The following is a 121,896-nucleotide window of genomic DNA, read 5'->3' as shown; positions in this document are numbered from 1 at the left end:
TTTTCTATTTTTTAATTACAAATTTAATTATTTAGTAATAAATTAAAATATGTTTAATAATTTTTACTTTTATAGGTGTCTAAAGTAAAGTTTTGAAAATTTAAAGCGCCACCTAATTTTTTTAATAAAGTAAAAAGTATTTTTATACCTTCACCTAAATATAACCGTTTGGCCTTTATTTTTTTTTAACTTTTTCTCTTTTTTCGTTTAAATTTTAAAAAAAAAGAAAAAGAAACAAGTAATGGTCGTTGGTGATTATTACCTTAATTTGAGTTGCGAATTAAACTTCTTGATCTTGTTTGAACTCAAATAAAATCTGGGCTCTTATGAATTTTTGAAGAAATTTGAGTTAACCAACCCAACGAAGCCACATTTGATAAAATTTAAAAACTAGTCAATCAATCCAAAGACCCTTTAAATTTGGATTCTTCGAAGAATAAGACATTGAAAGTTGAGAAAGATGGAAAAGAGTTATGGTAGTCGCCTTCATCTTTGTTGTGTCATCATTGTCACCTTTATTTTTATCTTTACCTTCACCACTGTATCATCCTGAAAGTAGAAGTTTGTTTGATTGAAATTATTATTTTTTAAAATATTATATTAAAAAAAAAATTCATATTTATATGTTTGATTATTTAATATTTTTTATAAAAAAAACTTATGATATAACACATTAAAACATGGTTTGATCCATTTTTCATAGAAAATTAGAACTAGGGGAGGTGGAAATTATTTTTCATGAAATTAGAAAAATATTTTACAAAAGGAAAATATTTTCTAATTCCATGAAAAATAATTCTCACTTCTCCTAGTTGTAATTTTTTATGAAAAATTGATCAAAATATGGTTCAATGTGTTGTACCATAAAAATTTTCTATAGAAAATGTTAAGCAATCAAACATGTAAGTATAAAATTTTTTTTATTGATGTGATATTTTTCGTGAAAAATAATTCCAATTAAACATATCATAATAGTTGAAACCCATTATTTGAGTTCAATTTGTAAACTCAAATGTCATGACTCAAATCCAAATATCATCTAATTTTACCATGATGAACCAAATACTATGAATTTGAAATGATCATTATTGTATAGTTTTTAGTGTTCGTGTTTTCAATTTAGTGTTCGAACTCACAACTTACTAAATTAACACTTATATTATTTATCCGACTACTTAACATATATTTCGAGAACATTTGACTAAATATGCTTCATTGAGACAGAGTAATGATGACCTTAAATTAATGTTATGATTGTCTGCTGGAGAGAAATAAATAATAAAAAAAAATTGGGAAGAGAAAAAAATAAAATATAAAAATACTCCTATAATTTCAACTAAAAAACAATTATAACATAATATTATATTTTAAAATATTCAATACATTTTCACATAAAAAATAATTTACATAATTATCCTACCACAATAAACGACAACCAAAGACCCATCGGGCGTGACACGGGAAGGCCAACAATAATTGGCGGACCATTGTGAAGGACGAAGAGGCGCTTCTCCTTGCAGCCGCCCCCGCGTCCATCTTCATCAGTTCAGGCTTGTCGTGATCTATCCCTGTCCCAAACAAGATCCTTTGATTTTGACTTTCAACTTTCGGCACCCAAATGAAGCAAACCCGCGCGCGCAGATATCTCACGCAGCCTCCCCACCCCTCACTGCCCTATAAAGAAGAGAATAAAAAATTATTATAATTATACTCTTTTATTTTTAAAAGAATAATAATAATAATTAAAGTATATATAATAATAAAAAAAATATATTAAATATCGCCTGCACCCTGCAGTTGCACTGTCACCGGCCTGTTACTCTAATCTCCACGAACTGAAAACGCGGCCGCATTGCTACAGGGGCCCCCGTGGTTTCTCACTCGGTTACTCGTTGACGAACAAGTTTCCTCTTCCTCCGGACGCCTCTTCTGAATCACACCATTAATAGTCATCTCATCTCCCCTCTTGTTTTGATGAACTCTCTCTCTCTCTCTCTCTCTCTCTCCCTGTTGTTTGGAGATGGGTTTCGGTGTTCTTCTGTGCTTGCTGATTTCCCTGTTCTTTTCTGTAAAGCCATCTCTTTCAGATCCGAGAGCTACAATGCCGCAGGGAGGTCTAGTGTGCAGCAACACCAGTGCGTCGCCCTCTGATCGCCAAGTCTTCGTAACCAACTTCGTGGCCGCCCTGGATTCACTCACCTCTCTCATCTCAGCTGAAAAGTACGGCGCCGTGGTGAACGGCTCCGGCAACACCACAGTCTACGCCTTCGGCGAGTGCATGAAGGATTTGTTTCGCACCGATTGCAACCTCTGCTTCGCCCAAATCAAAACCCAAATCATCAGATGCCTCCCCTTCCAACGATTGATCCGAGGCGGCCGCCTTTTCTACGACGGCTGTTATGTGAGGTACGATGATTACATGTTCTTCAACGAAAGCCTGAGTTCGGTGGATAAAATAAGTTGCGCGTTTAATGATTCGGCTGGAAATGGGACGCTTTTCCGAGTCAATGTTGTCGACTTGATGAAGAATTTGAGCGCGGAAGCGCCGAAGAGTGACGGGTTCATTGTGGGGTCTGTGAGTCGAGGGAACTTATCGGTTTACGGGTTGGCTCAGTGCTGGGAGTTTGTCAATGGCAGTGCCTGTGATAAATGTTTGGCAAACGCTGTGAATAGAATCGGTTCTTGCCTTCCCAAGGAAGAAGGAAGGGTGTTGAATGCCGGTTGCTATCTTAGGTATTCCACCCAGAAATTCTATAACAATTCAAGCCCTGATCCAGTGCCTAAAGTTGGAGGTGAGTTAATTTTCTTCAATTCTACTTTCCTTTAATTGGAATGGTTTGAGTTTGAGGTTCCATTTATCTTTGTTTCTTCAATTTTGCTGTTTGGCTGATTGAACTTGATTGGATTATGAACTTTGGGTAATGCTCTGGAGTTAATTAATCTGCTCAATCAATTAATTGGTCCTTTCTTATCGTTACTAGGAGGAAACCGTAGGTTGGCCGTCATCTTGGCTTCAACCTTTTCGGCTATAGCTTTTCTGCTGATCGTTGCGGCAATTTCTTTCGTTACGAGGAAGAAAATTGCAAAGAAGAGAAGAGGTATATTCTAGATCAGGAAATTAAGTTGTTATCTGTGTTTCATCGTTTTAAAATTGGAGTTCCATTGATCATAGTATTTCGTTGCAGAGAGGAAGCAACTAGGTGCTCTACTGCTCACTGTTAACAATTCCAAGCTGAATTTTTCGTATGAAACTCTTGAAAAGGCCACAAACTACTTTCACAATTCCAATAAACTGGGCCAAGGAGGATCAGGTTCAGTTTTCAAAGTAAATTGCATATTCTTCCTCAACTTCATTCTCTAAACCAGTAAGCCTCAGCTTAATGTGTAGTTAATCTCGGTCATTTTCTTTTCTTCAAACAGGGGATTTTGCCCGATGGACGGACTGTTGCTATTAAGAGGCTTTTCTTCAACACAAGACAATGGGTGGATCATTTCTTCAATGAGGTCAATCTGATCAGTGGCATCGATCACAAGAATCTTGTAAAGCTGTTGGGATGCAGCATTACAGGCCCCGAAAGCCTTCTTGTTTATGAATTTGTCCCGAATCAAAGCCTCAATGACCACCTTTCTGGTTGTTCCTCATCATTAAACTCCTCTACTCAGTTTTAACGTTTTCTCTTTCCATTTAATATTTCAAAATTTTTGAGTAATGAGTTTATTGATTTTATTCAGCTAGAAATGATCTGCGACCACTGAATTGGGAAGAGAGATACAATATAATACTGGGTATTGCTGAGGGCTTGGCCCATCTTCACGAGGAATCGAAGTTGAGAATCATACATAGAGATATAAAGTTGTGCAATATTCTTCTTGACGAGGATTGCACACCCAAAATCGCTGACTTTGGGCTTGCTAGATTATTTCCAGAAGATAAGTCTCATATCAGCACTGCCGTTGCCGGCACATTGTAAGTTAAACAGCTTGGCTTCTCTAAATTTTACGAAGAGCAAGCTGGTTTTTACTATAAACTGGCTCATTATATCTTTAAATTTATAGTTGACTAGATTCACATCTGCAGAGGTTATATGGCTCCCGAGTATATAGTTCGTGGCAAACTGACAGAAAAGGCGGATGTTTACAGTTTCGGAGTTCTTGTCATTGAAGTTGTCTCTGGGAAGAAGAACAACTCTTTCTCCCAGAGTTCCTATTCTATGCTGCAAATGGTGCCTCTATTCGCCTTACATGCTCTCCTTCGTGTCAAACTACCAGAATCCTTGTAACAAAGCCTTGATATCTTCTTTTTATTTTGATAGGTATGGAACCTTTATGGAACAGGAAGATTACGGGAAGTTGTGGATGCCTCCCTGAGGGGCGAGTTTGAAGAAGAGGAGGCGAACAGAGTACTCCAAATCGGTCTGCTTTGCGTGCAAGCCACTGCAGAGACTCGGCCATCCATGTCGATGGTCGTGACAATGCTTCGGGATGACCACGAGATCCCTCAGCCAACACAGCCACCCTTTCTCAATAATAGCAGCGCAGAAATTGCACGGCATAAACATTCTGGACCTTCTCATTCTCAGCCTGAATCTTACTCCCAATCTTCGGGGAATACCATCTCAGAGAGCTTCATTGAACCTAGATGAACACAAACCCGTGGTTTTGTTTCCAATTTTCCTTGCTCTAAACAAATCCATCTTCTCATCATCTGTGTCCTCCAGCCGCGGCTTTAGTGTGTTGAAGAGGTGACAAAATGTGCTGGATGTGCTTTTTGCGCAGACATTTTTTGCTCTTCGTGTCTTGAGTCTAAGATTCTGGGGAAGGTTGCTTCCTCTTTCGCTGTTGTATTGTATCCCTGCCATTGGTTTTTGTATTTAGCAGCTTACTGATAGCTGTAAATTGCGTGTAAAGATAACCAGTATCTTTGGAAATATTTATATTGCAAGAGTTAGCAGCTTATTGATAGCTGTAAATTGCGTGTAAAGATCGATAACCAGTATCTTTGGGGATATTTATATATTTCAAGAGTTTATAAACTCTCTCTCTCTCTCTCTCTCTCTGCGTAGGAGTGGTAATAGACCGTAATGGATTGGAATGCACGCTCCTGTGCCTCCTCCTCAATGTTTGTAATTGGGATTCTTGTATGTTTTTAAGTTTGATTTGCCCAAAATATTAAGTGTGAGTTTACCCATTTATATACTCATTTAATAAGAATTTCTTGCCATCCCCACTTATATGCAGCAATAATATTATGCTGAATAAAATATTAAGTTCAAACCCATTTAATGATTATCAAATTGGGTAAGAATTTACCGTCCCTATTGCCATTACAATATTCTCTATACATATAAAGAATCTCACGTTCATGAAGTTAGAACTATGGCCTTGTTGCATTTGTAAACCACTGTTGCCATGTCTTAAATGAAATGTGTGCTATTAATGTTGTTCTCAAGCTAATGATCCACCATAACATATTAAGAAAACATATCAACCACCTGCAATGAATACATAATTAAGAAAAACATACTAACCTCCTCTGCCAGCCAGTGCTCTAATGGTGATCGTGTGGAGTTAGTTGACTTTGGTGTTAAGATAGCCATGTTAAGTCAAAATTAAGTAACTAAAGCTGGCTAGATTTCTGGAGGAATATCGGGTAATTGAACACCATGAGCTATTATCTTAATGTTGCAAGCTCGCTTAATTAAACAACTGTATCTTTCTCACACTCCCAGTTGAACAAGTAAACTACTACATCTTGGAGGATAATTGGAAATTAAGATAATGGTACAGAAACAAAGCCTCCATTATACGTTGAACAAGGAAAAAGCACATCGATTAATGCCATTTTTATTCACAGTCATGTTATACGTTGAACAAGGAAAAAAAATTTCTAGGATGAAGATGGATCTGTATATACAGCAGAAGAGTAAGGCTATCTCCAACTCACCCCAAATTTGGGGTGAAGTGCCCTCCAACCTACCCCAAATTTGGGGTGATGAATAGTATTATCCCAAATTTAGGGTAATGTGTTTATCCCCATTTTGTCTTTTCATTTGAAGTATAACAAATTTTAATTTTTTTTATTATTTTTTATATATTTTTACATCTTTTTATTTATTTATTATTAGTATTAATAATATTTAAATAATATTAATAAATTGTAATTAATTAATGAATAATAATTATTAAATACACTAAATTAAAAATTACTAAATAAAAGATACAAACATGATAAAAATAATTGAAAATTTTTAATTAATTATGTAATTTTAGGTAGTAACTTAAGTTGATGTATAATAAATAAGTAAATAATTTTGAAAATAAAATAAATGTCTATAATAATAAAAATAAAAATAAAGAAAATATTATTCCTTTACCCCAAATTTAAGGTAAAGGGTTGAAAAGAATTTTATTTTTATCCCAAATTTAGGGTAAGTTTTATACCAAATTTAGGGCAAAGGGTCGGAGGTGCCCAAAGTCAACTTTGGGAAGTCATCTTTTTCAAATAAGAAATTTCGTGTCGATCCTCATGACCTGCCCCCCCCCGCCCCCAAGGCATATGTACTGAGGAAGGCATCCATGCCATCACCTCCTTGATTGGTCGTTAATTTTTAAATCATTTCGTGCACTTGGCTTGGTGGGTTTGCCTGTGTCTTTTGACTCCAAATGAAAATTACTGCAGATACAACTAAGGATATTATTAACTATTTGCTTGCACTTGCAGAATGATTGATTTGCTGGACCATCTGAATTCATGAGATGAATCATTGAGAAGACGGGAAAAGAGGAACAAGTGATGGTAGTTGTCGTCAACCATCCGAACGGAAATCCAAGTTTCCGGCGACTTGAGAGAACCGGCGTCTAGACGGGTTTGGTTGGCAAAACGCGTTTTGCTGTTGCACATGTTGCCTGGCTTTTGTTTTTAATTAAAAGCTCCTTTTGAAAGCTGCGCCTGTCCTGTGTGACTTTGAGGAAGGGAAGATTGGAAGAAAACGAAAATGGAAACAACTTGTCTTCTTTTGCTTAAATTAAATAATTTGGTTTAAGGTGGAGTGGAGGGGGAGATGGGAGTTTATAATTGTTTGTGCTGCATACAGGCGCAATTCAAGATTAGAAGTGTAATTAATCAAGTAATACAATTCAATTCATGAAGTATCAAAAAATTATAAATTTAAGTATACCCACTAAAAGAAAATTACTTAAACAAGATCCTATTCCTAAAAGTTGTTAATAATATTGCCCCTTTTCTAATGACTTTGGACCCTTTTTAGGTGTAACAAAAAGCTACTATAAAGTTTAAATCTTTATCCGGGAAATATTGTAAAACAATAAATAAACCTTAAATAGTTAAACCTCATTAATTTTGGGGTCAGAGAAGTCAAAAACAAAAGGGCCACAAGTAAATAAATTACTAAAATCAAACATGTAGAAAAGGTCGTCGTCTTCCGTTGTCCCATCATTTTCCTGTTGCCAAACCAAAGACTCATCATTCCGCCCAGAGTTTCTCATGCTTAAAAGAGTCGTCCTTTGAAGTTCCTCTCTCTCTCTCTCGGAAGAAGTTCTATTCAGCAAACTCTCTCTCTCTCTCTCTCGGAAGAAGTTGGTAATTGGAACTGCGAGTTCTTCTGCAAATCCCATCTGAAAAAAGGTACTCTTTGAATCAGAGCGAAATCAGAAATCGAGCTTTCTTATAGACTTTGTTACGTGGATATATATATATATATAGGCTTGTTGAAGTTCTATTCCTCATCATCATCTTCTTCATGAATCCGTAGATTTTGCTTTGCTGGATGCCTATAGTTTGTTAATTGTTATCGTTATGCCTTTCGCTGATTGGATGGAACGTCCTCCTTCTGAATTCTCCGATCCGGAGACGGACGCTGGTTCATATATGATTAATCGTCAACTCTTTTACTTTGAATGAATCCAACAATGTTTGTTGCTGTCTTTCTATTGGAATTCTAGACTCGTCTTCCTTTCTAACTTCTGCTATCTGTCTTTAAGATCAAAAACTAGTTCCAGTGTTCCTAATTCAGTTTTCCTTTCTTTTGGTTGTACGATTTATGTTTTGTTTTTCCCTATGAAAGTGTGCAGGAAAAAGAGGGAGCCAGAACCAATAACAAAGAAAATTCCACAAAAAACGCTTAAACACACTGAATTAGATAATCTAGAAAGTGTATTAGTTCGGTTGTCTTCGTTTTTGTCCTTTGGCTGGCTTTGGCGGCGCATATAGGTTGGGCTGGGCGATTGGGTCCTTCTAAGCTCATAATGGTGGGTTCTTGGAGCCCCGGTGGGGGTGGGGGTGGCTGCTACGTGGGTCCCGTTATCTTTTGGAATTCGTATATATTCATTATTATTATTATTCAACGGCGGTTGGTTTACAAATTTGAATTTTTATTGTGGTATTGAGTTATTTTATTTCAAAATCCCAAGTGTCATTTTTTTTAACAAAGTTATGATATAATTAATTAGGACATTACTCATCAGGCTGAGTTGGACCCACAGAGTAATTAGGCGGGTCAATCTATTTATGTACGGGTCCCGCATTGAAATAGAACACGCTAATCTTGTGGGGCCATCCACTCCCTGTGAGCCGATAAAAGATAGATTCTGGAAAGCCTTAACTTAATTTCTTGCTTAGCTCTCCAATTTTTGCAATTTATTAATCTCTCGCTTGCATTTCCATCATCCTATTCCTATCCTCCCTTACCCCACCTGGCCGAGGTTGACTAATGGTGAAGGAAAGAAATGCAAGAGAATCAAAATATGTCAATCCTTTCACACCCTTCAGTCACAGATATGACATAATAATAATAATAATAATAATGTTCACATCTAAGGTATCTTAATAATATAATAATAAATTGGACCATTTTCATTTTGTATGAAAATTATGCATATAAACAAATCCCTGTTTGAAAAACATGAAGCTGAGTTTGACTATTCGATTGCTACAACACAGCCTGAGATCGAAGAGGAGAAGAGCAGGGCCATTGTAACAAGTTTCAGATCGTCCCCGAAATGAAGAAAGCAATCCCATCACCCGTCCTCTGCATTTCTGCCTTGGTTCTTCTCCTATTGGCCGGTACATCCGTTGGGGATCCAAGAGCTCAAACAGTTCAAATGATGTGCGGAAAACAGCTCGAGCACAATGCCACCATCTACGTCCCAAACTTCGTGACAACAATGGAGAACATCAGCGTGCAGATGAGAGAGTCCGGCTTCGGAAAGGCCGTGACAGGTTCAGGACCTGACACCAACTACGGCCTAGCCCAGTGCTATGGCGACCTCTCTTCACTCGACTGTGTTCTGTGCTACGCTGAGGCGCGTACTGTTCTGCCCCAGTGTTACCCCTACAATGGCGGCCGGATTTTCCTGGACGGCTGCTTCATGAGAGCTGAGAATTACAGCTTCTTCCAGGAGTACACCGGGCCAGAGGACCACGCCCTCTGTGGAAACAAGACGCAAAAGAACTCGACGACATTCCAGGCGTCGGCAAGGCAGGTGGTGCAGCAAGTAGTTGCCAACGCACTGATCAACAGTGGCTATGCTCGTGCAGAGGTGACGGTGGCGGGAAGAAGGAATGAGTCGGCTTATGCCCTGGCTGATTGCTGGAAGACTCTGAGTGTCAACGCTTGCAAGGCTTGTCTGGAGAACGCGTCTGCCTCGATATTGAGATGCTTGCCGTGGTCTGAGGGGAGGGCGTTGAACACAGGATGCTTCATGAGATACTCTGACACAAATTTCCTCAATTCGTCGTCTGGAAATGGGAGTTCAAAAGGTAAAAGATGGTGAAGTAGCTTCTCTTTCTTTGGTCTTGTAGAAAATCTGCATCAAACTGAACTTAGTTAATGATAACCTGTAGAATAACAAGATGATGATCTTTGCAGCGACTGTTATAATCATAGCAGCAGTTATCAGTTCGGTTGTGATGTTGGCAGTTGTGGGGATCATTGCAGTTTACTACTATAAGCACAGAGAAATCCAGAAGAAAAGAAGAGGATCAAATGATGTAAAGAAAATGGCGAAGACCCTCCATGACAGTAGCTTGAATTTCAAGTACTCCACGCTTGAGAAAGCAACAGGATCCTTTGACGAAGCAAATAAGCTTGGCCAAGGAGGATTTGGAACAGTTTACAAGGTAATGTGATAGCAATTTTGTTTCTCTTGTCTCCTAATATTAGACAACAAGAAACAAACAAGTCTTGACTTCTTTCAGTTTAAATGGACTTTTGGTTTACAAAATGAATCTATTGCAGGGAGTTTTGCCTGACGGGAGAGAAATTGCTGTCAAGAGGCTTTTCTTTAATAACAGACACAGAGCAGCAGATTTCTACAATGAAGTGAACATAATCAGCAGTGTGGAGCACAAAAACCTGGTCAGGTTATTGGGATGCAGCTGTTCAGGACCTGAAAGCCTTCTTGTCTATGAATTCCTCCCAAACAAGAGTCTCGATCGCTTCATCTTTGGTGAGTTTTAAACTGTTATATCACAATTTGAAGTACTGATGCGAATTTAAGAGCATGCCTTGCTATCTCAATTTGTATCAATGTGAGTTTAAACAATAAGCCTGTTCACCTTTGACAGATTCAAACAAAGGTAAAGCACTAAACTGGGAAAAGAGATACCAGATTCTCATTGGGACAGCAGAAGGTCTGGTCTGTCTTCATGAAAATTCCAAGACACGAATCATTCACAGGGATATAAAAGCCAGCAACATATTGTTAGATTCAAGGCTGCGTGCTAAAATCGCTGATTTTGGGTTGGCCAGATCATTCCAGGAAGACAAGAGTCATATTAGCACTGCCATCGCAGGAACACTGTGAGTATCCTTCACAACCACTCACCAGATCTTTAGACTCATGACCTGCTAATTAACCTATATAAAAACTAAACCAAGTCACTTGCCCCCTTACACATGTTTGAATACCAATCTGTTACCTACGCTCTTCCACAGGGGATACATGGCTCCAGAGTATCTAGCCCATGGCCAGCTGACAGAGAAAGCAGATGTGTATAGTTTTGGAGTTCTTGTGTTAGAGACAGTTACAGGAAGGCTAAACAACAGAAGCAAAGCCTCAGAATACCAAGACAGCCTAGTCATAATTGTAAGTAAAAATAGTAAACTTCACACAATTGAATCTGTGAAGTTCATACAATATATAAGTAGTTTTGGATGAAACAGGCATGGAACCATTTCCAGCGAGGAACAGTGGAGGAACTACTTGACCCAAACCTAATGCTGCATAACCACTACCACAACACCACCATCATAAAGGAGGTTCTAAGAGCGGTACATGTAGGACTACTGTGCACCCAAGAGGTACCTTCTTTACGACCATCCATGTCTAGAGCACTGCAGATGCTAGCAAACTGCGAAGAGCACCTCCCTCCACCTGCCAATCCCCCTTTTATAGATGAGAAGACCATGGAACTCAATCAAGCAGGTGAGAACCAAGCTTTGCCAGTGCATGGTACCCATTCCGGCTCAATTGCAGTTGTCTCCTACAGTTCTTTCTACCCCAGATGACCCTAAGTGGGTGGAAAGTGAGGTTTCAGGGACCAAATGCTCAGAAAGAAAGCCCTTGATCAGCATGGAATGATCCTAACAATCAACAATTTAGAAACTCCAAACTTGCAGAACATACATCACTTGAAAGGATTACATCTGATACGCCACATCCACTTGATGTCAAAGATGTGGTGCAAACTGAGTCTTTGACTATTGGTGATTGAATTTGAGCTGGAACAGGTATGCAGAAGAAGACAAGGAAATGGAGTTCGTAAGGAAGTCAAGGTAGCATAAAATTATACCTTAAAAGTATATCAGTCTGTATGCAACACCAACAATAAATTTTGCTCTATAATAATTATCAATCTCCGTTGGTCCAATTGCTTGGCATGATATATTCTCCTCTTTGTTATTTTTCAAACTCAAAATCATGTTTCAAACAGCATTTGAACATGGAATTTTGTTTCATGATAAGGCATAAAAGCCTGTGGCAAAGCCTTTGAGAAGAACTAACAGCAGCTACAATTATCTAACCAAATTTCTTGAGAGAGGGAAGTCCAATGAATCCTAGAACCAAAACAGAATCAGGATAGTACTAAATGGTGAGTTTCATTCAGCAACAGCAGTTTGAGTTTCACACCGTCAGAAAGAAGCCATTAGTTAACAACTCAAAAGTACATATTTGAAGACAGTAACCTTAGACATAGATTTCAAAAGGACATCAATGAAAAGCATCAAAGCGCTAACTTCATACTTCCTGGTGACATAATTCTCAGGAACTGCCAAACCAAAAAACAAATAAAAATCAAGAAGCGCATCTGTCGTGTGGATACTAAGTTCCCCATGAGTCCACCAATCTCATAATGCTTTGCATTTGTAAATCCCACTTCCATACCAAGCTCCTCTAATTCCTTCCCTGCAATGAAATGAAAGTAAATTTGTTCATGCAGGTTTAGGCCATCATTGGATTTAATAATGAGTTTCGGTTCTCATTTATCCACTTGACCATTCTGAAAAGCATTGGGGGCAAAAATCATATAACATTAATTGCCATGTGAATTAGAAATCTGAAGATGTCTCCCCATGATTTCCATACACATCAAAACAGAATACTCATATAGCAATAATGTCCGTTTGTCAGTGAAGACAAAATGAAGTAGGATTGAAATTTACAGTCAAGTACAAGCCAGAAACCAACGTTAAGAGAGGATATGACTGAGTCTTTAGCAGACAGGAACTAGTTGAGTTTCCCAGTATAATTGGATAAAAGAAAAAGATCTATAATTAGATAATAAGGACAAACCTGTTAAAAATTCCTGAATTGAGGTTTTTAAGTATTTGTACTCCTCCGCAAGACCATAACCAGAAGCCACTGGAACAACTATGTTGTCAAGCATCCATTCCTTACAAATCAGTGCTCATAGCATCAAATTTTTGTCCTTGCACAAGTTACAATTTGACATCATATTTACAAAAAATAAATGAATGATTGTTTAATACTGATAGACTGAGACTTAATTACCCAGAGAATAATAGTATTATGAGGTTATGGAATGACACAAAAATCATGTCATAATAAAGATGCACTACTTCTTAGCCTAAAAAAATAGATGCATTACAAAATGGATACAACCATTCAGGGAAGAAGTCCTCCCACTTGCGCATTTTTTTTTTCTTTTACTAGGTCTCCACTTATGCAATTGAATGATGATCTACAGTTGATGATTCTCAGTTATGGTTGCTCTTGCTGCAGCAATTCTTGGGGAAATCACAAAATCAGTGCACTTGCAGTAGTTGGACGACTTAATCAAAGGTCCATGTGAGACCAAACCTTAGATTTGCAGTCACTCCACCCAGCACCCCTAATTGACAATAAAACTTAGATAAAATGCTACTTTCGTTATGCTAGCAACCATCACCCCAGAGAAATGACCAGTGTAGGTATTAGTAGTATTACCAGCCTGTGAATGGGCATGTGCTAAGTCCATCCCAAAACACAATAATACAAAAGCAACATTCAATACAAGTTCTTGTTTGCCGCCACTTACTGATGCTAATCTAAGCTAATGTTTCTCATCTAAATCAACCCATCTGGGTACCCATTCTTCCTTTAGGATCCTGGAGAATTGTTTGTAACAGCTAAGGAGGCAAGCCGGATAGACCTTTGAGGCAGTCAGAATATTGATTTAAATATAGATAAAGATTCAGCTTTTCAAGACAGGAACTAAGCAAATATGTCCAATATGCCTGCATAAACAAAGAGTTGCACCAATATGTCCATTGATCCTATTGTTAAATTGAAATTAAAAGTTCGAGTCTTCACTTTGCAGACAAAATTATAGCTGATTATTTCATTGCAAAGAGTAAACACACTCTACATATAGAAACACAAGACTAGCAGTTCAAAATTACCAAATCTTTTTAAAACCAATTAATGAACAATGTCAGAATGCAAGTCAAAGATTGCAACTTGATTTCATATTACAATACATACCTCTATTGAGGCAAGAAGCGTGTTGGTGCTTTTGTTGAAGTCCAGGACAGATGCTTTTGAGCCTGGTTTCAGAATGCGATATATCTCCTCCATAGCTTTGCGTTTATCAATGACATTACGCAACCCATAACCCATTGTAACAGCATCAAAATGACAATCAGAAAATGGTAAATCAAGTGCATTGCCTTCAACCCACCTATGATTCATCACACAATGTCAATGTCTTGGAATTCCCAGTGGTAAAGCACATAATAGCTAGCTTAATGAAGTTACAAGATCTTTGTTTGAGATTTATTGATTAAGATATAAAAGGAAACTTTTTTTTAGGTTGGTTTTTACTGGTATGAGAGGCTTCTCAATAGCCAATTAATTAATGAATAGTTACATTCACCAATCCTCACTTAATGTTGTTGTAGCAAGCCTTTGAGCATAAATGTTGTCGAGATGAAGCAAGTGATAATTGCTCCTTCGAGAAGTCAAGACCAATCACCTGCAAGTTGTGAAAAAAAGAGAGCCTAGTATGGAGGTATTGGATAATATTTCAGAGGTTTTTCCATTAAATGGTGCATCATGATGGCATTAAACAATTTTTGTCAATCTCAAATTTAAGTAGACAATGCAGAATTCTTTTTATCAACAATAAATATGAAAAGGAAAAATGCATTCACAACAGGGAGTTGCAAACATCATAAAATGGTTTCTTTACATATTGGTCAATTCACTCTCTAAGCATGTTCCAAAAATGTTGTTTGAAGCAGGTATATTAAGAACTCTAAGAAGGTTTTCGGGAAAACAAGCTTATTCTTACCAAAGGAAAAGATTTATTGACAACCAAGAGAATACAGAAGCCACAAATGTGCCAAACAGATCTTATTCTTTAATTTGACTGTACAGCAGCCCTTGTATAAGATGTTTGCTCCACTACAGCCAACTTCACAAAAGTATGAACAAAGGATGTTATTGTGTAGTGTAAAAACTGCCATATTGCTTGTGGCTATTGATCTCTTCTGACAGATTAGCAACACTAAAACTCCAGACAAAATTAACCAATGAAGACAAAAATAAATTCTAGTACATGCACCACATGCAGAAGTTGACTCTGGAAAAGTAATGTATTGAGTCCATTTTCAGTCAGCCAAGCATAAATTACAAACCCCATGTTTGTAGCATATTTGTATGTCTTATGTGTATATCATGGCAATGCTCATGCATTAATGTGTAATCAACCCAACACCAAAGAGATACAAGTCTCCCATCGCAGGTTTCACCTCATCTCCCTCTTATTCTTGGTATGCTTGAGTCTTCCATGTACTCTGAATTCATACTCATTTGGTTCGAGGAAGAGGAATATTTGGAAGAGGGTTCTACATTCACTGTATCATTAATAGGTTAATGCATCAAGGAAAGTACACGAAAAGGGAAGAACGCAATAAAATTAACACATGTTCTCCACTCTACATTTCATGACCTCCCACACGTGTACTCTTCACGTATTAAACTCATATTTCAAAGAACTCTTACTTCCTATTCCATGTATTATGCATCTAATACATGATTTCCAAATAACACTCTATTTTCCATGTACATAGACTTATAACAATTAAGTTTATGATGTGTGCACCAGACTAATACTGAAGGAAAGTGAATGGTGAAAGAAAGTAGAAAAAAGAGAGAGAAAAGAAGATATGTGGCAGGGAAATCTAATTATTATTCTACATAATCTCCACTTACAGATACTGAAGTTTAAATAATAAATAGAATAACCACTTCTCCTAAAACAATGATAATTAGCTAGGAAATAGGAACTAAAGCAACAAATAGATAAGACCCATGAACAGCTCGTGGACCAACTGACAGATTCCCTCTAGTCCTCTGACCCCGTCCAACCTCCGGGAGGAGTGCACCATGCACGCAGCAGTTGTAAGGTCCTCATCAGTCCTCCCCCCTTACACTATCCTTGTCCGTAAGGATAAAGCTAGGATAAGCACGGGAAAAAAGCCACAAATTTTCCTAAGTAGCATCCACTTCAAAGGCCCTCTTCCATTTCACCAATACTTCAGTCTGCGGACGATACTTCCCATTTTGAATCTCTCGGCGGTCCAGGACAGCTTCGGGCTGTGGCAACACTTCATCCACTACAGAAACAGGAGGAGGGGCTTGGGATACAACGGTCAAGAGACCCTCATGTTTTTTCAGGAGACTTACATGGAATACATTGTGAATGAGTGATTCAGATGGTAGGTCGAGTCGGTATGCAACCTGTCCAATTCGTTCCAGGATGCAAAAGGGGCCGTAATAACAAGGAGAGAGCTTGAGAGACTGGTGGAAAGCTACAGATTGCTGGCGGTAGGGCTGCAACTTGAGATACACCATATCACCAACCTCAAATTCCACCTCCCTCCTATGCCAGTCAGCCTGGACCTTCATGCAGTTGTGTGCAACTATTAAGTGATGGCGTAACACTCACAAAATTTCTGCTCGCTGCCGAAGGAGCTCAACTGCTTGGACTTTGGTAGTACCCGGAACATATGAGAGGAGATGGGGTGGTGGAACTCCATAGACTACCCAAAAGGGGAGAGTTTTGTGGCCGAATGCATTGAGGTATTGTAGCTATATTCCGCCCAAGACAACCACTCTGCCCATTGCTTCAGTTGATCACTAGTAATACAACACAAGTTTTGTTCGAGAGTTCAATTCATTGCCTCAATCTGGCCATTGCTTTGCAGATGATAACCCTGAACTCATGTTGAGTTTGGTTCCATGAAGTTGGAAGAGAGTACGCCAGAATGTGCTCACAAATACTCAGTCCCTGTCACTAACAATAGAGGTGGGTATGCTATGTAATTGCACTACCTGATCAAGAAATGCCCGAGCCACTGTCACAGCTGTTTATGGGTGCTTCATCGGAATGAAGTGGGCATATTTGGAGACGCGGTTGACCACAACCATGACCTCACTAAGCCCTTGGGACAGCGGCAATCCCTCGATGAAGTCCATGGATATATCCAACCACACGTTCTGAGGAATGGGCAATGGTTGGAGGAGTCCACTTGGGGTAGTACAATCGTGCTTGCAGCATTTGCAAGTGTCACAATTCTTGATGAACAACTTGACGCCGCTCCTCATATTCGGCCAATAGAAATCCCTCCGTAGTCTACTAAGAGTCCTATGGTAACCAAAGTGGCCCCCTATAGGAGTAGAATGAATCTCTACCAATAACAAGGGAATTAAAGGAGAACTAGGACTCACACATGCATGTCCTTGTCGGAACCAAACTCCATCACACTAGATATAAGCCCATGCATCTTTCTGGGCAACATCAGCTAGTTGTGTGTAATAGGGATCACACAAAGTCTCTGCTTGCAGCTTTTCCCACCAATCGACTTGAGGTAGAGAGATAGCCATGCATTGAATTGTTCCTCTTCTCAACAACACATCCGCTCCCTAATTTTCTTTGCCCTTCTTATACTGTATTGAGTAGTCATAGCCCCATGATCTTGGGTAGCCATTGGGTTTGTGCTGGTGTTGTAATCCGCTACTCAAGGATGAAATTCAGGCTGAATTGGTCAATGCACACAGTGAAAGGTCGCCCCAACAAGTATGGTCTCCATTTTCGAATGGCTTTAATGATGGCGATCATCTCCTTCTCGTAGGTGGATAGCGATAAAGAAGCCCCTTTCAAGGCCTCACTGAAATAAGCGACGGCTGCCCTTCTTGTAGTAGAATTGCCCCTACACCTTCCTTGCAAGTGTCACTCTCTACAACAAACGACTTAGTGAAGTCGGGCAACTACAAAACTGGGGTAGTGGTCAATGCTTACTTCAGTCGAACAAAAGATGTTGCTGCCTCTGGAGTCCAAACAAATCCATCTTTGGTTAGGAGTTGAGTAAGTGGGGCTGCATTCCTCTGAACCCACTGATGAACTGTTACGACCTCACTCTTACGGTAGTAATTAAGCCTTCTCCGATAAGAACTTGAAAGAATTCAAGATTAGAGTAGAGAGAGAGTAGGGAGGAAGAGGTTAGAAAGAGAGAAATAGGAAGGAAACAGATTCTGGTATTCTCATTCATGCCTTCTCTCGATGGAGGGGTGCTGAATATATAGGCCGTTTGGAGGGATATTCCTGTCAAAGGTGGGCTGGTACAAATTCTAACCAACTATATTCCTTTTGTCTTCTTCCTACCTAGCCGATCATCACCTTAATTCGACTAACATCTAAATATCAAAATGGTAGCGTCTAACCTACCAGCTACTACCGAAATGAAGTAATGCCGAAATTTAAAAAGTGCACGGAAATAGATGCTGGAGTAACGGGTCATTTCGTGACAATTCCCCCTCCGTTAGCCATTTCTTGTCCTCAAGAATGCTGGGTAGGCTGGCCGCTTGTGGGAACTGCTTGAGGAAATCCGGAAGGTATTCCCACATGCTGTCTTCCGAATTGTTGCCTCGCCATTTGACCAATACTTAGATGACTGGTGCTCCATGTCTATAGATTACCCGCCTATCGATAATGGTCTCTGGCTCGATTCTTGCATTGACCTCCTGGGGAAGGGTTGGTAATATCGAACTCGTTGGTTGAGCTTCCACCGATTTTTTTAGGAGTGACACATGGAAAACAGGGTGGATTTGCGACCCTGGGGGAAGCTTCAATCGATAGGCTACCTTCCCGATTCTAGCCTCAATAGGGAACGACTCGTAATACTTGGGGCTAAGTTTAGTGACTTTCCCTCGAGAGATTGATTTTAGGTGGTTATACCTCAATCTAAGGTACACTTGATCCCCTGTTTCGAACTCCCTCTCGCTCCTCTTTCGGTCAGCATTCTGCTTCATGCGATTTTGGGCCAAGGCTAGCTCCTGCTTCAGCTGCTATGTCATCTCCCTCTTCTGTTGTAAATACTCCTCCACTAAGGCCACATTAGAGCCTCCTCCTCCTCCTGGCAGGAGAGGTGGTTTATATCGGAATAAGGCCTCAAAAGGGGACATCTTAATCGATGAATGGTGGCTGGTGTTATACCACCACTACGCTAGGGACAACCATTTATGCCACTCCTTAGGCTACAGTAAACAGACACACCTTAGGTATGTTTCAAGGCTTTGATTCACCCTCTCGGTCTGTCCGTCAGACTGAGGGTGATATTCAGTGGACAAATTTAGTTTGGTTCCTAGAGACTTAATTAGCTCCTGTCACATCAAGCTGGTAAAAATCTTATCCCTATCAGAGATTATAGTCTTAGAAGCCCTATGCAATTTAATCACCCTATCCAAGAAGATCCTGGCTACATCCTGAGCCATGTACGGATGGGTCAGCCCGATGAAATAGGCAAATTTAGTCAATCGATCAACTACTACCAGGATGTTGTCCTTACCTTCCGATCGGGGAAGCCCCTCCACAAAGTCCATTGAGATACTAGCCCATGCTTGGTCCGAGATGGGTAGGCGTTGTAGTTACCCAGGGTAGGCCACTGTCTCCAACTTGCATCTCTTGCATGTGTCGCACCTTCAGACTAACTCTTTAATTTCTGCCTTCATTCTTGGCCATTGGAATACTTGCTTAACCCGGAGATAAGCATTATGTTCCCCTGAATGCCCTCCCAATGGAGACTCGTGTAAGGCTTGAAAAATCCTTTCCTTAATCCTTGGATCCTCCCCAATCACAATCCTTCCATGAAACCTCGATAACCCTTGATTCAGTGTGTAACCTCTTGCCTCCTGAGCTCCCATCGTCAGCTTTTCTATTATTGCTTTAAGTTTGCTATCCCCTTCATAACTGTCAATAACCTCTTGATACCACTCAGGTACCATGGTGGTTATAGCTGTTAGGTCTCCTTCTTCGTGGCATCGGGACAGTGCATCGGCCACCTTGTTTTCTTTCCCCTTCCGGTATTGAATTTTGTAATCCAGCCCCATCAACTTGGTCATCCCTTTCCTCTACAGCTGTGTTTGGAGTTTCTGTTGCAATAGGAACTTCAAGCTCTCGTGGTCCGTTTTTATGATGAACCTATTTCCCCCCAAGTAATGCCTCCATCAGTCAACCGCCATAAGTACAGCCAGGAATTCTTTTTCGTAGATGCTAAGTCCTAAATATTTTGGACTCAATACTTGGCTCAAGAAGGCTAGCGGTCTTCCCTCTTGAACTAGCACTGCCCCTATCCCGGTGCCACTAGCATCAGTTTCTAGAGTAAAAGGCTTATCAAAGTCGGGAAGCCCTAACACGGGTACCCTACTCATAGCCCCCTTGAGTTTTTCGAAGGCTTCCTCAGCTTCTGATCCCCAATTGAAACCCCCTTTTTTCAGCAAATTGGTCAGTGGTTTGCTGATAACTCCATAATTTTGCACAAATCGGCGATAATACCCTGTTAATCCTAGGAATCCCCTCAAGGCCTTCAAGGTAGTGGGTCTCGACCAAGACACCATTGCCTCTACGTTTCCCGGATTAGTACTAACCTTCCCGTCTGATATGATGTGCCCAAGATACTCCACCTGTCTTTGGGCAAAAGCACACGTGGACTCCTTAATAAAAAGCTGGTGGTTTCTTAGGATTTCAAGGCTAAGTTTGAGGTGGGCTAAGTGTTGATCTAATGTAGGGCTCTAAACAAGTATATCATCAAAGAATACTAGTATGGATTTTCAAAGATAGGGCTCAAAAATTCTATTCATGAGGGATTGAAAGGTTGTCGAGGCATTGGTGAGCCCGAAAGGCATCACTAGGAATTCAAAATGCCCATGGTGAGTTTTGAAAGCAGTTTTTGGTATGTCTTCAGCTTTCATCCTAATTTGATGGTATCCCGCCCTTAAATCTAGCTTGGAGAAGAATTTGGCATGGTGAAGTTCATCTAATAGGTCCTCTACCAAGGGTATGGGAAATTTGTCTTTGATAGTCATGGCATTTAGTTGTCGGTAATCGACACAAAACCGCCATGTTCCATCCTTCTTTTTGACTAAAAGGACGAGAGAAGCGAATGGGCTTTGGCTGGGTCTAATGAGGGATTGTTCAAGCATGGTTCTGACCATTTTCTCAATTTCATTCTTTTCGTTGGTAGGGTATTGGTATGCTCTAATGTTGATCGGTTCTGCTTCTGGTTTGAGGTTGATATTATGGTCGAACAATCGGGTAGGGGGTAAGGCTTGGGGTTCCCTAAAGAGATCCTTGTAATCCACCAACAGTTTATTAAGAGAATCCGAGTAGCATACCTGGTCTTGCATTCCTTAGGGTGTGCTTACTGTCAATCCCATTTCCCCTTGTAGTGCTGGCTCCTCTTGATCTCCTTCTGCTACCACCACCGAGAAGAGGTGAGCTATCTAACTCCACTTGCCCTTCAACACTCTTTGCAACCTCCTTCCTGATATCATTTTGTAGGTCCCTATCTCATTTCCCCTAGATAGCGTCATCCTCTTGCCATCTTTCTCAAAGGACACCTCCATCCTACTAAAATCAAAGCTGATTGGGCTTATCCCTTTCATCCAGTCCACCCCTAGGACCACATGGCATCCTCCTAGTTGAAGCAATCTCAAGTCGGTTTCAAACTTCTCCCCTTTCATTTTCCAATAGAAACCATTGCAGGCAAAATTGCTTGACACCCTTTGGCCGTTGGCTACTGTCACGCTCAAGGGAGGGGTCCCCGTGAGTGGGCACTTCAATTTCTTAGCCATGCTTTCATCAAGGAAGTTGTGAGTGCTCCCACTGTCTATTAAAATCATGAGGTTGCAGTCCTTAGGTTGGCCTCCTACCTTGATGATCTTGTTGTCGGCCACCCCTTTTAGGGCGTGTATGGATATCTCCCTGTTGTCTTCTTCTTCATACTCTTCCACACCTTCTTCTCTGGTCTCCTCTTGCCCTTCCTCTCCCTCTCCTTCCAGTAGCCAGTAGCAGGATCTACCTCTTGCACTGATGTCCCGGGTGGTATCTATCCCCACACCTGAAGTATAGGCCCGCCATTCTCCTTTGCTCTCGTAGCTGTTCCCCATAGGGAATGGAGCTTGATCCTGTAATTGGCTTTCCCCCCATGTTCCCTTTGGTAACATCACGGGTGTGGCCCCTCGCCCCCATACTAGATGTTCCAATGTTCGCTCCCCTTGGCCGCTGTCTTTGCTTTTTGATTAGGGCCTCCACCCTCATCTCTTACAAATGAGCACTCTCAAAAGCTTGTTCGACTGTTTGAGGCCTCATCATTTTTACCATTGGTCTGAATTCTTCGCTCAGCCCACTCATGAAGCTTGATACAAAATATGCTTCTGAAAGGTGATGGTTATGGTTGACCATATATGATCTAAGCTCTTCAAACTTCCTGAGATAGGATCCCACGCTCCCAGTCTGCCTTAACTTATTGAATTCTTCGATGGTGTCTGCCATACTCCTCTCTCCAAACCGTTCACACAACTTCTCAGAGAATTCCTCCCAGGTGTATTTTCTCCTTAACCTCAAGCATCCCTAAAACCACGCATCTACCACCTCATTAAAGTATGTAGTGGCTAAGCTCACCCTCTACATTCTTGGTACGTTGTACCATTCGAACAACCTCTCGCACTTCCTTAACCACCAGCGAGGATGAGTCCCTTCAAATATTGGGATTTCCATCCGGGACATAGGGAATCCCAGAGGGGGGTTGTTCTGCTCTTCTCCCCTTCTTCCTCCTATCCCTTCTAATTCTTCCTGACCTCCTTCTTCTCGGTTAATGACAACTCTTCGTAGAAGGGGTTCATTCTCCTCTCTATGTGGAAAATCTGGAGCTAACCTGATCTGGTTTTACTGAGTAAACATCATCATGAACTGCTGGATTTGAGCTCCCAGTTCTTCTCGCACCTGCGCGATCGACCCTTCCAATCTCCTCTCGAGTCCCTCCATGGAGTCCTCCACCTTTCGGTCCATAGCAATCAACGCTTCATGGTTCTGGTTAGCCTCCAGCTCTGTCCTATCCATCCTGTTCTGTATTTCTGTCACCATCGATCCCAGCTGCTGAAGTCGCGTCTCCATGTCCTTCATACGAGTCCCTTCCGCCATCTATTCTTAGTCACCGAGTCTCTGGCCGAGAATCTCTGCTCTGATACCAAGTTGTTACGACCTCACTCTTACGGTAGTAATTAAGCCTTCTGTAGAAAAACTGTGTATAGCTAGCCATTTTAGGAAGGATTTTATGATCAATTAGGCTGATTAGGAGATTCCACAAATTATGGGATCTGATATAGCTTTCTCTTATTGTTAGAAATTTATGTATATATAGCTAACCTCTATGTATCATTGATTGAGAGAAGAAATACAATTATTCCTCTCTTTCTCACATGGTATCAGAGCAGGTTTTCTAGGATTTGCTGGCCCTAATTGCCTTCATCACCTAGGGTTTTTCACCATCGCCTCTAGTGCGATTTCTTTCTGCCCTTACTGGCCTTTATCACCAGTTCATAAATAGCCTGAATCAAGAAGTCCGTCACCATCTCTGCCCAGATTGAGAGGTCAGCCTTCACCATCACAGTCAACGCCTGTGCTGCCATCCTCGCCATCATTGTTCGACACTTCCGACAACTACCTTCCAGATCGTGGCTGCCTCTGCTCAAGTTTGTTGCTGTCGGATCTAGGGTATTCTGATTGCGGAAGTGCTGCTAGTACGGCTAGCGATCATTATTGACGCTGCCACCAAATCCAGTTCCTTCGTGAAACAGCCTTAGTCGCATAGGAGGCTAGTTGAGGAAGATGTCAGACGTTGGGGAAACTACATTTGGGACAACAATTGTTACAGCCCAATTGGAAGAAAAAGTCCGATCTCAACATTCTGGAGAATTGCAGAGTATTCATGCTGCCTACAGGTTAGATGAAAAGAACTATCTTAAGTGGTCTCAACTCATCCGGACTGTGCTGAAAGGAAAAGAAAAAATTGCTCATCTTACTGGTACAGGCCCTAAACCCACAGATCCCAAGTTTGAAGCATGGCATGAAGAGGACTCCATGATCATGGCATGGTTATGGAATTCTATGATACCTGAAATCAGTGATACATGTATGTTCTTAGCCACTGCCAAGGATATATGGGATGCAATGCAGCAAACCTACTCCAAGGCTAGGGATGCAGCTCAAGTATATGAAGTCAAGGTGAAAACTATGGTTGCTAAACAAGGTAACAGAACAATTACAGAATATGCAAATCAACTGAAAGCCTTGTGGCAGGAATTGGACTACTACCGAGTGATAAAGACCGAGTGTTCTCAAGATGCAGTGGTCTTAAAGAACTTCATTGAACAAGATAGGGTTTATGATTTTCTGTTTGGACTTAATCCAGAATTTGACCAGGTAAGGATACAAATCCTTGGAAAGCTAGAGGTCCCATGTTTTAGTGAGGTTGTAGCTCTAGTCCGAGGAGAAGAAAGTAGAAGAGGGGTCATGCTTGAACCACAAACCACTGACAGTTCGGCTATGGTGGCTAGTGGTAAAGGATCGGCCACAAACACAAAGAAAGGAAGAACCTTTGAAGGAGGAAAGAATGGTCAATTGAAAGCCCAAAACCGTGATGGATTGTAGTGCACTTATTGCAAGAAGCCTCGGCATACACGTGAAAGGTGCTAGAAACTTCATGGTAAGCCTTCAAGCCGTGAATGGGGACTAAAAGGAGGGGATCAGTCTCGGAGCAATGGACAAGCTCACATGGCTGCAGTACCACATGGTGAATCAGCATCACAGGAGCCAAGTAGTCTCAACCAAGAGGAGATTGAGAGGGTGAGATCCCTTATCAGAAGTCTTGAAAAGCCTTCAGGTACTTGCTCTTTAGCATATTCAAGTGAGTTTCCATTTTCCTTTGGATTAAATGCCTCGAGTGTAGTCTTTACCAACTCTTAGGTTATGGACTCAAGAGCTACCGATCATATAACCCACTCATTCCAATGTTTCTCCACCTATACTCCTTGTCCAAGCAATCAGAAAATAGCCACAGCCAATGGATCCTTAGCCACTATAGCTGGAGTAGGGGATGTCAAAATAAGCCCATCAGTAACCTTGAGAAATGTCCTACATGTTCCTAAATTGTCCACTAATCTTGTCTCTATACAAAAACTCACCCAAGATTTATGTTGTAATGTTGTTTTTCACAGCAGTTATTGTGTATTTCAGGACAAAGATTCAGGGAGGATGATTGGACGTGCTAGGGATCGAAATGGCCTCTACTATCTTGAGATACCTAGTCAATTGAACATGACCAAGGGCAATTTATCCCATTCCTTCATATCAGAATGTGTTCCCTCTAATAGAGAAAGAATTCAGCTTCTCCATTCCCGCCTAGGACATCCATCATTTAGGATTATTGCTCTTATGTTTCCTTCCTTGTTTACCAATTTAGCTATTGAAAATTTTCATTGTGAGGTGTGTGAATTTGCCAAACACAAATGTGTTCCTTTTCCAATTAGCAATAAAAGAAGTCCTATTCCCTTCTACCTGGTTCACAGTGATATTTGGGGTCCATCTACCATTTATAATGTGTCTGGGGCATGATGGTTTGTTTCTTTCATTGATGATTGTACTCGAGTCACCTGGATTTTTCTGCTCAAACATAAGTCTGATGTTAGTACAGTTCTTCCCAATTTTTGCTCCATGATTCAAACTCAATTTGGGATTACTATTAAAAGGTTCCGGTCAGATAATGCTAAGGATTATTTCAACCACATTCTTACTCCCTATTTTCAGAAAGAATGAATCATTCACGAATCATCTTGTGTGAATACCCCACAACAAAATAGAGTTGCGGAGAGGAAGAATGGTCACCTCCTTGAAAAAACCCGAGCTCTATTGTTTCAGACCAATATGCCTAAGGTTTTTTGGGGGGAAGCAGTTCTTGCAGCCACTCATCTCATTAATAGGTTGCCTTCTCAGGTCTTGGGTTTCAAGAGTCCTATGGATGTCCTTTCCACATTTTATCCAACCCTCACCACTACCACTCACCTTGTTCCTCGTGTTTTTGGGTGTGTCATTTGTCCATCTGCATGGTCCAAACCGGGGAAAATTAGATCCTAGGGCTCTCAAATGTGTCTTTGTGGGCTATTCTTCTACTCAGAAAGGGTATAAGTGTTATCACCCTCCATCCAAACGGTTCTATGTCTTGATGGATGTCACATTCAATGAACATGCATCGTATTTCTCCCACCCTTCTCTTCCAGGGGAGAATTCAATTAGGGAAGACAAGGAAGGTTTTTTGCTCGATCTGATTCCTTCTTATTCATCATCTCCCCACCATATGCTCAGGAACTCATCTGACTCTATACCTGAACAGCTTGTTCCTAAACCTATGCCGGAAATACCACATGAACCACAAGAACAACTTGATTCTGCTCCTGGAGATATGAGATTTGGCAAGGTGTTTGTGAGAAAGAAGGCAGTTATTCCTAAACCTATGTAAGTCCAAGAGTCCAACCCAGATTCCTTGAATGAGGTAACAATTTCTGACTCTGCATTACAACTTGAAACTGAAGTTTAGGAGGATAGTAATAACCAGGACCTTCCAATTGCCATCAGAAAAGAACCAGAGAGTGTACAAAGCGACCTCTATACCCCCTTGCACACTTCTTATCATTTAAAAACTTCTCACCCCATCACCAAGCTTTCCTTGTAAGTCTTAATACTATCACCATTTCTACTACCTTGTCTGAGGCATTGTCTAATGAAAAATGGAAACAAGCTATGAATGTGGAGATGGAGGCATTGGAAAAGAACAAAACGTGGGAACTGGTGAGATTGCCAGCAGAAAAGAAACCAGTGGGTTGCAAGTGAGTGTATACGGTGAAGTATAGGACAGATGGGTCAATTGAAAGATACAAGGCACGGTTGGTAGCCAAAGGATACACTCAGACTTATGGAATTGATTATCTAGAGACTTTGGTCCCGGTCACGAAAATGAACACTGTTAGGGTATTGTTGTCACTAGCTACTACTTATGGCTGGGAATTGCAACAATTTGATGTCAAGAATGCATTCCTATATGGAGAGTTAGAAGAAGAGATTTATATGGAAGTTCCACCAGGTTATGGGAAGAACTTGGCTGATCATACAGTGTGCAAATTGAAAAAGGCTTTGTACGGTCTTAAACAATCACCACGGGTATGGTTTGGAAGATTTGCAAGAGTTATGTTGGCTATGGGATACAAACCAAGCCAAGGAGATCACACACTATTCATTAAACACTCTCCATCAGGGGGAGTTACAGCTCTCCTTGTATATGTTGATGACATAATAGTGACTGGAGATGATAATAGAGAGAAGCAGTTGTTAGGTCAATGTTTGGCCAAAGAATTTGAGATCAAAGCATTAGGAAGGTTGAAGTATTTTCTTGGAATTGAAGTGACACACTCGAGGCAAGAATCTTTATCTCACAACAGAAGTATGTTACAAATCTTCTCAAGGAAACGGGTAAAACTGCATGCAAACCAGCAAGCACTCCCATGGATCCAAATCTTAAGCTTGAGAAAGCAAAGGAGGATGCGGCAGTTGACAAGGAAATGTATCAACGGCTTGTAGGAAGACTCATTTACCTATCTCACACACGGCCAGATATAGCATATGCAGTGAGTATAGTTAGTCAGTTTATGCACAATTCGAAGACATTTCATTTGCAAGCTGTTCACTGAATTTTACAATACCTTAAGGGGACACTAGGAAAATGGATTCTGTTCAAAAGAAATGGAGGTTTAGTCCTTAAGATTTACACCGATGCTGATTATGCTAGGTCAATTGTTGACAGAAGATCAACCTCTGAATATTGCACTTTCCTTGGAGGAAACGTTGTGACCTAGAGGAGTAAGAAACAGAATGTAATAGTACAGTCTAGTGCTGAGGCTGAATTTCAAGCAATGGCTCAAGGAATATGTGAACTACTTTGGTTGAAGATCATCTTAGAAGACTTGAGAATTGAATGGGATGGATCGATGAGACTCTATTGTGACAATAAGTCTGTAATCAACATAGGTTACAATCCAGTTCAACATGACCGAACGAAGCATATTGAAGTTGACAGGCACTTTATCAAAGGAAAGTTGGAAAGTGGTTTGATTTGCACACCTTACGTTCCTACAAATGGTCAACTAGCTAATGTACTTACCAAAGGGTTGAGTAGCTCAATACAACAACAACAACATATCCAGCCTTTATCCCACTATGTGGGGTCGGCTACATGAATTCTAGACTTCCATGTATTTCTATCTTTTGTCATATCTTCATTGAGATCCATACACTTCATATCAAACTTTAATGTCTCCCTCAAAGTCTTCTTAGGTCTGCCTTTACCTCTTTTTTTGATTAATTGTTCCATTTCATCAACTCTCCTCACAGGAGCATCTCTTGGTCTCCTTCTCACATGACCAAACCATCTTAGTCTAGTCTCTCTCATCTTCTCCTCTATTGACACTACTCCTATCTTATTACGAATAACTTCATTTCTAATTTTATCTTTTCTTGTATGGCCGCACATCCATCTTAACATCCTCATCTCCGCTACACTCGTCTTTTGCTCATGTTGGTATTTGACTGCCCAACATTCTAAGCCGTACAACAAAACTGGTCTTATAACTGTCCTATAGAATTTTTCTTTCAATTTTAATGGGATTTTATCATCACATAACACCCCCGATGCATTTCTCCATTTTAGCCAACCTGCCTTAATTCTATGTGTGACATCTTCGTGAATTTCTCCATCTTTTTGAATCACTGATTCCAAATATCGAAAATGGTCTTTTCTTTGTAAGATTTGGTCTTCCAATTTTATTATAACATCCTCCACTCTTGCATTCTTACTAAATTTACATTCCATATATTCTGTTTTCTTTCTGCTTAATTTAAATCCCTTAGATTCTAAATTGTTTCTCCATAACTCAAGCTTAGTGTTCACTCCTTCTTTTGTTTCATCCACCAACACTATGTCGTCTGCAAATAGCATACACCATGGCACATCTGTCTGAATATCTTTAGTGAGTTCATCCATTACTAGAGCAAATAAGTATGGACTTAGTGCAGAACCTTAATGCAATCCTATTGTAATTTTAAACGGTTCAGTATCCCCTCCGCATGTTCTGACCATTGTCTCTGCACCATGATACATGTCCTTAAGGGCTTGTATATAGGCTATTCGGACTCCTTTCTTCTCTAAAACCCTCCATAATACTTCTCTAGGGACCCTATCATAGGCTTTTTCTAGATCTATAAACACCATATGTAGGTCCTTCTGATGATCCCGATACCTTTCCATTAGGCGCCTCAGTAGGTATATAGCTTCCATTGTTGACCTACCGGGCATGAAACCAAACTGATTTTCTGAGACCTCTGTTTCTTTTCTGAGCCTCTGCTCTATTACTCTCTCCCAGAGTTTCATGGTATGGCTCATTAACTTAATTCCTCTGTAATTTTCACAGTTTTGAACATCTCCTTTGTTCTTATATATAGGGACCAAAGTACTCTTCCTCCACTCATCTGGCATCTTTTTTGATTTAAGAATCGCGTTAAATAATTTCGTTAGCCAGGAGATACCCTCTTCTCCCATGCATTTTCATGCTTCTATTGGTATATTATCCGGTCCCACCGCCTTATGATTTTTCATCTTTTTTAATGCTTGCCTTATTTCATTTGGACTTATGCGTCGATAAAATATATAGCTCACGTTCCCTTCGGAGTTACTAAGATGTCCCAACCTAACTCTTGTGTCGCCATCATCATTGAATAATTTTGTGAAATACTCCTTCCATCTCTCCTTAATAGCTCCCTCATTCACTAATACATTTTGATTTTCATCTTTTATGCATTTCACTTGATTTAAATCCCTTGTTTTTCTTTCTCTTGCTTTAGCTAATTTATATATATCCCTTTCTCCATCTTTTGTATCAAGTCGTTTATATAGATTCTCGTATGCTTTTGACCTTGCTTCACTAACAGCTTTTTTTGCTACCTTTTTTGATTCTTTATAATTTTTTTGATTTTCTTCATTGTTGCACTGATATACAGCCTTATAGCAATTTTTCTTATTTTTAATTTTCAATTGCACTTCTTCATTCCACCACCAAGACTCCTTAAGGTTAGGGGCTCTACCATTTGTCTCTCCAAGCACTACCTTTGCTGTGTTTCTCAGGGCATTAGCCATTTCTCTCCACATTTGGTTTGTCTGTCCTTCTCCATTCCATTCTTTTCTACCCCTTAATTTTTCTTTGAAGATTAGTTGTTTCTCCCATTTTAAATCCCACCACCTGATTCTTAGATTTTGTTTTGTGATTTTTTCTCTTCCAATTTCTTACTTGGACGTCAAGTACTAGAAGTCTATGTTGAGTAGTCAAACACTCTCCTGGTATCACCTTACAATCCCTACAACATATCCGGTCCTCTTGTCTCATGAGGAAGTAATCTATTTGGGTGCTTAATGTGACATTTTTACATGTGATTAAGTGTTCGTCCCGTTTTTTGAACCTAGTATTGGTTATGATGAGCCCATATGCCATTGCAAAATCTAGAATAGACTTACCCTCATTATTAATTTCCCCGAATCCATACCCTCCATGTACCTCTCTATAGCCGTTTCCGTCTCTACCCACATGACCATTTAAGTCACCTCCTATAATCACTTTCTCTCCTCTTGGTATCATTTATATGAGTCCCTCTAGATCCTCCCAGAATTTTGCTTTTATCTCCTCACCTAACCCCGCCTGTGGTGCATATGTACTAAAGATATTCATAGTCATTCTTCCTAGAATAACCTTCACCATAATAATCCTATACCCTATTCTCTTTACATCCACTACCTCATCTACTAAGCTTTTATCCATAATGATCCCCACTCCATTTTTTGCTCGATCATTTCCTGTGTACCATATTTTATATCCATTTTCTGACAAAGTTTTTGCTTTTTTCCCTACCCATCTCGTCTCTTGAAGGCACATAATATTAATCTTTCTCCTAATCATCACATCTACCACTTCCATAGCTTTGCCTGTTAATGTTCTTATGTTCCATGACCCAATCCTTAATCTAGGATTTTGTTTTTGGCTTTGACTTTGAATTTGATTTTGTTTTTAATTTTGATTTTGTTTTTGGTTTTGGTTTTGATTTTGATTTTGTTTTTGGTTTTGATTTTGATTTTGATTTTGATTTTGATGTTGGACTAACTTCTTTACCCACATCCGTCCAAGCAAATGCGGAAACCCTTGCTCATTTGTCACTACATCCGGGCGCCGATGTAGCGGCCCTAGCTCACTTGACACTACACGCGAGCAGTGTAGCGCGTCGCTATGAAGGGTTACGCCCACGCCCAAACGTTTTTTCATAATTTGTCTAGAGTTCATGTTTTGGATCTGACTAAGTTTTACGTTGGCTGTCGGCTACCTAACACAACCCTCCTCATTTATCCGGGCTTGGGACCGACAGTGGATAACATCCCCAGGCGGAGTTGGTTGAGTAGCTCAATGTTCGAGAATATTATGTCCAAGCTAGGAATGGAGAATACATATTCACCAACTTGAGGGAGAGTGGAAAAACTGTGTATAGCTAGCCATTTTAGGAAGGATTCTATATTAGCTATTTTAGGAAGGATTTTATGATCAATTAGGCTGATTAGGAGATTCCACAAATTATGGGATCTGATATAGCTTTCTCTTATTGTTAGAAATTTATGTATATATAGCTAACCTCTATGTATCATTGGTTAAGAGAAGAAATACAATTATTTCTCTATTTCTCACACCTTCTCCAATAAGAACTTGAAAGAATTCAGAGATTAGAGTAGAGAGAGAGTAGGGAGGAAGAGATTAGAAAGAGAGAAATAGGAAGGAAACAAATTCTGGTATTCTCATTCATGCTTTCTCTCGATGGAGGGGTGCTAAATATATAGGCCATTTGGAGGGATATTCCCTGTCAGAGGTGGGTCACACCTAGTACAAATTCTAACCAACTATATTCCTTTTGTCTTCTTCCTACCTGGCTGATCATCACCTTAATTCGGCTAACATCTAAATATCAAAATGGTAACGTCTAACCTACCAGCTACTACCGAAATGAAGTAATGCCGAAATTTAAAAAGTTCACGAAAATAGATGCTGGAGTAACAGGTCATTTCGTGACATGAACTTCCGGTAGTACCCTGCAAGTCCCAAGAATCCTTGTACTCCCTTTGGTGTTGTTGGGGTCGACCATTCATTGACTGCTCTTATCTTTTCGGGGTCCATGCGCACCCCATCAGTAGAGATGATATGGCCAAGGTAGTCAACTTGTTGAACTCCAAACCAACATCTTGGCAAATAAATGATTAGTAGAAAAAACAAATAAAACAATGCGCAGGTGGGATAGGGGGTTAGACCAACTGGTGCTATAAATCAAAATATCATTGAAGAAAACTACGACAAATTTATGGAGATAGGATCGAAATAGATCATTCATGAGGCTTTGGAACATTGCTAATGCATTGGTGAGTCCGAATGGCATGACGACGAACTCATAGTGACCCTTGTGAATGTAGAAGTTGTCTTATGGATGTCTTCGACATGAACCCAAATTTGATGGTAACCAGAGCGAAGGTCTAATTTGGTGAAGAATCTTCCTCCATGATGTTCATCGAGCAGTTCATCTATAATGGGAATTGGGTACTTATCTTTGACAATGATATTGTTGAGGGCTCAGTAGTCCACACAGAATCTCCAACTTTCATAAGCTTTTTTAACTAGGAGCACCGAAGAGGAGAATGGGCTATTGCTTGGACAAATTAACCCCTTTCTCAAAAACTCAGACCTGACATTCAATCTCAACTTTTTGATAATAGGGATATCGGTAAGGCCGGACACTGAGTGGCTGAGTATTGGGCATCAGAGGAATCCTGTGGTCATGCATACGATCAGGGGGTAGTTGAGTGGGTTCCAAAAATACCTAGTTAAATTCCATGAGGACCTCGTTGAGGTCGCCGGCCAACTCTTGTGGGCTATATGCTAGAAGGGTCCAAAATTATCTGGAAAAAATACCTCATGCCTTCCAGGTTTAGCAGTTCTTTATCTCTCAACGCCTTAGATGGCCCCTTGCGTATTCCTTGTAACTTGTGTAGCCTGTCGTCCTTTTTAAAGCTCATGGTCATGTCATGGTAATTAGCTTCAAAAGGACCGAGCGTCTCCAACCACTGCACCCCAAGCACTACTTGACAAGCCACCAATGGTAAGACATAGAAATCAGCCCGTATGGAACAATTATGAATGGTTAAGGAGAGTCCTTTGCACTGGCCCTAGCAATCAATCTTCTTCCTGTTAGCCACCACGACCTGGAGAGGTTTGTTGCACTCCACAAGTAAGCCGAGTCGCTTGCCCACGGTTTGGTTGAGGAAATTGTGCGTACTCTCGTTGCCGATGAGAATGGTGATGTGGTGGTGGTTCTGTAATTGCTCGTTAACTCGCATGGTGTGGGGGTGCGTAGTTCTAGTGATTGTGTGGAAAGAAATCTCTAGTGTGGGGTCGTCACTTGCCTGCTCTTTTTCAAGGTGGATCTCCTCTGGTACCATCGAATCCTCAGTCATAAATAATTGGGGTCACTAGCAGCAGTGGTCGAGCACAAATTTTTCATCACAATAAAAGCAAAGCCCCTTCGCTCATCGATCTCGGGCTTCCTGACTAGTAATGGGTTTGATAGGTGATGACAATTGAGGGAGTTGATGAAATAGAACAATTAATCAAAAAAAGAGGTAGAGGCAGACCTAAGAAGAATTTGAGGGAGACATTAAAGTTTGATATGAAGTGTATGGATCTCAATGAAGATATGACAAAATATAGAAATACATGGAAGTCTAGAATTCATGTAGCCGACCCCACATAGTGGGATAAAGGCTGGATATGTTGTTGTTGTTGTATTGTTGTTGTTGTGCTTGACTCGACAAAGGTGCCCGTGACCCTATGTTGGGTCTCTTCTACAATTGGTTTCTCTTTTCAATCAGTGGCACCACTCCTATGGTATTAGATATCAATTTCGATTGTTTCACCTTCACATTCAAGCAGATCTCATCTCACAATCCTACAATAAAACATCCCACCAAGTAATGTTCAGGTAAGTCATCCATTCTTTGGGATAACTTTTCAAATTTGGCCTGGTATGTCTCCACTATAGTAACTTGCTTGGGCCTCGCGAGTGCCTCCAAAGGATCCTCATAAGCTGTTGGTCCAAACCTGTGAAGAACAACCTTGGTGAATTCCGACCATGAAAAAGGCCCTTTGAACTTGCTCAACTAGCAATGGCATTGTAACGCCACCCCCTCTAGGTGGAAAGGTGCCAGCTGCACTTGTTGTGATGTTTCAACCCCCTTGAACTCGAAATATTGTTCAGCCCTATAAATCCACCCCATAGGGTCTTCGCCATTGAATTTTGGGAAGGATAGCTTGAGGCTAGTATGGCTCCGCTCAGTAGCCCTTGGAGTGTAGGAACTATCAAAGTTGTGTGGCGCTTGGTGGTGGGATTATTCTCCATGGCCAAAAGAATTGATGTTTTCTTCACTAGTGGTTTTTGCTTGGGCAGCTTGTAGGGACTATAACTCAGACAGAATAGTTTGGAGGGTAGTGTTCATGTGGTCGAAGTTAGCTTCATGCCAAGTGATGACTTCTTGGACCTCATCGCGAAACTCCATGTTCAATTTCCCACGGGTTGCCATGAGTATGCTCTAATACCAAAAATGATGTGTGCACCAGACTAATACTGAAGGAAAGTGAATGGTGAAAGAAGTAGAAAAGAGAGAGAGAAAAGAAGATATGCAAGAGGGAAATCTGATTATTATTCAACATAATTTCCACTTACAGATACTGAAGTTTAAATAATAAATAGAATAACCACTTTTCCTAAAACAATGAGGAAATGGCCAAATTATTAGCTAGGAAATAAGAACTAAAGCATCAAATAGATAAAGCCCATGAATAGCTCGTGGACCAACTAATAGATTCCCTGTAGTCCTCTAACCACGTCCAACCTGCAGGAGTATTGCACCATGCACACAGCAATTGTAAGGTCCTCATCAGTTTATCTCCACTAATCCTCCAACTGACCTATACTTTAAAATAAATCTAATGCAACCCTCTATCATGACCCTAGAAACAATAGAGGGGCAATATTATAATAGGGTTACAATAGTTTGTTAGGAGATATTTTGTAATCTGTTAGGAGCACATGGGTGTTGTTATGAATTCAATTAGCAACCAACTATGCCTATAAAAGGGCTACTTGTAAGAGGATGGGATGTGATGTGAAATGAGATTGAAATCCTTTCCTTCTAATTCTCTCTATCTCTCTCTCGACTCTCTCTAATTTCTCCCTCCCTTTCTGCTAATTTATCACCCTCCTTCCAATTCTCTCATTCTAATTTCCACCTAATTCCAGTCTCACCCTAGGAATGTGACACCCTCAAAGTCTAGCATGCAGAGTTTTTTAATTAAGATAGAAAGCTTGTCGACAGAGAATATGTTTTTATGTCCTAAAGCATAAAATTCAAGTCTTTGCCTCATTTGAAATAAAAAAGGAAAAAAAAAAATACTATCAAGCTTCCTATATGAGTTACAATTCACATCAGCCATATATGAAACAACGGGCATTAGTCTTCCCTCTTATCTTATTCTTCAAATGATTTTCAAGATTGCTACCAAGAAACAGGAAGGTAGAAGAAAAGTAATAGCCTTTCAGAAATGTTTTGCATTAAGAAAATTCATAACAAAATACTATGAATTAGCCCAAGAGGGAGAGGAAGAAGAACAAACCCCGCCATTAGGACCCACTTCCTCAGACAAGAGAAACGCCAAATCCCCACTTCCACAACACAAATCTAACACATTATCTCCCTCTTTTGCACTGCACCAATCAAAATAAGAACTTCAACAGTCCAGACATACAAATATACATATGCAAACGAAGTTCACTTACCCACTCCAGGACACAGCCATACGTTTCCAGATCCGATGATGCCCCAAGCTCAGCAAATCATTCAGCTGTAAAAAACAAAAAAAAAAAAATTTTCGGAAAACAAAAACCGTACCCCAAAACTCTCGCTCGGGCACAAAAATTGTAGTATGAGGATAAGGGGACATACATTATCATAGACTGGAGCAATGCGGCTAAAGAGCGCCTGGCGTTCAGCGGCACACCTAACCGGACGGCGGTTTGCCGTTAACGGCCCAACAGGAGGAAGGTAACCTGAAGCAGCCATCTTCTCCCTCTCTCTCTCTCTCTCTCTCTCTCTCTATCAGTTTCTGATAGGCTTGTAAGCAGGGTGAGTTCGGGTCGGAAACGATAGATTCGGATGTTACGGGTTATATTTGACGGACCAATATCCGATCCAACTAGTCGACGGGACTCATAATGGAGATCCGTCTAAGGCCTAAATTCCGATCCGATTAGCCCCCGGCCAGATTAACCGTAAAAAACAACCAGCAAATCTGAGTAAAAAAATTTTTAAAATCACAATTGCAAACGCCATAATTCCGTCCTGTTGGCCATCTCCATCCCATTTTCCTATCTCCATCCTTATTATACTATAAATAATTTATATTTTATTTTAATTTTATCTAAAAAAATTACATGCTCTAACCATATTCCCTATTTTTTTCTTTATTTTACTTTTTATTTTATTATTTATTTTAATAAACTTCAATTTTATTTATTTTATTATTTCTTTAATTTTTACACATACACAAAATTAATAATTAAATACACAAAATACTCAAATATACATATATACAAAATTAATAATTAAATATATAAATCAATAACTAAATACACAATAACAATCATCAAACATAAAAATAAATAAAAAAATTCTCCAAAATCCCACACACCTACTTCTTACTCAATCTGCTCCTCACCCCGTCGTCGTTCTGCTCACCTCCTCTGACTTCATTTTTGCTAGTCGTCATTATATTCGTCCGCCTTTATATTCGCTAGTCGTCGTTTTGCGCCTACAACTCATCTTCTCCGACTGTCTTTGTCAGATATGTTGTCGCCACCTCTTCAACATTCCTTTGCTGGTTGATTTCGCCTTCACCTGTAACGACTCTTTCTCTTCCCACGTTGTTGGTCGTTGAGGGGTGAGTGAAAGATGGCGAGAAGATTTCCATCGCCACATATGGGGAGAGATTTCCAACTTGCCAAATTTCTAGCAAGGCGAAAGAAATTTGGTGAGCTTTGTTGGAGCTTAATTTCTGGATTTGGCTCTTTATTCCATGATTTGGAGAGCAGAATAGCTGCCCGTTACGTGAGCAAAAATTGCTTGCCAAGCTAAAATATGGAGAGCCAAATACTGGAAACCCACTCAAACAGTGTTCCTTATACGTCTTGTCCCTCGCCAAATATTTGTTGAGTTTCAAATTGTTTGCTATAGTTGGAGAGCAAAAATTAGCATACCCTCTGTTATGCGGATTTCTCGCACCACTTCTTATGGGCTAGATCTAGTCTAGTAGGCCGACCCAACTGCTTAAGGCCCAAGCAAGCCCATCAAGACGAGCTCGCACATCGCTGAAACCCGAACTCAAACCATGAGGCCTAGCGAGCTCCCAACGATACTTCTAGTGAGTTCCTAGCGATACTTCCAACTCGTTGGCTTAACTGATCAGCTCGCGTAATATGAAGGCTGCAAAGTAACTAAAGAACAGTTGTGGTCTAAGGGTTATTCTAGCTAGGCCATCTAGACCCAACCTAGCAGTCCCATCTTGCTCATGTACCCACCTGCAACATCATCATTGCAGCCACTTTTGGATTTCCACGCGCTTACCTCAGATCTCATCCTCATTAATGGTAGATCTCATCCCCATTAATGAGGGTCCCTTTGGCACCATCTAGGTGTCTTCACCGACGTCAGATATTTAGTCCCATCACCTGCAAGCACACGACGCATCTAGGAGGACATTCTCTCCTTCTATATATCAGTCAGCTCTCTTCAAAGCCATGGTATGCTTTTCTTGCCAGCTTACTGCCACATAGTTGCTCCTGACTCTCATACTTACTTGAGCATTGGAGTGCTTACAGGTACCGACGACCTGATCACTCACCACAATTGTAACACCCTGGTGTAATTGGTGTTAAGAGAATGAGAAAAGAAGTAAGAAAACTTCCAAAAATACCCTTGAGAATGTGTTGGATCCTTGAAAATGAGGGTGTCCTATGAGAGAGGCATTTTGGTAATTTGAATAGTGAAGTCCAATAAAAAGGATATTTTGGTAAATTGAAAATAATTCCTATGTGGAATTAGGTAAGTAAGTGAATTAAATCTCAATTTTGCAATTATGTGGAGATATATGGGGTTAATAAATTCACAAAGGATATTTTGAGAATTTTGGAATTAATTTCATAAAGGAATTTAATTATGAAAAATGAAAAAAATGGTGGATATTCAATTATGTGGTAAAGTAATTAATTTTTCCCTATATTGGAGAATAAATATGGTGATGCCACATGGATGGATGAGATTAGAACTTGGAAGCCAAAGTTAGTGTCTTAGAATGACACGTGGTTTAATGTGATCCAAGTTAACTGAAGAGATTAAATTAAATGCAAAGGAAATTCTAATTAGTTTTTCAAGCATTTAATGTTGAGCATGATTAAGGAGAATTAAATAAATCCAAATGAAATGGGAAATTAGTCACCCATTAATGGTTGAAAATTGTGCGATTTATTTAAATGGGAAAGAAAGTATTTATGTCTTTCAAAGTGGTCTCTCATGTGATGGTTGGAAAATAGTCAAAATAAATTAATTGAAAATAAAAGGAAATTTCCAAGTGATCCAATGGTTGTGCTTAAGTCTTGAAAAGGAAAAATAATCCAATGGATGAGATTAGTCAAGATAAATAGCATGGATTGTGCTTTCTCCTATAGAGGAGACTTGTTTATTTGAAATGAATGGTAGAGATTTAATTCTCCTTAAGTACATGGATTGTGCTTTTAATGAATGGTGGAGATCCATTTTTGAAAATGGGAAATGGTTGTATTTAAGGGCAAGTGAGGAGGACTTGTCTTCCTTTGGCCATTTGGAGAAAGAAATGAAGAAGGAAGAAAGAAAGAGAGATAAGGAAGTCTCCCATGGAAGAAAAAGTGAAGAAGAAGAAGTAAGGGATCAAGGTAAGCTTTGTTCCTTCTTCTCTTTATTTTAGTATGCTTGAATGTAAAGTGAGTTCTTGTTTGAATGCCATCTTAGATGGGAGAAGATGATGATGGAAGCTCTCTTGAAATGAAGATTTAAATATTCAAGAAGAGGTAAATGATGACCCCATGGGACGGTGGCCTTGCAATGTGTTGTAGGTATGGTTCATAAATGTATATGTTGCATTTGGCATGTTGTATTGTGTTCATTAGACTTATGGCCATAGGTTAGTTTGGGAACATGATTGAAATGGTGGGTTGATGCCTCTAACCTTGGTGGGTTGTGAGGGCAAAGAGACCTAGCCACACTTGCATGCATTTGTCATCATATAATCTTGTTATGTTCATATTTATTTTGCATTGCACCTTTATTGAGCTTAATAGCTCATGAGGTTTTTACCCTCACATATAGGTTGTGGAAGCATGGGAAAAACCAAGACAAGGTGGAATGGCTTGTGGAAGCATGGAATTGAAGATTCAAGTGTATTGTATGACTTAAGGTAGCCTATTTTGTTGCTCTTGATTTATGTAATGTAATGTATTGGGTTGGTAATGGCTTGTTAAAGCCTAAGATTATGTGTGTATTTTATATTTGGGAGTGTTTGATTTATTTTAAAATGAGATATTAGCTTATGGCTTGAAGATGCCTAAGTATGGATGTAAATTTCTCATTTGGCATGAGTTGTAGGAAGCATCAAAGGGGTTAAATAAGATGGTTTTTGTTGAAAATGTGATGCTTTGGGGGGCAAAATTTTGGAAGGAGAAATCTGGAAATTTTGGGTTTTGAAGGCCCAAGAAGGAAAAAAAAAAAAAAAAAGGAAAAAAGTAGTGGAGGCGGTAGCAGTAGCTGCTAGGGCCCGCGCGTGGCCCATAAGGGGCCACAGGGGGTGGCAACAGGAGTGGGCACGGGGGCGCGGGCGCTGGGGTGTGACCGCGCATGGAAGGTGCTCGCTACCAGCTGCCAACCGCGCAGCTAGTGCACCGTGGGTCCCTGGGCGCGCCAGCAGGCCCGCCGGCCATTTTTTTCAAAAAATTGGAATTTGGGGGGATATTTGGGGCAATTTTTAATTGATTTTGGGGGCCGGAGGAATTTTCAAAATAAAGCAATTTTTTGGGCATTTTGAAGAATAACACCGAAATTTTGAAAAATTAAAAATTATAAGTTTTTCCTCCAAAATTGGTAATCAATCAATGGATTGATTGAAATGGTGATTTTATGGAGCCCGGTAAAAATTCTTAAGTGGAAAAAAAGAATTAAATATAAATAAGAAAATGACGGTTGGACATCTTCATAAGTTTTCTTTTCAACCAAATGCGGTGTGGTTGAAACCCAATTCTACTAATGAATCCTGAGGTTGAGGGAATGGAAGGATGAGTCTAATTCCCACTTAGGGCGTTTCGTCTTGAAACATGGTCCACCCTTCACCAAAGGCCAGGCAGGTGGACAATTCGAGAAATTGTTCACGAGTAATACCCGTAAGTGAGAGTGGGGCATTACAACTACGTCAAATTCTCGTACCGTGGCTATTATCCTTCTCGGTTGTGGTCATTTCATCAGTATGTGTAATATCCTAATATTTTGAAAATAATAGTAATTAACTTTTGTATTTAAAATATTTCTTTTGACATCCATTAGAGATTATAATTAAAGAAATGCTAAATTAATGGGTTTAGAGTTAGTGGGTTAACTTGAAAAATGAAATGTTAAGTAAATGGGCTTAGAGTTAGTAGGTTAAGTTAAAAAAAAGAAATATTAGGTAAATGAGCTTAGAATTAGTGGGCTAAATTGAAAAAAAAAACTAAGTAAATGAGTTTATAGTTAGTGGGCTAAGTTGAGAAATGAAAGGCTAAGTAAATGGGCTTAGAGTTAGTAGGCTAAGAAAGTAGGCTTAAATTTATGGACTAAATGAAAGAATAGTCCATTCAAAATAAGATTTAGTTGAAAAATAATTAAAGTAAAAAATAATTAAAGATAATGAGTGAAATAATGGAGAAATATAGAGACAAAGTAGAGTGTGGACAAATAATCAAAGATAATGGGTGAATTAATGGAGAAATGTGAGAGACAAAATATGGTGTAAACAAATAATAAAAAATAATTGGTGAATTAATAGAGAAATGGGAGAGACAAAATATAGTGTGGACAAATAATCAAAGATAAATGATGAATTAATGGAGAAATATGGGAGACAAAGTAGAGTGTGGTCAAATAATCAAAGATAATGGGTGAATTAATAGAGAAATGTAGAAGATAAAGTAGTGTATGGACAAATAATTAAAGATTATGAGTGAGATTTAGTGGAAAATAATTTTAAAAAATAATAAAATAATAAAATATAGTGGATCATTACAATTATACTAAACTTAATTCAACCTCTATAAATAGAGGAAACTTGAAAGGTTTGAGACTTGAATTAGAAAGAAAAAAGTTGTAAAAAAAAAATGATTTGAGAGTAAAAGAGAGATTTGAGAAAAAGAAAGAAAGAATATCGAGAAAAATACCAAAAATTTCTAGAAAAATCATATAGGTTGGGTTTAGTAGTTCGTGTGAAGATTTGTGGCAAAATGCGTTGTTGGATACGCAAATCGAGATTTCATCGCAATATAGAAGAATACTGAATCACTCCGTGGGAAGGTAAGTTATCTTCAAAAATTTCTTTAAAAATTCCAGAAATATTAGAATGATATTCTAGAATTTTTTATGATGAAATTGGAAGAGAAATGCATGATTAGTATTTATTATGAATTTTTGAGGCAATAGATGCTTGAAAATCAAAGGAAAATGAGAAATAAATAGAACATGGATTTTAAAATTATGAGAAAATTTTTGGGGCTTAGGAATATTGTTTTAGGAATTATCGTGAAAAGAAATTGAGAAAATTTTATGAGAAGGTATTTATTTCATAATTTTGAGGAAATAATAGGAGGAAATTGGAGAAATTAGAAAAATTAGAGAAAAATTAGAAATCTAATTTTCTTAAGTAATTATGATGTCAGGGTACGTCAAAATTCATAATTGAGTACAATTGGAAGTCCGACGCGAATTTTGAAGCAAAATTACGTCAATGGCAAAATTATCTTTTTACAAGGTAAGTGGTACTATTCAACTAGATTCATTTTATGAAAATGGCTTGTAAGTGGTTTCATCAAAACTTGATTTTATGTAAATATTTTCATCGAGTTGTCATGTCTTGATGTGAACATGTCATGTGATTGCATTTACATATATTGATGACAAAGTATGTATATGAGCATGATGAGATTCACGATCATACGTTGCATGGGTTTGGGATTAGGTACTGGCGCCGTTGCTTTTGCCAAGGGTGCACCCATACACCCCAGTCTGGCAGGGAGACTGTAAAAATGATGGGTAATCTTAAGGTGCAGTCGACCCAAACATGAGAGTTATGATGTTATGTGCATTGCATTAATACATATATATTATGATGTACTCTTACTTAGATGATTCATCATCTAATGTGGGCTTTGTCCCTGAAACATTCAAACGTTCCAGATGAGATTTGCAGCGAAGACATAGAAGCAGATGAATTGTAAAGACGCAAGACATTATGAAGTTAATTTTTACATTTAATTCCTGTATAAGGACCCAATCATGTATCAGTCATGATATGTTATGTTTTCAAGTTATGTTGAAAAAAAAATAAAAAACTGATGTCATGTTTCATGTTATGATGGACTTAAGTACTATTGTTGAGTAATCTTGTGTTACTAATTTCGTTGAGACGGTCATGTAATATTATTAATGTTTGAAGTATGTTGAGGTTCGATTCTTGCTTCCGCTATTGATGATTACCTAGCCTAACGTATACAGAGTAAGTAAGCTAATGATAGGTAGGTAGTAGGAAAATTTTAAAATTATATCATGATGAGTTATTAAAAAAAAAAAAATAGTCAAAATTTCCTAAGTTATAACATGCTCGTGGTAGTGGGGTGTTATAATGTGGACCAACGAATTACAATCAACCAATTCGAACGTCGACACCCTTCTTGCCATCTCTCTCCCTCACCCAATGGTGGCGAAATGCATATCCGAATTTGGGAGAAGACAACCGGTTACGAGTATTAGTAGCAGCAACGGAGAAGAACAAGCATTGCAGGCGTGCAGACGACTTGTAGACACTAGATCCAACGGCGGCAACAATAGTGGCAACGAGCAGTGACAATGACGGTAATGTCTTCTTCTTATGCAAAATCAGCTTGGTTTGTGATTCAATATATATTTTGTATTTATTTTTGTATTTGATGATTGATATTTTGTGTATTTGATTATTGGTTTGTGTATTTGATTATTAATTTTGTATATGCATGTATTTGATCATTTTGTGTATTTAATTATTGATTATGTGTATGTGTGTATCTGATTATTTTATGTATTTGATTATTCATTTTGTGTATGTGTGTATTTGATTAAATTTTTATAATAATAAAAATTATAAGTAAAGTAAAATAAATAGAATTGAGCAGATACGACAATGACGAGTAACAGACCAAGTGGCGATGATCACTACCAAATCTAGTAGCAGCGGCGAACGCACGCTACGGTGGCAACAATTGAATTGTTTAGCTGTGGCGGTGAGAACAAACACAATTTGTGTAATATCTCAAATTTTTTAAAGGGCTCAAGAGTAATTTTAACTTGGGCCATAAGTGAAATTATCAAAAGATTAGGGGCTTAATAATAATTTCTTACGGTTATTAGTACCGAATCGACTATAAGGAATACCACGGAGTGTAAATTTTAAGGCAAATGATATGGTCTAGATGAGAGTTCCGAGATAGGATTTATGGTATTAAAAGAAATTAGAATTGAAACAATTTTCAGTATACCTTCATTTCAGGCTAAAAAATCGAATCATTATAGGGGACTCTCGGGAAGTCAACGGAACCCTGAGGGGGCTCGATTTTTCGTAACGATCAATCTTGTAGTGGTTTCAAGATGAAACAAAGATCCTATGAGAGCGCAAGGACGAAATCGTCCTTATCAAGTAAGCTTGGAGTTATTAACTTTGCATTTTCAGTATCACAATGCAAATTAATTTGAATGATAGAGGGTGTATTTGCAATTAAATAAGTTCCTAAATGAAATAAGAATGAAATATAGGGATTAAATGTGTATTTTTCTATAATTATATTAGTGTAATATATATATATATATATATATACACGCGTGATGGCAAGGAATGGTAGACAATGGGTGATAGATAAGCAAGTGTGATGGGGAAAACTTTGCACCATTTGTGGGCATTGGGATGAGAGATTGATAGAGTGATTTGAGGAGAAAATTCAGGAGATTAATGTATAATATATATATATGTGTGTGTGTGTATACTTACATGCTTGGAGGCCAAGCATTTACAGTGAATGTGAGAAATTAAATCTAATTTTTCTCTCATCAAAAAGCCATGACCGAGAGTGAGAGATCGAAAGTGTGAGAAGAGAGAGATTGAATGAGAGATCGTGAGAGAAATGGTGGCATTGCTCGATAGTAGTGAGCTAGATGCTCCTTGAAGGCCAGCGGTGTGGTCGCAAGGCAGCATTCCTTTCAGAGGCGACGACCTAGAGTAGCAATGAAGGACAGTTGGGGCAGTAGGGGTGCGCGATGGTGCACACGAAGAAGACTGACGAGATCGTGGTGAGCAGTCAAGAGCATCAACGATTAGAGATGGCTGTAAGCAGAGGTGATAGGCGGTCTACAAATGGTCACGCGAGGAAGCCAGCTCGGTGGCTCGCAGTGGCTTGCGGACGCTGGCCAATGGTCGTGTGGCGGTGAGGTAGGGGGCAGGCATTGACGGTGACTGACGGAGGGCAGACATGTTGTAAGACTCTCTTCCGAATATTCCCGCTAGTATAAAATATTCAAAAGAAGGTCATCACAGTGATGATATTAAACAAACCATGTTGAAACAAACAACTCATTTCATTAATAGCAGCGGAAACTAAGTTAAGGTTCGATTACATTTTCAATACCTCATAAGTCTAGACTCGAAGGCCATACAAAATAAATAGAGGCTCTAGTGTAAATTAACAAAATAAACATATTTCATTACAAGCCTCTCCAAAATGCTACTAAAGATCTTCAAGGTAGGATGCATCTCTGTACACCCCTAACCTTGGGCTGAAATCCTACTGGACTCACCCCCTAATAACAGTCTTTCCTTTACCTGGAATGGCAAAGAAGATCAAATGAACCATAGGGCTCAGCAAGTTCGAGAACAAAAAATAATGAATAAGATCCAAGAACACAGTGACTCCAAAAAGAATAATCACAGATTCAACAGTTATGTACAAGATTCATAGCTCATAAATTTATCAATTCAAATTTAAATATATCATGCCACCATGTACCACTATGCAATTGTGTATGAAATTTCAATGTCAGTATCAAATCTCCTAGGCTCTCAAGCCATCAATCAATGCATGCAAAAGTGCATCATTTCAATATCAATGTCAAATTTCCCCGGCTCTCAAGCCATTATTCAATACATGCAAAAACGCATCATTTAAATATCAATATCAAATTTCCTCGACTCTCAAGCTATTAGTCAATACATGCAAAAATGTATTATTTCAATAGAATCTCACAAATAAATATGGAGCCAACCTGCCGGGCTATGGCCACCACTTCCAACGCCAGGTGCTCTAGGGTACCTTTTCCCTTCGCGTAAAATAATGGGTGCACAAAATATATATATATATATAACATGTACATGTATGCATCATGTATACATTTGCAAACTACATGCATTTAAATTCTTGTTTCTCAATATTCATATTTTCAACACCATTTACCCATACCGGGTATTTTACCATCATCAGACAATTTATCATGTCTTACTTCATAACATTTACCGCGTTCAAGATGTAAATTATAATACAGAGATAATTTTGGTAGATGTTATTTAAGGTTAAAGCTTGATTCAACATTTGAGGAGTATTATAGATTTAATATGTTATTTTTCCCATCTTATAATTTCCTTGAATTCATTTAATTGGTTCCAATATACAACTACTTGCATTCATGCTCATAGCTCAATCATAAAAAAGAATGGCAACCCAAAAAGAATTTCATATCAACGATTCCTTCAATTTTAGATTTGTTTTGTGGTGATTTCAAATAATTGATTTGGGTTTGATATTTGATCAATTGCCCCAAACAAAATTTTGAAATTTAAGTTCAAGAACTCTAGTTTCGAGAACATCAAATAGATTCACAATCAGAATTATACACCAAAAGTTATTCTACAAAAACTACAACAATGCAGAAATCAAAATAGTAAGATTCTAGATTTTTGGCCAAGATTGAAGGGGCCATTATGGGCTCAATATGAAGCCAAATAAGGCGGGTAATATCAAAACGAAGCCTAGGATGTCTAGTTTACATCCCAATAAACGGATCTCAATTCAAAGATGAAAACAGAAAGTTATAGGCCAAAAAATATCATGTGGTTAGATTATACGAAAATAGTAAGCTACGAATTTCTTGGCAGAAATTAATCGGGTTGTTACGGGCTCAAAACTTAAGCAAATCATTCGAATAATACATCAAATCGAATCCTATGAAGTCTAGTTTCCAATGCATCAAACGAATCTTAAATCAGATATCATCTCAAGGAGATATACCTAAAAGAATGAAGTATGGTCAAGTCTACTACAGTAATCATGAATTTGAATGGCACATTCGAATGGTTTTTAGCTCATTCGGAAGATAAGGAAATTCATTCGAATGAGGGCACTATTGGATTCGAATGACAGACAAAAATCAGAGTAATTTAACCAGCTTACATGAAATTCATTCAAATGTGGGAGGAATTCATTCGAATGTGTTTGATGTAAATTCGGATAAGACTATTCTGGCAGTTTCGACATCGTTTGGTAATCTGGGAATAACTTTCTCGTACGAGCTCCGATTGAGCTAATTCAAAATGATATGGAAAGACAAGAAAAATATCTACAATTTTCATGTTTTGATTTTTAAGATATTAGGGCTTCATCAAGGTCGAAATAGGTTTTGAAGTTGCTATTATTGCGATACATTAGAATGCGACTATACAGTTTCAATAGCGTTTGGTATTCCGGTCATAACTCTCTGGTCCGAGCTCCGATTTAAGTAATTCAAGATGACATGGAAAGACAAGAAAAATATCTACAATTTTTGTGTTTTGAGATTTTTTGAGAGATTCAACTTCATTAAGGTCGAAATTGGGCTTGAAGTTGTAGTAGTTTTGATCTATCGGATATGGCTATCATTTGAGTGCAACATTTGAATGGATTTGGTATATATATTCGGATGGTTCAAAAAGGATTTAAATGAGCTTAAATGTGTATATGTGAGGGTTATTTGAATCATATATAACATGTATTAGGGGTTATTCGAATAAGGAGGGTGTTATTCGAATGAGACAGCAAGTGACATTCGAATTATACACAGTACCATCTGAATAAGGCTTTTTAACAAAGAGAGAGAGAACGGATGAGAGCCTATCATTTGCATGGCAGGGCTACTATTTGAATGGGTTCTATTTATATGCAGAAATAATTGCTTTCCTTAATACGGAAGGAATAAACTCCTATATCTATACTGAATGAAGATGTACCATTCACAGAAATAAATTTAGGGTAAAGCAAACCCCATTCGAAACATCAAAGGGACCTTAATATACTTAGCAAGGAGATTTAAAAGAAAATGATGCTACAACAAGAAGAAAAAGAAGTTACATGCAAAAATAGAGATATATACATATAAATATATTTATAGTCATCGCAGTAAGCCAAAATAAATATAGAAATTGTATCAATAGAGAGAAAGAATGGACTAACAATGAATAAGAGAGCTTGCACTGTAATTACAAGGAGAGTGCAAGAAGAAATTTGCCTGAAGAAGTCGTTCCAACAGTAGAGAAATAGCTGGACTCTGCCTCCGAAGCTCTAGTTGCCAACAGAAAATGGAAGAAGAAAAAGAAAATGAAGTAGAAGAAAAACATGGAAAGAAATGAAGGGGAAGCAATGGAACAATAAGAAAAAGGGAGGTCTACTGTCTCAAAAGTACATATTTGGAGACAGTAACCTTAGACATAGATTTCAAAAGGACATCAATGAAAAGCATCAAAGCGCTAACTTTATACTTCCTGGTGACATAATTCTCAGGAACTGCAAAAATCAAGAAGTGCATCTATCGTGTGGATACTAAGTTCCCCATGAGTCCTCCACCAATCTCATAATGCTTCGCATTTGTAAATCCCACTTCCATACCAAGCTCCTCTAACTCCTTCCCTGTAATGAAATGAAAGTAAATTTGTTCAAGCAGGAGAAGAATAGACTAAGTGCAGGTTTAGGCCCTCATTGGATTTAATAATGAGTTTTGGTTCTCGTTTATCCACTGACCATTCTGAAAAGCATTGGGGGCAAAAATCATATAACATTAAGAACAAAATTGCCATGTGAAATAGAAATCTGAAGATGTCACCCCATGATTTCCATACACATCAAAACAGAATACTCATATAGCAATAAAGTCCGTTTGTCAGTGAAGACAAAATGAAGTAGGATTGAAATTTACAGTCAAGTACAAGCCAGAAACCAACGTTAAGAGAGGATATGACTGAGTCTTTAGCAGACAGGAACTAGTTGAGTTTCCCAGTATAATTTGATAAAAGAAAAAGATCTATAATTAGATAATAAGGACAAACCTGTTAAAAATTCCTGAATTGAGGTTTTTAAGTATTTGTACTCCTCCGCAAGACCATAACCAGAAGCCACTGGAACAACTATGTTCTCAAGCATCCATTCCTTACAAATCAGTGCTCATAGCATCAAATTTTTGTCCTTACACAAGTTACAATTTGACATCATATTTACAAAAAATAAATGAATGATTGTTTAATACTGATAGATTGAGACTTAATTATCCAGAGAATAATAGTATTATGAGGTTATGGAATGACACGAAAAGCATGTCATAATAAAGATGCATTACTTCTTAGCCTAAAAAAATAGATGCATTACAAAATGGATACAACCATTCAGGGAAGAAGTCCTCCCACTTGCGCAATTTTTTTTTTTTTTTTTTACTAGGTCTCCACTTATGCAATTGAATGATGATATTCTACAGTTGATGATTCTCAGTTATGGTTGCTCTTGCTGCAGCAATTCTTGGGGAAATCACAACATCAGTGCACTTGCAGTAGTTGGACGACTTAATCAAAGGTCCATGTGAGAACAAACCTTAGATTTGCAGTCACTCCACCCAGCACCCCTAATTGACAATACAACTTAGATAAAATGCTACTTTTGTTATGCTAGCAACCATCACCCCAGAGAAATGACCAGTGTAGGTATTAGTAGGCATTACCAGCCTGTGAGTGGGCATGTGCTAAGTCCATCCCAAAACACAATAATACAAAAGCAACATTCAATACAAGTTCTTGTTTGCCACCACTTACTGATGCTAATCTAAGCTAATGTTTCTCATCTAAATACCCATTCTTCCTTTAGGATCCTGGAGAACTCTTTGTAACATCTAAGGAGGCAAGCAGGATAGACCTTTGAGGCAGTCAGAATATTGATTTAAATATAGATAAAGATTCAGCTTTTCAAGACAGGAACTAAGCAAATATGTCCAATATGCCTGCATAAACAAAGAGTTGCACCAATATGTCCATTGATTCCATTGTTAAATTGAAATTAAAAGTTTGAGTTTTGACTTTGCAGACAAAATTATAGCTGATTATTTCATTGCATATGCCTGCTTAAACAAAGAGTTGCACCAATATGTCCATTGATCCTATTGTTAAATTGAAATTAAAAGTTTGAGTCTTCACTTTGCAGACAAAATTATAGCTGATTATTTCATTGCAAAGAGTAAACACACTCTACATATAGAAACACAAGACTAGCAGTTCAAAGTTACCAAATCTTTTTAAAAACCAATTAATGAACAATGTCAGAATGCAAGTCAAAGATTGCAACTTGATTTCATATTACAATACATACCTCTATTGAGGCAAGAAGCGTGTTGGTGCTTTTGTTGAAGTCCAGGACAGATGCCTTTGAGCCTGGTTTCAGAATGCGATATATCTCCTCCATAGCTTTGCGTTTATCAATGACATTACGCAACCCATAACCCATTGTAACAGCATCAAAATGACAATCAGAAAATGGTAAATCAAGTGCATTGCCTTCAACCCACCTATGATTCATCACACAATGTCAATGTCTTGGAATTCCCAATGGTAAAGCACATAATAGCTAGCTTAATGAAGTTACAAGATCTTTGCTTGAGATTTATTGATTACGATATAAAAGGAAACTTTTTTTAGGTTGGTTTTTACTGGTGTGAGAGGCTTCTCAATAGCCAGTTAATTAATTCATAGTTACATTCACCAATGCTCACTTAATGTTGTTGTAGCAAGCCTTTGAGTATAAATGTTGCCGAGATGAAGCAAGTGATAATTGCTCCTTTGAGAAGTCAAGACCAATCACCTGCAAGTTGTGAAGAAAAGAGAACCCAGTATGGAGGTATTGGATAATATTTCAGAGGTTTTTCCATTAAATGGTGCATCATGATGGCATTAAACAATTTTTGTCAATCTCAAATTTAAGTAGACAATGCAGAATTCTTTTATCAACAATAAATATGAAAAGGAAAAATGCATTCACAACAGGGTGTTGCAAACATCATAAAATGGTTTCTTTACATATTGGTCAATTCACTCTCTAAGCATGTTCCAAAAATGTTGTTTGAAGCAGGTATATTAAGAACTCTAAGAAGGTTTTTGGGAAAACAAGGTTATTCTTACCAAAGGAAAAGATTTATCGACAACCAAGAGAATACAGAAGCCACAAATGTGCCAAACAGATCTTATTCTTTAATTTGACTGTACATCAGCCCTTGTATAAGATGTTTGCTCCACCACAGCCAATTTCACAAAAGTATGAACAAAGAATGTTATTGTGTAGCGTAAAAACTGCCATATTGCCTGTGGCTATTGATCTCTTCTGACAGATTAGCAACACTAAAACTCCAGACAAAATTAACCAATGAAGACAAAAATAAATTCTAGTACATGCACCACATGCAGAAGTTGAAATCTGGAAAAGCAATGTATTGAGTCCATTTTCAGTCAGCCAAGCATAAATAACAAACCCCATGTTTGTAGCATATTTGTATGTCTTAAGCGTACATCATGGCAATGCTCATGCATCAATGTGTAATCAACCCAACACCAAAGAGATACAAGTCTCCCATCGCATGTTTCACCTCATCTCCCTCCTATTCTTGGTATGCTTGAGTCTTCCATGTACTTTGAATTCATACTTATTCTGTTTGAGGAAAAGGAATATTTGGAAGAGGGTTCTACATTCACTGTATCATTAATAGGTTAATGCATCAAGGAAAATACACGAAGAGGGAAGAACTCAATAAAATTAACACATGTTATCCACTCTACATTTCATGACCTCCCACACATGTACTCTTCACGTATTAAACTCATATTTCAAAGAACTCTTACTTCCTATTCCATGTATTATGCATCTAATACATGATTTCCAAATAACACTCTATTTTCCATGTACATAGACTTATAACAATTAAGTTTATGATGTGTGCACCAGACTAATACTGAAGGAAAGTGAATGGTGAAAGAAAGTAGAAAAAAGAGAGAGAGAGAAGAAGATATGTGGGAGGGAAATCTAATTATTATTCTGCATAATCTCCACTTACAGATACTGAAGTCTAAATAATAAATAGAATAACCACTTCTCCTAAAACAATGAGGAAGTGGCCAAATTATTAGCTAGGAAATAGGAACTAAAGCAACAAATAGATAAGACCCATGAACAACTTGTGGACCAACTAACAGATTCCCTTTAGTCCTCTGACCCCGTCCAACCTCTGGGAGGAGTGCACCATGCACGCAGCAGTTGTAAGGTCCTCATCAGTCCTTCCCCCTTACACTATCCTTCTTGTCACACACGGCGATTACTTTCTGTTATTTCTTTTTCTTATATGCTGTAATCATTTACTTTATTTCTGTTATTGCCTATTCTGGTTGTTGCTTTAAATTCCAGCTGTAATAGTTTGTTACTAGGAGAATTTTCTAGGGAGAGTCCATGTGTAAATGCTAGAATAGGACAAACCGGTTATTATAACCGCTTATAAGAAGGAATCTACTATGGCTGCGTCCATGATAGGAGGTACATGTATCCCTCCTAGACCCTCCAGGTCCATTAACGAGAATATTATTAACAATCAGTATCTCTCTCTCTCTTTAGCTATCTCCCTGCTTCTCTCTGTTCCTTCTTCCTTCCTTCCTTTCCAGCTTTTCTACTGCTATCCCCCGACTAATTCTCTAAGTCAATGAGATAGTCATTGTCACTAGCAGTGACAATTTGATATCAAAGTTACGGTCTTGGCCGGAGTTAGTAGAGCATTCTCCCATGGTAGAAGGTACCCGCATGAAGAGCTTTGAGTCGCAACTGTAGCAGTTCAGCTCGACTGTGACAGATTTCCAAAATCGCATGGATCAATTAGAGCGGGGTTTGGAATGCAATCACGATGCAATATTAGCATTGGATCGCAAGATGGAGAATTCGGTAGGGGAACTGGAGAGAAGGTTCAATGGGGCTCTATCTCAAATGCGGGAGGATAATGCGCAAATGAGAGCAGAGCTGGGAATCTTACTCCAACAATTTATGGTTATGTTCACTCGCCAAAATGCAATAAGATTGGCCCCAGAGTTCCCTCCCAGAGATAGAACATAACCATTAATACCAGATAATAGGCGAGACAGAGTAGTGGGAAATGATGGAGTCGGGATTGAACCGGAGGAAGATATAAGGAACATGATCAAAGGTGGACAAGAAGGACCGAATCGTCCACAGCAACCGGGGTTCCCAACGCCTTGGCTGGAGATTCCGATGTTTGATGGGAATAATCCTCGGTGGTGGGTGAGGAAATGTGAGCGCATGTTCAATTGGTATAATGTACCTGAGGAGAGAAGGGTAGCCCTGGCTTCAACCTACTTTGATGACCTGTTAGACGCTTGGTACCAGGGGTGGACGAGGGTTAGGGATAATCCTACATGGAGGGAGTTTACTGATAGGCTATGCGAAAGGTTTGGGGAGAGGAGCATGTCCAACGTAATTGAGGAATTCAATAAATTGAAATAGGTGGGAGAGGTGAATACCCACCTGAGGAGGTTCGAAGAGCTGAAATCACTGATCATCAACAACGACCCCCACCTCTCGGAAGCTTATTTTGTGTCTAGTTTCTTGAGTGGGCTCAACGAGGACTTAAGGCCTATGGTAAAAATGATTAGGCCTCGAACGGTGGAGCAGGCAGCAGAAAGTGCACGTTTGCAAGAGATGGTGGAGGCCTTGATGAGGAAGCAGAGACAACAACACTGGGTTGTAAGTGGGAGTGCGTCTCATCAAGGAGAAAAGGGACACAACCGTGATTGGGGTGGAGGCAATCAGGGTGTTAGGAATTCAGGGGGGCTTGGTTCTGGGAGAAAATACAATGAGCTGAGGAGGCAACCTAGACTATGTTTTAGATGCGGGGATAAGTACTATCCCGGGCATCAATACAGACGGCAGCTGTTGTAGCTAGAGGGAGACTCGAGGGAGAGATTAGAAAGAAGATGATGATGAAAGGGAAGAGGGTGAGGAGTTCAGAGAAGGGGATAAGGGTGAAATTTCACTGCATGCACTGAAGGGGGTGACCAATAATAAGATAATTAAAGTAGAAGGGAAGGTAAAGGATGACAGTTTGTTGATCTTAATTGATAGTGGAAGCACACATAGCTTCCTAGATGAAGGTTCTGCTAGAAGACTGAGGTGTTCCCTAAAGGAAACTCAACCCTTAAGTGTGAAGGTGGCTAATGGGAATAGGGTGATCAGTGAGTCAGTATGCCAAGGGTTTAATTGGGAGATGCAAGGTGAGAAGTTCGAAGCAGACTTGAGGCTGCTGCAATTAGGGGGTTGTGATGTGGTATTAGGGGTTGACTAGATGAAAGGGGTGAGCCCCCATAAGTTTTGATTTCAATAGGATGGAGGTATCATTTAACAAGGGGGGAAAAAGGATGACTCTCACGAGAGGAAGAGAGTTTGGGGCTTGTAGGATGATAACAGGGAAGAGGCTCCACCGAGTGTTCAAAAACAAGTGGAGCCAGCTAACCCAATTGTTCTCCATTGTGGCAGCAGAAGAAGGGGCCGAGCAGAAGCTATATGGAGAATTGCACCTGACGGTTAGCAATCAGCGATGTGAGCTTGACCAGGTACACCCTCAAACCCCTATTGATGAATTGCTGGTAGAGTATAAGGACTTGTTTACTGAACCTGTCACTCTACCCCAACCCAAACCTTGGACCATTCCATTAACCTCAAACCCAATTCCATTAACCTCAAACCCAATACCATCAGATCTTACCGTTAATTCTCCAGCCCAGAAAACAGAAATTCATCAACGAAGAGGACACATGAATGAAGAGGAACTCGGCGGCACCTCTCTCCCTTCACGTTTCCCTTTTCTCCATCGCTCTTGTTCATCCCATTGTGCCATCAAGAGAGCGAACTGATCCATCATCGTGGCCATATTTTTCTTGATTCCACTCACCTTCTGCACTTCCGACTTCAACGAGTCTAGCCCATTGTACAACCCATCTATCTGCCTTTCCTGGTCTCCTACTCACTCAGTAAGGTTCACCATGGGAATCGGTTTTGCTGTTCTGATACCAAATGATAGATTATTGAAGATAATCTATCTTGATTTACTGAAAATTGAGAGGAATACAACTGGAAAATTAAGTAAATGAAAAGAAAGTGGACTTTCGAGAGGTCCACACTCTCCCAATATCTTCACTACTCCAAAAATATCCCCTCCCTATTCTACTATATTTCCTATTTATATGTTGTTCCAGCTATCCTCCTCTAACCGATTTTGTTGTCCGCACATGCCACCTGCTTTGCTCGACCCATACTACCCTTTAACCACCTTTGTTGTTTTCTCCCTTTCCCTTATCACTATTCTGCCCCTGCTTATTCCGTCTTTGGTAACGGAATTGTATGGGTCTTTTATCAATGCCTCCCCCCATAGAACTCGCCTTGTCCTCAAGGTGGAAATCAGGGAATTGTTGCTGGAGCATGTCATAGGTACCCAGGTGGCTTCTAAAGGTGGCAACCCTTTCCACTAAATGAGTACATCCAAGCCTCTTAAGTTCTTACCCGTCCCCGGCCTTACTCCAATAACTGCCTCCGATTCCACTAACATCTCTAGTTCTTCACTGAGCTGGCTAGGTATATTAGTTAAGGTGGTGAGTATACCGTTGGCATTACGTAATTGGGACACATGAAAGATGAGATGAATGTTGCAAGTCGTAGGCAAGGACAGCTTGTAAGCGACTTGCCCAACGTTCTTCTCCACAGCAAATGGGCCATAAAATCAAGGTGCTAGCTTCTCATGAGGACGTGCAGCCAGCGACTTGCGGCGATAGGGCCTGATCTTCAAGTAAACCATGTCTCCAACTTCAAACTGAACATCCCGCCTTTTCCCATCTGCCCCTTCCTTCATCTGAGCTTGAGCCCACAGCAATTGAGCCTTCAATTCCTCCAACATTTGATCCCTCGCAACCAATTGCTGCTCCACTGTTGATACCAAGGTAGAACCCCTGTCGAACCTCAATAACCCCAATGGCTCCTGTCCATAAACCACCTGGAAATGAGTAAGTTTGGAAGCTGTGTGGTAAGAAGTGTTATACCATAACTCTGCCCATGGTAGCCAGTTGAACCAAGCCTTTGGTTTTCTTGATGCAAAGCAACATAGGTAGGTTTCTAGTGTCTGGTTTAGTACTTCCGTTTGCCCATCCGAGTGGGGGTGGTAAGCCATACTTCTGCATAGCTTTGTGCCCTGGAGGCGAAATAACTCTTCCCAAAAATGGCTCATGAAAACTTTATCCCTGTCAGACACAATAGATCGAGGCACCCCGTGTAGGCGTATCACCTCCTTCACAAAAATCGCAGCCACACTGCCAGCAGTAAAAGGCTGTTTGAGTCTTCTGAAATGTCCATATTTGCTCAATCTATCCACCACAATCAATATTGTGTCCATATTTCCTGATCTAGGCAACCCTTCAATAAAATCCATAGCTATACTTCCCATACTTGACTCGGAATAGGGAGTGGCTGCAAAAGGCCGTGATAAGGCTTGGTATTTGTGCTGCTGGCAGATGGCACATTGGTTCACATAGCGATGGATATCCCTCTTCATCCCAACCCAATACACATTCGTTGCTATCCTCTTGTATGTCTTCAAGAACCCTGAATGCATGCCCGAACTCCCATCGTGCCCCTCTTGGAGCAATATAGGAATCAAAGTCAATCCCTTAGGCAAGTTTAATCTGCCCTTGAATAAGAGCTGAATATTAGCCCACTGATAGTCGGGTTTGGTCGAAGGATCGTGTTGTATTTCCTAGATCAATTCCTGCAAATCCACATCTGCCTCCACTTCCTTAGCCAGCTGTTCAAGTTGAATAACTTTTGAAACTGTTATCGCAAAAAGACCAGCTGAGTGATTGATCCTAGAGAGGGCATCTGCTGCCTTGTTCTCCCACTCGGGCCGATATTGGATGTCAAACTGATAACCCATCAGTTTCAGCAACCATTTTTGGTGTTCAAGACTCACTAATCTTTGCTCCATTAGAAACTTCAAGCTCCACTGATTTGTGCGTATGATAAACTTCCGGCCCAATAAATAATGCCTCCATTTTTGGACAACGAACACTATTGCCATCAACTCCCACTCATACACTGACTTATTGCAACCGTTAGGATTAAGTGCATGGTTGTAAAAGGCAATGGGGCAATGCTCTTATATTAAAACAGCCCCTAAACCTAATCTGAACGCATCCATTTTCACCACAAACTGTTTAGTGAAATCAGGTAATCCCAGCACTAGTAAGAAAGTCATAGCTTCCTTTAATTTTTGGAAAGCCTTCTCAGCTGTTTCATCCCAACCGAACCCGTTTTTTTCGTAGTTTTGCTATGAGAGGCCAAGCCAACTTCCCATAATCTTTCACAAACCATATATAGTACCCTGTCAACCCCAAAAACCCTCGTAATTCCTTTATTGACCTCAGCCTTGACCACTCAAGCATGGCCTTAACTTTGGACTAGTCAGCAACCACCCCTTCGCGTGAGATGACATGGCCCAGGTACTCACTTCCTGATGTCCAAACTGGCATTTTTTTCTGTTTGCGTAGAGTTGGTTTTCAACCAACACCTTCAACACCGCCTTCAAATGTAGCTCATGTGCCTCCAAGTCACTACTAAATACCAAAATATCATCAAAAAGAACCAACACATATCATCGCAACTGACCTTTGAAGATCTCATTCATGAGGGACTGAAATGTTGTCGGTGCATTGGTCAGTCCGAAGGACATGACCAGAAACTCGTAGTGCCCCTTCCTTAACTCTAATCTGGTGGTATCCTTCAAGTCCAGCTTTGAAAACACCGTGGCCCCATGCAATTCATTTAACAACTCATCAATCATTGGAGTAGGAAATTTATCCGGCGCCGTTACTTTATTCAAGGCTCGGTAATCTACACAAAATCTCCATCCCCTGTTCTTCTTTTTAACCAACAAAATAGGGCTAGAAAAGGGACTAATACTAGGTCTAATAATCCCTGCAACGAGCATCTTTCGTACTAGCCTCCCAATTTCAATTTTTTGAACATAGAGGTAGCAATAGGGGGCAGCTCCCAACTATAAGTTGATAGCATGTTCTCGTGTCCTTCTTGGTGGCAGCCCTTTTGGGTCATTAAATACTTCATTGAACTTGGCCAACACCTGCTGGATACCACCCTATGTGACGGCATTAAACTCCCCACAGTCTGCTGACAAACACCCTAATTCAAGAAGCACACCCTACTCGCTATCCTTTAACGCTTTCATCATGGCTTTGAATGTGACAAGGGTTTTGCTTAAACTTGGATCCCCTTGCAATGTAACGATCATTCCTCCTGCATTGAATCTCATAGTTAGGGATTTCCAATCAACCTGTACCTTGCCAAAGGTTGCCAACCATTTCATTCCTAGGATGACATCCAAGCTGCCCAACTCCAAGGGAAGAAAGTCCTCAGTTATCTCTAAGTTTTGAAGAGAAAGAAGTACCCCCTTACAAATTCCGGTGCCCTGCACAGCAATTCCCGTACCCATGATCACTCCGTAGCCTGCTATCTCTGACCTTGGTAGTCCCAATGTTTGTACCAACTCAGCTGCAATGAAGTTATGAGTAGCCCCGCTGTCTATAAGTACCATGACCTCTTGGCCAGCAATCTACCCTCGCACCTTCATGGTTTTGGGTGGGGTAAGTCCCACCACCGAATTCATAGACAATTCTATCACCTCTCCCTTAGCCTCATGCACCTCCCATTCACACCCTCCTTCCGTCTCCTCTTCTTCCACCAGCTCTTCCTTCTCTTCGTCATAAATCACCATAACTTGTAATTACCTGTTTTTATAGCGATGCCCAATAGAATATTTCTTATCACATCTAAAGCATGACCCCTTCTCCCTTTTAGCCTTCAAGTCTGCCTCACTAAGTCTCTTGAAAGGCGGATTACTCCCCCTTACCAGCAATCGGATTCCAGTGTAGCACAATCACATTGGTTGTTGCTAACTTTGGCACCGCTAATGGGGAAATCGTACTCACCGATCGGTGGTGGTTCGAAAATGGGTTGAAGTGAGTCGATCCCCTGTTTTGACCACTTCCTAACGAGCCTCCTCTGACGACCATGTTTCTTTCCTCAATTCGCTAGGCCACTTCCATTAGCTGATCCAACCCATTCAGCCTTAGCACTCTCAGTTCCACTCTGATTTCCGGCTTCAACCCATTAATGAATTGGCCCTCTAGTAAGGTCTCCGGCATGCCTTCGAGTGGTGAAGCCAATGTCTTGAAGCAAAGGCGGTACTCTTTAACAGAGCCCCACTGCCTAAGGGCAAGGAATCTCTCCTCCAGGGTTCCCTCATGCGTGGACCTAAATCGGCTTCTTAACATCGCTTTCAGTTCTTCCCAACTCCGCACCGGACGCCATCTCTGTTCCCATTGAAACCATGCAAGCACTAGCCCATCAAAACAAAAGGCTGTTGAATCCAACTTCTCCAACTTCGCTAACTGGTTGACAACGAAATACCTTTTAGCCCTGAAAATCCAAGCATCTGGATCCTCTCCCTCGAAGATCTGTATTTCCAAGTGCCCCCCCTTTGACTCCATCATCCCCTTCGCCTCTTCCCATACTCACTTCCAGCGTTCTCTCTATGAACGAAGAGGAACCCGACAACAGCTCTGTCCCTTCCCGTTTCCCTTTTCTCCCTCGCTCCTGTTCATCCCATTGTGCCATTAGGAAAGCGAACTGATCCATCATCGTGTCCATATTTTTCTCGATTCCACTCACCTTCTGCACTTCTAACTTCAGTGAGTCTAGCCCACTGTACAACCCATCTATCTGCCCTTCCAGGTCTCCTACTCGCTCAGTAAGGTTCACCATGGGAATCAATTTTGCTGCTCTAATACCAAATGATAGATTATTGAAGATAATCTATCTTGATTTACTGAAAAATGAGAGGAATACAACTGGAAAATTAAGTAAATGAAAAGAAAGTGGACTTTCGAGAGGTCCACACTCTCCCAATATCTTCACTACTCCAAAAATATCCCCTCCCTATTCTACTATCTTTCCTATTTATATGTTTGTTCCAGCTATCCTCCTATAACCGATTCTGTTGTCCCCACATGCCACCTGCTTTACTCCACCCATATTACCCTTTAACCACCTTTGTTGTTTTCTCCCTTTCCCTTATCACTATTATGCCCCTGCTTATTCCGTCTTTGGTAACGAAATTGTACGGGTCTTTTATCACACACACAACGATTACTTTCTGTTATTTCTTTTTCTTATATGCTGTAATCGTTTACTTTATTTCTGTTATTGCTTATTATGGTTGTTGATTTAAATTCCAGCTGTAATAGTTTGTTACTAGGAGAATATTCTAGGGAGAGCCCATGTGTAAGGGCTAGAATAGGACAAACCGATTGTTATAACCGCTTATAAGAAGGAATCTACTATGGTCGCGTCCATGATAGGAGGTATATGTATCCCTCCTAGACCCTCCAGGTCCATTAACGAGAATATTATTAACAATCAGTATCTCTCTCTCTCTTTAGCTATCTCCTTGCTTCTCTCTGTTCTTTCTTCCTTCCTTCCTTTCCAACTTTTCTACTGCTATCCCCCGACTAATTCTAAGTCCATGAGATAGTCATTGTCACTAGCAATGACACTTGTCCACAAGGATAAAGCTAGGATAAGCACGGGAAAAACGCCACAAATTTTCCCAAGTAGCATCCGCTTCAAAGGCCCCCTTCCATTTCACCAATACTTCAACCCGCGACGATACTTCCCATTTTGAATCACTCGACGGTCCAGGATAGCTTCAAGCTATGGCAACACTTCATCCACTGCTGAAACAGGAGGAGGGGCTTGGGATACAACGGTCAAGAGACCCTCATGTTTTTTCAAGAGACTTACATGGAATACATTGTGAATGAGTGATTCAGGTGGTAGGTCGAGTCAGTATGCGACCCGTCCAATTCGTTCCAGGATGCGAAAGGGGCCGTAATAACGAGGAGAGAGGTTGAGAGACTAATGGAAAGCTACAGATTGCTGACGATAGGGCTACAACTTGAGACACACCATATCACCAACCTCAAATTCCACCTCCCTCCTATGCCAGTCAACCTGGACCTTCATGCGGTTGTATGCAACTATTAAGTTATGGCGTAACACTAGCAAAATTTATGCTCACTGTCGAAGGAGCTCAACTGCTTGGACTTTGGTAGTACCTGGAACATATGAGAGGAGATGGGGTGGTGGAACTCCGCAGACTACCTCAAAAGGGGAGAGTTTTATGGCCGAATGCAATGAGGTATTGTAGCTATATTCCGCCCAAAGACAACCACTCTACCCATCACTTTGGTTGATCACTAGTAAAACAACGCAAGTATTGTTCGAGAGTTCAATTCATTACCTCAATTTGGCCATCGCTTTGCGGATGATAACTTGAACTCATGTTGAGTTTGGTTCCACGAAGTTGGAAGAGAGTACGCCAGAATGTGCTCACAAATACTCGGTCCCTGTCACTAACAATAGAGGTGGGTATGCCATGTAATCACATTACCTGATCAAGAAAGTCTTGAGCCACTGTCATAGCTGTTTATAGGTGCTTCATCACAATGAAGTGGGCATATTTGGAGAGGCGGTTGACCACAACCACGATCGCGCTAAGCCCTTGGGACAGCAACAATCCCTCGACAAAGTCCATGGATATATCCAACCACACGTTCTGAGGAATAGGCAAGGGTTGGAGGAGTCCACTCGGGGTAGTACGATCGTGCTTGCAGCGTTTGCAAGTGTCGCAATTCTTGATGAATGACTTGACGCCGCTCATATTCGAACAATAGAAATCCCCCCGTAGTCTACTAAGAGTCCTATGGTAACCAAAGTGGCCCCCTACAGGAGTAGAATGAATCTCTACCAATAACAAAGGAATTAAAGGAGAACTAGGACTCACACACGCATGTCCTTGTCAAAACCAAACTCCATTACACTGGATATAAGCCCGTGCATCTTTCTAGGCGGCATCAGCTAGTTGTGTGTAATAGGGATCACACAAAGTCTCTACTTGTAGCTTTTCCCACCAATCGGCTTGAGGTAGAGAGATAATCATGCATTGAATTGTTCCTCTTCTCAACAACACGTTCGTTCCCTAATTTTCTTTGCCCTTCTTATACTGTATTGAGTAGTCATAGCCCATGATCTTGGGTAGCCATCGGGTTTGTGCCGGTGTTGTAATCCGCTACTCAAGGACGAACTTCAGGCTGCATCGGTCAATGCACACAGTGAAAGGTCACCCCCAGCAAGTATGGTTTCCATTTTCGGATGGCTTTAATGATGGCGATCATCTCCTTCTTATAGGTGGACAGCGACAAAGAAGCCCCTTTCAAGGCCTCACTAAAATAAGCCACGGGTTGCCCTTCTTGTAGTAGAATTGCCCCTACACCTTCCTTGCAAGCGTCACTCTCTACAACAAATGACTTAGTGAAGTAGGGCAACTGCAAAACTGGGGTAGTGGTCAATGCTTGCTTCAGTCAAACAAAAGATGTTGCTGCCTCCGAAGTCCAAACAAATCCATCTTTGGTTAGGAGTTGATTAAGTGGGGCTGCAATTCCTCTGAACCCGCTGATGAACTTCGGATAGTACCTGGCAAGTCCCAAGAATCCTCGTACTCCCTTTAGTGTTGTTGGGGGGGTCAGCCATTCATTGACTGCTCTTATCTTTTCGAGGTCCATGCGCACTCCATCAGAAGAGATGATATGGCCAAGGTAGTCAACTTGCTAAACTCCAAACCAACACTTTGACTTCTTGGCAAATAAATGATTAGTAGGTGAAACAAATAAAACAATGCACAAGTGGGATAGGTGGTCGGACCAACTGATGCTATAAATCAAAATATCATCGAAGAAGACCAGGACAAATTTACGGAGATAGGGTCGAAATAGATCATTCATTAGGCTTTGGAACGTTGCCTGGTACATTGGTGAGTCCGAATGGCATGACGACGAACTCATAGTGACCCTCATGAATGCGGAAGTTGTCTTGTGGATGTCTTCGTCATGAACCCGGATTTGATGGTAACCAGAGCGAAGCTCTAATTTGGTGAAGAATCTTGCTCCATGATGTTTGTTGAGCAGTTCATCTATAACGGGAATTGGGTACTTATCTTTGACAATGATAATGTTGAGGGCTCGGTAGTCCACACGGAATCTCCAACTTCCATAAGCTTTTTTAACTAGGAGCACTGGAGAGGAGAATGGGCTATTGCTTGGACGGATTAACCCGTTGTCAAAAACTCATAGACCTGACGTTCAATCTCAACTTTTTGATAATAGGGATATCAGTAAGGCCAAACACTGAGTGGCTGAGTATTAGGCATCAAAGGAATCCTGTAGTCATGCATACGATCAGGGGGTGGCTGAGTGGGTTCTAGAAATACCTGGTTGAATTCCATGTGGAGCTCGTTGAGGTCGCCGGCCAACTCTTGTGGGCTATATGTTGGAGGGTCCAAAATTATCTGGAAAAAAAACCCCGCGCCTTCTAGGTTCAGCAGTTCTTTATCTCTCAACGCCTTAGATGGCCCCTTGCGTATTCCTTGTAACTTGTGTAGCCTGCCGTCCTTTTCAAAGCTCATGGTCATGTCACGATAATTAGCTTCAATGGGACCGAGCGTCTCCAACCATTGCACCCCGAGCACTGCTTGACAAGCCGCTAATGCTAAGAAATAGAAATCAGCCCGTATGGAACAATTATGAATGGTCAAGGAAAGTCCCTTGCACTGGCCCGAGCAATCAATCTTCTCCCTATTAGCCACCACAACCTGGAGAGGTTTGCTGCACTCCACAAGTAGGCCGAGTCGCTTGCCCACTGTTTGGTCGAGGAAATTGTGCGTACTCCCGTTGCCGATGAGAATAGTGATGTGGTGGTTCTGCAATTGCCCGTTGACTCGCATGGTCTAGGGGTGCGTAGTTCCAGTGATTGCATGAAAAGAAATTTCTAGTGTGGGGTCGTCACTTGCCTGCTCTTTTTCAGGGTCGGTCTCCTCTTGTACCATCGGATCCTCTATCATAAATAATTGGGGTCGCTGGCAGCAGTGGCTAGGCACAAATTTTTCATCACAATAGAAGCAAAGCCCCTTCGTGCGTCGATATCGAGCTTCCTGACTGGTAATGCATTTGATAGGTGATGACAATTGTGGAAGTTGTTTGGTAGCCGAAGGAGGGCCAAGAATTCCAAGCAAGGAATCTGTTATGGGTCGTTGTGCTTGACTCGACAAAGGTGCCCGTGACCCTATGTTGGGTCTCTTCTGTAGCTGGTTTTTCTCTTCGATTAATCGCGCCACTCCTACGGCATTAGATAGCAACTTCGGTTGTTTCACCTTCACATTCAAGCAGATCTCATCTCGTAATCCTGCAATAAAACATCCCACCAAGTAATGTTCAGGTAAGTCATCCATTCTTTGGGATAACTTTTCGAATTCGGCTTGTTATGTCTCCACCGTAGTAACTTGCTTGAGCCTCGCGAGTGCCTCCAAAGGATCCTCATAAGCTGTTGCTCCGAACCTGTGAAGAACAGCCTTGGTAAATTCCAGCCATGAAAAAGGCCCTTTGAACTTGCTCAACTAGCGGTGCCATTGTAGCGCCACCCCCTCCAAGTGGAAAGGTGCCGATTGCACTTGTTGTGATGATTCGACCCCCTTGAACTCGAAACATTGTTCGGTCCTATAAATCCACCCCATGTGGTCTTTGCCATTGAATTTCAGGAAGGATAGCTTGAGGCTGGTATGGCTCCGCTCAGTAGCCCCTGGAGTGTAGGAACTATCAAAGTTGTGTGGCACTTGGTGGTGGGATGATTCTCCATGGCCAAAAGAATTGATGTTTTCTTCACTAGTGTGTTTTGCTTGGGCAACTTGAAGGGACTGTAACTTGGTCATAATAGTTAGTTTGGAGGGTGGTGTTCATGTGGTCAAAGTTAGCTTCATGCCAGGTGGTGACTTCCTGGACCTCATCGTGAAACTCCGCGTTTAATTTCCTACAGGTTGCCATGACTGTGCTCTGATACCAAAAATAATGTGTGCACCAGACTAATACTTAAGGAAAGTGAATGGTGAAAGAAAGTAGAAGAGAGAGAGAGAGAGAAAAGAAGATATGTAGGAGGGAAATCTGATTATTATTCAACATAATTTCCACTTGCAGATACTTAAGTTTAAATAATAAATAGAATAACCACTTTTCCTAAAACAATGAGGAAGTGGCCAAATTATTAGCTAGGAAATAAGAACCAAAGCATCAAATAGATAAGGCCCATGAACAGCTCGTGGACCAACTAATAGATTCCCTCTAGTGCTCTAACCACGTCCAACCTCCAGGAGTACTGCACCATGCACACAACAATTGTAAGGTCCTCATTAGTTTATCTCCACTGAATCCTCCAACTGACCTATACTTTAAAATAAATCTAACACAACCCTCTGTCATCATGATCCTAGGAGCAATATCGTAAGGGTTATAATAGTTTGTTAGGAGATATTTTATAATTTGTTAGGAGCGCACATAGGTGTTGTTATGAATTCAGTTAGCAACCAACTATGCCTATAAAAAGGCTACTTGTAAGAGGATGGGATGTGATATGAAATGAGATTGAAATCCTTTCCTTCTAGTTCTCTCTATCCCTCTCTTGGTTCTCTCTGATTTCCCCTCCCTTTCTGCTAATTTATCTCCCTCCTTTCAATTCTCTTGTTCGGATTTTCACCTAATTCCAGTCTCACCCTAGGTAACCCTAGGAATGTGACACCCTCAAAGTCTAGCACGCAGAGTTTTTTAATTAAGATAGAAAGCTTGTTGACAGAGAATACTTTTTATGTCCTAAAGCATAAAATTCAAGTCTTTGCCTCATTTGAAATAAAAAAGGGAAAAAAAAATACTATCAAGCTTCCTATATGAGTTACAATTCACATCAGCCATATATGAAACAACGGGCATTAGTCTTCCCTCTTATCTTATTCTTCAAATGATTTTCAAGATTGCTACCAAGAAACAGGAAGGTAGAAGAAAAGTAATAGCCTTTCAGAAATGTTTTGCATTAAGAAAATTCATAACAAAATACTATGAATTAGCCCAAGAGGAAGAGGAAGAAGAACAAACCCTGCCATTAGGACCCACTTTCTCAGACAAGAGAAACGCCAAATCCCCACTTCCACAACACAAATCTAACACATTATCTCCCTCTTTTGCACTGCACCAATCAAAATAAGAACTTCAACATTCCAGACATACAAATATACAAATAGCAAAAGAAGTTCACTTACCCACTCCAGGACACAGCCATACGTTTCCAGATCCGATGATGCCCCAAGCTCAGCAAATCATTCAGCTGTTAAAACAAAAACAAAACAAAACATTTTCAGAAAACAAAAACCGTACCCAAAACTCTCGCTCGCGCACAAAAATTGCAGTATGAGGATAAGGGGGCATACATTATCATAGACTGGAGCAATGCGGCTAAAGAGCGCCTGGCGTTCAGCGGCACACCTAACCGGACGGCGGTTTGCCCTCAACGGCCCAACAGGAGGGACGTAACCTGAAGTAGCCATCTTCTCCCACCACTCCTCCCTCCCTCTCTCTCTCTCTCTCTCTCTCTCTCTCTCTCTCTATCAGTTTCTGATAGGCTTGTAAACAGGGTGAGTTCGGGTCGGAAACGATAGATTCGGATGTTACGGGCTATATTTGAAGGACCAATATCCGATCCAACTAGTCGACGGGACTCAAAATGGAGATCCGTCTCTAGATCTGTAAATAACAACCGAGATTAACCGTAAATTATCTGTAAGGCCTAAATTCCGATCCGATTAGCCCCCGACCAGATTAACCGTAAATAAAAACCTGCAAATCTCAGTAAAAAAAAATTTGAAAATCACAATTGCAAATGCCATAATTCACTCCGTTAGCCATCTCCAATCCAATTTCCTACCCTTCTTATTATATTATAAATAATCTACTCTTTATTCTAACCACACTCCCATTCTCTTTCCTATTTCACTCTCTATTTTATTTATTTATTTTAATAAACTTTAATTTTATTTATTTTATAATTTTTATAATTTTCACCCATACATAAAATTAATAATCAAATATACGAAATACTCAAATACACACATATATAAAATTAATAATTAAATATACAAATCAATAACTCAATATACAATATTAATCATCCAACATAAAAATAAAAAAATAAAATTTTCCCTAAATCTCACAAACTCACTTGCTGCTTTATCTGCTCCTCACCCTGTCGCCGTTCTACTTGTCGCCTCTACCTCCTCTGGTTGTCATTCTGTGCCTGCAACTCATCTTCTCAGGCTATCTTCGTCGGATATGTTGTCGTTGCCTTTTCAACGTCTCTTCGCCGACCGATTTCACCTTCACCTGCAACTGCTTTTTCTCTTCTTGCGTTGATGGCCATTGGAGAGTGAGGAAGAGATGGCGAGAAGACTTTCATCGCCACATGTGGGGAGGGATTTCCAACTTGCCAAATTTCTAGCGAGGCGAAATAGCATCGTCCAGTTGGAGCTTAATTTCTAGATTTGGCTCCTTATTCCATGGTTTGTTAGGCAAAATAATTACCTTTTACGTGAGTAGAAATTGCATACCATGCCAAAATATGGAGAGCCAATTGTTGGAAACCCACTCAAACAGTGCTTCCTATACGTCTTTTCCCTTGCTAAATGTGGTGTTCCAACCCCACTACCAAGTGCCACTGTAACTCGAGGTTATGCCATGGTCTATCCCGAAGGTCAGTTGTGCCCTACTAATAATAAGAAGTAAAATAATTAGAGCGTCCTAAGTGAGATCCAAGCTTCGCCGCCTTCATATGAAGAAAACCTGAGTCCAATAATACATTAACAATGGAGAGCCACTCAAGTCTCACACCGACTAGGCCTTAGGATTAAAACCAATTAGCTACAATTTTAAATTAATTCCCAACCATCACATGCAAACATCCATTATCTTAAGCCTTGGTTGTCACCATCAAGTTCAATACAAAATAGTTAAATTACATTAACCACAAGGCACAAGCACACTTAACCTAAACTCTTTCATGGTTTGACACCTTACATCAATCAGCGGGTCATCAACAAGCACTACTTTTCCTTTACTGGATACCAAGCCATCTGTTTGGTTAGTGAGAAAAAATGAGGTGAGTCCTGAGACTTAGGAAATGCAATATATAATACAGTAAATTAATATTCACGACAAATATAGATAAGCGTGAAGTGAATCATGCCCACAGGTAGAGATGGAAAAATGGGCTTGGCCCGACGGGCTGGCCCGTTGAGGCCTGACCCGGCATCGAGCTAGGGCCAGCATTTTGCTGGCCCATTTAAGGCCGGGCCGATTTGGCCCGACCCGCTAATCGGCCACACAACCCCCCCTCAATAGCCCTTGCCCTCGCCCTCACCCTCGCCCTCGCCCTTGCTCGCCGGTCGCCGCACTCGCTCGCCCTCGCCCTCACCCTCGTCTCGCCCTCACCCTCGCCCTCGTCTCGCCCTCCTCGCTCTCGCTCTCTGTCTCACCTTCGCCCTCACCCTCGTCTCGCCCTCACTCGTCCTCGCTCTCCCTCTGTCTCGCCCTCACCCGCGCCCCTCGCTTTCCCTCTGTCTCGCCCTCGCTCGCCCTTTGTTGTCCGCGCCCCTCGCTCTCAGTCTCTGGGCAGGCTAGGCTGGCCCGTCTGGCCCGCGGGCCCGTGTAGGGCCGAGCTAGGGCCAGCAATCTGCTGGCCCGTTTTTAAGCGGGCCGATTTGGCCCGACCTGCAGGCCACTTGGTGGCGGGCTGGCCCGGCCCGGCCCGTTTGCCATCTCTACCCACAGGTTTGTCCACTGCATCTTAATTCGGATTTTGGTGGCCCCCAGTGGTTCCTTCTAAGACCCCATCTCAAGACTCACACAGTCAAAAATTTACACCCTCGTGCCTAGGTACTCCCTTGACATCACATATAAATCATGACAAATAATTTACACACAAAAAATGTTAAACCTTTATCGAAATTAATTAACCACATGCCTCGTTAAACCATTAAATGCACTACAATTGCATCACAAAATTCTCTTAACAAATAAATTAAATAATATAAGGCTACAAAATTAATTAAATACAATCATTATCACATGTTTTCTTTATTTTTCTATATTTTATTTACTTACTATCATTTGTCAAAATTGTTATTTCCTTTACCACCGTTTGCCCTGAATTTCAACGTTTCTTTAATTTTTCACTATTTTTACACCTTATTTGCTCCTATTTGTAGGTAATCGAAGGGGTAAATTGGGTGGCCGAATTAGCCTTTGAAAGTGGTGAAATTTGGCCTGAAAATATGCAAAATTGAAAGCTTCCCACCATCTCAATTTGAAACGAATGAGTTATACAAAATTTTATACAAATTCAAAATTATTTTACAAATTTAAATTTGGGAATACAATCTTAGTATAATTGAATATAATTAAATTAAATTTGACAATAGTTTGTTATGAAATTGGATCAACAACAAATTACAATCAAATCAATCAATCACACATGAACATAGAATTTAATATGAAAACTCAAATCAGGAAATACTACAGGCAGAAAGAATAAAATATCACTAACCAAATATTGGTAATACAAAAATGATATAATTGCGACTAATTTCAAAGTATTGGACACCTATTTATAGACTTAAAATCATCTATAAATAAACACATAAAATCATATTCTCATAAAAAAATGATATACGAAGATATTCCTCCAGATGAGATAAATCTCACATAAAATTGAATTTGATAACATTATAGTCACAGTAAAATTTGAAATCATAATCACAGTCAAATTAAGAGTTCCAATCTCAGTCAAATTTGAATTTTAGGTCACAATTGTAACAAGCTCTAGCCTTAACACGAAATTTAAATATAAAATTATCTAAAATTCTTTCTTCCAACAAAATTACAGAGAATTATTAGGGTTTGAGATTGTTAACATCCTTTTTAGAATAAAAGAATTTCAAAAAAAGATTAATTTCAATTCTATGAATTCAATTTCATATAATTAAATCTAACTGAACGTTAGTTCATAAAATTCAATTAATTTCATATTCTACGTTATGTCTTTGGGCCAATTAGTGTGGACTCTAATCAGACCAAATTGATGGCTCGAGATTAGGGATGGCCAAAAATCTGTTTGGCTGCCACTTTTGCCATAACTATAATTGTAATTGTATATTTACGTTTATAACTACGTTCATAATAATAATTGCACAGTTATAAATTTTATAATCGTATTCATAATCGAAAGATTAATTGTATTTGTAGATTTTACCCGTAATAGTTTTAACAAATTGCATAATTAAATAAAATTTTCAAAAAAATCAAACTTTTTTTAACACACAAAAATACATGAAATTGATAATTAAAACTAAAAGATACACATTTAAATTTAACTTGTTGCACTAAACATTTTGACCTTTTTCTTTATTTTAAGAAAATATGTCTATGAAAATTTAATTTATCCGAAATGACCACAAAATATGAAAATAAAGGACACACAAAACCAAGAATAAGGCAAATTTATAGAATTTTGCTTTTTTCAAGGCTGCACCCTTTGCCAAACATAGAAAACCTTTGTTGTAGACAAAAACAAATCCCTTTTACTAGGAGGAGTATGGTCTCATTTAAGTGAGTGATTATACCAATACAAAACATAGGAAACCTTAAAAGCAAGGTTGTTAAAATCGTAAAATCGTAAGAGGGTCTTCGATATGTAAAATTATAAAATCGAGTGCAATTCAACTTCAAAATTGTAAAATTATAAGGATTTTCAGTACAAAAAATCATAAAATCATACCTATAAAATTGAGAGTTTAACAACCATATTTAAAAGACACATTTATACAACTAAAACCCTTTGTCAAACGTAAAAAACCTTGAAAAAGGTACGGAGAATCGTCTTTATTTAGATATTTGGATTCCTTAGTTAAGACTTCTAAATAAGACAGTCAAAGATATGCCTTCATTTAGATGCTTGAGGGATCTTATTAATACATCTAAATAATCATTCAAAAAATGTTTGTACGTCTAAAGGGATTCCTTCAAAAATTAGGCTTACAATAGAAGATGAGTTTTTGGAAAGGTTCAAACATCTGAGGGGTTCCCTTCGGACTTTCGAACAAGGTTTAAAATAGAAGGTGATTTTTTGGAAATGTTGGGACATCTAAGAGGTTCTGTTTAGATATTCGAATAAAGCTTAAAGCAAGAAAGATCATTCTGGACGTGTTTAGACGTCTAAAGGATGTACTGTAAGCCTCTGTAATAGTTTAGACTTCTTAAGCTCACTTTTAAATTTTTGGACATCTTCTGTTATCATCAAAATAAGTTTTAAAATACACTTATTTTTACTTGTATAAATGTCAAAATATTAATGTTGAGGTTTCAAGTAAATCTAGTATACAATTATTTAGATATTCACTCTTCATACAATTTATAAATTTCAAAGTATTGTTGCATGGTTACAATAATAAATTTATGTATAGGAGACCGCCAATGGATGACTCAAGTGTGGCTTATCCAAGTGATCGGTGACTCACTTGAGGGATGGATGACTCATTCCAGCGATAGGTGACTTGCTTGGAAAGAAAATTGGTTAAGGGTGCGGGCGAGAATCCTTATATTGGACCTTCCGATGCTTAAATCAAACACTTATAGAAATGAAATACTCGAAGGCAAGAAGTAAGTACGAGTGTGAGAGATTGTGTACCATATGAGGGGAAGAAACCCCTTATTTATAGTGATGGGAGAGACTACTAGGTGTCGAGTGACTCGATTTCCTCAGCAAGAATCTCGGAGGGGGCTTTGATCGAGTCTTGCAAGGATAGTTTTGACTGCTTCTCTTAGAAGTGTTGGCGTGGAAGTGCAAACATGTGGGCATATAGACGCGATCATGGTACCTCGGGTGACCTTCACTCGAGGGTATGCGCGAGCGCGGGCAATGACACAGGCGTGGACGAAGGTAAATGCGAGCGAGTTGGATAACGAGCGCTAGTATGCGTGCACACGGGCATGCCCGTGCGAGCTAAGGCGTCGCACCCTCGAGTGGCCTTTACTCGAGGGTGCCTCACCTCCAAGTGATCCCCACTCGAAGGCGTGACCAATAAGGGGGAATGGCCTCTCTTCCATGGCGTCACGTGGTGTGGCCTGGAAAAGGGGCCCACATAATCAAGGGATGACCCTTCTACCACGGTGCCATGTGGCGCTGCCCAAAAGGGGGTTGTGCGCAGCTTAACCCCTGAATGACCCCCACTTAGAGGTGGCCGCCATCCTGGGTGTCCCTCACCCAGGGCACATGTGGCTGTTGCACCACCACGTGATAGGTCCTCGGGCCACACTATGGCGTTTCCTCTTATTGCCCATAAAAAAAAAGTAAAAGAGTTAATACTAAAAAATAAATATACACCCAAGAAGGAGGTGAATTGAATGTTTTAAAAAAATTTCAGTCTAAGGAACTTTTAAGGAAAAACTACGTGAATCTCTTAAGTATTTGAAAATGGATGTTGTAAGTATAAAAGTGATAGTAAATGGTGTATGATAAATTCAATGCATATACATATACAAGAAATCAAACTTGCTAAAATTAAAGATGCTGAAATAAAGTTAAAATAAATAGAGCAGCACACACTATTTATAGTGGTTTGGCACATTCCAGCCTATTCCATTACCTTGGCTCCTCACCAAGGACACCCATGACTAATTGTCACAAATGAGTCAATTTTAGTGGCCGCCATTGTCTGGCTATCACAAATAATTAATTTTTAGTGACCGCCCTTAATTGGCTGTCAGAAATGAGTCAATTTTAGTGGTCACCATTGTCTAGCTGTCACAAATAATTAACTTTTAGTGGCTGTCACTAATGATAAACTTTCAATAGCTAGTTTTGTTCGATTGCCATTAAAGGTGTCTTTTTAGTGGCAAAGCTTTACGATCGCCACCAATAGTTGTATTCAATGACGTGCATTTTCTGCCGCCACTAAAAGTCATTTTTCTTGTAGTGAACCTCACCTTTTACTAGGAACAACTATAATTTCTACTTTTTAATAGATCAGAAATAACCAATTATACAACTTTTATAAGGAGTAGCTAGAACCTTTTACACAATGTTTTTTAATGACTCAAGCACAAACCATACAGCTTAACAAGATAGGAAGGGATACAAATTAAACACTCAGAGAAGCTCATATAATGAAACATTCAATAATGAAATAGCTTCTCATAAAGAAAAGTGACATTTGAAGGATAAGAAAATAAGAATTCTCTCCCTCTCTCTCAGATAGAATGTATGACTTTAAAAGCTTTCTTGGCTTGAGAATGGTATTTAGATCTGTTTAGCAAGCTTTGTCTCATGCCTTAACTCCCTTTATATAGCTTTAGGTTCTTTAATGTACTTGATGCTTTATCCATCGGATAAAATTGTGAGACTTACATGAATATTCTTTTTCTTTTCTTTCTAAGGATTAAATATGCATTTTTCAACTTAAACATAGTTAAATAGTGTTCAAACACCTTTTTGCAACAAATAAATTGTGTAAAACGAGAAACTATCTACTTTTAAGATTGTTTGTAACGACTAATTTTTTAAATAATAGTTAAGTATTTTTTGGGAGTCACCAAATATTTTTTATAATACTCGAATTTCTCTTTGCCAATACTCGACTATTTTTGAAAATACTGGTTTAGATAATTGATTACTATTGTAAGTTCAGAAACTTGACAATTTTCTTCCAGATTACTATTTAAGTATTTTTGGTATTAGTTGAATATTTTTTGCCATTACTTGACTATAACTGTTGGGACAGAAACACCTACAAAACAAGGTTAGTGCACAAAACCTACCACAAAAATAAATCGATAATAGCAATAAGAAGAACAAGAAGTAAACTCCCTATTTCGGCCAACAAATGGCAGTCACGAAGACAATGGATCAAGGCTTAGTTCTAGACTCGTCAACACCATTTAGGTAACTTTAAGAGTAAGGACACCAGGCCACAAAGGAGCCTAAACCCCCAACCAAAAACCTCAAATCCCCAAGTCTCTCAGCCGATCGACACCCCTCTCTCAAGCCACACAAGCTTCCACACACAGTAGGATCCACCAAGGAACAAAGAGTAATAAAAAAGATATGGGTTCAACAATGGCCAAAAGCAATCTAATTTAGAAGAGGTGATCGATCCCCATAAATACACCTCATCAATAAATCATCCAAGATGAAACAAGGAAAGACGCAACACTCAACAAGGAAAGGATCGCCAGACCAAGAAGGAAAAACCACCCACGAAGAATCGGCCATACAAGAAAGGAGGCAAGGCACGATTAGTCGAGAAGAGGCGAATGAGAGAACAATATCGACCACCACACACTAGGCACAAATAAGAGAACAAATCCCTTATATATGGAAACCCTAGGGCAAAAGGAAATGGTGTAACGACCCTAAATTGGGTCTAGGCGTTTTAATATTTAATGTTAGTGTAATGGCATTCTAAATGTGGGTCTAGGTATTCTAATACTTGATGACAATCTGTTTTGATGGTATAAAAATAATGTTGGATTAGTATGAAACTTTCTTCGAGTCACGAGATCATGAATTTAAATGAATGGGTCACAATCAATTAGTTAATGAGTTCATGGGTTTATCAGTGGGCTATATAATTGTTGGGTTGGGCTTGGGCCCAATGGTAAATGAATTTAAATATTTTTATATGGATAGGAAAAAGGAAATTGAAATAAAAATGTGTTAAATATAAAAAATACCTTAAAAAATGCCTGTCTATTATGAGAAAAGAAAGGCCAAATCAGTCTTTGTCGCCAGGGAGGGCAACACAGTTGTTGCTTCTGCTTTCTTTTTTTTGCTTTTCATCAGGGCGTATCTCCAAATTAAAGCCGTATTCTTTTTTTTGTCTCCCACTGTTCCATTGCTCCTTCTTCATTATTTCCTCCCTGTTATTCTTCTACTTCATCTCTATCTTCTTCTTCCTTTACTTCTGTTCGTCATGGTTGCTACATTGCTTCCATTGCACTAGTAGAGCCTTTCTTAAACTTTTGCATCTTCATCAAGCAAGGTCCTTCCGCATTCTCTTCTGAAATTCTACAAGTTTCCTTGTATCTTATCTCACTCTTATGTGAGTTCCTATTCGTCTCCCTATTCTGGCTATAAATCTATATATACATATATATACATATTTGTTATTGTAATTTTTCTTCTCCTGTTATAGTATCTTTCTTTCTTTTCTTTGATTTTCCTTGCTAAATAACCTTACAATCCCTTAATGTTTCGAAATAGGGTTTGCTCTATCCCAAAATTTATTTCTAGAATGGCACATTTTTGTTTCCTACAGGAGCTTTGTTCACTTCCGTGGGGTAAGCGATGATATGTATATATGTAGATAGAAATATGGCCCATTCGAATAGGCTACCCAACCATTCGAATGGGAGCTCTCACTCTATCTCTGTTCATTCGCATAGCCCTTGTTTATATACCCCCTAATTCGAATAGCCAATATATACATACCATGATTGATTCGAATAGCCTCCATATATTTACATGACTGATTCAGATAGCTTATATATATAATACACATGATTCGAATAGCCCTCATATGTATATTCACTGATTCGAACCACACACACACACACACATATATATATACAAACTTAAACCATTCGAATCACCCCATGTTCCATTCAAATCATATAAATACACACACACATAAAAATGCATATTCTGGACAGAATTGACATCCTTTCGAATTTTAGGCATAACTCTCTTGTCTGAGCTTTGATTAAAGTGATTCAAGATACTATAGAATGACAAGAGAAATATCTACAACTTTGATTTTTTGAGTTTTGAGAGATTAGGACTGAAACACAGTCGAAATTGGGTTGTAAGGTAAAAACCGCACACAAGAAAATAGGCAATCTGAATGCTAGCTCTCCAATTCGAATTGCTCACACCCAATTCGAATCACCCACTGTAGAATCCGAATAAGCCTCACTAACACTACATTTGAATACACCTCAACCATCCGAATTGCCCCTGTATGATTCGAATCACTCCCATATATGCACCCAAACCCATTCGAATCATCCGTGACCTATTCGAATCACATATATATAAATGCAATAATGTAGCGAGTTTGACCACATAGTGTTCTTTGGCCTATAACTTTCTTTTTTCATCCCTAAATTGAGATCTGTTTGTTGGAATGTAAACTAGACTTCATAGGATTCGATTCGATATATCATTTGAATGATTTGGTTACGTTTTGAGCCTGTAACAACCTGATTAATTTCTGCCAAGAAATTTTTAGCTTCTATTTTCGTGTAGTCTGACCACCTGGTGTTGTTTGGCCTATAACTTTCTTTTCCCATCCCCGAATTGAGATCTGTTTATTGGGATGTAAACTAGACTTTGTAGAATTCAATTAAATATATTATTCGAATGATTTGGTTACATTTTGAGCCTGTAACAATCCGATTAATTTATGTCAAGAAATTCTTAGCTTCTATTTTCGTGTAGTTTGACCACCTTGTGTTCCTTGGCCTATAACTTTCTGTTCCCATCTCCGAATTGAGATTCATTTATTGGGATGTAATCTAGACATTCTAAGCTTCGTTTTGATATATTACCCACATTATTTAGCTACATATTGAGTCCATAATGACCCCATCAATCTTGGCCAAAAATCTAGAATTTTACTATTTTGAATTTCGCATTATGGTAGTTTTTGTGGGATAACTTTTGGTGGATGATTCCGATTGTAAATCCGTTTGATGTTCCCAAAACTAGAGTTCTTGAAATTAAATTTCAAATTTTTTTTTGGGGAAATTGATCAAATATCGAACCCGAATCAGTCCTTTGAAATCACCCCAAAACAAATCTAAAATTTAAAGAATCGTTGATATAAAATTCTTTTTGGGTTGCCATTCTTTCTTATAATTGAGCTATGAGCATGAATGTAAGTAATTGTATACTAGCACCAGTTAAATGAGTTCAAGCAAATTATAAGATAGGAAAAATAGCATATTAAATCTATAATACTCCTCAAATGTTGAATCAAGCTTTAACCTCAAATAGCATCTCCTAAATTTATCTATGTGTTATAATTTACATCTTGAACGTAGTAAATGTTATGAAGTAAGATATGTTGAATTATCTGATGATGGTAAAATACTAAGTATGGGCAAATGGTGTTGAAAGTATGAATATTGAGGTACAAGAATTTGAATGCATGTGGTTGGCAAATGCATACATAATGCATACATGTACATGTTACATATATATATATATATATCTTGCGTACCTATTATTTTGTGTAGAGGGAAAGGGTACTCTAGAGCACCTGACGTGAGACGAGGTGGCTATAGCCTGGAAGGTTGGTTACATATTTATTTATGAGATTCTATTTACATGATACACTTTTGCATATGTTTGATTGATGGATTGAGAGCCTGAGAGATTTGATACTGATATTGAAATGATACACTTTTGGATGTGTTGATTGATAGCTGTGAACTAGTGAGATTTGATACTGACATTGAAATGTTATGCACATTTGCATAGTGGTACATGGTGGCATGATATATTTAAATTTGAATTGATAAATTCACAAATTATGAATCTTATACATAACTGCGGAGTCATTGATTACTCTTCTTGGTGTCATTACGTTCTTGGATCTTATTCATTATTTATTGTTGCTCGAACTTGTTAAGCCTTGTGGCTTACTTGATCTTCTTTGCCATTCTAGGTAAGGGAAAGACTGTTATTTGGGGGCGAGTCCAATAGAACTACAGCCCAAAGATAGTGGTGTACGGAGACGCGTCATAACTTGAAAATCCTTATTAGTATTTTGGTGAGGCTTGAGATGAAATGATTTTTATTTTGTTAGTTAACATTAGAGTCTCTTATTATTTTGTATGCTCTTCGAGGCCAAACTCATGAGATATTGAAAGTGTAACTGAACCTTAATTTAGTTTCCGCTATTAATAATGAAATGAGTTGTTGGTTTTATTATGGTTTATTCTATATCATCTCTGTGATAATCTCCTTTCGAATATCCTATGCTAGCAGAAATATTCGAGAATAGGCCCTTACAAATGGGCTTAAGAACTTGGGCATCATGGGCTTTCCCATCTCTTGAGCAAATGGGCCAAGTCCCATTTCTCCTCCAAAGAGAGGGTTAAGCTTTACAGCCCAACTTCTATTTGGGCTGCCAATAAGGGTGTTGAACCGTTGCTTCAATCCCTGACCGAAGCCTATGAAGCTAACCCGAAACATTGTCATCGCCTTAGGCCTCATTAGGAAACACAAACCCAACAATAACATTTATATAGTCAATTATCATTTCAAATACAAAGATCCAATCTCTATCCAATCAAATTTATTTGACTAAGACTCACAAATACTCGATTACATAACAAGATTACTCGAATACTAATCAAATTACAATCGATTAACATATTTTCTTCAAAAGAAATACTCAATTGGCCATTCGATTGAGTCATATCGATACTCAAGTACTGTACACTTGATAATCAATTTGATAAATGAGATATAGAGTCACTCTCTATTCAACATGAAGTACTCGACTCTGGTGTAAATTTACTCAACTAAAAACCAAGATACTCGATTGAACATATCTCTTAGTCAATTATTGTCAAAGCACTGAGACTTGATACTTTGTAGCCTATTTGATACTCGAGTTGAAGATTTCTTGACTTAACTAAACAAATGATATTCTCGATTACTAGTGTCTTTTAGTCGATTGAGTATATAAGCACAAAAGCTTAATATCTTAGCCTAGTTTCTCGCTCGATTACTTAGATGAGTTACTTGATTACTATCCTAGTCAGTTAAATATAACTCAAATCACTCAACTAAAGTAATAATTTTTCAGTGGATTACTCATGTTCAATAACTCATGTTCAACATATATGTACCCTAAACATGAGATACTTGATTAGTCTAACACTTTATAAGTAGTATTAGATTTATTCAATAAGGTAGTTGAATATGACAACTCGTCACTCAACTATTCATTTCATATACTTGATTGACAGTAAGCCTAAAAACTATTCTACTTGATTACTAGAATCTAATTAATACTCAAGTAATAATTTGAAAGTTGGTTAAAACTAATTTTTGCATTACATTCACTTGATAACAAATTTTAGTTACTCGACTAATATGTTAGTTAGTCAATTTGCCATTCTAATTGCTTTAATTAAACTTTCCAGCTCAATACTTGAATACTTCAAGTATATAATCGTTTAAACCTTTAACAATTCAGGTATTATTTGATCTTACAGATAAGTTAGTTAAATATAGCATTTGTTACTTAACTAAAAACTTTTCTTTCTTGATCAAAGAAATATTATTTTATTAAGCTCATACTTCACTTGATTAAACCTTAAGTCACTCCACACTTTACTCAATTAACAACTTGAAGATTTTATATCTTAGCAACTTGATCAAATACTTAAGTATTACTCAATTAATGCTTGATTCAACAAGCTCTAAATCCTTTAAACACTTGAATATTTTGCTTGGCAAGCTCCAAACAAACATTCAACCTTTAAGTCCTGCAAGTGTTCTTGCATTTTAGAACATTAAAAACTTTAAGTATTTGATACCAAGCATTACATAGACAATTTAAACTTCTTTGAATCAATACTCAAGTACCATCACTTGAGTTTATGAACATTCACTCAAAGATTTGGTGTTTGTCACTTAAACATCATAGATGTATTTGAAACATATTGCTCTTAAACCTTGAGTCATGCTAACTCTTAAACTTGATGTGTTACTAGATAATAACACATATTTTGAAAATTTAGGATATCATCTAATCCTAAGCCAGATTACAATAAGTACCACAACTCTCCAGATTTTTGTTTTGCATGTTATGTTATTTTGATGATGAAAAATAATTTTATTTTTATGATGAAAATACTTTCTCTCTTGGTGCTCCTAAATCAAATTATAAGTTATGTTGAGCCAACTTGCTCATATTAATTAAGTTTTAATTATTAACAAAAATATTTTTATGATATAAATGTTTTCAAATTTTGAATTAAAGAAAAAATTATTTTTAGACATGTTTTCTCTTACTCATACAAAAAATAAATTTATTTTGAATTAAAGGAGATTGCTTTTAGACATGTTTTCTTGTTTTAAACATTTATATCTCAAAAACTTATATTTGAATTTTCAAATTTTGAATTAAAGGAGAATTATTTTTAGACATGTTTTCTGTTACTCATACAAAAAGTAAATTTATTTTGAATTAAAGGAGATTGCTTTTAGATATGTTTTTTGTTTTAATTATTTGTCTCAAAAGCTTATATTTGAATTTTCAAATTTTGATTTCTCATTCAAAAAGTAAATTTATTTTGAATTAAAAGTGATACATGTTTTCTTATTGTTTGAAAAAGTCTAAATATTTTTTGAATTTCAAACTTCATATTAACGCTTTCTTTAGTAGCTAAAATGCTTTTAAATACCCTCATCCCAAACTCATTTTTTGAGCATTCAAGGACTTTCATTGTATATCCAAAGCACTCGAAAGCTCTTAAGCAAAATATTCAACCAATCCTAGACTCTCGAAGCATTATTGCACATTCACCAAAGAGTCACAAGGTAAGAGGAGAAAAGTTCTTCAAGTCTTTTACGACAAATCTGAACTTCTCCATTCGAGATTACAAATTTATTTATTTATTTAAATATTATTACCTTGTATAATTTATTCTTAATTGTTTATTTGTGTCCAAGTGTGGACAAATTATTTGTAAATATTTAAATTATTATTGAGGATTGTATAGGTTTCCTAGATCCTTTAAAATCTAGGTGACTTTAGTTTCCAATGTAAGTTACAGAGAAAGTCTTGGTGTAGTGGTTGCCTAGAACCCATTGTAATCTAGGTGTGTATCTAGTTTTCAAGGTGAGCTAGTGTGGAAACCTTGGTAATTTTGATTTAAACGCTGGAAGAGTGGATTAGGTGTGTGTGGAAACACTGAATGTAACACACCCCCACCCGGATATCCCAACCATTTGGATTACTTGAACATGAGCGCCTACGGAAAGAGAAAGGATAAGACACAAGACATGAATCACCCTAGCATGCATACATAAGAAATAAAACAACGGAAGCTAAGCTATACACATGCATGCACTACGGGTATTCCGCTAGCACAGCGGTCACATAATAAGTAAATGAATACAAACTCCTGTGCCAATATCCATGAGACACGAGAAATGACCTGGCACAGTAAAAAATAATAAAGTAAATCCCACTCAAACATCAGAGTTGGCGGGGACTGACGGATCTGCCTGTATACCGTACCGACTCTGCCGCTAAATGCTATCTTTCTTGCCCTTGACCTACGCTGCCACTACCTGGAATGATGGAAAGCAAAGTGAGTCGAGAGACTCAGCAAGCATAAAGAAAGGAAGGCTGTAGGCTGAACATATCTAATAAACTCTCCCCAGAACACCAACCCCCAAGCACATACAAGCTATGAGACATCCAACACAGTATAAAAGCATAAATAAAAGCACGTGTTGGTCTTTAGGGCCCACACAAGACACATATCACCCAAGTCCCATACTAATCTGCCGCTACCCTAAAAGACAACAAATACCTCCACAAACCTGTGCGCGCCATCCTGGGTCGGTGCTGCCGTTACCCGTGTGCTCGTGTCGGTTCTCCTAACACCCGAGCTATAGAATAACCGAGTCGTAGGCTCTCTCTGAACGGTCCTCCCGTTAGAGACCTATGAACTGTCAATAACCATGCAATGCACACAAAAATGCAATGGCGTAGTGAGCATCAACGTGATACTCTAACGTCCATACATCCTGGCATCAGGCCATGCTCCGCTCACATAACAAACCATACGTGATGCATATGCTCGTGCCAGATGCAACCTAACCATGTTAGAATGTTCGTGTCCAAGCATACTCAATAAATGAATACCCCAACATGCATCTCGTACCCATGTGCATATCAAACCATGAACGATAATACAAAATAATAAATCATGCAGTAAATCACATAAACCACATAATGGCAGGGCTAGTCAGTAGTGTTCGGCACTGGTCACCGGTCAGTGACTAGGAGTGTCTGCTCGACGATCCACTTCAGGGCCATACGATAGTCTACTCCAACGTCTCCAAACAGCTGACCCTTGCCACACTGCTCGATAGCCCTAGCCGATCCATATCCAAGAAGTCCGTAGTCCAACCCACACATCTAGAAACCTAGTCCCTATATTGGGTTCAGCATCATTCCGAAAGGAATAGGGGTGGTATACAATACCCCGTGGGCACATAATAAATAAAACCTCAACGAGTCTCATATTTAATTTAAATTAAATCATGCTAATAAAATCCTCGATTCGTATAATTAATACGTGAAACCAAAACGAATTAAGGAAAGGTATGAGGTTCATAAAATAGAAGTTGGGGGGTGGCTGGTGTGTTTCTGTAAAAGGGTCCGAAGACTCCTTTAAATTTAATGCGAGCGGTATATGGTTAAGGGCGAACGTGTGGCGCGGGTGGTACGCGGGCGTGCAGGCGTGGGCGAGGTCGCGGGTTCTAAACCGCAGGCGGGCGCGCGTGTGAGGTTGAGGTTTTGGGCTGATTTTTAATCAGCCAGGCATCCGAAACAATGTCGTTTCGATTAGAAGCAGTGGTCTCCAGCACTAGCTGGTGCGCTGCGACGTGGCCGCGCCTCATCCGCTCGTTTTTTGGCCGATTTAAGCCCGATTTTGGGTGTTCTTTTTGCAATTGAACAACCAGCAAATTGAAGAAAGAAACAGTGTGCGCGAGCTCGAAATTTGGGAGATTTTGGGGCTAAATTTCAGATTAATTCAAGTTTAAGTGAAGATTTAATTTGCCAGGTATGTAGACAAGCTAGTAATAAGTATTCTGTACGGTCGAAATTTCGTTTAGAGTCCAATTTTGTTAATTTTGGCAAATAATTTGGGTGTTGCAGTTTGTATAAATTTTATCGAGTTTGGCCAAAACAAGCCTAAGGATATCTTCGTAAAGGCAAGTTCTTTATACCCTCCTCGTCGATTCTTTCGTTGTCAATTTATTTGACCTCCCTTCATTTGTTTCGGCTGTTATTAAATTCTGAAATTTTAAACGGTTTGTTTTAAAATTTAATTTATTAAACTGGTCTGGAGGATTTTATTCGTTGGCTGCCTATGGGGGTTTGTGCCACCCCCAAGCCTGTGGGAATGATGACGTACTCACTCGGGGCTAGGTTCTTAGCTGTCCGGGCATTATTATGGATTTTGGTTGTTTATAGGCTAGAGCGGTTGGGCAGTGGGGGTAAGGATCGGCTGTTTGGTGACGGAGTGACAGTCGTACAGTCTATCTTAGGCCGTCAGCTGGTCTCTCCTATCCCCTAACCGTTGACCGGTGCCAAGCATTGTTGACTAGCTTTGCCATTACGTGATTATAGCATGACTGGTATCATTTTATTCTTGTTGCATGTTTTGATGTGCACATGGGTACGGGCTGCATGTTGGGGTTTTCATGATCTGGTTTGCTTGGTCACGGACATCTTACCGTGGTTATGATGCATCTAGCACGGGCATATGCATCGTGTGTGGTTTACTATATGGGCGGAGCATGGCCTGATGCCTGGATGTATGGGCACCAATGTATCACGTTGATGCTCACTACGTCATTGTATTTTTATGTGCATTGCATGGTTACTCGTAGTATTTAGTTCTCAGACGGGAGTACCATTCCGAGGGAGCCTATGGCTCGGGTGTCAGGAGTACTGACATGGACACGAGTGACGGGAGTACCAACCCGGGACAACGCGCACAAGTTTGTTGGAGATTTATGTTGCCTTTCAGGGCAGCGGTAGGTTAATATGGGACTTGAGTGCCAGGTATCTTATGTGGGCCCCAAGGACCGGTATGTGCTTTTATTATGCTGCACTATTGTATTGTTGCGTCACATGGCTTGTGTGTACGTGCGGAACTGTGTTGGGGTGATCTCCTCGTCTGTTTTATGTATAGCCTTCATTTTCATATAAACTTGCTGAGTCTTGCGACTCACCTTGCTTTTCATTATTCCAGGTAAGGGTAAAGCGAAGGCCGAGGGCGATGATCGTTCCACCTAGCAGCCAGCCGTGTCGGTAGGGTGTACATTTAGCTTACCCCCGTTGTCTCTGATGTTTTGTTAGGAGTTCTGTCTCTCATTTTTTACTGTGCTGGGTTGTTCCTTGTATCTTTTATTGGTCGGCACAGGTGTCTGTATATTTTTATATACTCCGTGACCGCTGTTCCAGCGGGGTACTTGTAGGCGTGCATGTACATCGTTTTGCTTCCGTTGTATTTTTTTTATGTATGCATGCCAAGGCATTTTTGTTTTGTGTTTATTTCTCTTCCCTTATGTAAGCGCTTTCGTTCGAATAGACCGGGTGGTTGGGATATCCGAGCGGGGGTGCTTACAGAACCTCTCCAAAGCTCATCTCCTTTTAAAAGATTTACTCAAACGCCCGAAGAAATCTCACATTTGAATCTTCTTAGGATAGTTATTTAGATGTCTTAACAAAGGTTTCTCAAACGTCCAAATTAGAGTTTATCTTTGACCATGCCTTACTCAAAAACTTGAATCAAGGAATTCAAATGTAACACCTCGAAATTTGAAAAATAAATAATGAATATTAATTTTGGTGTTTGAAGTTAGTATAGAATATTTGGGGATTTAAAAGAAAATATTTGTTTATGTTGTTTTGGAAAAATGAGAAATTAGAATAATTAATTTATTTGAGAGTATTTATGAAAATAGTAGAATAAATTAATTTGATGGATTTATGAAAATTATAGGATGAAAGTGTAATAAGGGGAAAATGAAGTTCGGGTGTATGTAATTAATGAAAGTTGTGGATGCTGGAATGTGATTTGCGAAAGTGGCCGCAATTCACTTTAAATTTAATTGGAGTGTATATATGTATGAAGAAGTAGCTGGAACCGGGTGGTCACGTGTGAGGGTGGTGTGCGGAAAATCGCAGGATTGATTCCACGTGGGCGTGCGTGCGAGGTAGGGGGTTTTGCTGATTTAATTTGGCCAGGGGAGGAACCAAAACGATGTCGTTTTGGCCCCAAAGGCGATGGCCTTCCACGCAGCCCAGCGGCTGCCACATGGCTATGTTCTGGCCACCCATTTTTGCTAGTTTAAAGCCCATTTCAAGTGTTTTTGAAGCTTCAAAATCAGAAGAAAATTTGAAGGAAGAGCAACTCGCCGTGATGAAGAAATGGGAAATTTGGGGGGAAAACTCCAAGATTAAATGAAGTATAATCGAGGTTTAATTAGTCAGGTACGTAGAGAATTATGTATTAATCATTCTGTACGGTTGAAATTTCATTTTGGATCCAATTTTATTAATTTTGAGAGTTTATATTAATTTACAACGTGTAATAATTTGGTGGCATTCAAGCGTGAAAACGCTGTAATCAGCTTAAACGAGGCAAGCTCCCCTCTACCCTTGCAATCTCTTTCCATTTTGTGAACCTCTCGTCTTCCCTCAATTCGTTTCGATTTCGTGTATTAATTATACGAAATGAAGATTTTATTAGCGTGATTTAATTTAAATTAAATACGAGACTCGTTGGAGTTTCATTTGAGGTGTGCCTACATGGATAAAAATTATTAGAAGTGGTATATGTTTAAGAATTTTGTACAACTAAATTATTTATATTACACAGTTAAATTTGCTTAATGTAAGCTATGATTTTATTAATTGTTATGAAATGTTTTACTTCGTAGCGAGAGTACAAGAAAGGCAAGGAACGACCATGTAAAGGCAAGTTCCTAACCTTCTCCTAATATTCTTTAATTCTCGTGAGAGATTCCATGGTTTCTTGTATTTTATCTCATCCCTTACGCTAATTCGGCGCCTAGCATTATTTATTGAGTTGTTATTCATTGGGTTTAATTTAAATTAAATTTGGGACTTCTAGAATTTTATTTGTTGTAAACCTACGGGGGTTTGTACCGCCCCCACTCTTTTTGGAATTATGTTGAACCCTACTTGAGAATTATGTTCCTACATGTGCAGGATTATTTATGGATTTCTCGGGTTTATTTATGGTTCGGCTAGGGCTATCGAGCAGTGGGGCAATGGTCGGCTGTTTGGTGACGTTGGAGTAGACTATCGTACGGCTCTGATGTGGACCATCGGGCGGACACTCTTAGTTATTGACCATTGACCGGTACCAGACACTGTTGATTAGCTTTGCTAGTATGTGATTTATTGGATGATTTGATATGTGGTATTACCATTTATAGGTTGATATGCACATGGGTACGAGATGCATGTTGGGGTATTCATTTATTAAGTATGCTTGGTCGTGGACATACTAGCTTGGTTAGTTGCATCTGGCACAGGCATATGCATCGCATGTGGTTTCTGTGTGGACGGAGCATGGCCTGATGCCTGGATGTATGAGCGCCAGTGTATCACGTTGATGCTCACTATGCTATTGTATTTTTATGTGCATTGCATGATTACCGACAGTTCATAGATCTCGGATGAGATGACCATTTCGAGGGAGCCTACGGCTCGATTATTCTACAGCTTGGGTGTCGAGGGACCGACACGAGCATTCGGGTGACGGGAGCACCGACCTGGGACTGTGCGCACAGGTTTGTTGGAAATATATGTTGCCTTTCAGGGCAACAGCAGGTTGGTATGGGACTTGGGTGCCATGAGTCTTGTGTGGGCCCCAAAGACCGGTATGTGCTTTCATTATGCTTCTATACTATCTTGAGCGTCTCATGGCTTGTGTGTGCTTGGGGGTTGGTGTTCTGGGGAGAGAGTTTACTGGATATATTCAGCCTACAACCTTTCTTTCCTTATGCTTGTTGAGTCTCTCGACTCACTTTGATTTCCATCATTCCAGGTAGAAGCAGCATGGGTCATGGGCAAGGGAGTCAGCCTTTAGCGGCAGAGTCGGTATGGTGTACAAGCAGTTCCGTCAGTCCTTGTCAACTTTGATGGCTGAGTAGGATTTACTCTATTATTTTTACTGTGCTAGGTCATTCCTCGAGTCTCGTGTATGTCGGTATAGGAGTCTGAATTCATTTATTTATTTTGTGGCCGCTGTGTTAGCGGTGTTCCCGTAGTACATGCATGTATATAGCTTCGCTTTCATTGTTTTAATTCTTGTGTATGCATGCCAGGGTAGTTTTTGGTCTTGTATTTCATTCTTTTTCCCTTTCGTAAGTACTCCCGTTCGGATAGTCTGGGTGGTTAGTATATCTGGATGGGGTGCTTATATCAAATGTCTAAATAAAAATGATCCTATGTACTTCATGATCTTCAAACATGCACAAAAGAGAAATGGTTTTGTTTGTGACACTTATTTGAGATGAAAATTAAAATTTGTTAAAATTGTTTTATTGTGAAACAAGTCAAACAAAGTAGATTTTTTCCAAATTGGATATGTAAGTTTCTTGTTTGTGGATGCACCGGGTTTGTCCCATATCGGTTGCCCAGAAGGCAATCACTGAGGGGCTCATAAGTGTGGTAGGGCTCCTAACCATTGAAGAGCGAGAGCTAAAGAGTTAACCCGCAGCTGTGGACCCCATGATGATGACACGATGTATGTAATACCCCAAAAGCTCAAAGAATGGTAGTATATATTGAGAATAAGTAAGGAAGAAAAACAACACAAGTTGAATACCTTTTGAGCTGAATGCATGCAAGAAACTCCCAAGTTAAGCGTGTTTGACCTGAGGAAGCGCAAGGATGGGTAACCCCCTTGGGAAGTTTGTGTAGGTCCATCAATGTAAGTTGTCACGGACCTTCCTATCGCTCAATGCGGGGTGTTACAAAAATATGTGTCAACATTTGGCGCCGTCTGTGAGAATTCCCCCTAATGGTCCCTACAACCCCCGATAAGAGAGGGGTCGATATAGCCCCACCACACCTGTGGGGGGATGGTGTGGATGCACCGGGTTCGTCCCATATCGGTTACCTAGAAGGCAACCACTGAAAGGCTCATAAGTGCGGTGGGGCTCCTGGCCATTGAAATGTGAGAGCTAAAGAGTTGACTCGCAGCTGTGGGCCCTATGATGATGACATGATATGTGTAATACCCCAAGAGTCTAGAGAAAGATAATATATATCGAGAATAAGTAAGGAAGAAAAATAACACCAGCTGGATATTTTTTAAACTGAATGTAGGTAAGGAACTCCCAAGTTAAACGTGCTTGACCTGGGGAAGTCCAAAAATGGGTGACCTCTCTGAAAAGTTTGTGTAAGTCCATCAAGATAAGTTGTCCCAAATCTTTTTATCACTTAATACGAAGTATTACAAAAATATATACCAACACTTGTCTATTAGGTGACTTCATCAGACAACGATATCAAATTAGCATTGCACTTTAAAAATGGCAAAATGACCAGATTCGTTTCCAACTCTCATCTCCATCATTTGACTCATAATATAATAATCTCATAATAATAATAATAATAATAAAAAAACTTAGATGGTGATCACTAACATTTAGAATGTAATTTTTTTTTAGTGCAATTTTAAATTACAGTTTGATTGGAAATATAGTTAACATTGTTAATAGAATTAAAGTATTATCCAATAACATCAGGATGACACCTATCATCATAATTAATGTAGTTCAGATCAAGCACAATAGTTTACTTGAACTCTTTCAAAATATAATAACTAATTTGACACCATTGTCTAATGGTGTATATCCTAAACAAACATAACTTAATATTTGAAAATATAATAATTTATTTGATTCTTTTTTAAAATACAATAATCAATTTGACACTTTATCCTAATTTTTTGTCTTAACTTAGTTTAATTTTTTATAATTATTTAACTAATTACTCATCATATAATTTATAAATTTAAAAATAAATAATTAATAACACCACCTTAAATGACTTTTAATAAAATTTCAAAAGTCTGGTCAATAAAGGCAACTTTTAAAGTCAACACTTTATCTCTAGTATTAATCCAAACTTATAGATATTGATGTTATACAAATAAAATTATTTTACAAACGTTACACGTCCTACGAAAAATTAACGCATTCACTAAAAAAAATAAAAATCTATCATTAATAACTCATATGTAAAGTTGAGGTAATATTAATCATTATTCTAAAAGTAATAATTAAGAAACAATAATATATTTTATTTTTAAACAATATATATTATTATATTTTATTTTTAATATCTAAATAATTCTATTAATTGACTAAATTAAACAGTTTGATATTTTTAAATTTTTTAATGTTTTGACTAGGCTACGTTAGGATCAAACAGTTTGATATTTTTAAATTTTTTAATGTTTTGATTTGTTCGATTTATATATCAATTTGATCGGATTTGTTTGAATTTGAAAAAAAAAAAATCAATCAATTTGGTTACACCCCTATTTGGTAGAGACAATTAAAAAAAAAAACGTGAGATGATGGTTAAAAAAATAAATAAATTGTTAGTTAAGATTACAGTTGTAATTATTAAAATAATTGTAATTATAATTAATCTACAATAATTATATATAATATTTAGTTTTTATATATATGATAGTATTAATTTATAAATAATTATTTAAATATATATTCTTTTATAAAATATTCTTTAAGTTGTAATTTATTTACAATAGTGCTCAATAAATAAAAATCATATATTAAAAGATATTATAATAATATTAAAAAAATTATAAAATTATTTTTATATATGCATGTATGTATGTGAGGTAGGGGCTTTTGTCGGGACAACATGCGTGTCAAGGGAAATTCTATTCATAGCGAGGGTTTTACTCTTTACAGTTTTTTTTTGTCAAAATTTTTTTTCATTTTTCATAAATCCTATTTTACTCTTCTATCACCCCACCACATCATCTTCCTCATAGTCACTCCATCTCTCTTTCGCTCTCATTATATCAATTTCTTTCTCTCTCACACCTATCTCTCCATTTCTCTCTCCCAATCAACACACACAGATAATTTATTATAATAAAATAAAATTAAAAAATATAAATAAATATCTGTATTTTAAATAATTATAAATTAACTAATTATAAAATTTTTAACTAATTTTAAATTTTAAATTATCGTAAGTTAAATTTTTGATACTCAAAAATATTTAAAATTAATTAATTTATCTTATTAAATTACTTAAAGATACATATACTTAAAATTAGTTATTCAATCAACTAATTTAATAAAATATATATTTTTAAAAAATAGTTGAATTTATTTAAAGATATATGTATCTTTTTAAAAATAATTTATTAAATAAATTCAACTGATTTATTTTTTAAAAAAATTAACTAATTTAATTTATTTAAAGATGGATGTATCTTTTTAAAAGAATTAACTAATTTATTTATTAAATAAATTCAACTAATAAGATAAATGTATCTTTTTAAAAAGAATTTATTTATTTATATTTTTTTATAATAAAAAAATTAATTAGAAAAAAACAAAAAAAAAAAAAACAAAAACAAAAACTTCCCAAAAGCCAGCTTTTGGGAAACATTGGGTTCCCCGAAAGCTGACTTTCGAGGGAACATTTTAATAGTCAAAAAAATATTTAAAAAAATAGTTATTTTATTTTATTAAATTATTTAAAAATACATATACTTAAAATTAGTTATTCAATCAACTAATTTAATAAGACATATATTTTTAAAAAATAGTTGAATTTATTTAAAGATATATATATCTTTTTAAGAATAATTTATTAAATAAATTCAACTAATTTATTTTTTTAAAAATCAACTAATTTAATTTATTTAAAGATGGATGTATCTTTTTAAAAGAATTAATTAATTTGTTTATTAAATAAATTCAACTAATAAGATATATGTATCTTTTAAAAAGAATTTATTTATTTATATATTTTTTATTTTTTTATAATAAAAAAATTAATTAAAAAAACAAAACAAAAAAAATACAAAAACTTCCCCAAAAGCCAGCTTTCAAGAAACATTGGGTTCCTCGAAAGCTAGCTTTCGGAGAAGTTTTTTTTTTATTTTAATTACTTTTTTTATGATAATAAAATAAAATAAAAAATACAACTAAATAAATTCTTTTTAAAAAGATATATATATCTTATTAGTTGAATTTATTTAATAAATAAATTAGTTAATTCTTTTAAAAAGATACATCCATTTTTAAATAAATTCAATTAGTTAATTTTTTTAAAAAATAAATTAGTTGAATTTATTTAATAAATTATTTTTAAAAAGATACATATATCTTTAAATAAATTCAATTAATTTTTAAAGATATATATCTCATTAAATTAGTTGATTGAATAACTAATTTTAAGTATATGTATTTTTAAATAATTTAATAAAATAAAATAACTAATTTTTTTAAATATTTTTTTACTATGAAAAGGTTCTCCAAAAGCCAGCTTTCGAGGAACCCAATGTTTCCTGAAAAGCTGGCTTTTGGGGAAGTTTTTATTTTTTTTTTTAAATTAATTTTTTTATTATAAAAAAATAAAAAAATATAAATAAATAAATTCTTTTTAAAAAGATACATATATCTTATTAGTTGAATTTATTTAATAAATAAATTAGTTAATTCTTTTAAAAAGATATATCCATCTTTAAATAAATTAAATTAGTTAATTTCTTAAAAAATAAATTAGTTGAATTTATTTAATAAATTCAACTATTTTTTAAAAATATATATCTTATTAAATTAGTTGATTGAATAACTAATTTTAAGTATATGTATTTTTAAATAATTTAATAAAATAAAATAACTAATTTTTTTAATATGTTTTTTGACTATTAAAAGGTTCTCCCCGAAAGCCAACTTTCGGGGAACCCAATGTTTCCCAAAAGCTGGTTTTTGGGGAAGTTTTTGTTTTTTGTTTTTTTTTAATTATTTTTTTATTATAAAAAATATATATAAATAAATAAATAAATTCTTTTTAAAAAGATACATTTATCTTATTTGTTGAATTTATTTAATAAATAAATTAGTTAATTCTTTTAAAAAGATACATCCATCTTTAAATAATTAAATTAGTTAATTTTAAAAAAATAAATTAGTTGAATTTATTTAATAAATTATTTTTAAAAAGATACATATATCTTTAAATAAATTCAACTATTTTTTAAAAATATATATCTTATTAAATTAGTTGATTGAATAACTAATTTTAAGTATATGTATCTTTAAGTAATTTAATAAGATAAATTAATTAATTTTAAATATTTTTGAGTATCAAAAATTTAACTCACGATAATTTAAAATTTAAAATTAGTTGAAAAATTTATAATTAGTTAATTTATAATTATTTAAAATACAGTTATTTATTTATATTTTTTAATTTTATTTTATTATAATAAACTATCTGTGTGTGTTTGTATATATATATATATATACATATTTGTGTGTGTGCTGATTGGGAGAGAGAAAGAGAAATGGAGTGACTATGAGGAAGATGATGTGGTGGGGTGATAGAAGGGTAAAATAAGATTTATGAAAAATGAAGAAAAATTTTGGTGAAAAAAGGTTGTAAAGAGTAAAACCCTCGCTGTGAATAGAATTTTTCGCGTGTCAAACGTGGGTAAGAGATCATATATATATATATATACCGTATTATAAGATGGATTTTTTTGTAGAAGATGGGGGGAGGGGGAACTATTATATAACTCTGATGATTGAATCAAATTTCATTTAATAATAAAGTTTGATCGAACTTTATCTAATAATGAAGTAGTTAATTATTGGGTTTCATCAATCATGAAACTCGATCAGATTTTATTTGATTGGGCTTCATTCAGTATAGGTGGCAATGGCAATTTACGTTAGGGTATTTTTAAATTTTGACACATTCGATCATCTTCTCAATAATCTAATTATTTATATAAATAATATTTTTGATTATATATATTATATATATATATTATATTACATCGATATTGGTCCCCCCCAACGTACATTGATATAATTTTTAAATATTATTATAAATTATTATCTAAATAAATTATTAATCATAATTTATTCAATTAAAGTTATAGTTATTTTAATAATTATAATTATAATCATAACAAAATTTATACATCTTTTAATATTTTTTTTTAGCTGTGTCTGTCAAATATAAGAGTGTAACTAAATAGATAAAATTACTCAAAGGAATACGACGTGATTTAATTTAGAGAGGACCAAAATAACGGATTTAATTAGAGAGAGATTTAAAATCTGTTATTGGTTGGATTATGTAAGTGCCGAATAACATAAATGGTTTGATATTTTTAATTTTTTTTATTTTTCATTTAAGCATCTATTTGATCAAGTTGGTTCAGTTTTTTTTTAAAAAAATAGTCTATTCAATTTGAGTAATTTGATTGATTCGGTTACTCAAATTGAACAGGCCAATTTTTTTCTAAAATCTAATCAACTCAATCGAATAAATGCTCAAATCAAACAGATTAAAAAATTAAAAATATCGAAATCATTTATGTTGTCTGACGTACTTCAACTTAAAATATCTCTCTAATTAAATCCCTTATTTCGGTCCTCCTAAATTAAATCACATCACACCTCTATGAATAATTTAATTGATTTAGTTATACTTTTATTTAACAAATACAGTTAAAAAAGACATAAAATATATATAAATTCTATTATGATTAAAATAAATAAATTATTAATTATTGTTATAATTGTAATTATTAAAATAACTATAACTTTAACTAAATAAATTAGAATTAATAATTTATTTAGATAACAATTTATAATAATATTTAAAAAATATAAAATTATATCTATGTATGCATGTGATGTGGGGATGCCCCGGGGGGGGGGGGTTGACACGTCCGTGTCGGGCAGGAGATCAAGACTGTATAATCCATATTACATTAATATACTATAAGAAGCTTCTGACGAAGCTTGGCTGTAAAGGGGGAAGAAACCCAGCTAAGAAGAAGCCACAACGGAAGAAGCAAGCGACGGACGAGGCGATGACGCCGCGAGGGCCGCGAGTGGGATGGCGCAAGGGTCGCAGGCGGCGAGTGGCGCTGTGGCGGCGACGTTGCAAGGGCCGCGGGCAAGGGAGATCCGAAAGGGCCGCGGGCTGGCAATGGCGCAAGCACCTCTGGCGGCGACGTTGCAGGGGCCGCGGGGCAGTGCAAGGCGATCGACGGCGGGCGCAGGGCCAGGCAACGGTGCGAGGAAGATTGGCAAAGGAACTCGCGGAGGATTAATTAGTATTGAGTAGCCGGTATTGCCAAGAATATCTTGATGATATGGTTGATCTTCGGTGCCTTCCTCTCACGTATCATCCACGTGTATCTGAACACAGGGACCAAATCAGAAATATGATGGCACAGATTATCAGTAATGGTTGTGCCTATGAAGTACTTTTCTGTTGATGGATTCCCGAATTATGGCCAGTTGTCTGGGCGGAAGCAGGAAAGCTTGGAGCATCCGGGTTGCACCGTTGGAGGGAATTGCTGGTTGGCCGTGGGTTATTTGTTTGTTTCTCACCTACAAAATCAAATTCGGCCCCTGTTGTTTCCGTGGCGAAGCGTGAAATATTTGCCCAGCAATTAAGGCATCCAGCCGGTTCAGGTGGGTGTAACTACTCACTAGCCATTATCCAAAGACAAATTCCCTGTCTTATTTCGCATAATGATGGAAGCCTCCAGGTATACTCACATATACCTGTTGGGGCAGATACTGGTGCGATCGATGTTGAATAAAGTGAAGAAATTGGGTTCTGATATTCTTAAGAATAAAGCTTATGCTGGTTCATATCCAGAATTACCCGCTTGGATTGGATTATTGAAGAGTACAAAGCTCAAATGCGTGCAGTTTCTAAGATTGCGTTGCACCGCCGGATCCCTCTACAACACAGGAAAAAGGCAAGCGCATCCCTAGAAGCCTTTACGCTGTTCACCAGACCGACTTTCAGTCTTGACACAGTTTTTGACTGCAGACGTAGGCAAAACACTGGTCTGCCCAAATAAAATGCTAATGTTACCTAACTGCGAGAGTATACGTTATGTCAAATGATAAAAATAAAATATATATATTTTTTAATTACAAAAATAGACGTTATGTCAAATGATAAAAATAAAATTAATTGCAAAAATAAGTGTTATGTACAAAACTAATCGCGAACGTAGACGTTACGTTGAATTGTGAAAACAAAATTAGTCGTAAACGTAAGTGTTATGCTGAACTGTGAAAACAAAACTAATTGCGAACATAAATGTTATGTCAAATTGCGAAAACAAAATTAATAGCGGATATAGATGTTATGTTGAACTGCAAAAGCAAAACTAATTGAAGACGTAAATGTTATGTTGAATCGTGAAAATAAAACATATATACATTCTTTCTAATGGTGGATATAGGCGTTATGCCGAATCGTAAAAATAAAATATAGATAGTCTTTTTAATTGCGGACGTAGACAAAATGCCAAATCACGAAAATAAAATATGAATATTTTTTTTAATTACAGACACAAGCGTTACGCTAACAATTTCAGCAAGTATATACACACATAATTAGGGAGTCATGACATTATAACAAAAAAAATAGTTACGATGTCTGAGGGTCAATAATGTCAATGGACAAAAAGACTCGCCTCAAACACACGTGGTAAAACTACTGATGAAAAAATCGTTAAGATGTTCGGGGGTCACTTGTGTCGACAGACGAATGACTCGCCCCCGAACACACGTGGATGTTTTAAAATCGAAGCACGAAGGAGCAAGAACGATCCAAAAAATAGAAACACGAACGTGTGAGAACGATTTAAAAACTGAAGTACGAAAGCGTGAGAACGGTCTAGAATCAAAAATGCAAAAAATGTGAGAATAATCTAGAATCATAAACGCAAAAGATGTGAGAATAATTTATAATAAAAAATAAAAGTGAACCACAACACAGTCTACTCTTCTATTCGAAACTTAGATAAAAGAATGGAAAGCAATTATTGTGTCGTAGGCAAAAATCATTAAAAAAATAAAAAGTCTAAAATGCTTAAAATAACTTTGTTGCTAAAAGGCGTAAATTTCATGTATGCAAAGGAGGGTTCCACACAAATGTACAAAATAGGTAACTCTAATATTTAAAAAATCTCTGAATATTCAAAAAAAGTGATAAAACAATTATTCATAAAAAATTGTAATTCTAAAGATATTATAAAATACGACGATAAATATCATCCATAAAAATTCTAATTCTAACAAGGTTAAAAAATGTCAAGATAAACGTTATCTATAAGAATACTAATTGCAGATTATTTAAGATTATTCCATATCCTTCTATAAATAAACAAACACTTATTCTAGAAAAAATACGTCTTTAATATTAGTTTTAATACCATTCTTATAATCTTTAGTATCTGATTTAAATATCGAAAAAGAATCTCCTCATGCCCTCTAATTGTTTATTTTTTTACAAGCTTAGACTGTTTGATGATAACATTTTACATCAAATTGTTATATCTTGGTAACACACTTGCAATTAAAAGGAATACACAAGAGGCAGTGCTCGCCAGTATATACTTCATTATTCAAGTTTAATTCAAACAACTTTGATTTTTAACCCAAAAAAAGAACATAATTTTCATACAAAAGAGTTGCTCACTCCAGTTATCACTGATCTTTCTTGGGTCGTTCATATATGTAACACCAAATATAATCAAAGCATGGACAAGCAACACTACACAAGTCTCTCGTTTGTCTTTTTTTTTCTCCCTTTTCCCGTTGATCGATAACCTTCTTCTTTCTTCTTCTTTTTTTTTTTTTTTTTTCTGTCGCTGCATTCAAAATACAAGAATTCAAATGTCAGACAATAACATGTCAGAATGTACATGTAGAGAAGCATGATCGTGATCATCAAATACGTTTCAGGACATATATATATTATATATATATAGATGTGTGTGTGTATATATATATATTATATACAGGCATGCAGCGTCAGTCATCTGCAAAGAATTGTCCCGGAAGATTATCCATGACGGCTAGTTGCATGTTCTCCGATGGTTTCCAGTGACGCTTCCGTTGGTTTATAAACCAATTGTTAATCTGCTTCTGGTCTAGACCCGTTGTTTCGGCCAGCGAAATTTTGTCAGCTTCCTGGATGATCAACAAGAAGTAATAACATTTATAGTCATATTTCATGTGTAATTAATTAACAAAGATAGAGATCAAACTAATTAAATCGCGATTAGCGATAGTTGATGTTTAGCAATAAGTAGTGACGTATGATGATATATACTTACAGTAGGGTAAGGCCATTTATCGTGCAAATTCCACCAGTCGAGAAGGGTTCCCCCTTGCCTCTTTGGGCAGCTTACCTTTCTTCTTCTTCTTGGAAAATTCCAGCTTGAGGCTGCTAATATGGCCGCCATATTTCCTGAACAGTGTATCTTTGAGTTGCCGGTCTTCGACCCTTGTTCGAGCCTGATCTTCTTGCACTTCTACATCTCCACTGAATTCCTCTTCCGATGATACACCACCGAATTCATCTGGGCACAATAATTTCCTTACAGTTAAGATCATCCTCCATTAATAATTGATTAAAAATAAGAAAAACAGTTTAGAATCACAATTTGGAAGGCCCAAAGTAAGTCATGTTTGGTCCAAAGAAGTGAAGGAAGAAATGAGGAAATGGGGGCCCAAGGGGACCCAAACGCCATGCATAGTTAAAGATTGAAACGTGTGTGATTTCAAATAAGTGAAGAAGTGGGACATGAAAGACAAAACAGAAGCCCCACAGCCGAACAAATTAAATATGTGCAGGGAAATGACAAGCACTAGCGCAGAGAGAGAGAGAGAGAGATGGAGAGAGTTTTGGATGGAAGGGGAATGGAGGGGGGGCTGGCTGGCTAGCTTTAAAAAGGTGGTTGGGAGACAAAGCAGCGGAAACCGCGGGAGTCCATGTGAAACTCCGACCACCCGCCCTTACCGGGCTTTCCCCCCAATAATGAATCACTCTTACCCCACCAAACCCCACTCTTTCCATCATCCATTTTACTGTTCATTAAATCTCTCTCTCTCTCTCTCTCTCTCTCTCACACACACACACACACACTCACACTCATCCACTAAATTCACATTCAAAATTCATAAGATAATATAAGATTACAATTTATATTATATCATTTTTCATTAATAAATGAAACATTTCTTCTTTTTTTTCCAATTCTGGGTAATTAATTAAGCAAGAACCCAGGACCCATGTCTCCAAGACCCTACATGCAGGTTTAGCGATCTCCAGAAATTTCTAGGCTTTTGGGTGGCTGACACAAGTCGGTCATTAATTGAATAAGGTATTTTGCCTTTCAATGGTGTTTGTTCTTTTTTTTTTTTTTGGGGTCCAAAATCAGATAAACCCATAAGCTGTTTTTGTAAATTTGTATCACAACATATAATAATATATAATATACTAGTTTTGAGACAATGATTTTCGGTATTCATAGAATTTTGAAAATGACAAATGCTGGATATAAAGAAGCTAAAGGGTCCTTGGGATGCTCGATGAAGGTGTTGCGAAATTTCTTACAACACAGTATGAGTTGTTGCCCAAGTAGAAGACAAAAAAGGATTAAGAGTTAAAGGATATATGTGAAGATCAACAATGGCTTTGGCACCACATATAAATACCAGAAAATAACTAAACTTGCTTCTGGCAAACAATTCAACAATTAACAACGTTTCACCGTATCATCAGAAAACTATTTTGATACATAATAGCTAGTAAGTGCATATACTCAAATTTGGCAGAATATGAGCATCCTCATAGGGCATCAAATTGTGAAATTGAAGGCATGTTGATATGCATTAAGTACAGGACATTAAATTAATAAACTGTTTAACAAGAGAAAACATATGAAGAAATAGAGAGAAGATGAAGTAAAATCATACAAAAGTAAGTTTTGTTTTTTTATAAATGCTGAAAATCATATTAATAAACAGCAAATTACACAAGAACAAACTAAATTAACCATGCATGGCCAATAAGCTTCTCGGTTTCATGGATTCACATAAAAACATTTTAAAATTATTTTCATCTCCTGCGAATAAACCAACTCCCATGATCTCACTCCACGGGACCGAGGAGACAACAACAGCTTTTCTTTCAAAAGATAAGCCTAATAAAGTACCACGAATTTGTAATAAAATGCTAGTTATGCAATAGAATTAGAGATCAAGTTAAAGTAATATAATCAACAAGTAGCCCTTTCTTTTATTAGCCATTATTTGGTAAGCCCTAAATTAGTGCTGCCGGCCTTTAAAATAGCTATGAGAATTCAAAACAATCAGCTGCATTTTACAGTTTAACCCCTTTTTTTTTTCCTTTTTTTCTTTTTTGCTAATTTGTAAGAATTATACAGAAAGAGAAAAAATTACAGTCTAAGCCTTATTTTGGTTTTGAAATAAACACAATTTCCAACAACCATCTGCGGCTGAAAGAAGACAGTGCTTTAATTGCAGAGGCAGTACTCAGTCTTTAGACATTTCCCCATGCCCATTTCTAATCTCCATGGCCAGACTGATACATGCTCTATGGGAACTTGAAACTCTTCAAAGTAAATAGATATCATTACAAGCCACGCACAGTTTTCCTATATATGAATATGTAAATTTTTAGCTCCATCTAGAATTTAATTTCAAGCCCCAATAGCAATGCTACAAGAAGCTAAAAGACAAATCTGCCCATCAGTGAAGTTACCAGAACAAGTAGAGCAGTATTTACTACCTCTCCTAAACCAAACTCAAAAGCTTTACATGCTCAGAGGTAAGTGGAATCCGACTATCAGTTGTCACTTCAAAATATGTGTCCTTACAAACATTATGTTGAGAATCTAATAGGTAATTTTATAAGAACAAAATTTTGATAAACAGATTGTTTTATGTAAACAAATGGAACTTTTTTCATTCATTCAACAAATAAAGCATTCACCAATTGTTAGCTCATACTTGAAACTTGAAAGCACTATTACATAAAAAGAAAAGTCGAAGAATTAACAATTTTGCATTCTAACATATGATTAAACAACATGAGTATTAAAAAAAAACACAAAAGGAGTATAAAATCTTTCACACAAGTGTATGTATCACATGTTGTCACGAATCATGTAATTAGCATACAATACCTTATCCATGTTTTGTCGCATACAATTGTAATAAACAAATAGCCACATTATATTACTAATGATAAGATGTCCATATGATTGTAAGCTAATGTACAAGTTGGTATAATTCCATCTTTTTTTGGTCAAATTGATTAAATAGAGCGATTGCATACTAAATCTGCACAATTATTAATTGATGCAATCACTAGCTACATGCTGTATCCTGAAGACACTCACGAATTGCTATTAAATATCCATGCTATATTTTGTAATCTCTGCTTAGCGTGTGGACCAATTGCCCCAACGTACAATATATAGCTCAAATGTTTGACTAGAAGGACGACCAAGCCTGAGACATTTTGACTAAGTTTCTGTATCTGCAGTGGTTTTTTGAAAAAATATAGCTCATAATATTGAAAAGAAAACATGGAATGAAAGAAAAAACCAAGCACTGAAAAGTACCATTTCATGTCATCTGAAACGTCAAAATCAGAAGAAACTCTGAATGCATAGTGAGTGCCTTAGTGTTGTTGTTTTAAAGGTTCCAACTCTCAATGTTATCTGACACACAGTGAAGAAGAAAATGAAAGGAGGAGAAGAAAGTGAAGGAAGCCCAAAACAGCGAAGAAGATGATGCAGAAATAGAGAGATTAATAAACCTGGGTTTTGGAACTGAAAAGAGTAGCAAGGTTTAGAACTGTTGCAAGGTCCATAGCTGCAGTTAGCCTTGACTTTTTTAAGGTTTTACTGCCTCTTCCTTTGTACAAACACTGGTGAGTGATCAAACGTGTACCACGTCTTTCCCAGGCCACAAAAATTCACAAGAAATAAAATTAAAAGAAAAACTCCAGAACACTACATGTGTATAAATATTAATATTGCAGCCAGACAGTGAACGATCTATGATAAAAAAGACGTTCCCTTTCATTTCTAGGGTTTGTTTATCTAGTTGTTTGCTTTCTCTAGCTATGTGTTATGCGTATAATGGCGATAACCCCTTTTGAATCTTCTAAGTGTAATTGGTGCTATCTTTTCAGAAACAGAAAGGAGACAAGACCGGGCATGGAGAGTAGGGTAGGCACTTGCAGGGCTATGGCAACGACTAAATTAATACCAGTCTCTGCAATCGGTCTTTAGATTAATTGCACTTGCAGATCAGGAGAAATTAGGATCGGTTTTCAGTAGCGGCATCGATCGTTCAAATGAGAGAGAGAAGTTAACTGACCGACCTTTGCAGAGATTGCCCAGTTGGGTTTGAATCTTGTTCAAGAAGGTGGTTGCTTCATCAAAAGGCTTTGAGAGATCGGACTTGTATTTCACCAATACATCACAGAAGGTTTCCTGAGAAACAGATGGATTGAAACGAGTTTAGAGAGAGAGAGAGAGAGAGAGAGAGAGAGTCACGAATTGAAAGCAAAAACGGAGCAGTTTGGAGAGAGAGAGAGACCATAAACTCATCGAGCTCAGGATCAGCTCCCAAGCATGTCGAAACCGAGTCTTGCTGACAAACATCGTTTTCTCTCCGGATTTCGTCCAACAAGAACGCTATCTCGGGAGGCGCTCCGACCTACAGCAGATCATCTATTAGTACTGCAGCCAAATACACAACTAAATTCTTCCCAGGAAAGTGAAACTCCTCCAACAAATTTCCTGGAAAATCATAGACAATGATGGAAAAACCAAGAACTTGGATGTCTCATAACTATTGAAAACCATAGGGTACTCGAACAACAAGAACTTGGAACATTCAAATAAATTAAATGTGAGAGGATTTTGAGATTCCGCCATTAACAGCAACCTTCTGGCAGTCTATGTAGGCCTCAAGCAACCTCGGATAAAATGGATGGGAAGCGATTTTGGTCTTGATCACGCTCGACACGTCATCATGAAGCGCTCCGGGCGTGGCGGAGCCGGCTTCGGAGTCAACGGCGGAGGCCCCCGAGATCAGCTCGTCGGCTCCAAACATCGGAATCCGGTGGCCGGAGGAGTTGCATAGGAAGGCTTGATACTCGGCAGGTATCATCAGATTGTCCGGCGACATCAGGGCCCTGTCCGCGTAGTCACTCGTGGATGGATGGAAACCATACATTTCATCCATAGCTATGTATTGATCTGAATTGAAGCAGATTCAAAGAAGTAACAATTTGCCTGTCTTCAGCGCAAAAAGCAGCAATCTTTTTTGGTTCTGGATATGAACACGCAGTTAAAAACATATATATGTGTATAAATTGAAGAATTGAAAGTTCTGGATTAGGTTGGAATTGGAGTAGCAGAGAAAGTGTTGGTGGTGGGAATGGGAACGAGTGTATCATTTATGAACAAACAAGAAGAAGATGCTGAAGCTGAGGAGGCCCATCGCTTCCCTCTTGCTATTTTCTTTTTTATATTTTTGTATTATCCTTCTTTTTTATTTTATTTTCCCCCTCTTTTTCCTCGTTCCATAGGGAAGAACTGTTTTTCCAATTTTTTTTCTTCTTTTTTACTTTGCTTTTAATAAGTTCCACACCCACAAAACCATAAAACAATTTTTATTTTAGTTCTTTATTAGAAATTTATCTCTTAAACACTTCAAAATTAAAGTTGAACTGTATAACAATCAATACCTGGGAAATAAATCACTAAGTATGACCATTCAGCCTAAATTCTCTCAATTTGATTGCATGTAAGTGAATTCATTATTTGAACCCAAGTTATATAATTCAAAGATGTAGCAGAAACATAAGAATAATAAACTTGTTCAAAGCGTTACCTCAAGCTGGAAAAAATCACATTTGCAAATGGCGGCCCCATGCTGCTGAGACACCATCAACTGGGTCTCGTTCTGTCGAGTTGCCAGCAGCCCTTTTACTCTGCAATATGTGCATGATTTTTCAGGTAGTGAAACTGAAACTATGATTATTAGAATTGATAAAGTGTAGTTTCTGCTGCTTTTTCATGGGACTCTCAAATTTTTTCAACCAAATAAAAAGGAAAATAAATAAAAAAATGCTTTTGTTTTATGAATAAACTTTTACATACACCTAAATAATTAATTTCTTTTATTTTCTGTAGTTTCTAGCAGTTGGAGAAGAAGTATTACCCAGCCATTAATTTCTAGGCTTGTACAAGTACGAACTGTACTTTTTGTTTCCTGCCTTCCGCCCCCTTTCTTTTACATTTGAAAGGTTTTCTCCCTTCAACAAGAATCCAATTGTTGCCAGGAAGCTGTAGCTTTTGTCTTTGTCATGAATCAAAGACTGATGCGTATTAATAATAATTTTGCATAAATTTTTAATTTTAGTTCTTCAAATTTTTTTTATGATTTGTCAATTTAAATTTTGAACTTTATTCTATTTTTTTTAGCTCAATTGAACCTTCGTATTTTAAGAATAGGTTCTCTTTCACCCTATAATCTGTGAGTTAAAAGGTTTAAAGTGAACTAATTCATAGAATATGAAGATATATTTGAGCCAATAAAAACAGTTTAAGAGTTAAAAAGTGATGAATTATTAAAAGTTCAAGGACTACTTTGAGATTGTGTCCTAATAGTTGCTGTGCTTTTTAGTATTATAAGAAAACAATTATAAAAGATAAGGGCATATTACTTTATTCGGCCTTAAATATTGTAAGCTTATTCTAGGGTAAAATTATACACTATTACTATTACGAAAATTAACTATATATTCTTTTTTATTGTGACATTTATGGGAAGAACTTGAAATATTTAAGTATCCCCACTTCTTATTAAATACATATATATATTTAGGCAATGATGTATAAGTTTGTCTCCTAGAAGAAAAGGCAAGAAAGATGATAGTTTAACTGTATTTTCCAGTTTAATGTTACATATTTTTGGCAAACACATATATGTTTGAAAGGTACTTCCACATCAATAGTGCTACACATTTTGTGGCTTCAAGTAAGCCACGTTAATATAGTGCAGTGAGATATAAATAGGCATAGAGATGTGTTGAATAGGCTAATTCTTTAAAAAAAAATTAAAATTGTGTTTGGTGGAAACAATTAAAAATTGTAGTTATAGTTATAAGAATTAAAAAACCACAAATTATAATTATTATAATAAAATTGTAATTATAACTATAATCGTAATCGGTCCATAATTATAACGTAAATTAATAATTATAATTGTAATATATAATTATATATAATATTAGTTTTACTTTTATATATAATATAATATTAGTTTATAAATTAATAATTTAAATATATATTCTTTTATAAAACTATGGTTTAAGTTGTAATTTTTTTACAACAATGTTTGATTAATAAACTTATTATTTTAAAATATATTAGAACAATATCCAAAAAAATAGCAAAATCATTTCTTATAAAATGCGTAATCATTTTAAGATTTTTCATTTCATTTGTTAAGCCAAATTCTAATTTTAGTTGCCCATTTCATATATTTTTTATATCTTGCTTGTTCATTCTTTAATTTAATAAGTAATTATATTTTTTATTCAAAATTATTTTTTAGATAAAATATTATTTGTTAAGATAGTATTTGTTAATCAAAATATAGAACAAAAAGATAAGATATAAAATATATTACAGATTTTTATTTTTTTAATATATTTATTAAACTTATCTAACAATTATTAGAAAAGAAATTACGTTACTTCTTATCTGTCATTTTTTAAATATGTTTATCTCCCCCCTCTCAAGATAAGCATACACTATAACAAATTTTGGATTAAAAGGTATTTAAAAATGTCTTAATAGATAGTTTACTGTGGCATTTTAACTATTAGGGCATTAATAATAATGCCCCGTGTAATTGTGCCCAAAAACATATTGTGGCACTTACAATTGCCTAAAAAATAACTATAAATTTAAGTTTGTTGCGATACTTAAAAATGCCTCAAAAATCACTATAAATTTATTTTTCATATCTCCCATAAGGTCTTCTCTTAACTCTAACTTACTTCTCCATATGTTCGATCCCTGAACCTTTCTTTCTTCTTACACACATGTGACCACCTAATCTACACATCATCTTATTAATATATGTGCCTATATTTATTTTATAGTATATCTAAGTTTCATTAGAATTATTCTATTGAGGCACTTAAGATTTGTCTATTAGGGCACTTCATCAGAGTGTCTTGTTAGAATTATTTTAATGGGGCATTTCAAAAAATTTTCCCTATTAGATTTATCTATTAAGACACTTATATTTGTCTATTAGGGTATTTAATTGTCGTGCCTCATTAGAATTGTTTTATTGGAGCACTTCTTTAAATTGTGCCTTAAAATGATATTTTATAGGGCACTTAATTGTTGTGCCTCATTAAAGTTATTGTATTGGGGCACTTTTTTAGATTGTGCCTTAAAATGGTATTTTAGATGACACTTTCTAAAAAATGCCCTAAAAAAGATGTCTCAACAAATCATTTTTGTTGTAGTGATATCAATCAAGAAAAAATAACGCATATATCCTTCAATACATTCCAAAAACTTTAACAAACAATTAGATATAAATCTTAAAATATTTTTCAATCTTATTTTGATAATTCTATATCTTAGTTCAAAAATATTTTAATTTTATTTTAAAATAATTTTTTTTATTCATTTTAACAGACGCTACGTAAGGAAGAATAAACTCAAATGTGGAATATATATATATTATATTATATATTAGAGAGAGAGGGAATTACAAATTAAAAGTAACAAGTTGGGCTGTAAGAAAATATTAAATATATATCAAAAGCTAATATTCCTATAAATTTTGTATGTAAAAGATATTAAAAAATATGTATGACAACTTATATTCGATTAGATTTACTTTTCAATTTGTAAATTTTGATGGCTATGTCAAATCCTAGCTAGTACAAGAGTAACTTTTTAAGTACTTCAACTACATCCTTTTATTTGAAGAAATACCCAATAATTATAATATATATATATATGCTTGTTTCTTTTATTTTTGTAATGCCTTTTGCTATTAAATTTTTTGTTCCAAACATAAGCTATATAGGTATTTTAGTTGGCCACTACCTAACTAATAAAATATAACCTAATAATAACATGAGAGATTAATAGTTGAACATATAAATAAGGACAAAAGCTCAATCTTTCGCTTTCACTAGACTCTTTTAATTAGATGAATTGTATACTTTTTATATATTTCCTTGAGTCCCAGTTAATTGCACAAGAGCTAGCTAGGGTTACTTTTGGTCCTACCAAAGGTGACTTGTGACACATGAACTTTTATAATTGTAACAGATACATGATAAATCAAAAACAAGTTAAGTTGGTGCTTGTTCCTTCCATATATGCAAAAGAATGGAGCAACATGAGAGGTCACTTCATGGAACTTGGCCTTGCCATGAGTCTCCAATTTCTTGTCACAAGTTGGTCTCATAGTCAAAGAAAGAAATTACTTCTCCTTTGCCATACAAATGAACTAGTATTGTTTCAACTTAAAGGTCCCGTGCCGTGCATGTGTCTACTCAATCCGTACAATAAAGTTGGTGCCCTAAAATTTCTGGAATTAGGGTAATGTCATGTATATTATTAGGATTATACCACACATCACATTACAAAAATCAATAGAAAAGGAATATACGTATTTTAATTTAATATACAAGGTTTGGTCTAAATGCATGTTTGTTTAGGTATTTTCATAATTCTAGATATTTATATTCCAGGTGTTGTGACACACTTTGGCTACCATATAATTTTTATTAGATAAGGTAATAAGGTCAATAAATTTGGATCTATCCCTGTGTCTATTTTAAATCGAACTAGATTTACTAGATAAATTTAATTTTATATCTGTCGTACCTAAATGGAAGGGTTATCTAATAATTATAAATGTGCGTTTGATTGCATTAACTAGAATTTAATTTTAGGTAATATTGGCTAGAAAACAAAAACCATCCTACTCCCTTAAAAAATAAATTTCATAAAAAAAAGTTTTAAATGCTTGTACTATACACATTTTTTCATAGAAAAATTAAAAATGTTTGATTGCTTTCTATAAAAAATATGTAATGATTACATACTTTTTTTTAGTAAATGTGTACAATCAAACACACTTTAAATGCAAAACATTAGTAAATATTTTAATCAGGCATCGCCAAAGACAAAGTGGCCTATGCATAGGCCCCAACGAGGTGGGGTCTCAAAATTAATAATTAACAAATTTGTTTTTATGTTTTAACATGTAAAATTATTAATTCTATTTTAGAATGATTTTTTTGAATTTATACTTTATTTATTTTATTATTTTATTTTAACAAGAAGACTTCCTAACTCCTTAAGTCTACGGGTCATTTTTCAATATTAGATAATATATAATAAGATGTTATTTAGATGAAAATGCCATAACTTCCTAATTTTATGGATTATTTTTTAATATTAAGTAATAAATAATAGTATAAATTAGTAATGTAATGAAAAAAAAATAAATGATATTATTTTATGATGACAATTTGATCAAATGATTTTTTAGATGACAAACATTTTGTCTAAGGAATTTACATTGATCTGTGCATTAAAAAAAATAAAAGTAAATTAATGAATTTTTAATTTACAGAACTAGCCGTAAACTCTTAGCATTTTTTACTTATTTAATTTGTATATTTTTAGATCTTTTTCTCTTGTTTGCATTATCAATTAAAAAAGATTGATTTTCTAAAATAGAATATAAAATTTTAATTAATAATTTTATATCTAAAAAATAAAAAAAATATTTTTTTATTATTTTTTTAAAAAATATTAAACTAGTTATCACCTAAACCCCACCAACCCATTGAACTTATATATTAATTTAGTTATATAAACAAACACTCCTTTTGATATTACTAATTGTTCAAGCTTTGTTAAAGAATTTGCTTTTGAAGAATAGACTTCAATTTATTAATTAATTAATTACCATTCAACAGACACAAAATTTTGTCAATAATAAATATCCAAGCTGTTAATAATAATCATCTAACAACTATAGAAAAAAATTATTTGTATTTATATTTGTATAACCATTTATTTATGTGTAAAAACCAACTATTTGTATTAAAGTAATTAAATAAATACCTAAAGTTATTTATATATCATTTTATTCATTTGCATATTCATAATATTGCCCACCCCTCGTATATATATAAATATATACACACACTTATAGAGTTTATTGATACTTGTAATTTTAAAATATAAAATGTACCAAATCAAAAAAAAGTTAACTTTGCTTAAAGGTATATACTCTGTCACTCAGATACCAAAGCTCTCTCTCAATTTTCAAAATTTATAATTAGTGTTTTAAGGCCTAATTGTAGAATTCACCCCCAATTTTTAAAAATTGCAGTAGACATGTTTGAACCCTTAACTTTTTCTTTTTCTCTCTCTTTATTCTTATGGATCTTTTGTAGAACAAGAACGATGTGACTTACAAGAGAACTTACTTGAAGCGTTAACTCAACTCTGAAAGTTGGTTTTTAAAGAATTTATCTCAAAATATATGGGTTTTATAGAAAAAAAAAAAACAAAAGATGGCATAAAGAATTATTAAAAATAAAAAATAAAAGCATATTCACCATAATCAAACATGGGCTCTTTTTCTAATTTTATTAATGGTTTTTATCTCCCCCTCGGAAGCATAACTACTTAGAAAAGAAAAAGAAAAATGCTTCCTGGGCTCAGTCAGTGGCTCTTCGTTCCACTTCTTCCTGGGTTGCAACTTACAAGCACCCTTGATGTGATGATGTAAGGAAATGAAGTACTTTTTCGAGATGATTGATTGATTTGATTGGATTGTATGATTTAGACAGAAAAGGCTGGAAAGAGAGAAAAAAAAGAAAAAAAAGAAAGAAAGAAAAAGGAGTGATTCTGGACAAGCTTTACATCTGTTTTGTTTTTGTTTATAATCAAAGCCCCAAAGGCCATCATATTCATATTCACACACTCTCTCTCTCTCGAGGTTCCCAAAGCAAAGCACTTCTTTCTTCCCATTATCCAATGGGCATAATAAGCAGCCCCCTGGGAATGGGTAGTGGCCTAACCCTTCCACTCCAACTATACATCATTCAATAGCTACTCTTCCTGACATCACTCCACTTTCACTGCTATATAAAAAAATATATATTATTAAAATTACAAAATTATTATTATTATGCCATTTTGTTTTTTTGTGAAAAAAATAAAAAAGTTCCAACCGTCAACAAGCAAACAATCGTGGAAGTACGAGAGAATTAGATTGCAAGCAGACAACATATTATGGAATTACAATAGGAAATCCCTAGTTCTCTTGCTAGCTAATTACCAGCCATTAATATTTAATGTGCTCTTGTTCAAGGCTCAAAGGTACTCGCTCTCTCTCTCTCTCTTTATATATATATATATATATATCTTGTTTAAACAGATGTTTTACAAGAGAAAAACAATGAAATGAAAATATTACATAATTTCGCTACCTTCATCGTAAACATGTCACTGATGATGCTTTACTTATTCTACTGATAGATTTGCATGAATTAAAATTCTATAAAATTAAACATCAACTCCAAAGCAGAAATATATACTTGCAGAAGCATGCATGCATGCATTTGCGTACCTGGAGAAGCATACTTGGTGTTTCTTGCAAGTAATGGAGACTTGTGCTGCCATTGTTGCTTGCGATTGGAGCTCGAACAACCAGAGGAAACGTCTGCCTTTCTGATCATATTTAACTAGAGAAGAAGACTCGACGCATGCATAATACATTCATCTATATATATAAGCAGAGAAGAGTTGTCGATCACTTCTTTCTTTCTTTCTTTCTTTCTCTCTTTTCAAAGGTACTTCCTTGCCCATTATGTTTTGCAATGGCTCTGGTCCTACTTATATAGACGAGGTTGACGAGCAAATTAATTAATTAATCCATCCATTAGTTGACAATTAATTTCTACATGGAGCTTTTCGATCAATATGTGTCCAAAGGCTTTGCCACATATCTTCGAGCGAGCTAGAAGATAGATTGTGATGCTGAAGCCTGCACTGCCAATTCAACACGTGTGAAGTCTGATGCCCGACAGAAAATCCAAATAATTGGAATCGGCTCAATGATAAGATCACGCTCATGAACATGTCTATATGCATGTTTAAACAACAATCTGTAGTGGCTCTTTCCGAAAGTAATTAATTCTAGTATAATTAATTCTAGTAGTACAGTAAGTGTTGATTAATGCAAGTCAAAACTAACGTGGCGACTGCCGGATCCTTCAAATTGGGCTCATTGAAGAGAATGGTCTGGCAAAGAAGAAACATCGAGACAAAAGGCTAAATTGGCTAATACTGGGTGGGGGGACAGTTAGATGACGATGAGGCGGAGTTTAATTGGGTAAACGTGGGTTGACAAACTAAAGAATGTTAGTATTAGTCATTAGTCAAAAGGGACACCATCCGTGGACGAGATGTGATGAGGAATCTATCTACTCTTTTTAAGTCTCTAAATAAACCCATCACACTAATTAATTAAGCCGCCTTAATTCCATATCATTAATATTATTCCTCAGGGACAGGGTCCCATTGGTGTTTTGCCACGTTTGGGAAACTATTAACACTTTAATCTTAAGTTTAACTGCTAATTTTCATTTAAATGCATGCCGGGAATTCATTTCCTTTTTCTGCATTTTCTCACTTGTTTCATAAATAGGCTCCCTTTGTTTTGAAGTATTTTTCTGCTTTAAAGTATTATTGGTTTTTAAGATAAATTATACTAAACACCCCTAATATTTGATAGAAATACAAGACAATCTTAATATTTGAGAAATAATTAATTGAAGTCTTCTTTTTTATTCACAACTTTAGTTACGTACACTTTTCCCCTATCATTATAATTTACATATATGTTAAAAATTTTAGTATGACAAAAATACTTTTATATTTTCTTTACATCCGGAATTCGATTGTTTTTCAATCTCTTTCTTTCTCTTTATGCCATTTGGCTATAGTTTAGCCATTGATGAACAAAAGAGAAAACAAAAAAGATCAACAAACTATCAAATTCTAACCAATTACTTGTTTGAAAGGAAAAACAAGTAACCCTTTTATTTAAGAGTTTGTGTGGTATTATTATGATTTTATATATAAGTTCTCTTGTATTTTAGAAAAAGGATAGAGTCCTTATTTTTCCATTAAAATTGCTTAACTTATAATAGTTATGGCTTAGAAAACAAAGTTGTCCATTATAAACACTAAAGCATGTCATAAATTAAAACCAAAGTAGTTTATAGTGAGACCTACAATCTTCAGATGGTGTTCATTTACATTTTCAACCAGTTTCTCTCTTTGCATAATTTTAAAGGAATAACCCAATAATTTTCATATTAATTAATATTAAATTTACTTATATATAATAACATTCCTACAAAAACTTATTTATTTACTTCTATTTGTTCATATAAATAATATCCATTTTTGTTTATAAGTACGAGTTTATTTATTTATTTATCAAAATAAACAAAAAATTATTATAACTGATTTAGACTTAGATTATGTTTGTTTTAACGTAAAATATTTTATGCTGAAGAGTAATCGTTATTATAATTTTTTTCTCTTATTTTTTAAGTTTAGCTTTCATTCTAGATTTTTTTTTTCTTTTTGAACTTGAAATCTGCAATACTAATTTTGCATCTATATATAAAATATATATGTGGAAATAATATATTTAACAGAGTTTTTTTTTTAAATATACATATTTTTACATAAAATATATTATGTAAAAAGTGATCAATTTTGTGTTGAAGATTGACGATTGAATGAGCGTGTTTTGAGAGCTCGTGGTGGAGTACTATCCTTGATTCTGCACACTTCCACTATAGTGTTTGAGTAGATATCGTTATTTTCTTCGAAACCATAGTCAGGCTTGGACATTTCATGAAGCCTATGAGGTCATTGCCTCAGGGCCCATGAAAATTTGAGTATTTAAGGGCCTATAAATTGGAAATATCCCTATTTGTAAGGGCCTATTGTCTAGCCCGGCAGCCCACTCATTCCTTCTCTGCAAAACTTCGCAGCCTTCTCCCTCTATCGCTTTCGCTCGCTGCCTTAGCCCCACCTTTCTCACTCCGTCGCGCTTTGCCCTCACCCTTGCTCTCGCCTCTCGTTGCTTCATCACTAGTTGCTTGCTGAATCTCTCTCTTCTCGCTGCTTCGTTGCCCTTCGCCCTCGCTTTCTCACTTCTCGCTGCTCAATCGGTGGTCGCTCGTCCTCGTTGGCTTGACTCGTTCTCGTGGCCAATGGCTCGCTGCTTGGTCGCTCACCTTTTGTCGCTCGTCCAGCAAGCATCGCCTCTCACTTCTCTGCTTAATCCCTCATGGCCGGTGGCTTGTTGCCTCTTGCTTCGTCGCTTGCGGTCAATGGTGACTCGCAGTCTCTCGAATATACGAGGGCCTATTTTTCCATTTTATCTCAGGATCTCAAAATCTCAATTACAACATTGACCATAGTGATATTATTTGATCAGATCATTGAAACATTTATTCTCTTGAAGCTTCTTTAATGTTTATTTTTACACGTCTTTTTTTAAGGGGGTTTATATCTATTATATATGTGGCATAGGGGTTACATCCTGTACATAAGTTAATAGTATACCACTTTTACGAAGAACTTGTAATGTTACATCTTATTCGAGACCGAGACCCTTTTATCATGACTTCTGCTCGTTCCATACCTTGATCCACTACTATCACAAGATTGGTCTACTCATTAGGAGAGCATGCTTTTCATACTAGTTATTAGGGATTTTCTTTTTAGTTGTTTTTAGATGGGTACCATTTTTTTTTTCATTTTCATATCAAAAATATTTTATGCCAAAAAAAATGAAACCCTAGTTTAAAATATTTATTTACTATATTAATATTTTTAATTATTTTACATACCTATAACATGGCATTAAAATATTGATGAAACATTTGCATGTCTATATATATCACAACATTGATAAATATTATACTTTACCATTCACACTACAATACAACAAAACAATCATAACACAACAATGCTAAACAAATCCTAAAATTCAAATATTCTCTAGTAAACTATTTTATCCATTTTTGGGTGTTTGGTTTACAAAACATAGAAAAATCTTTTACATCAAAAAATAAAAATGACTTGTCATATTTAAAAAAATTATACACGATATCCCTAAAGTTTAGGACAACTACAAAATTTATCCCTAATGTTTGAGAAAATAGAGCAAATACTCCTAAAGTTTAAAGCTATGTTACAATTTTTTTTCCATATTATTAGTTAATCACAATTAAATTAAACATTAAGAAATGATCAAAATATCTTTATATAAAAAAATCTCTTTCTTTCTCTTATCTCTTATTTCTATCCCATCTCTCTCAATCAAGGATACTTTCTTCACGATTGATTGTCACCACCTACCACCAGCAATAAGTTAATTTCTCTCCCCCATTTCTCTCTTTATTCTGGGTTTGATTGCACACATGATGTTGTCAAATGTTCTAGTGATCGATCTTTTTAACATAAAACATTTAGCGCATGAAATATTGTAAGTGAAAAAACATAAAACATATATTTTATATAAAATAATTATTTACATAGAATTTTTTAACATGAAATATTTTGTAAGAAAAATATTTTAAGCAATATATGAAATATGTTGTTTCAATATATATTTTATATACAAATACTAACTGGCATATATCTGCATTTGATGGTAGATTTTATTTTTTTTATTAAAATCTCTTAAAACAAATTCCAAACACTAAAGTAAGATGAAAATATATAATTTCTTGTGTATGATCTTCTCATATAAAAATTGTTTTCTAATATAAAATATTTTACATTAAAACGAATGAAACTATAATTAATCCATCTATTTTTGTAATTTGACATGTTTTCAAGGACACCGCATGTATTTCAAAATTGGCCATAAAAGTCCTCGTGGCTTTGACTTTTTTCAATCACGTCCCTTCGTAAATTTTAAGACTACATAATTAAATTATTTAAATTAAATATTAAATATAAATAAAATAAAATAATTAATTAATCAAGAAAATAATAGTTGTCATCTCTGACCATGAGTTTTGAGTCGACAAAGATTACCCACTAGAGGATAAGTTTTGAATTTTGGTGGTTTTTTTCGAGTAAAACCATATTGGTCCGTTTTGATTTTTTTTTTTTAATTGAACCTAAATGGCTTCTTGGTACTTCTTCAACCCTTCTAGGTTTGTTCTAAATCTGGACCAAACTCAAATGGCATCATTCTTCATTATTTGGTGATCTAGAATGAATTGAATATTACTGTTAGTATTTTAATGCTAAATTTAGATAACATCTAGTGTGTATTGGGATTAAATGATATTCTTGCACATTTATTAAGATAGTCATATCTTCGTTCATAGTTCTCAAATTATATATGAATGAGTCCTTAGATATTTTGATGATCTTATTCTTAAATTGTTAAAAATATGTGACAAATATGTATTAAACAAGAATTCTTAAAGCGATTCCTAGTCCTAATTAAGATTTCTCATAAGGAGACTCTGATTAATTGATTATGGATTAGCACATGGCTACTACATTTGATTAGTATGAGATGTTAATGATAAATGATGATAAGTCACGTGCCATATTGCATGAGATGTAAATGGTAGACATGCGAGTACGTGTTGATTGAACATCTAGTAAATGTGACGCATGTAACAGATCACATGGTTGAGATGATTAATAATATGTTACCGGCTTTCGATTATGTAATTGGCCATCAGATCGAGGTAACACAGTTATCTTGTATACTCATGTCAAAGATTTACCGTTGAAAAGAACCATCCAGTTAAGAGGTGGGAATGTTCTTTATGTGGTCTTTATTTTGTTGGTACGTGGAGACATGTGATTGTTGATGAGATCCATTGACCTCCATCATGAAGTGACTATCCTATGCGATTATAGTTATGTGATGATTGTAGAAATCTTTGACCAAGGTACGCACGATCGTAAAAGAGTTTTCGATGTTAGAATGTATTCCGATGTGCCATCTCAATCACCCTAAACTAGATCTTGGAACAGTTACCGAATCCTATGAGTTTAGTCAATCTATGGCTCTCGATATGTCGGGATGTTAGTTAATTAAAGGATTATAATACATAGTAATCGAACATCTTAATAAATTTACTTGAAATATTAATTTCATTGTCATTAAAATCGTCCTGACATAATGTTAGTTGTCACTTAGGACATTTTGGAATGTTTTGAGGGAATTGAGAGTTTCTCTTAGTAAATCAAAATGTTCGATTGACATCAAAGAGTTTGATTGTCCTGATTGTTACATGATTGTGAACCTAGAAGGTCAGATACAAGCTAGACATAGCATTGGATTAGTAATGTATAGCTGCAATGTATTCTCAATTTAATGATGATTTGATGTAGTTAAAAGTTATAACAAAGGGATCAATAAATTATTAAGAGTTAACTAGGAAACCATTAAGAGTTAATGGGGATCGTTAAGAGTCAATGAGCATACCTTTAAGAGTTAATGAGAGGTCTCGATTCCATTAAGAGAGCAAGTCTTGATGCAATTAATCGAAAGTTAGAATGGAATAACTAAAACAACTAATCAATTTTTTAAAACGGTTAATTGGTTTGGCTAAAAATATGAAACGGTTAGCTGGTTCCCTTGAACAATCAACAATTTCTTTGAGCAGGCTTTATGCTTGTGTGCCAGTCCCCCATCACTTTTGACGATAAAACATTAAATTCTTTGTCGCCTCTTCATTAATTTCTCTTCAAAGCATTTATGAGAAGAGGGAGAAAAGAGACGATGAAGGGAAGAAGAAAAAGAAGAAGCTTGTTCTTTATTTGGTGGCCTTACTCGATCGTGTGCAAGAAGCTTCTCTTGGCTTCTTGCTTCTTGTATTATTCTTCTTCTTCATCCTTTACTCCTTGCTGCTTCTCTTATTCTCTTGCTCCCATTATTCTTGCTTTGATCCCACAATCGTGAAACGGTCACCATTCTCATTGAGAACCGAAGCACAACCTTACATTATCTTCATTTGGTCTTGTCTAGCACATAAGTTTAACGAAGGGTTTCGATGGCTGCCTAGGTATAATTTGACTTGTTCCCATACACTTATGGGGGTGGCTTGGTCAGCCAATAATAGGTAAGGAAGCTGGTTTGGGAGTTGCTTGAACATGGTTCAGAAGATGGTTTTGTGGTTGCTTGTGAAGTTGTTAATGAGAACACAAGAGGAAACCGAAGAGTTTAGGTTGTGAGGCACAATAAAAGCATGGATCTTTTACATCCTTTAAGATAATCATTACGTACTTGAAGGATTTCCATATTGTATGGTTTGTTTTTGCACATGGTTGTCTTCTCTATGTCTTGCAATAGGGTTTCCGATTTATTTATGCTATGTTTTTTATTAGTTTTTGAAAACAAGTCTCACCTTTTGCATGATCCACTAAGTGTTGTTGCAATCTTTCACTAAAGCCATTTGTGGAATAAACCCAAATGGGTTCAATTGATCTTCTCCTTGCAATGTATATATTTGTATATATGTAAAAAGGAAGAAAATCAAAATGGGGTTAAGGTTTGGATGCAAATCAAGTTTTCTCAATTCTTCTTCTTTTTATTTGATTCTCTCATCGTTACTAATTTGATTTTTTTTTTCACAAAAACCCATCTGTAAGCACCCCCGCCCAGATATCTCTAACCACCCGGACTACCCAAACGAAAGCGCTTACAGAAGGAGAAAAGAGAAAAACACATGACAAAGACCACCCTGGCATGCATACTTAAAAATGAGAGCAACGGAAGCGAAGTTAAACACATGCATGCACTACGAATAACCCCGCTAACACAGCGGTCACAAGATAAATAAATAAACACAAACTCTTGTGCCGACATACACAAGACTCGAGAAGAGACCTGGCACAGTACAAAATAATAGATTCAATCCTATTCAGACATCAGAGTTAACAAGGATTGACGGGACTGCCTGTACACCATACCGACTCGGTCGCTAGACGCTGACTCCCTTGCTCGGACCCACGCTGGCACTACCTGGAATGATGGAAAGCAAAGTGAGTCGAGAGACTCAGCAAGCATAAAGAAAAGAAAGGCTGAAGGCTGAACATAATCAGAAAACTCTTTCCAAAATAAACCCCCAGGTACACACAAGGCATGAGACGCTACAACACAATAGTAAAGCATAATAAAAACACATACCGGTCCTTGGGGCCCACACAAGATACACGGCACCCAAGTCCCATACCAACCTGCCACAGCCCTGAAAGGCAACAAGTATCTGCAATAAACCTGCGCGCGCTGTCCCGGGCCAGTACTCCCGCCACCCGTATCCCTGCCGGTACTCCCGACAGCCGAGCCAAAGGCTCCCTCAGAACGGTACTCCCGTCCGAGAACTAAATACTACCAGTATCCATGCAATGCACATAAAAATGCAATGGCGTAGTGAGCATCAACGTGATACGAGGCGCTCATACATCCAGGCATCAGGCCATGCTCCGCCCACGTAGTAAATCACACGCGATGCGTATGCCCATGCTGGATGCAACCTGACCAAATCATGATGATCCCATCATGCAGCCCGAACCCATGTGCATACCAAACCATGCAACAAAAATAAAATAATCAGGCATGCTGTAATCACATAACGGTAGAGTAGGTCAGCAGTGCCTGACACCAGTCAGCGATCAGTGACCAGGAGAGACCATCTAACGGCCTAAAATAGACCATATAACAGTCACACCGTCACCGTACAGCTAACCCTTGCCCCCACTGCCTAACCACTCTAGCCAATAAATAACCAAAAATCTAATAATAATATCCGACAACTAAGAACCTAGCCCCGGGTGAGTACAATATCATTCTCATAGGCTTGGGAGTGATACAAACCCCCGTAGGCAATCAACGAATAATACCCTCGAAATTAGGTTAATAAATTAAATTATTAATCACACCGTTTAAATTCCATAATTTATCAACAACCAAACCCAATGAAGAAAGGTCAAATAAATTGACATTGAAAGAATCGACAATGAAGGTATAAAGAACTTGCCTTTACGAGGATATCCTTAGGCTCGTTTCAACCAAACACGGCAAAAATTATACAAATTATAATATTCTAATTATTTGTCAAAATTAATAAAATTAGGTTCTAAAAAAAATTCTGACCGTACAAAATATTTATTACTAGCTTGTCTACATACCTGGCTAATCAAAACTTGAATTAAACTTGATTAAATCTTGATTTCGTCACCAAGTTTTCCCAATTTCTCTCCCGCGCACACTGCTCTTTTTCTCCAATTGTTGGCTGTTCTTTTGCAGTTAAATGCGCCCGAATTTGGGCTTAAATATAAGCAAAAGGAATGGATGGGAAGCAGCTGCGTGGCAGCTGCTTGGACCAGCTTTGGAGGCCACCGCCTCTTTAAGGAAACGGCGCCGCTTTGGCTTCAAATGTTGGGAATTAAAGGTTCACTTGTGCCTTCAATGCTAATTTGCTTCAACTTATCACTTAAAATTAAAATGGCCGCTTGCTGCTTGCTTTATACTTCTTATTAATTAGTTCCAAGCACATAGACATCCCAGCAAATTGACATTCCAGAACTTATAAATTAACCTTCTCAATTCCTTACATGTTAATTAGATATTAGCCATGGTCCCCTTTTAATATTAACTATGGTTAAATATTATTATTAATATATTATTACTCTCCTTTTAATATACTTCTTATTATTATTAATATCAACAAGATATTTTAATATTTCTTTTAATTTTAATATTTCTTTTATTTTTTTTACTCTGTTACACTAATCTTACATTATTTGCTTTGAGTGTTATACCTTTCCATAGTCATCAAGATGGTTTATGCAAAAATTTAGCATCATGTAGAAGTTATACTAGTAACTCGACCTAATACAAAGGGTTAATTATAACAATCCTTTAATCCAGGGGCGGATTTACTAGTGAGCTGCCCTGGGCTGAAGCCCAGGGCAGCCCACAAGAATTTTTTTTTTATAATGTAATTTTATTTAATTTTTAATAATAGCCCACCTTTAATTTAGCCCAGCCCACCTCTAATTTTGCCCAGCCTAGCCCATCCCACCTGGCTGGATCCGCCCCTACTTTAATCATTAAAGTTTAAACCTCTCTTAGAGTAAACTCATAAATAAATTTGTGTTTATTTAGTTTGCATAGTTTATGAGTTATAGAAATCCTCCAAATGCATAATCAAATTAAGAGTAATGACTATCTTGCCCCTAGGGCATAGGTCGAGCGATTGAATGAGCAATATGTTAGTATCAATCAGATGAATTACGAGTTCAATTCTCGTCTTGCTTAAAGGCCAAAGGCCTAATCTGTAATTTATCTCTTCTAACATAATAGAAGGTACAAACACTGAGAGTCGCACAAGAACAATCATCTCAAGAGCAATGACTACCTTTTACAGATAAATTCTATAAAAAAAAATTTCCTTAGGATTGGATCAGATACCAAAATCCAAAGCAAATAAACACTTAAATTTAACATAGTTAGATTTCAATAGGCAAAAACATAATATTCAAAACGCTACAACAATGAGAGAAATCCACTCAATTAAAGATAAAGTTACTTTTGAATTAAAAATTAATAAATCCTATTCCACACATATACTACTTAGGAATTATCATTCAAAATCTATGTTAAAAGGCCTACTTTATAAGCAAAAATTTTATTGGGTTTTAGAATAACATTTTGATACTAATTAGATTTTAATTGTTTTTAAAGATCTAGTTCTATTTTATTTAAAAATAGAAAAATTATCTACCAACTAAGTTGCACGGAATCAAAAACGAAAAATAAATACGATATAAAACAAAAATAGAAAAGCGTCATTTTAAAAAAAAAAGAAAAATGGAAAGGTAGGAGAAACGCCTAAAATAAAAAAATATATATAGAGGTCTTTTTGTAAATTTTTTTAATATAAAAAATTATAAAAAATAGTTATTTAATTTAACAATAAACATAAATTTTATAATATTACGAAATAATCACAAAAATTTTATAAAATTGTAAAATTATGACCCGAAACTTTGGAAATAAAAACGTTTCGAAAACTTCAAAATGACCGTCCCAACAAGTTTCCACGCATGGTCTACCAGAAGCTATATATGCTTATTATCTCTTTGTAATTGTAGACAAACTCATTAGGTAAGCACATTGAATTTGTGCGGTGTAAATGAGTCAAAAGAAGATGGATTCTTTCAGGCCACTGTGGGAGGCAGAGATCATTTTTAATTTGGATGGCATTTATGGGAGATAGAAATTGGAAGTAAAGTGCCCATCAACTTGGGGAGGGGAGTTGATCCTTTAATGCTTATCTTCACTATAATTAGTTGCTTGAGAATAACATTTCCCCCCAGTCTTTTTGACCTATAACCCAAGATATACTTAAATAATCTCATGCACTTCATATAGTAATTCAACTTTATGATGAGAACTTGTGATCAATGCTTTATTTTATGCATTAATTAAACTATCAATTATACAATAGTACCTAAATTAAACGTATTCGATAAATATGTAAAAATTTATATATAAACTTATCTTCGTCGACGTTTGATATCAAATGGTAAAAGAGACCACTATAATTCCATTAAATGGGCACTATCATGTTTGTGGTGTTGTAAAAAAGTTTGAAGTGTATTTTTATAAAAGCACTAATCTTGTTTAATATAACATAATTAGCACTTCAATTATGTGTTTTCGCCTGATTGGTCAGCATGCATTAAATGAGGTGAATTAAGTTAAAATGAAATTGATCATACATTTTTTGAACTTTAACTATTTAGGCGGAATATTTCTTGAATTGTAAAACTTATTCAATAATTTCTAAATGTTTTAAAATTTGTTGTGACACCCTTTCTATTACTAAGAATTTTGAGTAAATTGATTGTTCAATTCTTAAATTTTGAGTTTTTGGCATGAATACCCTTAGGCTTTTATTTTTTGTCAAAGCAGTCCTTGGAACTTTCCCTAAAAGGCCACAACACTCTCTAAACCCTAAACTTGTGGGAGAAATGAAGTTAGTTAAATTAATTTAAATTAAAATTATCCCTAATATATATTTAATTAATTTAAATTAATTCAATTTAGCACATAATAAAAATAAAATGAATCAATTTTCATTTACAAATAATGGAATGGATTCCAATGAACCTAAAAAAAGAAAAAGAAAGGGAGACCAACCATCGACTATGGATTTCAACAAACTATAGCCAATGTTTTTGAATTTTATTTTTTGTTTTGTATTAAGTTGGATTTGATGTATCTTAGTTAAATAGATACTAAGGATAATTTTAATTTAATTAATATTATTTTTTATATAGGGAATGCTCCAGTCATCTCAAGAAAGTTTTAAGGATCTATTTAGGAAAAAAATTTGGGAGATATTTAACCCAAAAATACAAAGTTTATGAGATAAATTATCAATTTACTTAATGTTAATGTTATTAGTAACAAAGAAAGGTTGTGGCTAATTTTAAAAACTAAGTGGATTAATTTTAAAATTCAAGAGCATTCGACCCAAAGAATCAAAATTAAAAGGAAGTATGATCAATTCACCCTTATATTAATATGTTATTAAGGTAATAATACCCATTGCTTTTAGTTTTTTAGCTTAAACCAAAGTGTATAATAAACTTAATTTGTCTAAAAATAAAATATATTTATTACACTTTAAATATTATATTAAGACGATTTTTAATATTGCCCTTCTTATTATTATATCTCGTAAATAAAACTCTATGTAACTAGTCAAAGAATATAATTAGGAATTAGTTGGACAAAATTTATATATAATCTTAATATTTTATTATTTTATTAAAATAATAAAATAATAATTATCACTTACATTTTATTTTATTATTTTATTAAGGTAATATTTTATTATTTAACTATTATAAAATTTTTAATCTTAA

The 121,896-nt window shown here is 36.9% G+C and overlaps 4 protein-coding genes across 18 annotated transcripts; 2 read left to right on the top strand and 2 right to left on the bottom strand.

Moving 5' to 3' along the window:
* The first annotated feature begins 1,809 nt into the window (after window positions 1-1,809).
* Window positions 1,810-5,033, top strand: LOC127798395 (cysteine-rich receptor-like protein kinase 3). Of its 2 annotated transcripts, none has more exons than XM_052331928.1 (7): window positions 1,810-2,792; window positions 2,982-3,098; window positions 3,186-3,325; window positions 3,421-3,631; window positions 3,733-3,967; window positions 4,079-4,127; window positions 4,314-5,033. In XM_052331928.1, the coding sequence occupies exons 1-7, from the start codon at window positions 2,021-2,023 to the stop codon at window positions 4,641-4,643; spliced, it is 1,854 nt and encodes a 617-aa protein (XP_052187888.1). In that variant the 5' UTR covers window positions 1,810-2,020; the 3' UTR covers window positions 4,644-5,033. The 2 variants fall into 2 exon arrangements, with proteins under 2 accessions (XP_052187888.1, XP_052187887.1); XM_052331927.1 differs by having other exon boundaries at window positions 1,812-2,792; window positions 4,079-4,223.
* A 2,420-nt stretch (window positions 5,034-7,453) lies between these two features.
* Window positions 7,454-11,890, top strand: LOC127797272 (cysteine-rich receptor-like protein kinase 2). The gene is made up of 7 exons (XM_052330013.1): window positions 7,454-7,645; window positions 8,960-9,778; window positions 9,888-10,138; window positions 10,257-10,467; window positions 10,586-10,820; window positions 10,956-11,106; window positions 11,184-11,890. Exons 2-7 carry the CDS (start codon window positions 9,019-9,021, stop codon window positions 11,526-11,528), a joined length of 1,953 nt encoding a protein of 650 aa, XP_052185973.1. The 5' UTR covers window positions 7,454-7,645; window positions 8,960-9,018; the 3' UTR covers window positions 11,529-11,890.
* A 210-nt stretch (window positions 11,891-12,100) lies between these two features.
* LOC127797273 (2-phytyl-1,4-beta-naphthoquinone methyltransferase, chloroplastic) lies at window positions 12,101-66,449 on the bottom strand. Of its 14 annotated transcripts, none has more exons than XM_052330019.1 (7): window positions 66,246-66,432; window positions 35,876-35,940; window positions 35,713-35,803; window positions 14,406-14,494; window positions 14,005-14,200; window positions 12,814-12,913; window positions 12,101-12,426 (listed from the first exon to the last, which is right to left on the bottom strand). In XM_052330019.1, exons 1-7 carry the CDS (start codon window positions 66,360-66,362, stop codon window positions 12,245-12,247), a joined length of 840 nt encoding a protein of 279 aa, XP_052185979.1. In that variant the 5' UTR covers window positions 66,363-66,432; the 3' UTR covers window positions 12,101-12,244. The 14 variants fall into 14 exon arrangements, 9 of the variants coding, with proteins under 9 accessions (XP_052185979.1, XP_052185978.1, XP_052185980.1 ...); XM_052330018.1 differs by lacking the exons at window positions 35,713-35,803; window positions 35,876-35,940 and adding exons at window positions 65,914-66,004; window positions 66,078-66,142 and having other exon boundaries at window positions 66,246-66,431; XM_052330020.1 differs by lacking the exon at window positions 35,876-35,940 and adding an exon at window positions 66,078-66,142 and having other exon boundaries at window positions 66,246-66,431.
* A 30,150-nt stretch (window positions 66,450-96,599) lies between these two features.
* Window positions 96,600-102,704, bottom strand: LOC127796494 (homeobox protein knotted-1-like 6). The gene is given in 6 exon segments (XM_052328653.1): window positions 96,600-96,967; window positions 97,114-97,164; window positions 97,166-97,359; window positions 101,199-101,310; window positions 101,417-101,536; window positions 101,768-102,704. Coding segments are annotated over 6 exon segments (936 nt in total). The 5' UTR covers window positions 102,068-102,704; the 3' UTR covers window positions 96,600-96,808.
* Between the last annotated feature and the right edge of the window lie 19,192 nt (window positions 102,705-121,896).

This window comes from Diospyros lotus, chromosome 3 (genome assembly GCF_014633365.1).
Source record: "Diospyros lotus cultivar Yz01 chromosome 3, ASM1463336v1, whole genome shotgun sequence".
NCBI lineage: Eukaryota > Viridiplantae > Streptophyta > Magnoliopsida > Ericales > Ebenaceae > Diospyros > Diospyros lotus.
The sequence above is the reverse complement of the archived record's forward strand: the minus strand, read 5'-3'. Positions and strand labels throughout refer to the sequence as shown.

Coding starts and splice junctions, on each gene's coding strand:
- LOC127798395 (XM_052331927.1), top strand. CDS start 2,021: ATGGGTTTCGGTGTTCTTCTGTGCTTGCTGATTTCCCTGTTCTTTTCT. Junction 2,793..2,981: donor TCCAGTGCCTAAAGTTGGAG/GTGAGTTAATTT, acceptor TATCGTTACTAG/GAGGAAACCGTAGGTTGGCC. Junction 3,326..3,420: donor GATCAGGTTCAGTTTTCAAA/GTAAATTGCATA, acceptor TTCTTCAAACAG/GGGATTTTGCCCGATGGACG.
- LOC127797272 (XM_052330013.1), top strand. CDS start 9,019: ATGAAGAAAGCAATCCCATCACCCGTCCTCTGCATTTCTGCCTTGGTT. Junction 9,779..9,887: donor TGGAAATGGGAGTTCAAAAG/GTAAAAGATGGT, acceptor TGATCTTTGCAG/CGACTGTTATAATCATAGCA. Junction 10,821..10,955: donor ACTGCCATCGCAGGAACACT/GTGAGTATCCTT, acceptor GCTCTTCCACAG/GGGATACATGGCTCCAGAGT.
- LOC127797273 (XM_052330016.1), bottom strand. CDS start 63,722: ATGCGAGTCAACGGGCAATTGCAGAACCACCACATCACTATTCTCATC. Junction 50,582..63,209: donor TCCACATGGAATTCAACCAG/GTATTTCTAGAA, acceptor CACAACTTGCAG/GTGATTGGTCTTGACTTCTC. Junction 48,374..48,789: donor AATTCAGGAATTTTTAACAG/GTTTGTCCTTAT, acceptor ATTTCATTACAG/GGAAGGAGTTAGAGGAGCTT.